The sequence below is a fragment of the Haliotis cracherodii genome, unplaced genomic scaffold (assembly GCF_022045235.1).
Source record: "Haliotis cracherodii isolate W230 unplaced genomic scaffold, xgHalCrac1.p SCAF_10, whole genome shotgun sequence".
NCBI lineage: Eukaryota > Metazoa > Mollusca > Gastropoda > Lepetellida > Haliotidae > Haliotis > Haliotis cracherodii.
This window is the reverse complement of record NW_027266265.1, coordinates 6,865,418-7,003,112: the sequence shown is the minus strand read 5'-3', so window position 1 is coordinate 7,003,112 and position 137,695 is coordinate 6,865,418. Positions and strand designations below refer to the sequence as shown.

General features: G+C 42.8%; 5 protein-coding genes across 6 annotated transcripts; 3 read left to right on the top strand and 2 right to left on the bottom strand.

Annotated features, from left to right (window-relative positions):
- Window positions 1-9,372: 9,372 nt before the first annotated feature.
- On the bottom strand, window positions 9,373-36,663 carry LOC139445861 (calmodulin-like). 2 transcript variants are annotated; one of them, XM_071227092.1, is made up of 8 exons: window positions 36,094-36,663; window positions 32,607-32,639; window positions 20,609-20,648; window positions 16,950-17,093; window positions 12,819-12,931; window positions 12,017-12,107; window positions 10,669-10,725; window positions 9,373-10,515 (listed from the first exon to the last, which is right to left on the bottom strand). In XM_071227092.1, exons 1-8 carry the CDS (start codon window positions 36,097-36,099, stop codon window positions 10,406-10,408), a joined length of 594 nt encoding a protein of 197 aa, XP_071083193.1. In that variant the 5' UTR covers window positions 36,100-36,663; the 3' UTR covers window positions 9,373-10,405. The 2 variants fall into 2 exon arrangements, with proteins under 2 accessions (XP_071083193.1, XP_071083202.1); XM_071227101.1 differs by lacking the exon at window positions 32,607-32,639 and having other exon boundaries at window positions 36,094-36,662.
- A 9,487-nt stretch (window positions 36,664-46,150) lies between these two features.
- On the top strand, window positions 46,151-50,600 carry LOC139445849 (uncharacterized). Its single transcript, XM_071227082.1, has 2 exons — window positions 46,151-46,238; window positions 48,489-50,600. Exon 2 carries the CDS (start codon window positions 48,489-48,491, stop codon window positions 49,614-49,616), a length of 1,128 nt encoding a protein of 375 aa, XP_071083183.1. The 5' UTR covers window positions 46,151-46,238; the 3' UTR covers window positions 49,617-50,600.
- A 6,892-nt stretch (window positions 50,601-57,492) lies between these two features.
- LOC139454009 (integrator complex subunit 8-like) lies at window positions 57,493-90,208 on the bottom strand. Its single transcript, XM_071235482.1, has 24 exons — window positions 90,058-90,208; window positions 89,468-89,603; window positions 89,128-89,304; window positions 88,443-88,569; window positions 77,826-77,966; window positions 75,706-75,771; window positions 74,820-74,880; window positions 73,626-73,796; window positions 72,796-72,888; window positions 71,145-71,778; window positions 70,377-70,513; window positions 69,900-70,013; window positions 67,680-67,887; window positions 67,033-67,142; window positions 66,758-66,842; window positions 65,829-65,959; window positions 64,806-64,865; window positions 64,222-64,283; window positions 63,271-63,389; window positions 62,701-62,804; window positions 62,444-62,494; window positions 60,769-60,907; window positions 60,320-60,363; window positions 57,493-59,116 (listed from the first exon to the last, which is right to left on the bottom strand). Exons 2-24 carry the CDS (start codon window positions 89,595-89,597, stop codon window positions 58,997-58,999), a joined length of 3,084 nt encoding a protein of 1,027 aa, XP_071091583.1. The 5' UTR covers window positions 89,598-89,603; window positions 90,058-90,208; the 3' UTR covers window positions 57,493-58,996.
- A 277-nt stretch (window positions 90,209-90,485) lies between these two features.
- LOC139454008 (uncharacterized) lies at window positions 90,486-98,976 on the top strand. The gene is made up of 7 exons (XM_071235481.1): window positions 90,486-90,551; window positions 91,435-91,566; window positions 91,929-92,133; window positions 93,167-93,356; window positions 93,674-93,722; window positions 94,563-94,765; window positions 95,350-98,976. Exons 1-7 carry the CDS (start codon window positions 90,486-90,488, stop codon window positions 95,657-95,659), a joined length of 1,155 nt encoding a protein of 384 aa, XP_071091582.1. The 3' UTR covers window positions 95,660-98,976.
- Window positions 98,977-104,723: 5,747 nt separating this feature from the next.
- Window positions 104,724-136,604, top strand: LOC139445829 (multiple epidermal growth factor-like domains protein 6). Its single transcript, XM_071227062.1, has 21 exons — window positions 104,724-104,910; window positions 109,038-109,140; window positions 110,391-110,543; window positions 111,181-111,300; window positions 111,760-111,879; window positions 112,536-112,652; window positions 113,320-113,442; window positions 114,681-114,803; window positions 116,123-116,245; window positions 119,159-119,281; window positions 120,829-120,951; window positions 122,211-122,336; window positions 123,073-123,204; window positions 125,863-125,955; window positions 127,050-127,145; window positions 127,582-127,677; window positions 128,426-128,521; window positions 131,904-132,005; window positions 133,114-133,219; window positions 133,906-134,022; window positions 134,481-136,604. The coding sequence occupies exons 1-21, from the start codon at window positions 104,797-104,799 to the stop codon at window positions 134,545-134,547; spliced, it is 2,373 nt and encodes a 790-aa protein (XP_071083163.1). The 5' UTR covers window positions 104,724-104,796; the 3' UTR covers window positions 134,548-136,604.
- The last annotated feature ends 1,091 nt before the right edge of the window (window positions 136,605-137,695 follow it).

Sequence of the window (137,695 nt, the reverse complement as noted above, 5' to 3'; positions counted from 1 at the left end):
ATGCACAGATGAAAAGGGTTTCACTACACACACATAATAACAAGGGTTTCACTACACACACATAGTAAGGGTTTCACTATGCACAGATAAAAAAGGGTTTCACTACACACACATAATAACAAGGGTTTCACTACACACACATAGTAAGGGTTTCACTATGCACAGATAAGGGTTTCACAACACACAGATAACAAGGGTTTAACTATTATTCAGTATTAAAGAAGTTGTTATCCATAAATTGTGTCTACATTGTTAAACACGCTCTTCTTGGAATACATGTATACATTTGAATTTTTTTATGACAACCTGTTTGGAATATATTGAAGTTGTTAATCATGTTAATATTAATATTATTATTTAATACATGTTTGAAACAATAATGAATAGATTTACAGATTTGATAATCTGCTACGTTCTGTAATGTTTATGAGTGTGGAATGATATTTAGGATTTATTAGGCATGAAACTACTGGCTCTCAGGCCATTTGTTGGTGTGAAGGGGCAGCCTTGTCTGGTGGGCAGTGGGTGATTAGAGTCTTTATTTCTTTGTCCAAAAGATGAGATGTATTACTGCTGCTGATGCTGATGACAAGGCCCAAGAACCAAGTATAATTCATGAAGCCTGACTGTGTGCATAGGCCTGTAGTTGAGTATGATCATCCCTGACTCTTCGTCATGTGCTGCTGTTGTGTACATACTTGCATCCCTGTCTCCGTACCTTGCGTGTTTCTATTGGTGGTACATCATAGTTGCTGTACAGAAAACTTGTGATACCAAAAACACTGTGACCTACTGGACAGATTCACAGTCACAATATGCACTTGTTACCATGGTTACCTGTATATATCTGGCTCAGGCGTGTATCTGTGATAGGCATGTTATTTACAGGAACTGCCTCAAAGATGTCTCCATGTTTCTCATATGTTCCAATGGCTAGGTGGCCCATGCACTGGGTTTAGCTGTTCAGAGTTGCCTCAAAGATGTCTCCGTGTTTCTCATATGTTCCAATGGCTAGGTGGCCCATGCACTGGGTTTAGCTGTTCACAGTTGCCTCAAAGATGTCTCCATGTTTCTCATATGTTCCGATGGCTAGGTGGCCCAAGGCACTGGGTTTAGCTGTTCAGAGTTGCCTCAAAGATGTCTCCATGTTTCTCATATGTTCCGATGGCTAGGTGGCCCAAGGCACTGGGTTTAGCTGTTCAGAGTTGCCTCAAAGATGTCTCTGTGTTTCTCACATGTTCCGATGGCTAGGTGGCCCAAGGCACTGGGTTTAGCTGTACAGAGTGGCCTCAAAGATGTCTCTGTGTTTCTCACATGTTCCGATGGCTAGGTGGCCCAAGGCACTGGGTTTAGCTGTTCAGAGTTGCCTCAAAGATGTCTCTGTGTTTCTCACATGTTCCGATGGCTAGGTGGCCCAAGGCACTGGGTTAAGCTGTACAGAGTTGCCTCCCCTGGGTGTGCCACAAACTTATGATAGTCGGTTTGAATCCCGGTTTGCCCTGATTATGTTTCTAGGTTTGTCAACACCATACCCGTGCTCGTGGGTTTCACCAAAGTGGTAAACGTCTAAGACCTGCATCACTTCAGGCTTTCCTCCCACATCAAGCTGATATGGTAACTGAAATTCTGTACAAAGCAATGTTATACCAATATCACATCTTTTGAGACATATGGATAAATAATGATCGATCATGAAGGTAAAAAGCAGAATCAACAGTTCAGAGCATTTCCTTTCTTTGTCCTTCATGTACAACTGAAAGTCTGCCCAGAGTGTCTAGAAAGTGAGATTCTGTTCCTGGGTAATAGTGGGGTCGGGTAGCCTAGTGGTTAAAGCGTTCGCCCGTCAAGCCGAAGACCCGGGTTTGATTCCCAACATGGGTACAATGTGTGAAGCCCATTTCCGGTGTCCCCCGCTGTGATATTGCTGGAATATTGCCAAAAGTGGAGTAAAACCATACTCACTCACTCTTAGGTAATAATGTGTAGAGTGCTTGATGTTCCCAGCACTGGGACTACCTACTTACAGAGATAGTCCTACCAATCTCCTGTTCATAATAAAAAAACAAGAAGCTGCTTTAATATTCAGATTTCATGAAAATTAAAAACAATTGATTCAATTTGGGGTTTCTTTTCAATTTTGACCTCCCTTTCTCAAGGTGCTTCCTGAAACACAGTCTGAAAAAATGTGTCCTTTAAATGAGTTCAAAAATCACACCGGTTAAGTGATTAGTGATTCAAATTGGGAAACATCCATAATGTTTCCTTGTTTAACATGAGATCATGTTGCGAAATTAAGTTTTTATTAAATGACAGGTCAAAGAGTTTTTAAATTGACTGTCTCTGAATATTTTGTCCGCATGGGTCGGGAGGAAACAGTTATCTCATTTAGTCATGTCTTGATGCTGACAATGCCAAGCTGACCCTCACTGGCCATTGTCCAGTGTCATGACCTGCATCTTGTCATACAGCCATATATTCACAGAAATCCATCTGGACCCTTGAACATCTGGGGTAGAATAGGGCTTCAGCCACCCATGCTTGCCCTAAAATGTGACTATGCTTGTCGTAAGAGGCAACCAACGGGATGAGGTGGTCAGACTTGCTAACTTGGTTGATGCATGTCATCGTATCCCAATTGCGTAGATCAATGCCCATGACGTCACTCACTGGATTGTTTGGTCCAGACTCGATTACTTACAGACCGCCGTCATATAGCTGTAACATTGCTGAGTGCGGCATTAAGCTACAAACAAATAAAACTTTGAGGAAGCCCAGCATTTCACATTTTGTTTTCTCAAAGGCATATCGCAATTCACGTAAGTGGGAATTGTTCCTTCGTGATATGCCTTTTAAAGCGCATAATTTCAAGCTGGAATATTGCAGAGTGCGGCATTAAACAACAAACAAACAAAAGATACTTAAAGATTTTTCTCAGATGAAGATGTTATGGTTGACCTAACATAGTGGATGATTTAGAGTGAGACTTGCAAAGGAGCCTCCGGTTCGTCAATCGTAGCACTGGTTGCTGTGTGGAATGAGACTGTTATGCAGGATTCAATGACCTTGTAGATGTCAATAGGACATCCCCTCAAGGCTGCTGTGACAATTGTTTGATAATGCCATAACTATGTATTGATTTTAAAGGGTTTATTGATATGCTATTGATTGCCTTGAAAGGTTCTATTGACATTGTTGTGTTGATGATGTATTGGATGCAGGGGTAGGTGCTTCATATGATCAATATACTGGTCCACCATGTACTGGTGAATATATGCATCCTTTAAGTTTGAGGACTTGGGTATTGATTGTATCATTGTAAGGCTTTGTGCTTTAGAAACTATGTTCCATGATACAATCCTATTGCCGTGTTATACAACCTAGCATCCCCCCCGAAACCATGGTACTGTCAGATGGGTGAGTGTGCCAACCCAACCCCCTCCCCCCATCCCCTTAGTCCCGAATACCATCTAATTTTTCACTCTGAATCATTGTTCACCCAAGAATCCCGAAAACTATTTAACACAATTTTCAAAAGCATTGAGAAAAGGGTGCGATTTGAAGTTAAATTTCTGAAAAGATATTGAAGAAATGAAATATACATGTATAAAGGACATTTCTTTGTGCACCAAGCCAATATTCTTTTTTAAAATGGTGAATCTGCATACCCAGTATTTTATTTTTGTCCTGTGTACAACACTGGCGAGTCCTGAATACCGTGTAAATATACCCCGAATCCCATGTACCCAAGGGGGGATGGATGCCTCATTGGCATTACCTGCTTCGCTTTCCTCCCACATAAAGCTGATGCTGTGATATGACTGAAATACTGCACACGGCACTGTTAAACCCAACTCCTGTCCTGTCCTTTCTCAGCCGTCTGAGGTACCGCAATTAGGTTACAGAGTTACATCCCTTGAGCACGACGGAAACATATGATCGTGGGTTCAAATACCAGTTGCCTGATTATGTTTCTAGGTTTGTCAGCACCGTACCCATGCTTATGGATTTCTCCAAAGTGGTAAACGTCTGAGACCTGCATCACTTCAGGCTTTCCTCCCACATTAAGCTGACATGCCGTGATACAACTGGAATACTGTTCAAAACGGCCCTAAACACTCACCCTCCTATCTTTAGTTATCATTGGTGAAGTAATATTCAGTCTTGTAGGGCTGGGATGGGTTCCCACAGGATTCCCCGGACCCGTGGTTAGTCACGGGATATATTCTAATGACTAAAATTATCTGGAACTCTATGGTCACACTACAAGTCATTAATGTTCGTTTTTCTTTCTAATACGTTTTGCCAGGGTTATGCTAAAAAAGTTCTCAATAGGACATTTTGAGACATCTCCTGAGGCCTACAGTGGGTACCCGGGTAGGGTCGGGTAATAGGGAGGTGGGTACCAGGTAGGGTAATAGGGGGGCAGGTAATAAATTTGGACACATCCCAGCCCTACAGCCTTGGTTCACAGAATCACACAGTGGTTGTATCACTAGGAATGTAATAAAACCACATACTTAAACATAACTGTGGTAGGTTATGATCTCTCCATCTGTGCTTGGCTATCGTGTATCTCGGCCTCTGCTGAAGCCTTGATGGTGCAACAGCTGCACACGTATCACTAACCAGGGCATTAGGCATATTTGGAAACAATCTTTGTTTGTGCAATCTGCCGATCCTGCAAAAATCTTTAACTCAAAATGAATTTGGGAAGCTCGAATATTATGTACACCCTCCAGGTCATAATGTCTGTATTCATTCGATAGTCTGGATGACAAGCAAACTCCCTACCCTCCTGACTTCACTTGGGTCTTGCTGCTCAAAACACGGATATTTTTTATGATGGCCTTATTTAGTCAGGGGAAACGTGTGGTTTGATGGAGTCTGCTGGATACGTGGTACACTAACATATTTCACATGTTATCATGGGCATGTATAGAGAGATGTGATCAATGCAGTCAGTCATCTCTGAATTTAGATCTGTTGTCATGCAAACAGTTTCATGATTTTCACTGAATTTATTTTCCGTTCAGTCTAACCCATTGTATATTAATTGTACTTTAACATTCAACATTCAACATTCCACATTCCACATAAGTATGTAATTTTACATGTTTTATAAAGGAGTGTCAGGTTTGTTGGCAGTGAATACAAGGAGGTAGTGTTTTGAATCTTCACGGTTTGGTAATGTCACTGAAGTGATGACAGGCTGATCCTGTCTCGATGGCCACAGGCTCATCACCTGTGTTAGGTCCAAGAGGTGAAGGTCACAGCATCAGGCTAAAGGGGACCTCACTGTTGCTTGTTATACCATTGTGATAAGGTTGTTATTTTATGGCTGAAAAGACCTTTCGCTCCCAACTATCAAATGTTTGTGATCAGATTTCTCTAAAGGTATAAATGGGGTGTGCCATTTGGGACATTTTGGAGATTTGGTTTTGACTTCAGTCCAGCTTGTTGAGCAATACGATGCAACACATTCCAACAGGGTTTTGACCACTGTGCCCCGATGTTGTATACATTCCGCCATTGTTGTATGTACATGTATTATACAACATGTCCACCATATGCAGCGACCAGATTCAGGAAACTCTACCAAAGCGCCATCTGTATGCAGAGCTGTCTGTACAATCCATGTGTATTTATAGGCAGTAGTGTCTGGATGGAACTAGTTGAGGTATATATACCAGGCTCCATCTGTGTATTGATATGCGGTAGTGTCTGGATGGAACTAGTTGAGGTATATATACCAGGCTCCATCTGTGTATTGATATGTGGTAGTGTCTGGATGGAACGTAGCTGAGGTATATATGCCATGCTCCATCTGTGTATTGATATGCAGTAGTGTCTGGATGGAACTAGTTGAGGTATATATGCCAGGCTCCATCTGTGTATTGATATGCGGTAGTGTCTGGATGGAACTAGTTGAGTTATATATACCAGGCTCCATCTGTGTATTGATATGCGGTAGTGTCTGGATGGAACTAGTTGAGGTATATATACCAGGCTCTATCTGTGTATTTATAGGCAGTAGTGTCTGGATGGAACGTAGCTGAGGTATATATACCAGGCTCCATCTATGTATTGATATGCGGTAGTGTCTGGATGGAACTAGTTGAGGTATATATGCCAGGCTCCGTCTGTGTATTGATATGCGGTAGTGTCTGGATGGAACTAGTTGAGATATATATGCCAGGCTCCGTCTGTGTATTGATATGCGGTAGTATCTGGATGGAACTAGTTGAGATATATATGCCAGGCTCTGTCTGTGTATTGATATGCAGTACTGTCTGGACGGAACGTAGCTGAGGTATATATGCCAGGCTCCGTCTATGTATTGATATGCAGTAGTGTCTGGATGGAACTAGTTGAGGTATATATACCAGGCTCCGTCTATGTATTGATATACAGTACTGTCTGGATGGAACGTAGCTGAGGTATATATGCCAGGCTCCGTCTATGTATTGAAAGTCAGTAGTGAGTGGATGGAAACGTAGTTGAGGTATCTATGCCAGGCCTCAAGGAATGAATTTTCTTCTGCTTTCATTAAGCTGAATATGTTGGTTTTACATGCATGGACACATGCAGAATACTGTAAGCCATATATGTAATGTTCAGTATGCTGTGCGTAAACGTTAGACAATTAGAAGGCCAATCATATTGTTCTTGTTGTGGATTTTCCTGGTAAATATATTTCAACATGTATAAGGAAAAACTTAAAAAAAAAATGCCAATTGTCTCAAGATTAATGTGACATAAAAAACTCTTGAATGAAATTCAGAGAAAACAATATACAGTAAACTACGGTTATAACGAACTGACGGATATAACGAACTTACTTTTTTCGTCCCGACTATTTGCTGTAGTCATGCTGTATATATGCTTATATCGAACTACGGTTATAACAAAATATAATTAGTAGTCCCTTTGAGTTCGTTATAACCGTACTTTACTGTACATGTATTAAAACAGGAAAACTATTGGCCTTGCATGAATAATAAATGTCAAGTTTAGCATGAATGTTGCTAGCTGAGAAAGATGTTCCAGGAGGCGGTCAACTTGGAGGAAGGTCATCCTCTGCTGATCGGTGATACTTTTGTTTCAGAGTCAGAATGACCTGTATTACAAAGCGCTGACTACATCTAGTTAGTGAGGACCAATTCTATTATAGTGAGGACTTCTGTTCATATTGTGGAGTAGTTCTCGTTGTTTTTGTTTATAGATAGGGATGTGTATGTTGCCAGTTCGGTTGATGTCTGTGATAGTTGAATAATTGTATCACCCATCTGTGATGAATTTATAAACAACCTATTTTCTACATCTGTTGTCTGTTATCATTTTGAAGGCTGCTATGTCCTATGTACACCATATAAAACTAACGCAGCCTGATCTGGGTGTCGGGGCACGGGTGGAACAGTCACCTAAGGTGCATGAATTCACATTGCAGAGTTGCGTCCCTTGGCACAACAATGATTGAGGGTTCAAATCCGTGTTCGCCCTGATTATATTTCTAGGTTTGTCAGGACCATACCCATGCTCATGGGTTTCATGAAACCTGCATTTCTTCTGGCTTTCGTCCAATATTAACATTAAACACATATACCTGAAAAACTGTTTTAGGTAGTGTTTACCTCAACTCAAGAAAATGTAATCTGGCTGCAGGCAATTGTAAGAGGCAAGTAAAATGAGTGTTTGGTGGACTAGAGATCACTGGTGTGTGTTGTCTAACAGGACCTAAGATCACTGGTGTTTGTTGTCTATTAGGACCTAGGATCACCGGTGTGTGTTGTCTACTCTGAGGACCTAGGTATCACTGGTGTGTGTTGTCTATGAGGACCTAGGATCACTGTTGTTTGTTGTCTATGAGGACCTAGGATCACTGGTGTGTGTTGTCTATGAGGACCTAAGATCACTGGTGTGTGTTGTCTACACTGAGGACCTGGGGATCACTGGTGTGTTGTCTACACTGAAGACCTAAGATCACTGGTGTGTGTTGTCTACACTGAGGACCTAGGGATCACTGTTGTGTGTTGTCTATGAGGACCTAGGATCACTGGTGTGTGTTGTCTACACTGAGGACCTAGGGATCACCGGTGTGTGTTGTCTACACTGAGGACCTAGGGATCACTGGTGTGTGTTGTCTATGAGGACCTAGGATCACTGGTGTGTTGTCTATGAGGACCTAGGATCACTGGTGTGTGTTGTCTATGAGGACCTAGGATCACTGGTGTGTGTTGTCTACACTGAGGACCTAGGGATCACTGGTGTGTGTAGTCTACACTGAGGATCTAGGGATCACTGGTGTGTGTAGTCTACACTGAGGACCTAGGGATCACTGGTGTGTGTTGTCTACACTGAGGATCTAGGGATCACTGGTGTGTGTTGTTTACACTGAGGACCTAGGGATCACTGGTGTGCGTTGTCTACACTGAGGACCTAGGGATCACTGGTGTGCGTTGTCTACACTGAGGATCTAGGGATCACTGGTGTGCGTTGTCTACACTGAGGATCTAGGGATCACTGGTGTGTGTTGTCTACACTGAGGACCTAGGGATCACTGGTGTGTGTTGTCTACACTGAGGATCTAGGGATCACTGGTGTGCGTTGTCTACACTGAGGATCTAGGGATCACTGGTGTGCGTTGTCTACACTGAGGATCTAGGGATCACTGGTGTGTGTTGTCTACACTGAGGACCTAGGGATCACTGGTGTGTGTTGTCTACACTGAGGACCTAGGGATCACTGGTGTGCGTTGTCTACACTGAGGACCTAGGGATCACTGGTGTGTGTTGTCTACACTGAGGATCTAGGGATCACTGGTGTGCGTTGTCTACACTGAGGATCTAGGGATCACTGGTGTGTGTTGTCTACACTGAGGACCTAGGGATCACTGGTGTGTGTTGTCTACACTGAGGATCTAGGGATCACTGGTGTGCGTTGTCTACACTGAAGATCTAGGGATCACTGGTGTGCGTTGTCTACACTGAGGATCTAGGGATCACTGGTGTTTTACGGCTTGACGAGGTGTTGCTGTAATTATGGAGAGCCTTTGGAAACCTTCTAGAACATTGCTGACAGAGACTGGCTGACACAGATGGAAAGAGTTAGAGTAACCCGTATACCAAGCACCGAAGGTATCCAGGCACATGTCTGTTAAGTATTGAGAGTCGTGAAAGGGCCTCCAACATGGTATACTAAAAGTTCAGCCAAAATGCTGCTGATCTGGTCAATATACGCCGATGACGCGCTATACCCATAGATCGATCATTAGTTTTCCTGTTCAAGTCTGTTGTTTCTCTGGGATATGATACTTCTGAAAACTCACCCATATATTCCCATGCTTATTATTCCTTTCACAAAAGGACACACATATTTTTCACCAGGAACATATTTATTCTGGCATTTAGGAATAGTCGTCTTGACAAGTACATAAATTAACAGCTACGTGTCAATGGTAATAAATAAATGGCAGTGTGAAAAAGTGAAACAATTAAAAAAATGCAAAGCGAGATTATACATTTTAAAAGTACTTAGAACGAGTCGCAATATATACAGACACATACATGTCGAAATTCAACAAAACAATTTACACATCTACCACTAATGATATCATTAACTGATTTGCCATATGATAAGCTATTCTTGACCCTTTATGAAGTTAATTCCAAAACAATCCACGTACATTTTGCCAAAGGCTGTCAAATATTTGTGCGTTTCAGTATCTCATCAAATAATGTAGTTAACAACACACTTCAGTTTTATTCATGATCATATCATTTTTTAACACCCGCCTGCCATGTGCGCAAAGCATGTACATTCAAACATCCCCGGTTTAATGATAAAAAGCAAACGCAAAAAAAATATCTGAAGCCCATAGGAGAAATATTCTAAAATGCCATTTTTCTACTGGGTACCCATCTTACAACTAACTAATGCAACGCAGCAATGTATTATTACAATAACAATTTTCACACTCTGGTAAGCCAGGAAAGATGGTCACTGATAACAGGAATATAGATTTGATGACGAACCAAATATGCATGTTATCATATCTTTTGAAAAAGATAATGTTTTTATATAAAATAAATACCTAAACGAAAACATGCCTATATTTTAACCATAATTTGTGAAAATAAACACTACCAGCAGTGATACTGTATATCAACAATCAGACCCCATACAAAATATATTTGTTATTAATTATTTGAAATAAGTCACAGATTTCTATTGACGGATCAATTCTCAATGGATGCTGCGGTGGACTCCCTTCGAAAGCTCCTTCCGCACGCGTCACAACGTCGTCGTACAGAGCTCCGCTAACGGGCTGTCGCTGTGAAGAGATTGCAGGCGATGTACGTGTCACACGACAACAAGCGCCTGAAACCCCATTCGCTGAGCTCGCACTCTACATCGGGGTGTCGTTGAGAGAATTCTGGCTGCCAGTATCGTCATTGTCGTCGTCATCCTCGCTCTTACTTTCTTCATCCTTTTCTTCCTTCATACAGGCAATGAATTCTGTTGGGGGAAAAACAATACCGTTTGAATATCAGAACAATATCCAACATTTATCAGCGATATTTTACAGAAGGTATTGCCACAAATAACGGTTTCTTTAAGATATCGCCATATGATCATATCGATGTTTGTCTTGTACTAATTAATTCTCACCTTCAAAATCGATCCTGCCATCACCATCGATGTCGACCTCGGCAATCATCTCGTCAACTGAAATAAGGGTAAATACGGTAATAGCCAGTGTAAAAAATGCACGGGGGTTTAGTGTATGAGAGTGATAATTTTGCCGTGTACATGTAGAGTGAGTGAGGTTTTACGCCGCTTTCAGCCATATTCCAGCAATATCACGGCGGGGACACCAGAAATGGGCTTCACACATTGTACCCATGTCGGGAATCGAACCCGGGTCTTCGGCGTGACAAGCGAATGCTTTAACCACTAGGCTACCCGACCGCTACCCTACCCGAAGTCCCAATGATCTCCAGCGAGTTGGCCTTGCTTTGGTTACTGATGGCCTATAGCCCGTGTTCTAAACAGTATTAATAATATTGTCATGCCCAAATATGTTTGAAAACCATAATTTGTGAAAATAAACACTGCCAGCAGTGATACTGTATATCAACACTGTGGTATCACAATGACTGGCCAGACTGCGCTCAATGTTGTCCATGACCTAGTCACAGGTCAGTACTATCGGGACAACAGCATTGCACCACTCGTGCTGCGATTTGCACAACGTGTTGGGCAACGTTTCGTATTTCAAGATATAATGCACGTGTTCATCGTGTCCTGATTGTGCCCGAATTCCCCGAGCCGCAAAACAGCCATGCCATCCATCCTCACTGTTCCCCTGTTAAACACGCCTGGGACACGATGAGTGGAACAACTCTGGAGTCAAGCTGATATTGGTCGACTCATCAGAAGCATGCCTCGAAGAACATTGGTGGTTTTACCCGATGTTAGTTGGTTTTGTTGTTGTTGTTTTACGCCGCACATATTCCAGCTTTATGACGGTGGTCTGTAAATAATCGAGTCTGGACCAGACAATCCAGTGATTAATATCATGAGCATCGAACCAAGCAATTGGGATCGATGACATGCATCAACCAAGTCAGCGAGCCTGACCACCCGATCCCGTTAGTCGCCTTTTACGACAAGCATAGTCGCCTCCGATATTAGTGACATTGGCTGCAAAATGCAATGCAAATTTCGAATTTGACCCCGGCCTCTTTAACGACCTTATGCGGCACCATCTCATCACACCAACCATGAGAACCCATTAGATCCGATCGCCTACTCCCTAGCAGATATGAGCGCCAGGCAGGGTAAGGACAAGTACCATCAACAAGTACCATCTTTTAATGTCCTTTTGGTATGACGCGGCCGGGGATCGACCTTCCGCCCTCCGAGCTGACGCTCTACCACTAGACCAGGAGGCGGTCCCAGCATGATCTGACAAATGTGTTTTGTTTAACGTCTGTTCATCAACAAGTGTACGTACTTTCCTCCTCAGTGAGGTCTTCTCCCATACATTGTAGCACTGCCCTCAAGTCAGACGCCGTGATGTACCCACACCCAGACTTGTCAAACACCTGCAACAAACACCAAGACACATACAGAAGAGTGGGTGAGTGAGTATGCTTTTTTGCCGCTCTTGGTAATATTCATCCCTATCACGAGGTGATACCAGAAATAGGTTTCACTGATTGTACTCATGTTGGGAATTGAACCCCGGACCTCATCGCTCACTTAGAGGCAAACAAGTAATGTATGATGCTATGATCTTAATCGGTCAAAATGAATACTTGATCAATAAAGGCACTTTAAAATGAATAAGAAATGACGTGATTGCAAGGGAACGATGTTCTATGTGCGGCCATATTCGGTAATTAGAATCATATATGAAGATGGGACGTCAGATCTGTGTAATTAGGGCAAACATTCCCTGTTATTTTCCCTTCACATTATAAAGTTGCGTTAGTTGGATAAACAATGTAGTGTTTGAACGACTTGAATCAAACTTGCTGGACTGCCATATGCCTCAACCGTAGTCCGCCTTTAACATATGTAGTGTTTCCAAAGAAATCTTGTAATCTGTGTATATAAGACATCAGCCTCAACTCATAAGAAGTTAAAGAATTCCCATTATGGCTATTGTTGATCATTGAGATAAAATATTAACTATAGTAATAGGGGGAAAATCGGTTGTTCCTTTAATGTCTTTTGAATATTTTTTGGACCGAAATCTGGAACAAACCGCCTCACGATCCTATAAATAGACAGGTTGTCTCAAAGCTCCTTACAGTGAAGGCTTGCCGGAGTTCCTCCTCCTCGTCCTCCTCCGACTGCTCGCTGCTGATGCCGCCCATGTTCGCCATTACCTGTACGAACTCCTCGAACGTGAACGTGCCGTCACCTGCCACACGGGAGAGAGAGAGAGAGCGCCTTAAAATACCCATACAGTAAAACTTAATCGTGTAAATGGTCTTTACTGTGGAACCCTGGCTCGGTAATACACACAATGCACACACACACACACACACACACACACACACACACACACACACACACACACACACACACACACACACACACACACACACACACACAGACATACGCGGACACTGACACACACACAGACATACACACAGAGACACACACACGCACACATGTACACACACACAGACACACACTCAGACACACACACACGCACACATGTACACACACTCAGACACACACACACACACATACACAAACACACAGACACAATGCACACACACAGACAAACACACGCACACACACACACAGACACGCACACACATACCCACACAGACACAAACACACGCACACACACACACACACACACATGCACACAAACACAGAGCATACATACACATACAGCTTGCGTTATACACAACACACACATACACACAACATACATACACTTACAATCAAACACACAGAGCATACATACTCACACAGCTTACATACCAGAAGAGCCACGTCCATCCGATTTCAGATTTTAAAACTGTTCTGGTAACTAACTCCCGAACAACAACATACTAGGTCTGAATTAAGAAGGTTCGTTATCTCGGATAAACCATTACAAAGATGTAAAAAGTTGATCCGCAAGTGCTTGATTTCATTATCAATTAATATCCTGTTATTAGCAAGATCCTCAAGAAATTAATTTACAAAATACTTTACAAAATCTGTTTTAACAGGAAGCAGAGTGAAAAGCGGCCATAACCGATATAGATGTGCTCAAGACAGTGGTCAGTAAATGAATCGTTCCAGTGACTAGCGATACTATTCAACGATTAACCTCATAGGTTTCTGCAGCTCGTTATACCCATTATACGTCACTGGTACGCGTGGCGATTGCATATGGAACATGACACACACAAATCCATCAAACGGTTATATTAACTCAGCTCCTTGTGACGGCGCGGCTGCTTCTAGAACTTGACACAGACATCCCCCATATTGTATTTCTCTACCCCGCCACATTGATGTATAGCCAGGTAATCATGTCGCCTATAGTAGCATAGAAATGTATTATCATTAAAACACGACATATACAAGCTCGTAACATATAACATACTACTGGTTAGTTGTTAAGTGTCAGCTCCATGAAACAGCGTTTGGTTATAAATTAGAGATACTGTCTTCATCAGCTTTATGTCTCGGGAAACTTATTTGAGATCAAAGGCGTTATATAAATAAATCATCAAAGAAATGTTCCGATCTCGGCATCAGGTGTTGGTTGCGAGAAGCCTGGTGAGGACTGTAAATATGTCTCCGATTCTAGGTATGTTCGCTACGGGTCCCTAATATAGTGTTGCCATGGTGATTCATTCTCATACTTTCCTATGTTGCCATAGTGATTCATTATTACACCTTCCTATGTTGCCATAGTGATTCATTATTACACCTTCCTATGTTGCCATAGTGATTCATTCTCATACTTTCCTATGTTGCCACAGTGATTCATTCTTATACCTTCCTATGTTGCCATAGTGATTCATTCTGACACCTTCCAATGTTGCCAAAGTGATTCATTCTGACACCTTCCAATGTTGCCATAGTGATTCATTCTTATATCTTCCTATATTCCCATAGTGATTCATTCTTATACCTTCAAATATTGCCATAGTGATTCATTCTTATATCTTCCTATATTGCCATAGTGATTCATTCTTAAACCTTCTAATGTTGCCATAGTGATTCATTCTTATTCCTTCCTATGTTGCCATAGTGATTCATTATTACACCTTCCTATGTTGCCATAGTGATTCATTTTGACACCCTCAAAAGTTGCCATAGTAATTCATTCTTACACATTCCTATGTTGCCATAGTGATTCATTCTTATATCTTCCTATGTTGCCATAGTGATTCATTATTACACCCTTCCTATGTTGCCATAAAGATTCATTCTGATATCTTCCAATGTTGCCATAGTGATTCATTCTGACACCTTCCAATGTTGACATAGTGATTCATTCTTACACCTTCCAATGTTGCCATAGTGATTCATTTTTATACCACCCTATGTTGCCATACTGATTCATTCTTATACCTTCCTATGTTGCCATAATGATTCATTTTCATACCTTCTTATGTTGCCATAATGATTCATTCTTACACCTTCCAATGTTGCCATAGTGATTCATTCTTACACCTTCCTATATTGCCATAGTGATTCACTGTTACACCTCATATGTTGCCATAGAGATTCATTCTTATATCTTCCTATGTTGACATAGTGATTCATTCTTCCACTTTCCTTTGTTGCCATTGCGATTCATTCTCACGCTTACCATGGTTTAAAGGATATTTAAAGAGAAATTCCTCCTCAGTTTGGTTAAAATTGTAAAACCGAGGGCTCATGAACCGTCTAAATGCAAGAAATAATAAAAGAAAATTAAGAAAACATCGGAATACCTTACAGTGAAACAAAACAATGTATCGCGGCATAAAAGGAATTCGATCAAAGCGTGTGAGAGAAAGATCACGTGCAGCATGCACGCGACAAAGTCATGACATGTAAAATTAGACATCCTTTCATCAACTACCCCCGTGACTTAGTGGGAAGACAGTGGGTTACAAAACTTAACGCGATGCGTGCGGTTACAGGTTCGATTCACGTCATGGAGTTTTCACGTGAAAAAAAGTTGTTACTTTTAACAAATAAAAATCAACATTATATTCACATCAAAAGGCCACTTTGTGTCAATAGTCATTTGTAAAACCCCTAAACAGGTCTCACGTGAAAGTAGTACCTCTCACAAGGTTACCGTGAGATAGGAAGATACCTACAATACAATAGGTAAAAGTGTCAGTAGGTTTATAAAACTCCTGATACAAGACGTTCGGCTGTCAGTACTGCTTTGAGTTTCTGAACCTTATCAAGTTCTATAAGGGCTGACGGAGGTAGGCATTTTAGAAACATGAGAATGGATGAGAATGCAACCGTTGTATAAATTGTTCTTGACCTCATCATTAACACATGTTTGGGAAGCATATGTGTAAAAGGCATCGTTTTTGTGTGCTATAATCAGTTGCTGTATCGCTTTTAATAGCTTTAAGATGGGCACAATGAAACATCTTCGAATATCTTCTATATGAAACAGGAAATGTTTCGTTCATTGCTTTCAAACCGGGCATGATGCATACACGTCCATAAAATAAGATGGGCGAACTGGTGAGTAACAAAGAACGGTTCATCTGGGTGCAGGTACTCACGGTGTGTATGAACTAGCTGATCGCGCTGATGCTTCCCTTAAGTGTCAGAGGGTTTTTGCCAACGTTTAATACATAGAAAGTTTTTCGAATTCCTTGCAAGGAGCGGCGGAACAGTTTTTTGAGGACCCATAACTCGTTTCGGTTCAAAACATTCAGTGATGTACTTTATGCTTGTCAATCCTGACGACAAATTAGTTTGGATGACCTCTATCAGTGTCAGTATCAACACACAACAACATCCCTCCACAACAACAACAATCCACTCACCATTCTAGCAACAGACGCCCTGATCTATTCTGACACGCTCAACTCACCAACCCGTAGGTCAACTCACCAACACGTAGGTCAACTCACCAACACGTAGGTCAACTCACCAACACGTGGATCAACTCACCAACACGTAACTCAACTCACCAACACGTGGCTCAACTCACCAACACGTAGCTCAACTCACCCACACGTGGCTCAACTCACCAACACGTGGCTCAATTCACCAACACGTAACTCAACTCACCAACACGTGGCTCAACCCACCAACACGTAGTTAACGCCACCAACACGAAACTTACATAGCTCAAGTCACCAACACGAAACTCAACTCACCAACACAACACGTAGCCTAACTCACCGTCACGTAGCTCAAGTCACCAACACAAACTCAACTCACCAACACATAGTTCTACTCACCATCGATGTCTATCTCCTTGATCATATCCTTGAGTTCATCCCCTGACGGGAACTGTCCCAGGTTCCTCATGACGGTGCCCAACTCATCCGTGGAGATAGACCCGTCTCCATCCTTGTCGAACAGTCGGAAGGCCTCTCTCAACTCTGAATAAAACATAGGTGAGTATGGTCGTGACATACAGCCTTCAGCAGACAACTGCCTATCACCACGGTCGAGATATGCTTGCCGTAACCTGTATATCTACAAGAGACTGATTTCCAACTGGCGTTATACTTAGCTAAACATATATATACAGAATAGATATACAGTCCACAGCTGCAGGAATCAAGTATCTAAGATAATTAATCTGCTCCAGAAAATCCAGCGAAGTTGTCCAAGAAACGTGTCACAGACAGCTATTACAGAATGTCAGGGTCGGTCACGGAGAAGAGTTGAACCGTCTCTAAGACACTAATACAATGTCATCACGATACATTGAGAACTATTATTCTCGTTTTCTCTTCAACTTTCCACGACGTCAGACTCTGTGTATAATTATTTGGATGAAAGAAAGAATGTTGGCTATGCAACTCTTCCAGATATTGCTGATGAAAGTGGTGAAAATAGCGGTGGGGTTTCAGACAGCTGCTGCTGGAGAAGAGATGCTCTGTCTTCTAGAACCCAGCTAGCACTGCTTCAGTTCCCGGTCTCTGCCAGCCAGCAAGAAGGACAGTCCTTGTCACGTTGCTCGCGGAAATGTCATGGCTAGCATAAACATGTTATTATTACAATGTGCAGATGACGAGGAATACTGTCATTGACGTAGTCACTCCACGCCTCGAGGCGAGTCACTACAACAGATTAGCGTACCTGTTTTTCCCAAAGAGGGTAATGTGACAGATAATATCACGAATGAGAAAGAAAGTGAAATCGTATATACTAGTAGTGTTTCATCTGACCTATTAGGATCATTTGAGAAATAAGATAAAATAAAACCAATCGCACACTGTCTCCCTGATAATTAGTGCATGCGTGTATCCTCCGTGTCTGAACACTTTAAGTTTTAGGGGTTCAAAACTTTGGAGGAAACCACAAATATGGTGTGGACAAACCAAGGATGAAGTTCACTGCGAATCTGGAATTCGAACCCACGATCACAGGATCGCGGCTCTCCCAAGGGACGCGACTCTGTAGAGCGGCGACTGAGACGATTGGCCTCCGTGTCCCCGTATTAATTAAAGCCGAATAGTTGTGAAGTGAATGATGGTATTTGAGACTTTAAACAAAAGCCAGGTAGTAAACTGGTTTGCGTGCTCCAGGTTCGACCACATTGTATAGGTCATCCGTCTTCAGCTGCGATCTGTATTGCTGCTGATGGACCAGGCGTACCTTTAACAGAAGGAGGTGAGGTGAAATTGGGTTTAACGTCGCGTCCAATATTATTGCACTTACATAGCGACGTGCATGTACGTGTGTGTGTTTGTGTGGCTGCTTGTACTAGTCTGGACTGATGCCGATTTATAGTGCTAGCTCACTGAGACAAACACAAATATCCCACTCAGACACAGTATACTGACTCCGAGCCGACCACTCCTTGTTTTAGTCCCTTAATGCTGAGCGCCAGACAGGGTAACAACAGGTACCATCTTTTAACGTCTTTTGGTATGACGCGGCCGGGGATCGAACCCCGAACCCCGGGCAGACGCTCTACCACTAGACCACGGAGGCGGTATTAAACAGAGGAATGCTTTAATTGACCCCCAATCTCTGTACATGTATCTGTCTACCGAGTATAACCTCCTCCGTGGCCCGGTGGGTATAGCGGAAGGTCGGTGGTTCGGTACCCTGGCCACGTCATATCAAATGACGTTAAAAGATGCTATTTGACAATACCACCCGTGAAGATTCGGGTCAGAATAGCTCTCCGGCAACCCATGCTTGTCGTTAGAGGCGACTGTCGGGGTCAAGTGGTCAGGATCGGTGACATGGTTGATGCATGTCATTGTTTTTCAATTGCGTAGATCAATGATCATGATTTCAATCATAGTTTGGTTAGTCCAGCTTGGGTTATTTCCAGGCCGCCCGTATACATCTGGACTAATACGTGGCGTTTAACAACATCACTCATGTCAACTGTTGGATGACTCACAGGTTTGTGTAACTATTTAAATGTCAGTTGAGGTATGACGTATCTGGATGGCTTTCAGGCAGTGTGTAATCACCATTTCGCTTCAGTTATTCCCTTCATGCGTAAACATGTAGACTGGCAGTACAGGATAACAGGACATATACAAATAGCGCGATCTCGAAGGCGGATTCACATGTTGCAGGACTACCGTAAATACCAAGTGACTGTCCATACATACATGCTGCTTTATAACTCAGACACATATGGCTTCCCGTTGACACTCAGACACATATGGCTTCCTGTTGAAACTCAGACACATATGACTTCCTGTTGAAACTCAGATGAATGGTTTCCAGTTCAAATAAGATGTATGGCTTCCAGTTGAAACTCAAATATATGGCCTCCTGTTGAAGTCAGATGTATGGATGACGAGCTGACGTTTGTCACCAGACCGCAAGTTCCTAGATAACGGGTACACATGAACAAGGTTGTTTAGACAAAATGGAGCTGTTCCAATCACACACTTGTACGTAAAGGTAAACAACACGAAGTCAACTCTTATTGCAATGGGCAGCCAATGAAGGGATCGTAACACTTAAGATATGTGTGTTCTAAGGGTGACTTTGTTACCATTCTTGCCGGAGTGTTTTGAATCTTCTAGATCCTGTTGATGTTTTCCTTGGCTATTCTTACCACCAGACTGTGACAAGAGTCTAACCTGGATAAGAATAGTGATCTTTATAGGGCAGCTGTGGCATCCACTGTCAGAAGGTGACGTATGGTACCGATGTTCTTCAAATGGTAGTAGCAACTACGACATAAGTACAGTAAACTACGTTTATTACGAAAGGTGCTTATAACGGATATAACGAATTTATTTTAAGTCCCGTGCTGTATATATGCTTATAACGAACTACGGTTATAACGACCTAAAATTAGTGGTCCCTTTGAGTTCGTTATAACCGTAGTTTACTGTAGTTAACATTGTGAGTCATAGACAGGCTGGAATCAAGTTGAACTCCCAAGTTTCTGCCTACAGGTGAAAATTGAATGTCTGATTTGCCCACAGAAAGATGTTATGTTGGCTGAACTTGGCCAGGCGCTGCAAGATGAGTGGGACAGACACCCTCAAATCGCCATTGAGAGACTCATACGCAGTAAACCCCGTTGGGTGAATGAATGTCTGGTAAGTCGTGGCGGTATTACGCACTACTGATAAAAAAACGCCAACTGTTAATTTCCCATCTTACCCTATCGTCCTTAAAGATCGTTGGCGGTCATAACATCTACCGTCATACTTAACTACTGGGTGTATGAGGTCCCTATTCGTTCGTTATTATCATGCATCTATAACTGGGAACTAACATCTCTAACAATTTTGGTAACGTTGATTTATTTCCGAGTATCCTCTAATGTGCAAATAAAGTAGGGTGGTGATTAACTTTGTTCCTGGGGAATAGTTTGGTATTATTGCATCCAGTATGTGGAATACAACGGTAGCCTTTATGGAGTTGTTGAGCATTTGTTAATGACAGAATATCCATACATTACCTCGTATCTGGGACTCCGAGTACTTCTGAAGGATGCTTTCCTGGAACACCAGAGCAAAATGGTACAGACACGTGGAACAACTACATGCAGTCTACTTACAGAACATCAAATACTCTGGGAAATTATATATATACCAGCCAGCGCACTATCACACACTGGTTAATGTAGATTACTGGTATGCAGTCTACTTACAGAACATCAAATACTCTGGGAAATTATATATATACCAGCCAGCGCACTATCACATACTGGTTAATGTAGATTACTGGTTAACTACTACATGCAGTCTACTTACAGAATACCAAATACTCAAGGCATTTTATATACCAGCCAGCGCACTATCACATACTGGTTAATGTAGATTACTGGTTAACTACTACAAGCAGTCTACTTACAGAACACCAAATACTCTGGGAAATTATATATATACCAGCCAACGCACTATCACATACTGGTTAATGCAGATTACTGGTATGCAGTCTACTTACAGAACACCAAATACTCAAGGCATTTTATATACCAGCCAGCGCACTTTCACATACTGGTTAATGCAGATTACTGGTATGCAGTCTACTTACAGAACACCAAATACTCAAGGCATTTTATATACCAGCCAGCGCACTTTCACATACTGGTTAATGCAGATTACTGGTATGCAGTCTACTTACAGAACACCAAATACTCAAGGCATTTTATATATCAGCCAGCGCACTTTCACATACTGGTTAATGCAGATTACTGGTATGCAGTCTACTTACAGAACACCAAATACTCAAGGCATTTTATATACCAGCCAGCGCACTTTCACATACTGGTTAATGCAGATTACTGGTATGCAGTCTACTTACAGAACACCAAATACTCAAGGCATTTTATATACCAGCCAGCGCACTTTCACATACTGGTTAATGTAGATTACTGGTTACGCTACATCGCTGAATATAGAAGACCTACAGCCGTATTATTTGATATTAAACTGCATTGTAACACCGTGGGTATTATTAGACTAATTAAACGTGTATCCTGCCAAACATAGCCCGGAGTGGACGAGGCGTCAATCAATGTCAATCAATATCTTTGTCCCACTTGCTGCAGATATTTATTCGGGCCGCCGGATCCATTGAACGACAACGTGGCTTATCGCTGTTTATCACGGGGGGATTGTATCTTTATTTGTTCCTGTAGCTGGCAATTGAATCACTCTGATCTGGCTCTACAATCGATACCCTCAGCTCCAAGACGCACGCTCTCCACACAACGACCTCATCACATGAGGAGATTGCAGCTTGAGGTTTACACGTGGGAGCCCCCCGACTGGGGTGTGGTGATGGTGATGTATGTTAACCTATAGGCTACATACCCGACTGGAGTGTGGTGATGGTGATGTATGTTAAACTATAGGCTACATACCCGCCTGGAGTGTGGTGACGGTGATGTATATTAACGTATAGGCTACATACCCGACTGGGGTGTGGTGATGGTGATGTATGTTAACCTATAGGGTACATACCCGACTTGGGTGTGGTGATGGTGATGTATGTTAACCTATAGGCTACATACCCGACTGGAGTGTGGTGATGGTGATGTATGTTAACCTATAGGCTACACACCCGACTTGGGTGTGGTGATGGTGATGTATGTTAACCTATAGGCTACATACCCGACTGGGGTGTGGTGATGGTGATGTATGTTAACCTATAGGCTACACACCCGACTTGGGTGTGGTGATGGTGATGTATGTTAACCTATAGGCTACATACCCGACTGGAGTGTGGTGATGGTGATGTATGTTAACCTATAGGCTACATACCCGACTGGGGTGTGGTGATGGTGATGTATGTTAACCTATAGGCTACATACACGACTTTGGTGTGGTGATGGTGATGTATGTTAACCTATAGGCTACATACCCGACTGGAGTGTGGTGATGGTGATGTATGTTAACCTATAGGCTACATACCCGACTTGAGTGTGCTGATGGTGACGTATGTTAACCTATAGGCTACATACCCGACTGGGGTGTGGTGATGGTGATGTATGTTAACCTATAGGCTACATAACCGACTGGGGTGTGGTGATGGTGATGTATGTTAACCTATAGGCTACATACCCGACTGGGGTGTGGTGATGGTGATGTATGTTAACCTACAGGCTACATACCCGACTGGAGTGTGGTGATGGTGATGTATGTTAACCTACAGGCTACATACCCGACTGGGGTGTGCTGATGGTGACGTATGTTAACCTATCGGCTACATACCCGACTGGGGTGTGCTGATGGTGATGGTGATGTATGTTAACCTATAGGCTACATACCCGACTAGTGTGAACTGATGACGTATGTTAACCTATAGGCTACAAACCCGACTAGTGTGAGCTGATGACGTATGTAAACCTATAGGCTACAAACCCGACTAGAGTGTGCTGATGACGTATGTAAAATATGGTCCAGCAATAGACAACGAGCATTCTGTGACATGCAAGGAGGGGATGGGTCAAGTATTTTGAAAAAAGGGCGGGGTATGTGCACATAATACCCAAGGCTGGAGATGCAGTTAACATGATAGGTGTCAAATAAAGGTTGTGGGTGCGCATCCCCTGCATCACCACCCTACCCCAACCCCAACCCCAACCCCACCCGTGGGTAGGTATGGAATCCTAGAAGGTACATTGTCGGCATTGGAAAAAGTAGACTGTGACATTTAATGACAGCGCCGCAACGCGAAAATGTCCCTTTTATGATTTCGTACGAAACGTACGTTGATATTTATTAAGTGAGTGTGTGAGTTGGGTTTAACGCCGCTTTTAACAGTATTCCAGTTATATCGCGGCGTGTCAGCTTAATGTGGAAGGAAAGCCCGAAGTGATGCATGTATCAAACGTTTACCATTTCGGTGAAACCCGCGAGCACGGGTATGGTGCTGACAAATCTAGAAACATAATCGGGGCGAACTGGGATTCGAACCCACAATCATAGGTTTCTTGCATGCCCAAGGGACGCAACTCTGCACAGCGAATGGCGGCGCCTTAGACGACTGGGCCACCGACGCAACTCTGCACAGCGAATCGCGGCGCCTTAAGACGACTCGGCCACCCGTGCCCCGGATATTTATTAAGGCAATAACTTCCGTGTACTGTTATTGGTCATGCTGTCACTTTGATCCGAAAGTCGTGTTGGCTATATTCAAGTACATGATGCATTCTCACAATATTTATCATGTCACAGTTTATTCTGCTATTTCGTTTTTGCTCTTAGTCATTGTCTATTTAGTAAATTAACCATCCCATTCATAATATAATTCTAAGATGTCAAATTACCCGAATTTGTATCAGAGGTTGACATTTGTTATCATTTCACGTTCTTCTATGACAATAGCAATTCATTTTAACACAACCCCATGGACTGGGACACAAAAGACCCTCACAGCGGTCTTTAGACGCGAGGGGGCCTGGGTGGCCCGGTCGTCTAATGTTTCAAAGTTTGCTGTGCAGAATTGCGCCTCATGGACGTGCCAGAATGACAAGGTCGTGGTTTCAAAACAGAGATTCGCCTTGATTAGGGTTCTTGGTTCGTGAGCACCATATCTCTGTTCGAGGGTTTCGCCATTTGATATACCTCAAATGTAACATCATTTCATATATTCAACCTTGATATCCTAACACTGTTCAGATCGCTGTTGAGGGTCTGTAGGGTAGCGTAGTGGTTAAAGCGTTCGCCCGTTACGCCGAAGACCCGGGTTCGATTCCCGACATGGGTACAATGTGTGAAGCCCATTTCTGGTGTCCCCGGACGTGATGTTGCTGGAATATTGCTAAAAGCGGCGTAAAGCCATTTACAAAAGCGCCATACACTTATGATGTTAAGAATTCTTTATAGTATCCAGTTTTCCCTTCCGGTGAGGGAAACTGGGGATGATACAGTTTCAGAGGGACAGGAATAGCAGGATGATGGTTAGATTCTGTTCGAGGGCTGACAAATTGTAAGATTTCACTAAACAGGTGGTAATAACTCATTTACTGTCTGAATACTATTTATTTCATATCATCTTGTTTTGATGTTTACTCTCGTTATATATACTTTTGGGCCAGCTGTTTTATAGTTTGGAAGGTATTCAAATATAATAACCTGTTGCTAATCAAGAATAGGAATTTCCATGACAAAAATGAATTATTTGCGAGGCCTTTTAATTATTGATGACGACATGAGAGAGAAGCCATCGATATCAACTACTGATAATTTAATACCAAAGTTTTTCATCCTTGAAGCCGCACATCCAAATATACTCCAAGTTCAAACATGATCATTTATTGAATTCTGATCAGATTATGAAAGGATCTATAGTTCACCTATTATTCAATCAGAACTGATGTCAGCAGCCGTTTAAACCTCGACCTTCGATACTCCTATCGCCATGACAGTAGCCGCGCACTCAATGGTCTCGATGCAAGCAACATTAACACAAAATACTCAGTTACGGGGTTTTGTTTGGGAGTATTAATCAAACAAATTGATGTCGATCAGACTCAAGTGAGCGTGGAAGATGGAGCTGTTCCCCTGTGAGACATTTGCATCCTTCTGTTGTACAGAGTTAATCAATCGCCTGCATACTGGGGGCTGCTAGGTATTGAGTAGACTTGCACAAGTCTCTAAGGCAATAATTATTAGTTTAATCATAATTTCAAGATTATGTATTAATAAGAACACGTTGTCCCCATAAGAGACTGGAGTCCGTGTACTGTCCACATATCTTGACTTGCCTATTAGGAGGATAGAATTACTACTCATACATGGGCTTTTCTTTCAGTACAGCCTTGGAGCAAGGCTAGGTATTGAGAAACTTACAACGGGGCGAGTATTTAACACGTCACCGATATAGGCAGCTTATTCACAATAATGTTCAAAGCTTTTTTTAAAACCTGATGTGAATGGGTGAGTGAGTGGGTGTCTGGGTGGGTGTCCAATCAATGAATATGCATTAGATATATTACTGTATCAGTGGTGGAGATATGGTAGATTAGCTATGGGTATTTTCTGTCGTCTTCTTTGTATGTTAGACTAACGCTTGGTCTCTGAAAATATATTATTTTGATAGAAACATATAACTCTATTTAAATTGAAAAGGAGCCCCAGTGAAATGGGAGATTCAGAAACTGAACCCGAGGAAAATCTAGACTTGTTTCTTTTAGAGCTTTTGCAGGGCTGGGCGAAACGGGAAATAATATGATTCAGGGACTGTGAGACAGTCTACTTTATGTGTATGTGTGGGATTTGGGGTGTGGGGCGGGAATTGCTGGTGGGGGAGTGGGGGGGGGGGGGGGGGGGAGGTTATAAAGTTCCGGTACGGTGTTATCCGTATTGAAAATAAGTTCTTTGAATCTATAACCTTATTCAGCTGCCACTGAAAAAGGGGCACATATAAATGTCTTTATTCGTTTACCGTTATGTCGAGCGTCAACTGGTACATTCCAATTCTTGTCTTATATTTAACTGTCATTCGTGTCTGATGTCAGATATTTGTCATACCAGTAATAAATAAATTATTTGAATGTTAAATGTTTTACCAACATCTGACTCATGTAAGTATAAATGCCATATACAATGTCATATGAAACAGTCCAGGAAATATATTAATCCAAGTATGTCGAGACAGTAGTAACAACGTGATTTACTCCACATGGCACACAGCCGGATAAGATTATACAAGGCAATTAAAAAAGTCGAAAATTGATATAACATTACGAACACTCTCTATATGTTAGTAAAAAGTACACGCTTTAAAAATATATACCCGTATTTAAATAATGATGACTCCCTGAGTCCGACTGCGGCAATGTCGGACAAGTCCATTTTATGAACAGGGGGGTTAAATTTTGGCGATTACTGTATCTTCTCTCCCAATACCGATTGTCATTCCTCTCTCCCTTTTGGAAGCGATCGTTTGACCATTGCGTTTATATACACTGCCCAGCTATTATTATCTATGGGGAACAACTCACCAGACACTTCCCTCTAAAAAATAACGTCGTCCAGTTAACGACGTCAAGTTGCGAGCGCATGTTCGAATCTCCAGAAATAACGTCACAATAGAACAACGTCACGAGAGAAGAATGTTTTATCGTAAATTAAACCACGCTTTGTTTTTCATTGTTCTTTGCGATTTATCGTGTATCTATCTTATATATATATATATAAACATATGTCGTCTAACGGTCTACGAAGGAGCTCGAGTAAGCTCGGTTCGTGTTCCACTTTGCAGAACCATCAGTCTAACATTTCCTTGAAGACTCACACTAGCCTGATTCATCCAGAAAATCTACATTAACAGCAATATTACAGAATATGATATATTATCGAATAGCGTGCTATCAAGGACCGGTAACCGAATATCAACCACCATTAATGTTTGTGTTGTCTCCAAGCAGAGTCAATACCACAGCTGCTGGTTCCCCAGCTAACGACCATGAAGAGCTTGTTGAGCTCCGTACACTGGCATACCTCACGACGCTGTGGGGAGCGTGGTAACCTGCCCGCTCTGGTGGTCGACAGATTGCACTGAAGATAAACCTAATTAATTGCCCGGAAACATTAATTCTCGTTTCACAAAGCTCTGGTGAAATGCAGTAGCTAACAATGAGTATTCGAAGCTAAATAACAATACATGAATTTGAGTTAAACCTCGAGTTATTTATCGCTCTGTACTGAGGACATTCCAACAATGACGGATCAGTTTCGAGAGTCGTTGGCTCAAACTAGTCTCTAAAGTCTTAATATAAACTCCCTGCTCAAACACAAAAGAATTTAAAACTTGAATGGAACTACACACGGTAAGGTGCATGGTTAGGGGCCCACCAATTAGAGGATCGTACAGTTAATGTTATCTACAGGCTGGATCAAATTAGTGTTTAACGACGAAACAAATGAAATGTTGAATATTATGAAATATAATGTGCAGTGGTCAAACAAACACACACACACACGCACGCGCGCACATACACACACAACGCACAAACACACCACGCGCACGAACACACACACACGCACAAAGACATGCACACACCACGCGCACGAACACACACACACACAACGCACAAACATACCGCGCACGCACACACCACGCGCGCGAACACACACACACACACACACACACAAGCCACACATACCAACGCACATCCACTCTCACTCCATCCCACTCCCCTGGAATAATAATGTCGGTACCCTAGCAAGTTGGAATCGGATCATCTAAACATCGCTCCACTCGTCCGAGTACTCAAGTGCTATAGTACAGTTCAATCTCGCTAACCTAATTACATACAGACAGAACTGTACAGCGTCTGCACCTAGAGACGGTATACGACCGTGAAACCACTAGCTCCCCTTCACGCTATAACATGAGTGAGTGACTGAGTTGGGATAACGCGGCTCTGAACAGCATTTAAGTATTGTCCGACCTCTCAGCTTAACTAGGGAGGTAAGCCTAAAGTGATGCAGGTTTTAGGCTAACAAACCAAGAATCATAATCAGAGCGAATTTGGGATTCGAACCCAATATCATAGGATACTGGCAAACTTAAGGGACGAAACTCTGCACAGCCAATTCCGGCGCTTTAGACGACTGGTAACCGGTGCTTTCTGTCATAGGATGAGCCCAACCCGCCAACACACGCACATATACACGCAGACACACTCGCGCGCACATACACATACTCAAGAATGTCCAGCCATTATAATACATAGCTTGCATCGTTATAAATTTGGAATCCCTTTCCTAATCCCCTCTCCCGGTATCCCTACATTCGTTTTTTCATAGGGGCGGTCGGGTAGCCTAGTGGTTAAAGCGTTCGCTCGTCACGCCGAAGACCCGGGTTCGATTCCCGACATGGGTACAATGTGTGAAGCCCATTTCTGGTGTCCCCCGCCGTGATATTGCTGGAATATTGCTAAAAGCGGCGTAAAACCATACTCACTGACTCACTCGTTTTATCATGCAAGGACCGTCGGGTAGTCTAATGGTTCAGTGTTCAATCATCACGCCGATGTGTAGGGTGTCACTCCGTGGTATTTTTGGAATATTACTAACAGCGGCGTGAAGCTCAACTTACTCCTTGTATATTGTTGCATGCCAACATTTGTGAAGTCCCATATACACGATAGTGCAAAGTCGTGCTTCTTAAACAGTGCAGAAAAACATCACGTGGTGAGAGGAGCCTTATTTATGAAAGCGAAGAGACATTTTGTAAACAATCGTGTTATAAATAATACGTGCTAAACACTCTCCATACTACATTATTATACGCCACATGTGGCAATTGTTACCGAGCTATTTGTGAAACTACTTCACACACATATTTAATCTTGTCAAACCCAACCCCCAAGACACTGTGCTGATCTGAGAGCTGACGGTTTCCTAGTGTGAAAACTACAAAACATACTAAATTATGTCATCGAGATGAGCTGCAGTATTGCTGGACATAAAACCCATTATTAGACTAACTTGAAATGAGATTACTTTCCACAATCGCCCTAGTACTAGAACTTCACTGGCCGGTCCCATATCCGTGCACATTCCCGGGGCAAGGGCGTTAACTGACTATAAAAATCCACTTTCAACCTTTGCCGAACTAGGCTGGTTTGTTTGTTTGTTGTTTAACGCCGCACTCAGCAATATTCCAGCTATATGACGGCGATCTGTAAATAATCGAAGCTCAACCAGACAATCCAGTGCTTGACACCATGGGCATTGTTCCACGCAATTGGGATACGATGACATGCATCAACCAAGTCAGCGAGCCTGACCACCCGATCCCGTTAGTCGCTTCTGACGACAAGCATAGTCGCCTTTTACACCAGCATGGGTTGCTGAAGACCTATTCTACCCCGGATCTTCAAGGGGCCCGAACTAGCCTGGAATTATGGAGTTATATTTTGGCTGGACTAACGCGTTTATGCATAGTCCAATCAAAATCGCGAAACGAAATCAACACCCGGTTCGTAAACTGCCGTAAAGATTCGGTCGATTGCAGGATTTGCAAAGCATGTGTACCATCAAGTCAACAGATATTTTCCAAATCTTTTCATGCTTTTATCAAGGTGCTCACGTGATTTAATGCACTTAGCGAAGTAAGACCCGTTTTTTGTTGTTAAGACCACGTAGTGTACACCATATACTAGTATACTTGTGGAGGTCTAACCATCGACTATAGTGAATTCACCACGAATATCCATCTATCACGGCATCGTGGGTTCGAATCCAAGATTCGACCGATTGGTTTGTCAGCGCGATACCTTCGTGGTTTTCACAAAAGTTTAAATATCTAGGCCCTGCGCAGCTTTCAGGTTTCCCCAGCATTCAGCTGACGTGGACATAAAACCCTCCGCCCCTACCCGTTTTTATAGATCTTGATTATCGATCAGATCGTCTTCACTGGGCGCCGCCATTTTGTTTGAAGCAAATGTAAGTCATATAGAGGTGGAATCTGATTGGTCAATAGGAGGGAGGTAGAAGGGACATAATTCGTAAAAGCCACAAATAGCGACAACCTTTGTGTTAATGTCTACAATCCACCCCTACCCACCCCCATCCTACCCCGCCCCCATCGTTTGGGGGGCGGTCGGATAGCCTAGTGGTTAAAGCGTTCGCTCGTCACGCCGAAGACCCGGGTTCGATTCCCGGTATGGGTACAATATGTGAAGCCTATTCCAGGTGTCCCCCGCCGTGATATTGCTGGAATATTGCTAAAAGCGGCGTAAAACCATACTCACTGACACTGACAACCCATCGTTTGGCATATGTTTTCGTCGTCGTCAACCGTATATTGTTTCTAAAACAAACTCTCTATACTCACTCATTGACCATACCAAGTAAACTGCCGAGCAAAAGAAAGTACACACTTGAAAAATGGATCTGACGTTTACCACTTTGGTAAAACCCACGATCACTGTTTCGGTGCTGACAAACCTAGAAACATATTCAGGGCGAACCGGGAGTCGAACCCATGATCAAAGATTTCTAGAATGCCCAAGGGACGCAACTCTGTTCAGCGAATTGCGACGTCTTGTATGACACGGCCACCAGTGGCCCCCGAGGTACAAAGAAATAAAAAAGCTATGCTAATACTAAAAACATATTACCAGAATGCTTAAGAAATCGTTATGAACATAACCATCTGGTCCCCATGTGTGTGTACATACGTGTAACGGCAGAACAAATGGCTGTTGTATGTGTAATCACCGCAAACGGAAAACGCGGTGGTTAATACATTAAGTTTTCCCGTAACCCAAAGCCACGGGTTCGGGGTGTATACGGTAGGCAGGCAAGACAAATAAATACATGTTCTGTAGCTCACCTGCACAAAGCACAAAGTATATCACCCATGACCAACATGCAATTGTTTCTTAATATATTTCTTAATATATTATAAGCATATAATGAGCATGCTTAAACAAACAACTGCAGTCTCACAGCCAATCTCATTAAAATCAGATCTAAGTTCTCGCGGCCGCTAAACAAAGATCTGAGGACATCCCATTGCGGGTCACGTCAGAACGACCTTTCTCAGATCTTGGTTAAGCGTTAGCGAGATTGCCTCACAGAAACTACTTTTCTTAGAGACACGAAGAGTACCCAACACCTCTCATTACACAGGTAGATATAATATATCTATTGTCAGGGGTGTGGTTGGATGGAGATGGGAATCATCCTACGCGATGGGAAGAATCGGTGAAATGTACATTTTCTAATTGACACCAATAAGAACCAGTCTCTGAAAGATTAAATTACCATAGTTACAAACGCATTTATCTTATCACGTGTTTGTTTGTTGTTTAACGCAGCACTCAGCAATATTCCAGCTATATGACGGCGTTCTGAAAATAATCCCTTGTGGACCAGACAATCCAGTGAATAATATCATGATCTACACAATTGGGATACGATGACATGCATGAACCAAGTCACCGAGCATGACCACCGACCGCGTTAGTCGCCTCTAACGACAAACATTGGTTGGTGAAGGCCAATTCTAACCCGGATCTTCTCGGGTATTCCATTATCTGTGTTCCTGTGTCCAAGTTTTCAAAAATCCTTTATAGTTACTAATTATCATTCCAACTTATAAAAAAAGAAATATTAAAAACAGCCATTTAAAATCGATTAAATCATTTTTGTATTTCTGTCGATATTACCTAAAATAGAAACCATTGTAATCTAGAATCAAATAAATCATTTCTCCTGAAGGGTTATATTTTTCAGATATACTTTTTATGTTGATGCTAGCCAAAATTTTGAAAATGTTTTACTTACTGCATAGGGTATAGATGCGGACTATGAGAGTGCTGATGGTGCTGTGAGGGATGGTCATGAGTCACGTAGTGTACACCATATACTAGTATACTTGTGGAGGTCTAACCATCGACTATAGTGAATTCACAATGAATATCCCTCTATCTCCGCATCAAGGGTTCGAATCCAAGATTCGACCGATTGGTATGTGAGCGCCATACTTTCGCTCGTCACGCCGTAGGGTTCGATTCCCCACATGGATACAATGTGTGAAGCCCATTTCTGGTGTCCCCCGCCGTGATATTGCTGGAATATTGCTAAGAGCAGTGTAAAATCATACTCACTCACTGTTATCATGGGCCAGTACACCAAGTAACAGGGGATGTATCCCACACACACACCCAGTTTCCAGTTTATTCTACCTCCATTATTTTATGACAAACACCCTGGACCCATTTGCTTCGTGTCGGAAGTGACGTCATCGCCTCCATTGCTCTTATCATTAACGTACCACCGAATTTCTCTCGCTCATAAAAGTAATTTCACGGACGACATTTAGTGTCGTGTCAATCAACTAGGGTTCAAAACGAATCTATGGTAGCGAGCGGACCCGGGGTGTATAATAAAATGGAGATATAATACCCTGGATTCTCGAGGATGGCAACCCGATGGTGGATTCTGTTATCATGCAAGACAAGGTGAAACACAACAATACTTCACCTTTGACGACTTTTTAGATTTTTTCGTAGACGCCTGTGGAAACAACATATCCTTGAGACATATCACATTAATGTTCACGGGCTCAGAAGCCATTTTTGTCTGTATCGCCTGACCAATTAACTACACAAATATATATATGTCTACTGACTCTTCTGGAATCCTTGGTTTCGTGCTCAAAGGGGAATCGAAGACTGAGAATTGAGTCAGAAGAAATATATTAACTATGAAACGAAATACAAACTCACACATATATGCGTTGTTTCTGAGATCGTCTGAAATTACATACCGGGTTCTGCCCTTTGGAATTAAACACTCCTCCTTCAGAAGAGACTGCAATTCTTTGTTGGTAACAACATATAGCAAAATCTCCTTATCTCGAAATCCGCAGCACGGACGATATATGGAAATATCAGTAGTTCGAGATAGAAGACCATAATGGCGACGAGGATTCTTTTGGGATGAGGACATTCATCGTGGTAAACGACATCTCGAGTTACAGATGTTCGAGTGAACAATGTTTAAAGGAAGCCATCGATCGACACTCGAAAGGTGTAAGACCTAAAGTAACACGTGACCTAAATACGTCACAGTGGAATTCCCTTTCTGCACACGGTACCATACCAGAGTTGTAGCTACCAGTTATGTGTGGAATAACTCCATGACGCTGGAAAGAAAACTAGCAGGATAATGTAAGCCTCGTTGTAATATAAGCAGCGCTTGCATTGATCGGTTGATGATTACCTTCAGGTTCAAAGTGTTTCTTATCCTACAACGAGACTTACTATACATGTCTCAAAAACGCCCTTTCGGTATATCGGTGTAAATATGATACCAAAAACTGCATTGAACGTAACATGCTATCATAATAACATTAAAAATGATACATATTCTAAATGTTTATGATCTATGGTTATTTAGGACTACCGACGTCTATGCTTTCTAGATATAACCCTCCTTATCCTCAAATGCACGTGCACTGATTGAATTCATCATAAATATTGCATGTTTATGTGAAAGGTTCATGGTGTTCATGGTATTGTTGACTGTTTACATACCGCACGAGTGTAGAAGTGATGGGATAGAATAATCGTTTCTTATTGTTGTTCGGGTAATATACAAGCATGTAACTCTCGTTAATTATGATTATTTTCGTGTTTGAATAATTAGCTGCCATGTATGACAAACACGTCCCGGCCTAAATCGATATCTGGTTGTTATGCGTTATATCCACCATCCTTGCCTATCACATGGAAATATGACGACAGGTGAAACTATATGTTTTATTCGTTCACGTTAACAGATGGTGGACTGTTTGGCTACCAACTGGGAGCCGATAAGTAGAACTCACCACACAATGACTAGTGAATACGAGAATACCGCTCGTGACTTATTGATACGATTATTCCAGTATTCTTCAGACACACTGTAGGTTCTAGCGACGTGCTGCTTGCTAATTACAATACATAGTGTCATCACTTATTTTCAATCATCCATTCACATAATTTTCACAGCTTTTAGCCTTTTGCGTCTAATGGAATATGTTTAACTGGATAATCGAGGCTTGACGTTTTATATATACATGCATTTGACGGATATTTTTGTTATATTCAAAATGATGGCGTATTGGAGATTTTGCAGCAGACTAATTTTGCAGTTGGTTTTGCAGCGTTAGAAATTGGCACTAGTCCTGTAGTCCTTGCAAAACTGCCTAATAGTTAAGGTATCATAAGGACTAGTAGAATTTTATATTTTAAAAGGATATGTTATCATGAATAATGGACTAAAAATGTTTCTACCACTGACTCATGTTTCTGTTTCTTGGTCTTCAATACAACACAATACTACTTATAATTCAAATTATCAATACATGTTGAATGGTATATGCAACTAAAGCAGTAGTGATTTCAGTGAGTTTCTACCGCCTAGAAATGTATACACTTCCGCAATGCTGAAGTCATATGTACAGTAAACTACGTTTAAGATGAACTACGGTTATTACGAACTAAAATTAGTGGTCCCTTTAAGTTCGTTATAACCGTAGTTTACTTATTTGATCGAGTATGTTCTTGTCCCATGTCGTGGAGGACTCGTGGTGTTTAGTGCTGGGGCGTGCCATACCTAGATTGCTAGGGCAACAATTACCTGGAGCATCTAAGCTGCAGATGCGGTTGTTGTGGTAGCTGTGATGGTAGTCGTCGTTGTAGTGGAGGTACAAAAGTAGCAGGTGCATTAGCAGTAGTGTCGTGGGAGTATCATTATTATTCGTAGTCGTAGTGAGTAAGGTTTAACGCCGCTTTTAACAGTATTCCAGTTATATTACGGCGTGTCAGCTTAATGTGGGAGGACACTGATGCAGGTCTCAGACGTTTACCACTTCGGTGAAACCCACGCGTAGTGTGGTGCTGACAAACCTAGAAATATTCGAAGCGGGATTCGAACCCACAATCATAGGTTTCTGGCGTGCACAGCGAATTGCGACGCCTTGACGACTCGCCCACGTTAGCGGTAGTGGCAGCAGTAGTAGTAGCAGCGACAGTAGTCTAAGTATCAGCAGTAGTAGTAGTAGCACTTGTAGTAGTAGTAGTGGTGGTGGTGGTGGTGATGGTATAGTAATAGTAGTAGTATTCGTTGTTGTACTGGGAGTAGTTGTAGTGGTATAGGTAGAAGTACTGGTAGTAGTAGTAGTAGTAGTAGTAGTAGTAGTAGTAGTTGTAGTAGAAGTGGAAGTGGTAGTAGTTGTAGTGGTTGTAGTTGTAGTGGAGGTGGTAGTGGTAGTAGTTGATGTTGTTGTAGTTTAAGTGGAGGTGGTAGTTGTAGTAGTAGTTGTAGGGGAGGTGGTAGTGGTAGTAGTTGATGTAGTTGTAGTTGAAGTGGGGGTGGTAGTTGTAGTAGTAGTAGTTGTTGTAGTTGTAGTGGAGATGGTAGTCGTGTAGTTAAGTAGCGCTAGTCATTCAGTAGTAGATCTCGGTCTGTAGCAGTGCAAGAATAAAAGGTTGTTGCAGCAAAAACTGACGCGACATTAACCTTTTCCTATCATTTGAAGACTTGCAACCTGATCACATTCGCCGAATTCGCATCAAGACATGATTCATATTTCATTATAAAACCCAGTGCTGACATTAAATGCCCTAGATTTTTATCCCAAGATAACATCACGGAGTGTAAGTGTATGTAACGTAGGAGTTAGAAATACTACACACACAAATGTGGCTTAAACATGATTGATTTCTGTACTAGGATGGGAAGAGACAGATGTTCACTGTCTGTTGTGAGTCTGAGTGATTCGCAAGAAAGCCAATTGTCTACTCCGATACCTCTACTGCAGCAATTCCTTAACATCGTCACAAATAGATCATGAAAGACAGGTGTATAAGAGTAAATCCACTTAACCGCATTACTGGAAAGATTGATACTCTGAAATATTAATAGAGGTGATTCCGGCTCGAAAACAGCTCTACGTGTACACCTGCCGACTGTTGGTACTTACCGACATTTTGCTGGATGGTTATATCAGTGGCTTTATTCCCGCCTCGCTGAGGAATGGATGAATGGAACAATCCTTGCACAACCCTCAGCTCCTGGTGTCCGTCAGTCTATGGTGAAATACTTGTCACGAAGCAGATGTGATGGCGACTCTCGCGAGCAGACGACCTCGCTGAAATGGCGCGAAAGGATCGATACTCGTAAAATTCAATTATCGTGGTAGTGGTTAACGCTATTGGGCAAGGTTTGGAGTAGAACATGGGCTAGCGTGAGTTTGGGCATGGCTGGGAACGTCATCACCATTCGTTGACTGTGTCGAGGCCATTGCTGATTCTAACCACCCTTCACTCCACAAGCTGGTAAACCACTTGATCCGAGCGCCGACTCTTGACACACGGTCTCACACAAGCTCATAAATCATATCGGGGTTTCGTTGTTCAATTTGAGGCGTTCATAGCCTGGAGAGAGGCAGTAATTTGGGTCGTGGTTGTAGATAAATTAACACAGGATACGTAAGAGAAAACTCGAGTACAGAGCTTGGAGGAAAGGGAGTAAGGGTAGCGGTATGAATTACACTGCCAAAACACTCCCCACCTAATGTAGACATACGTAATCAGGGCACGCAACGCCCGGACTTGCACAGAACTTGCTCGCGCATCTTAATTCACAAATTATACCACTTATGGGCGTCATAGGTAATAAGGGCTGGAAATTGCTTCTTGAAGATATGAACCATACGTCAACCGAGCTGAAAGGGAGTCATTAATCGTGTTAAATGTGTTCAGTGAGATTACACGGACAAAGGTTTATTTTGAATGTTTGTGGAAATAGCTTCTTTTGTTCGGCATCTAGAGGAGACAAGACACTTATGGTCCGTTGACTCGGTTGAAATGTCAAAGGTTGTTGGTTGGTTTGTTGTTTAACGCCGCACTCAGCAGTATTCCAGCTATATGGCGGCGGTCTGTAAATAATCGAGTCTGTATACCAGACAATCCAGTGATTGATATCATGAGCATAGATGCACGCAATTGGGATCGATGACATGCATCAACCAAGTCAGCGAGCCTGACCACCCGATCCCGTAAGTCGCCTCTTACAGCAAGCAGGGACACATGTGGGCATAATATGTCGAAATAAATAATTTCGAAAAATAATAAAACGTCGAGATAAACTCGATTGATGCGATAAACAATAGGTTGAGATAAATAACATGCCGAGGGAGGGAGTGAGTATACATTGTTGCTCCATCTGTTGTAGACATCTGGGGAATCGAACCCGGGCCTTTGGCATGACGAGCAAGCAGTAGCCAGACTACCCCGCCTCAAACATGACAAGGGAAACAAATGTGGAAATACACTGGCTCGAGATAACAAGTCAACATGTCGAGATAAACGATGTGTCGAGATAAATGGTATAGTTGGATAACGATTTGTCTAGATATCGAGAAAGTTATCATTCGACATCGGATCTGCAATATTATAGACAGTGACTCGAGATAAAGAACACAAATCAACACTGTGTCGAAACAACTTCGAGATTAACGATGTGTCGAGTTAAAAATAATTACGAGAGTGATAACATGGTGAGAAAGAATATACTTCGAGATAAACAATGAGTCGAGTTAAACAAAAGAAAGAGAAAAAGCGCTATGCAGAGTTGCGTCCCTTAGGCGTGCCAGAATCATGTGCTCTTTATGAATCCATGTTTCGCCCAGATATGGTCCTTGCATGGTTGTCAGTACAACAAGCTTACTCGGGTGTTTAACTCATTTGTTCATAGACCAGCATCCCATTGAGCTTTCCTCCCGCATTAGACCCGTGAAGATCCGGATTAGAAAAGGTCTTCAGCTTGCCGAAAAAGGCGACTATGCTTGTTGTAAGAGGCGACTAACTGGATCGGGTGGTCAGGCTCGCTGACTTGGTTGATACATGTCATCGTATCCCAATTGCATGGATCGATGCTCATGATGTCAATCACTGGAGTGTCTCGTCCAGATTCGATTTTAAACAGACCGCCGTCATTTAAGAAGATAAAGAACACCCAGATTTTCATATTACTAAAGTTTATCTGCCAAGACAAACATTGGGTGTTCTTTAACTTCTCGAGTAGTTTATGTTCCGGTACAAAGATCACATTACTAATGGATGGTGATATATCTTGTACATTGCTTAATGTACGTCAGTTGTATATATCAGCAGTTGTGAGACATGGCGGCGTACCAGCAAATATAATATCACAGCTCGATGTGTCTAGCGGGTCACATCTATGGAATCCTTGACGGGACACCCGTGAAGACCCGAGAATAGGTCTTCAGCAACCATGCTTGCCGTAAAAGGCGACTATGCTTGAAAGAGGCAACTAACGGGATCGGGTGGTCAGGCTCGCTGACTTGGTTGATGCATGTCATCGATCCCAATTGCGTGGATCGATGCTCATGATGTCAATCGCAGGAATGTCTGGTCCAGACTCGATTATTTACAGACCGCCGTCATATAGCTGTATATTACTGAGTGCGGCGTTGAATACCACATAAACAAACAAACGAAATGGAAGGGACATTATCGCGTTGTCCAGGCAAAAAGAGAAAATATATACATGTGAGAATAATCTTGTATAATATTCCTATATCATGTTGGCTGGCAATCTAGTTATACCCCACACAGCATGTCGGTTGTTCTCATGTAGATCCCTGTGTAGTCTTGCTATCGGAGAGTCCAATGTGTTATTAACGCACTGTGAAAATGTCAAGGGCGTCAACCGTTAATCTTTGTCAATATCATTAAGTAAAGCAAACAGATGGCCAAATACCCGTGGTACAGAGATTGGCAAACAAAGCATTTGCAATATCCACTGGTCCTACACTTTTACTGTGGAATATATTACATGTACGTTATAAAACCAAAAACCGTCTTGATTAAGAAAAAACAAATCTAGTCAGTTGTGTTCCACGTGAAAAGAAAATCAGAAATATGAAGTCTTTGAAAGGCATTTAGAAGTGATACACATAAGGAAGAGTGAGTGAGTGGGTTTGGTGGGTGAGTGAGTTGGGTTTAATGCCGCTTTTAACATTATTCCAGTTATATCGCGGCGTGTCGGCTTAATGAGGGAGGAAAGCCCGAAGTGATGCACGTCTCAGACGTTTACCACTTCGGTGAAACCCACGAGCACCGGTATGGTGCTGACAAACCTAGTAACATAATCGGGGCGAACCGGGATTCGAACCCACACACATAAGGAAGAGATTTTATGGTTGTCAACTTCTTTATTAGGAACACTATCAACAACACTATTTTAAGGAAAGAAATGTATTGTGTAGTAAAAACAATTCATGGAAAGACGTAAGTTTAAAATCCATGAGTTTATTCCGTTTCAAAATGTGTAAAAGGAAACTCATTATAAGCGCCAGAGCGGGATGTCGCCCAAGGGTGCTGTATAGCGAGGAATAAAGAGCGAGGCATGTCTACGGGTAGGCTTTTATACCCACGTGGACAGGAGGGTGTTTCCCCGAAACAGATTACGGGAGATGTTGTTATGTCTGAGAGGTGGTGTTGAGAGACGACCCAGTACGCCGCCATCCAGAATCATTATTCACCGTTATTATCAGAATGTACATCGTGAATACTTCACGGTGGAAATATCTCCACCGTTAGACTGAGGATGTGATATGTGCTAGAGATCGAGTTTAGTACGGTTGATTATGTGGAATCCCAGATGTTGCCGGATCTGTAGATTGTGGACAGTTTGGTCACGTGGACCCTTAAGTCGACAGAGCAAAACGAGAATTCACACGGAGGAATGTCTTCATGGGCAAGCAAGCCACGCCAAAAACGAATCACTCGATTGTAGGACAATATGGCCATTTTCATAGCTAGCATTAGACTAACATCTAATCTCTGAAATAAACATATTTTACAGGGGAAAAAGCAGTTGTCAAATTATCTTTAAAAAGGTAATAAAATCTAGACTTGCTAAATATTATAGACTTGCATGGGCTATTGGATATATTTGTTTCGGAGTTGACAGCATCAGAGAAAATACAAAGGACCACGCACCTGACTTTTGTAGCTTTGCCACTCTGACTCACGAGTTCACCGCTGACCTTGGGATGCTTGGTTACGGTGCTCCTGATAAATGCAGTGACATCCCCGAGGTTGTTGCTGTTGGCCTACACCACCTTCTGTAGCAGAGCTGGAGGGGCGCCGACAAAGATAGCAGTCCTCATCTCGGACGCCTCGTCCCATGGACTCGTGGGTGGAGGAGGCGGATTACCCAACGGATGTCTGTCTGGGCTGCATCCAATGGAGATCACAAGGCCGGGGATGGAGGCGATGGCCCCGAGGCTGTTGCTGAAGGCCTACACCAGATCCTGAAGCTGAACTGGAAAGTAGCAGCCACCAAGATGGCTGTTCTCATCTCAGCCGCCACTCGCCATTGACGGAGTCCACGATGTCTGTCCGGCCTGGACCCAATGTAGAAGAAGAAGAAGAAGAAGAAGAGTGAGTGAGTATGTTTTTACGCCGCGCTTAATAATATAACAGCAATATCACGGCGGGGGACACCAGAAATGAGCTTCACACATTGTACCCATGTCAGGAATCGAACCCGGGTCTTCGGCGTCACGAGCGAACGCTTTAACCACAAGGCTACCAGAACGCCCCAGAACAAGAAGAAGAAGAAGAAGATGAATGTTTAACGTCGTCAATATCAAAACGATATCTGTAAGGGCTGTTAACTATATATTGTATCAGAAAACTAGTGGTTGATAGAATGAGCAGCGCCAAGTGCAAATTAGCAGTAACACACAAGACCAAGCATTTAACCATCCAATCCATATTTAGTGGTTTCTTACATCCGAGAAACTGTTGAACTGAAATGCAAGCTTTGTATTGGTGCTTTGTATGCAGTTGCAGCGCTGTTTAAAAAGGCGATTCCAAATGGACTAACAGTAAAGCTTATTTCCCTTTATTTCTCATTGTTCCGTTATTCGTTCCCATCAGTATATTAGAATTTCTGCACTCGTGTCGTATGACACAGACGCTGATATACTATCTCCTATGATGATGATGTATTATACATGTTTATCCCAGCTTCCGCAACATCAATAATTGTCACCAGATGGCGCATGTAACACGAGTGCTCCGATGTATTGCTACATAGTATCATTCTATACGAGCATATTACACTGTATGAGCTTTCCATAAATACGTGTCCGACACACGGGCATTTAACCTGGCATACCTGTCCGCCATGTTTGTTTGAAATCTGGGTAAAGAAAAAGGTCCCCCCCCCCCCCCCCCCCCCCACACACACACACACACACCCCACCCAGTAATAAATGATTGCCGTAAGACGTGAGTAAATCAATCTGATCGCCAGGCTCGCTGACTTTGTTGATGCATGTGATCGTGTCCCAACTGCACATGATGTCAGTCACTGGAGTGTCTGGTCCAGGCTCGTTTATTTCCAGACCGCCGTCGCATAGCTGGAATATTGCTGAGTGCGGCGTTAAACAACAAACAAACTTACATTGCTGATGCGACAGCGTGACTATTTGAAAAATAGGACGATAAAGTTCAGAAATATATTAAGCCAAAAACCCATTGGTTTGATGATCGATTGTATTTGTTATATGTTTTCTCCTTATTTTATGCTATATTTGTGAATACGTTTTCTGTTTTATATGTTTATGATGATGATTATATATGTCTTGTATTCCCGGAGAGTGTCCAGTAAGCAATGTGTGCCTTTTCCCAATCCAGATTGACATGTCAATAAAATCACCAGGAATAACATCAAAGCACAGGAGTCCGTATCTAAAAATAGACGCCCTCATGCATATTCATGACCATCTCCACACGGGCCCGCGTGCATGAGGGCGTCTATTTTTAGATACGGACTCCTGTGATCAAAGTAGGCAAAAAGCCTCACTGAAAAATTGACATTAATAACACTATGTCTATTTAAGAATTGACTACAATAGTTTATGCGTTTATTGACGTTCACACTGTGTAAATCCGCGTAGTCTAACATGAAGTGCATGTAAACAAGCTAGATGATAAAAAAAAAATATCTTGGAATTACCTCCCTTGGACCACAGCACGTTCGTTGAATGTTTTCGATTTCCAGCTGCGCCAACCAGACTAGGTCTTGATAATACTTGATAATAAACTACATTTTCATATATCCTTTTGGTGTATATACGAACATATGTTGCAAATGTAATCGGGCAAATATTTTTATTTGTGAAAAATAAATTTTGCTCTTGTTGTATGTAAACTATATTTTAATATAAATTGCCAATGCAAGAGAATAACCAGCCAATGTCTTCTGCCGAAACAGATTCCACTTGGCGTAAAGGGCAAATAGCTGTGGAAAATATATGAATGAACCACTGAGAATCTGTGATGACACCACGTGTTCGCGAAAAGGGTAAGCATGTCCTGCCCTACCATTCACAAAATTCACAGGGGGCATGGGTGGCCCAGTCGTCTAAGGCGCCGCGATTTGCTGTGCAGAGTTGCGTCCCCTGGACACGCCAGAAACCTATGATTGTGGGTTCCAATCCCGGTTCGCCCCAAATTTGTTTCTAGATTTGTCAGCACCATACCCGTGCTCGTGGGTTTCACCGATGTGGTAAACGTCTGAGACCTGCATCACTTCGGGCTTTCCTCCTACATTAAGCTGAAACGCCGTGATATAACTAGAATAATGTTAAGAGCGGCATTAAACCCAACTCACACACACACAAAATTAACATCATAAAAGACTAGAAATCTATTACCTGACACCGCACAGCAGTACTCTTGCCATGCAACGCCAGCCTGTAAACAAACCAGACAATCAAGTGATTGGTGAACCAGACAATCCAGTGACACGTTATGACCATTCCATATTTCGTTGAAGCTAATAAAAACGATATGGTAATTTTGAATAACTTCTACAGTGGAAATGATTATGTGCGTGACATAAATATATAAGAACGAAAAAATCAATTGAAATTTTTATTGATCGATTATATTTGTACTGGCAGCTATGCATATCACGGGCTACACGCAGGGAATGCAGAGCAGATCTATATAGTACGAAAGTGGGCAGTTTAATTTTTGGTTTATGGAAAAATAAAGAATTTTTTTTTACCTATTAACCAATCAAATGTCACGGAATCACATGCATGTATTTAAGGTATATTTAATAACTGGCATGCAGGAATACAGAATAGCTCAACAGAGTTCAATATTATTTCGGTTCAGCAGATACATGTTGAGTATGGAGGTAATATTTCGTCACATAGATATATATGAGGAATCTCACTCGAGAGTCTTTTGATATCAACCATATTAACACAAGTCGATTCAAGTTTGAAACTCCGAGGCTTGTCAAGGAATTAAACTTTTATCGACGAATGTTGATATGTTTTATATTAAAAGACACTCGCGGGAGATTCTCTTTATCATCCAAAGTCATTCGTCCAACTTTTTCAGTTTGTAATTAAGAAAAAAATGATGATTCGGAGTTGTTTATCGTACATTGAAACAATTAAAAGGGAGAATAGACCATGAGGGGTGCAGTCCCTTGTGGCTTATTCTCCATGCAGCGTTTTATTGTACGATACACAACGACCACGAGTTCATTTCTTATATGGGACCGCCTCCGTGGTCTAGTGGTAGAGCGTCCGCCCGGAGAGCGGAAGGTCTAGGGTTCGATCCGTGACCGCGTCATACCAAAAGACGTTAAAAGATGGTACTTGTTGTTACCCTGTCTGGCGCTCGGCATTAAGGGGCTAAAACAAGGACTGGTCGGCTCGGAGTCAGTATACTGTGTCTGAGTTGGGTATTCATGTTAAACTGCGGCATGGTATCTCAGTGAGCTAGCACTATAAATCGGCATCAGTCCGGACTAGTACAAGCAGCTACACAAACACACACACGCACGTTACATGCACGTCGCTGTATAAGTGCAATAATCTTGGACGCCTCACCTCATTTCTTATATGAGATATCAACATTATGTACGGCCTCTTTGAGGATGATGATGACATGTACAAGCTTTAAACATATTTACCCTATTTTAATAATAATATGATGACACCCTCAATAGAATCCGATCTCGGCAATGTCGGACAAGTCCATTTTATGCACAGGTGGGTATTTCCCGCATATTCTCACATTGATCACGTCGATTACCTGACCTTTTCTCCCAATACCGTTGACATATCTACCCCGCTTTTTGGGATAGATATTTCGGCAATCAGGTTTTTCTGGGGTACCCAGCTACTTTTATTGGGAACAACTCACTAGATACTCCCCTCTCAAATATAACGTCGTCATCAAGTTGCGAGCGTATGTTCGAATCTGCAGAAATGATGTCATGGTAGAACAACGTTATATTGTGAAATAAACCACGCTTCGTTCCTCATTGTTCTTTGTGATTTATCGCGTAGCCATCTTATATACATTAACAACCAGTATCTTTAGTGGAAATAGTACGTCAACTAACCAGCTTCAGTGCAGACAGATTAGTGATGAGTATGGTTATCTCCTAGGATATATCGTTGATCTCAGCCAAGGTATCTCCTGCGGAAGCCAGTTTGGGATTATAAATAGTCGTCCCCTTAAATGTTGCAACTCACGACACCGAGATACGAACACGTCTGAAGCTGGCAGATAAATAAACAGTAATGAAAATATGTATCGTAAGTATTATCTTTCGTTGTTTGTATCCCAAATTAATCTAAACGGTAAAACCCAGAGTTATTTATATTGTCGGAATAAACCACGTAAGAAATGCCTCGGGACGGCCTGTAATCAAAGGGACGCAACTCTTGCCCACTTAATGCTTTTCGCATCCTGCGAACTTTACACAAGAAATTATGAACTGGTCCGGTGAACGTGGACATAAGGTCGCGATCTTGACGTCACATACCACCATTGGATATCTAGATCTAAACGTTCAGCCAGTGAAATATGTTTTAGTATCATGTGGAATAACAATGTTCCCATGCCTGGCGTCAGATTTCTCTCTTGCACTATTGTTGATTTTTTTATGTCTGAAAACATGGACAAGAATATTTTACTGTCAATGGAGTTATGAGATTAAGAAACAAATGAGGTACGCATCACTCTCTTTTGTGAGAATATATCTCGTACACAATTTTACACTTTCTTAAGAAACAAATAAATACTCCGACCTGGATAAACTAAAAAATAATCTGGCTCCGGCTTTGACACAATTTATCAGTTTCCAGATGAGCGGGGATTCTAAATGCATTAGGAATGAATAAAAACAGTCGGTTAGGATGATGAAAAGAGCGGCTGGAAATAGCAAAGATGTTCTTTGTCCTGAATGGATATGACATATCATGTTTATCTTTTCTTCTCTTTTTTGCCCAGGTTGACGATACATAATTAAGATCTACTTGAGATCTACTCACTTACTTACAATTTGACCCTCAGTTTAGGTTGGACTAGCATAACTTTTTCAGCCATTTTTGTGTGTCTCTATCACAGGAACTCGTTATTGGTCAGTAAATAAAAGTATATACCCCCCTATATGTATTCTCTACTTACATATAGGGGGTATATATTTTTATTTACTGATTAATAACAAGTGCCTGTGGTCTCTATTCTTTCATAAAATCTGTCATGGTGATTGTATTCCTCTAGTATATTCCGCTTAATACCTGGTTCGTGTGACGCTGTTTTCTAATATTATATGCTGACACTAACGAAATGAGAATGAGTCAAATACCTGATTGGGATTGCAAGCTCAGCACTATTTCTTCTACCTCGTTCATTTCCGTAAACATTCGGAGCAAAGGAAAGTAGTCCCTAAGTAGAATTCATTCTCAAGTCGGAAAATTATTCAGTAACATACACCAAGATCATAATGCATCTGCAATGATATTATAAACAGTAAACACAAGGTTTAACATAACCAAAAACTCCAAGGTTACGGTAGATACAAACAAAATAACTCCGCGTAGGAATACATATTAGCGATATCTAATTTTAACTTTGGGGAATTCCTACGTCACGTACTATGTTTAGAGAAATACGTCATGTAAACACCTTATTCTTATAAACATCAACGTCGGTGAGGCCAAGCAGTCGGTGTTTCACAACCAGGCACAACAGCTAACGTATATATTTGGTGAGTGTTAAAATTCTAGCATAATATTTTAGTGACCAGAGTTTGCGACAATCGTCCTAAGTTGGATTATCAGGCCTGTATAGAATCACCTGTTTCTTCCGCGTTGCTCATAGATGTGGCGTTGTTCGTTTTGATTCTGTACGATATGTTTGAAGTGTCATTATCAAATTAGCATCAATGCGTTTTTGACTATTGTATTGTGGATAATGGTTTTATTTATTCGTGTGTGTGTATGTATGTGTGTGTGTGTGTGTGTGTGTGTGTGTGTGTGTGTGTGTAAGTGTGTAATACGATCTCTGAGGAATGTCACCCAGAGGAATGTCACCCTAGGCTAATAATAATTGTATGTATATGTACTGCTCCGTTTATACTAATCAATATCTACTGGTCGATAATACATATCGCATCTAACCTAGGCTTAACCTAACCGAGCTTCCGACACCTAGGTTTTATCAATACATAACGCGTTCTTTTCAAACTGACCGGATTTATGAGAGGCATGTGGGCGTTGTCATACGGAAGGTAAACTCTGCAGGGCTTTTGTGACGTACTCCCGTAATATTCTATCGGAACACTACAGGCTATATATTACAAGTGTACACACACTCGCACGTAAACAGCATTCGCTGTAATATAAGGTATGGGTGGCAATATTCTCTTTGTAGTTTCCTCAACATTTCTACCACAAGACTAGAACTATTTTAGTACATGATATTTGGCAAATATGGTGAAGTGTATTTTTCGTTTTCATTTCTGTGTCAGACCATTCGGTAAGTTTACTCCTTGGCCAGGTGTTTGTCGCTAATAAGTACTTTCAGGGACACCTGGGTCCAGATTCGCCCTGATTTCTATGTTTATTCGCACCATATTCGTGTTCGTGGGTTTAACCAAGGTGGTAAATGTCTATAGGGCTTGTTCCGCCCGGGGAGCGGAAGGTCCGGGTTCGATCCCCGGCTGCGCCATATTAAAAAGACGCTAAAAGATGGTACTTGTTGTTGCCCTGTCTGGCGCTCGGCATTAAGGGACTAAAACAAGGACGGGTCGGCTCGGAGTCAGTATACTGTGTCTGAGTGGGGTATGCATGTTAAACTGCGGCATGGTATCTCAGTGGGCTGGCATTATTAATCGGCATCAGTTCGGACTAGTACAAGCAGCCATACACGCGCTCGCACACGCGCACGCACACACACACGTGCATTGCATGCACGTCGCTATATAAGTGCAATAATCTTGGACGCGACTTTAAACCCCATTTCACCTCACCTCTATAGGACCTGTATCACCTCGGGCTTTTCTTCAACATAAAGCTGATACGCCATGATAGAACCGGAATACTGTTCAAAGAGGCGTTACAGCTCAAACTACCACCGTGGGACTGAGACGGAAAGTCGCGCTACTAAGATGGTCACGCTTCACCTCAGATAGTCACTTCGGCTCGGATAGTCACGCTGCAGCGATTGTCACGCTTCATTTCAGATTCGCGCTGCCGAGATAGATCGTCACAGAGCTTCCAAAGAGGTAGTTCCGGTGTCGAGATGTACGCGCTGCAGAAATACTAATTCGGTGATATACATGGTGCAGTGATAGACAAGGCTCTCCACCCCCTGGCAAACATTCCAAATCTCCAAATTTCAAAATTGCTATATAAGCAATCCCTAATAGCCCCCAATCGGATCGCAAAATACTTCCGTCCTTTTCGGCAAATACACGAAATGGCCTGGCGGGCCCATGTGCGACATACGCTGTTTGTCGGAAAGCGCACGTAAAATCTACAACTTAAGTAAGTAAGCATGCTGCAGTGATAGAAACGCTGTACACAGATTAATGTACATGTTATACAGATAGACAGTCTAAGGAAACAGATGCGCTAGAGTGATATTGAGTGAGTATGGTTTTACGCCGCTTTTAGCAATATTCAAGCAATATCACGCGGGGGGGACGCAAAAAATGGGCCTCACACCTTGTATCCATGTCGGGAATCGAACCCGGGTCGTCGGCGTGACGAGCGAACGGCTAGAGCGATAGATGCACTGCAAAGATGTATGCTCTGCAAAGGAAGTCACTATGCAAGGTATAGTTGGGTTGTACAGATAGACGTGCTGCAAATACTTGTTCTGTTAGAATAGTCGTGCTGCAGCGACTGTCACGCTGCAGAGATAGTCGATACAGACAGATAGTGGAGCTACGGTAATATTTGTTGTGAAGAGTCTCGATGCATCAATTTTACCCTTTCCCCTCTCCTATTTTCAGATGTGGTCCTATCTCACAAGTATTTTCTCCTCGACATCAGAACAACCAAGTAAGTCAGTAAAGATGGCGTCTGGAAACATCGAACAGCCAGCCCTGGCTAATCACGATTCCTCCGTCCTTGACCTTGCCTTCGTCATGGATTGTACCGGAAGTATGGGATCTTATATCGAAAATGCCCGGAGTAACATCAGGAAGATTGTGGAGGACATTGTGGCCAAAGAGAAGAGTGACGTATGTATGGCCCTGGTAGAATACAGAGACCACCCTCCACAAGACTCATCGTTTGTTACCCGCCCTCATGATTTCACTCCCAAGGTCGGAAAGATGAAGTCGTGGCTGGAGGAATGTACGGCCAATGGTGGAGGCGATGGCCCCGAGGCTGTTGCTGACGGCCTACACGAGCTCCTGAAGCTGAACTGGAGGGCTGCCGCCACCAAGATAGCTATCCTCATCTCCGACGCCCCTCCCCATGGACTCGGTGATGGAGGGGACGGATTTCCCAACGGATGTCCGTCCGGGCTGGACCCAATGGAGATCACAAGCCAACTGGCAGAGAAGGGCGTCACCCTGTACGTCGTAGGATGTGAGCCCAGCATCTGCCCCCACAAAGACTTCTTCACAGGACTGGCCTATCTGACCGGAGGTCAGTATGTGCCACTAGCAGCGGCCAAGTCTCTGACCACTGTCATCATCGGAGGTGCCCAGGAAGAGTTGTCACTGGAGCAGTGGATGGATGAGGTCAACAGAGAGGTCCAAGCGGAGGTCCAGGCCAAAGGTGCAGACAACTTCGACGAGGAAGTTTTGTCTAAGAGGCTCGCGGAAGGTTGGGCGAGTCGAGGCGCCCAGGCCAAACAACTTCAACGTAACAGTGCAGGGATGGGAGAGGTGTCCTCGCAGGTCAAGGAAATCTCAAAGATGAAGAATCTGTCTGCTTACCGTGCGGCAGCACCTGCTGCACCACAACAAGCACAAGTTCGGGGGTCTTCAGTCCCCATGTTTGCACCGATGGCGTCCTCCATGTCAAGCATGGACGATGTTTATGAATGTAACTCTGGCGCCATACAGATGGAGCAGGCTTCAAGGATGGTCCAGAAAGCAAAGATGCGAAACCAGGCGTTGTTCAAGTGAAGTAAAACAGCTGGACTTTAGAACAACAGCTACGTATTCGTATTGCCTGAGAACGGGGTGTTTTCACCACTGCTCATTGACAAGTATATTTACTCTACGTACATGGCGAAATACAAAATCCCCTTGTGGACAAGCACGTGCAATTACCTTCAAACTGGCGTCGCCATGTGCCTTGACATTTTCAACCCGTCCTGTCGTTCTGGTGGGCGATGTTAAGCACACGATGCTTTGTACATATATACATGTGTAAATACCATGAATCAGTGTTACTTTTGTAATGTCATACATGTTGTAGACACCAATATACAGCTACAACTACAATATCACGTGGTAGTCTTTGTCTGCATTGTGACATATCTCAGGAACAGAAGTAAAGTCGATACTAAATGTATGGTGTGGTCTACTCGCGTGCCCTCTATGGGACATATGTACATCGATATGTCAACACATGTCCGACAATGGCAGCCATATTGAAAATTATATATTTACCCCTACTTCATTTTGGCATTTATCATGATAGACTTGATATGCAGTAAGAATAGGATATGCGAAATAACCATCAAATACATCCATTTACCAAGATTTTTGCATTTCCGATTATTATTGTGAAACCTCTGGATTTATCCAGCTGAATTTTCGTGTATTTGATCCCAGCAATGGTGTATTCGATTTCACAGAATTCCGATCCGATTTTAAACATATTGCATTTGACATCTTTACCATTTCTGGGCCATGTCTTCGTGTATCTTTATGAGGTATTCACACTGTTGTTGTTTTAACTGGAAGCTGTATTCTTTTATAATATTTTGCATACTTTTTATTAACCTTTTTTTATGAATTTTATATATATTTTCAAATGTTGCAAGGAAATCAGAGCTTCGTCCTGTCTGTTTCTTTTACGGTATTTGTTTATATAATATTGATGATACGTTTTACGACAATGTAAATATGATTCCATGTCTAAATAACTGATATATTTCCTCACTTCATTCTTGTTAATACCAACTGGACCACGGTTGACCAACATTACCGTGAGTGCTTGTTTCAGAACTTTGTCTTCTTGTATTAAAACGGGTTTGGGGACGCAAATATTTTTTTCCGCAATAGCTTTCATTATCATATCAAGCCATATTGCGATGCAAATGAAACGATAGAATAAAGGTTTATGACGACGTTGTAAAATATTATGAACTCGGTGACATTGGTCAAGACGCCAGACGCACCTTAAGACCAATCAAATACTCTGGGCAGCTGGATATCGAACATTCAACATTTTAGACAATGAGATGTCTTTTACATGCATAGATGGGGGAAATCATTTTATGTCTTTTATAAACATAACCTGTAACATGTTATGAGTTTTGAAATTTAGAAACAGATTCGTGAGGAGATTGTCATGCACACTGTTTAGCTTTATTTGTTAAACATAATAGACAATCAGAAAAAATCGAAACATATTGACTACTGGATTAAATCAATCATTTTTCAGTTGAAAGCGGGCCAAGGATTCTTGATGTATTTACTAAGCAGTTCGTGTAGGGTGGGATTCCTATGTTAACTCAAATTTTTCCGTCGCAACTAGTTTTCTTAACCTTGTATTTATGACAGCTTTCCTACCTGAAATACCATCTTCCCAAGGCAAGACATTCGTGACCAACTCGTGATATTCCGGGACAAGCCGAAAGCGACTCGTGCCCCTCTCGTGGCCATTTTTGCGACCGGGTTCCGTCTTAGCGCAAACGGGCATACCTAAAACAATCGTCAACTCGTTGCGCAATGGTTCACACATTTTCCCCATATATTATATATATTTCAGATGCAATTTAAAGCACATCGGAACGTGCGGAATTATACAGTAGGATTGAACACATTTAACTGTGTCTTTGGTATATTTTTAGATGCAAGACATATGTAAAATCAAAAATTATTTCTGAGGGATTCTTTGACGAAGAACTTGAAATCATACGCGCATTCTGATTGGTTTGTCGTATTTTCACACAAATCATTCATCGATAGGGGAACGATTCTTCTTGCAGGTTACGGAAAGGGGCGAGTGGTGACGAATGGAGGCAAGAGTGTCCACTAGCCTCATTCGTGACCAACTCGTGATATTCCGGGACAAGCCGAATGGCGACCCGTGCCCGTCTCGTTGCCATTTTGCGACTGGGTTCCGTACGTCTAAGCGCAATCGGGCATAGTCAAAAGAAATGTCAACTCATTGCGTAATGATTCACGTATATTTCCCTAATGTCATATCTACTCCAGATGCTATTTTAAACACATCGGAACTTACGGTATTTATACAATATGGTTGAAAATATTTAACAGTATCTTGGGTATATTTTTAGATGTAAGGCATATGTAAATTCAAAAATTATTCCTGAGTGATTCTTTGACCGAAGTACTTTAAGTCATACGCGCATTCTGATTGGTTTGTCGTATTGTTGCACATAACGTTCATCGACGAGGAGGGGCGAGTCTTCTTGCAGGTTACGGAAAGTAGTGATGAATGCACTAGCCTATCAAAGTCTAGTTTTCAAGAGTCCACCAGCATAGACCCAAATCGGGTACTACAGGGCGTGTGTAACCTGTTGCGCACCGGTATGTGACGATTGACGAGAGGGTGTGCCACGGGTGTAACTCGGGAAGGGGTTTCAGCTGCATTGACAAATAAGTGAATAAATAGTGAGATAAGCATTACGACGTAAATCTTTAATAAATAAAGTGGCGAAGGACGTGTGCACCAGAACATAAACAGAAGGTCGGTCGGTGTCAGCCTGGTTCCTTGGGTATGCTGCGCTGGCGTCGGGAACCAGGCTGGGTCGGTGTCGGACCGGGATATCGAATTAAAAAACAACCCAGTAGTACCGCGACATCGAATAGCTAGAATCACTGAAGCTAGGAGTTAAGAGTTTATTAGATTTTATTGTTTATCTGTTGGTAGTAACACTTGGTGCGTTAACTGGGAAGTTGATGTTAGATGTAAATAAAGAATAAATGGGTAAGAATAGAGCCGGTTTCGATTGCAAACTTTAATCTGCTGTCAGCAGCATGCTTTCCTGGGATCGTTGTTACAAATTAGTAAGGATTATAAATGTGTGAGTTAACTGAGAAGTTGATCACTAGGTTTCGTCAGTCGAATTTAATCTGCTGTGGCTAAAGTGCCGTACCATGAAATTGGGATTATTGTTACACGTGAGTTAATTGCTAAAACTTGAGATCGAGCTTCAAGGTGACTGGGCGTTCACTGAGACTACTACTGGCGACGTGTTCATGCACGACATCGCCAACGACCAGAGATTACATATCTTCACCACTGACAGGAACATGGAGCGTATGTGGATGGTACTTTCTACACATCTCGCTTCTCTAATCAGATTTATACCATCCATGGCGGTCTACGAGGTCAAGTCTTTCCTGTCTGTCTACTACCAAACAGAAACAAGAGACATACATGTGTTTGAAAATATCCATTTGGATGCTCAAAACCCAGATTCGACTTCAACTTTGCTGTGCACACATCTTGTCCAGAAGGAACGCCCTAACATCTATGGGGGCACGGGTGACCCAGTCGTCTAAGGTTTCGCATTTTGCTTGCAGAGTTGAGTCCCTTGGGCTAACCAGAAACCTATGATCTTGGATTCGAATCCCGTTTCGCCCCGATTTTGTTTCTAGGTTTGTCAGCACCATACCGTGCTCGTGGGTTTCACCGAAGTGGTAGACGTCTGAGACCTGCATCACTTCGGGCTTTCCTCCCACATTAAGCTGACACGCCGTGATATAACTGGAATACTGTTCAAAGCGTTGTTACACGGGGGCTGTGACATGAGCGAGTCAAATTGTGATTAAAGTTATTATGAGGCGACCCTTCTTGTGCTGTCATTTCCTGTACCGTTGTGGAGCACGTGCAGACCGTGTTCGCGCTGTTCGTCCTACCGTTGTGCCCCCTCCGTTCAAGATGTCAACTTGTACACATAACAACATGATAGTTTCTTAAACAAACCTAACCAGCGATGGGGATAAAATAAACAAACAGCAGATATTGTTGGGTATTCGATGCCGTGTATCGTGTTGATATTTAATTGACTATTCCCGATTTTGAGTTATTTTGCAATTTATCGTTCTTATTTGGGGCCCAGCGGCCTGTACCCTGCGACGTCAGCTTAACACGGCTGCAAACTTTTTTCCTCTGTGTGTGAAGGGAATGGACCTCTAGGCAGCAGTGTAAGAAACGTATAAAAATATGTGTCATATGTCAAGGTTGTATCAAATGTCAAGGTCAATCAGAAAGTCATTCCACCATAATGTAACTGGCAAAAATACTCTCGAAAAAAAAAGGGGGATCATGAGTGAATGAGTGAGTGAGTATGGTTTTACGCCGCTTTTAGCAATATTCCAGCAATATCACGCCGGGGGACACCAGAAATGGGCTTCACACATTGTACCATTGTCGGGACTCGAACCCGGGTCTTCATGAAATATAACCACTGTCGGACCACTGACTCTGAAAAATGTCTGCCAGAGACAAAACGGTTTCATCAGAACCACAACCTAACGCCCCAACAAACCTCATGCCCGAGAGCGGCAAGAGCGGGTCAATATGTTCAATGACCTTCAGTCTGTGACGGCAAAAACATTGGAACAGTGTCAGTAGCCACATACTGTTAATGATCGGCCCGTCACCGGGCGCCGTAGGTCAACAACATAAGTCCAGAATTGATTAATCAGAAACCACGAAAATCGCTGTCCACTTGCGCCAGGCTTCCGGAGTTCAAGTTAATGTCTAGACGACCTCGAATCGTCTGCATGCTCGACGTTCACACATCCCAGCCAGACGCCAATGGTATTAAGAGCGCAGAAACTGTGGGCATCGTCGATGTTCTCGTGCAATGTTTCACTATGTCACTCTGGACTTTCTGGATAGGCTAGGACGTATCTGGAGGCGCCCCAACGAACGTCAACGTAAGACACGACATATTTTTTTGGGGGGGTAATGCTACGAGTGAGTGAGTGAGTTGGGTTTAACGCAGCTTTGAACAGTATTCCAGTTATATCACGGCGTGTCAGCTTAATGTGGGAGGAAAGCCCGAAGTGATGCAGGTCTCTGACGTTTACCACTTCGGGGAGCACGGGTATGGTGCTGACAAACCTAGGAACATAATCGGGGCGAACCGTCATTCGAACCCACAATCACAGGTTTCTGGCGTGCCCAAGGGACGCAACTCTGCACAGCGAATCGCGGCGCCTTAGACGACTGGGCCACCCGTGCCCCCGTAATGCTACGATGTGGGATTATGACTGCCAGAACGCCATTTCATATTTACGTGCTGGCGGCAATGGTTGCGTCGTATACGCGCTATGCTGGTCAATGTTTTGTCTTTCAAGACGATAACGCTCATGCCTACAGAATAATTCAAACTGTATATGCAGTATGTTACAATAGCCTTTTATGCTGCACAACATACTTACATATTTTTCTGGCAGGTTATGGCGACCATGGAAGGTACGCATTGTCCCTATTGTTTTTCACAAATGGCATAACTGAATTTAGCTTATATAGAATTATGAAAATCCAAGTCAGACCCTGCCCACCTTCACATGTAAACATTCGAATAACCACCACATTCACACCCACACATCAAATAACCGTCCAGTGTCTAACACCATGGGACCGTGAAGATCCGGGGTAGAATAGGTCTTCTGCAACCCATGCTTGCCGCAAAAGGCGACTATGCTTGTCGCAAGAGGCGACTAACTGGATCGGATGGTCAGACTCGCTGACTTGGTTGATGCATGTCATCGCATCCCAATTGCGTGGATAAATGTTCATGATGTCAATCACTGGATTGTCTGGTCCAGACTCAATTATTTATAGACGGACGTCATATAGCTGGAATATTGCTGAGTATATCGTTAAACAACAAACAAATCTAACACCATGTCACCATGTGGCTTGTGTTTGTGTATACAGCGACTGCCTCACAAGTAATGCTGATTCTCATGGGACCCAGTGTGTCTGAGTGTGTGTGTGTGTTTGTGTCTGAGTGTGTGTGTTTGAGTGTGTGTGTATGAGTGTGTGGCTGTGTCTGAGTGTGTGGCTGAATGTGTGTTTGAGAGTGTGTGCATCTGTGTGTGAGTGTGTGTGTGTGAGTGTCTGTGCCTGAGTGTGTGGGCAAACATCCTGACAAACACAAAACTCTGTTCTAGAAAGGAATGTGTTTAATATGTACAACACATTACAGACATATCGTAAATATATGTACAGCTGCACAAATTTGGTATCAAAATATCTTCAACAATTGTTGGGCACTATCTGACATGATGAGGTGTCTGACACTCAGACAGTGTTACACGGTGTTCTAGAACACAAACTCTCTTTACAAACAAGGAGTCTTCATTAAACAAGTCTATAACATGATTCAGCTTCACACTATCTGAATGACTTAACACACTGAGCACTGTAAGCATGAAAGTGTCTACAAATTCTACAAATATGAATTTGAATATCCCATCTTGAACAAAACGACATCGGACTTCATATAACCTCTATGAATGTACAGTATTTCACAAAAGACTATTCATATTGCATTTACTGGCAATGGCTGATTTCAAAATATCTTCAAGATAATCACTAGTCAGGATCTGATTCGAAAGTCTCCTCCTATCAGACTTACCATACCTAACTGGAGTGTGTTTGCTTTAACTCTGCTCTGAAAAGTGTTTATTACATGGCATGCCAACTTGATGTGGGAGGAAAGCCAGAAGAGATGCAGGTCTTAGATGTTTACCACCTTGGTGAAATCCACATGCATGGATATGGTGCTGACAAACCTAGAAACATAATGAGGGCAAATCTGTGATTTGAACCACTGAGCACCGGTTCCTGTCATGCACAAGGGACACAACTCTGTTGTACATTAGATTACTGGACACCCATGGTCATTCTTAACTTGTACAATGATTACTTACATTGTTGAGTGACCCAGAGATAAAGTACATTGTAGCACATTTCAATGTCTGAATGAAACATTAATAAATGCAATGTTTGACATGATTTCTCAGTATGACTGTCACATATTTTGACGAATGTGAACACACTCCAACACAATTATCTCCCTTGGTTTTTGTCCTAAGCGTATTCCCACCTTAACTAAACTGACAACTGTTGTAAAAGGAACAGTTTGACTTCGATTTCAGAATACAAAGAGAGATGAGATCTTGACAACATGGTCGTGTGTAGTTTGCTAAAGCAGTGATCTATTGTAAACCTTCCATACACCATCCTGCCACAGTGAAATTGAAGCTTGCTGCATCTTTTCCACCTTGCTCTGAGCAGCATCATGGAGTGTACAGAATGACGTCAGCATCCTCGAGGATTCAGGAAGCTGTGATGTAGTTTGGGGCTTAGTGAATGAAGCTCTACAGCTTATAGTTCACATACACTTGTGATAGTATACATTATTTTCTTGTTGTTTACTAGGGTCTCAATAAATCTGCAGAAGCAAGGCTAGGACTAGAAATGTCACGTGACTGCGATGACGTCATGAAATGATAGTTAATCTGTATCAAGAATGATAGTCTAGCCTGAACTTGGCTCTTAGTATTATTATCAGTGGATCTTATGATATATGAACTAAAGTAGCAGACTCGCTGACTGGATACTTGATCATCCATGTACAGTCCCTATGTCCTTCAAGGCAGACATCTAAACATTCTAAACATTGTGGCCAATGATAGTATTGACAAACTTCAAACTAATTAAGCAGTCTAAGGGTTAAGGGGGAAATATTAATTTGCGTCCTCCTCCCACAATAAAAAAACAGTCCCTAAACCGCATCATCTTAAATCAAACTCTTTACATTCCAATTCCAACACACAGCCACTTTTGTCCTAGAATCAAATTCATAACTCTTTAAATGGAATGAGGATACACAAATATGTTATGTTGATTGAAATGAAATGTAGGTTAGTGGGCCAGTATGGCTTACCCACTTCACTGTATTGCAAACATGTCCACAGGTCATGGAACTCCATCAATGGTCTTCAAACATCACAACCTGCATGGATTTGAACCCAGGTGGCCCAGGTGACAAGCTGAGCAGCAGCACTGACCATGGGGCCAACCCATCTCTACCTGACCCAACATCCTACAATCAAAAGACTAATTGTGATGTAAGGGTCAGCTAGTACTGGTACGAAGTGAGATGTAGGTACTGTTCTGTCGACCACTCAAATGTCATGTAGGGCTGGAATGGGTAACTCGGGTACCCGGGTCGGGTGGGTACTGAGTAGGACCCGGGTACCCACAGGACTACCCGGACCTGTGGTTAGTCACATGCTATATTGTTTAATGACAAAAATGATCTAGAACTCTATGGTTACACTACAAGTCACTTATGTTCACATTTCTTTCTGACAATGCACACATTCCTTCTGACTTTTCATATAGTTGAATAAAGATATAACATAATTCAACTTCAGTGTATGAATGACCAGATTGTTTATTACGTGTATCTAAATACTATTTGCCAGGGCTATGCTAAAAATGTTCCCAATTGGACATTTTAAGACATCTCCTGAGACCTACAGTGGGTATCCGGGTAGGGTCGGGTAATAGGGGGCTGGGTACCGGGGTAGTAAATTTGGAGTCGTCCCAGCCCTACTGTCATGGGTGCTGGACTTGGGCAGATGTTACAAAGACTTCTACAGGGTTCGAAGCTAAGGATGAAAGCCAAGGGGCCCTTGTCAGTACCCTTGTCAGTACCCTTGTGCTAAACTCAAGATTAAAGGGACCGTCAGTTAACTGATACAGCAGAAGAAAACCTCCACAGCCCCAAGATTGTAGACCCCATTAATTTCTGACACATTCTGAGGTTTAGTTGTATACTCTCCAGGGAGATGAGATTGAAAAGTCCAGTGCACACTGAACCCTTGACCAAGGTCAAAACAGTGCAGCACTTCAATCATACATAGTGTATGGTGCAATGCACTTCACAAATGGTTTATTATTATTATTATCATTATTATTATTATTATATACAGAATAAACTTTTATTGTTTGTATCAGCAGGAACGCAACATGCACATTCATCACAGCAAAGAGGAAGACTGAATGTTAATTTAATATGATACCTAAAAGAACATCCTTGTATTGCAAAAAAATGAAAGGAATAGAACTTAATAACTTTCAAGACATTCTGATTTAAGCTAAATGCCATCAACTACAACCCAGCTTCATCAGCAGTTTTCATCAAAAGTAGCTTCGTCCCTTGAGATCTATTGATGGTAATCTTTTCTTGATAACTCTGACTTTACTTGATATTGTTAAACATAATAGTTTACCCCCAGATCACTTCCAATAATAAGAGCAGCAGTATTTATCATGAGAGATATTGTTTGGCAAGTGAACGGAGAAATCTGGTTTTGCGGACGTGGATGGCTCGCCTCTGAATCTCTTCTGGGTTGCTGCTGTTCAGGTCCATCTGGCTCAGAGCTCTCAGCTGAAACAGAAGCACATATCTCAAGCACTTTATCACTGGGTCCATCTGGCTCAGAGCTCTCAGCTGAAACAGAAGCACATATGTCAAGCACTTTATCACTGGGTCCATCTGGCTCAGGGCTCTCAGCTGAAACAGAAGCACATATATCAAGCACTTAATCACTGGGTCCATCTGTCTCAGTGCCCTCAGCTGAAACAGAAGCACATATCACTGGGTCCATCTGGCATTAATGAAAGAGTCAATTCAATTTCAGTGTACAAACATATATCACTTCATAATGAATGGAGTTTGTTGCAGTTGGCTGCAATTTCCAGCCACATCAGCCATTGTGAAATATGAGTGAGCGAACGCTACCCAGCATCACTGTCAGTTCTAGCAGTTTGATTTTTGGTTTGGCTACTTTTTTACACCTCACTCAGCAATATTCCAGCTATATGACGGCGGTCTGTAAATAATCGAGTCTGGACCAGACAATCCAGTGATTTACATCATGAACATCGATTCATGCAATTGGTATCGATGACATGCATCAACCAAGTCAGCGAGCCTGATCACCCGATCCCGTTAGTCGCCATTTACGACAAGCATAGCCGCCTTTTACAGCAAGCATGGGTTGCTTCCAGTGGTTTGAGACACAGCAATAATAACAGTCAGCAATAATAACATTCAATCTATTTCACCGAACAAATAGATAACCTACTAGACATTATTCTTCAAATGAGTCATTTTATTGGTTAAACATGAGGACAGATATTGTTTCTCCTTCTAAGTTAGCAAAAACACACCAGGGAAGACTAGGAACTGACTTCACACACTGAAGCCATATGTGGAATGAAACCTGGGGTATCGGAATGGTGAGCAAATGTTCTAACCACTTGGCTACCTCAAGGCCTTTAAGTGTATTCAACGAGTGAGTGAGTGAGTGAGTGAGTGAGTGAGTGAGTGAGTGAGTGAGTGAGTGAGTGAGTGAGTGAGTGAGTGAGTGAGATTTGGATGAGCGGGTGGGTGAGATTGGTTGATTGAGTTTGTACGCAGCCGGGGACACCAGAAATGATCTTCACACATTGCACCCATGTGGGGAATCTAAACCTGGGCCTTCAGTGTATAATCAAACACTTTAACCACCAGGCTACCCCACTGCATTTGAATAAAGCCATGACACTATCACATGCTTCTTCTAGAACAGAAAGGAATGATACTTACAGCGGACTGTTTCTTCTCTAATTCTCCTCTCTTGCCATGTAAATCTAGTCGTTAAGAGACAATAACAACTCATTCAGGTCATCAGATTACACTTATATGAATGGCAGAAAGTAAGAGCAAAGTTAGAGATAGGAGTGAGGTGAGGTGAAAATCGGGTTAACGTCGCGTCCAAGATTATTGCACTTATATAGCGACATGCATGTACGTGTGTGTGTTTGTGTGGCTGCTTGTACTAGTCTGGACTATGCCGATTTATAGTGCTAGCTCACTGAGATACCATGCCGCAGTTTAACATGAATACCCCACTCAGACACAGTATACTGACTCTGAGCCGACCAGTCCTTGTTTTAGCCCCTTAATGCCGAGTGCCAGACAGGGTAACAACAAGTACCATCTTTTAACGTCTTTTGGTATTTTTTTTGTTTTCACCAGCAGCATGAGAAGGATACGAGTGAGGTACTCCAGCACGCTGACGTCCCAGATACAAGTGTAGTAGGCGTCCATGGCGTCGTATGTTGTCTTCTCCTGCAGCGCCTTGAAGGCTGCAGCATAGTCTACCTCGTCCAGGAACTGGCACAGAACAGCGACCTGAGAAGACAGGAGAGATCAGTTAGGAGAGATCAGTTAGGAGAGAGCAGTCAGGAGAGTGCAGTCAGGAGAGAGCAGTCAGGAGAGAGCAGTCAGGAGAGAGCAGACAGGAGAGAGCAGTCAGGAGAGAGCAGTTAAGAAAGAGCAGTCAGGAGAGAGCAGTTAGGAAAGAGCAGTCAGGAGAGAGCAGTCAGGAGAGAGAGCAGACAGGAGAGAGCAGTCAGGAGAGAGCAGTTAGCAGAGAGCAGTCAGGAGAGAGTAGTCAGGAGAGAACAGTTAGCTGGCATAACACCCTCATCAACAGCACATCAGGTATTTGTCAGGAAATCTAAAGAGATGAAGGTTGTAGACTTCTGTGGTGGAACCCACCAGAACTGTTGTGTGGCTTACAGACAAATGACCATCAGCAGATCCTGGAACACCTAAAGGACACAACTTTCATGGTGCATTAGAAAATCTTAATACAACTTAATACTTATAATATGAGTAGTTTGGAGAGAAAGAGTGAATATTGTTTTATGGCAATCACCAGTATTTTAGCTAAATCTCTGCAGCATGTACATAAACAAATGAATGAAGCATTTGATCAACACAATGTACATGTATCAGGATAGACTGGGAGACTGCAATCATTTCACAAAACATGAAAGCAATTTCTCTTTGGTTTATTAAAGTCTGGCACTCCCCTAACATACACCTGCATATGACATCTACCCACCTGTGTGTGACATCTACCCACCAGTGTGTGACGTCTACCTACCTGAGTATGACAACTACCCACCTGTGTGTGACATCTACCCACCTCTGTATGACATCTACCCACCTGTGTATGACATCTACCCACCTGTGTATGACATCTACCCACCTGTGTATGACATCTACCCACCTCTGTATGACATCTACCCACCTGTGTATGACATCTACTCAACTGTGAATGACATCTACCCACCTGTGTATGACATCTACCCACCTGTGTATGACATCTACCCACCTGTGTATGACATCTACCCACCTGTGTATGACATCTACCCACCTGTGTATGACATCTACCTACCAGTGTATGACATCTACCCACCTACATATGACATCTACCCACCTGTGTATGACATCTACCCACCTCTGTATGACATCTACCCACCTGTGTATGACATCTATCCACCAGTGTATGACATCTACCCACCTGTGTATGACATCTACCCACCTCTGTATGACATCTACTCACCTGTGTATGACATCTACCTACCTGTGTATGACATCTACCCACCTACATATGACATCTACCCACCTGTGTATGACATCTACCTACCAGTGTATGACATCTACCCACCTACATATGACATCTACCCACCTGTGTATGACATCTACCCACCTCTGTATGACATCTACCCACCTCTGTATGACATCTACCCACCTGTGTATGACATCTACCCACCTCTGTATGACATCTACCCACCTGTGTATGACATCTACCTACCTGTGTATGACATCTACCCACCTACATATGACATCTACCACCTACATATGACATCTACCCACCTGTGTATGACACTGCAAATATGAACAGCATTTCATCATGCGTCGGTAGATCTGAAAACAACAAGGGAACACAATCAGCCTGGCTCTGAACATGTTAAAAGAACTCACAGTATACCAATCAAGTCTTGCTTTTCTATGGTTTTGATAGATGCTGTCACCATCTAATTTTCGATTTCCAATTTATCTAGTTTATTAAAACAAGACCCTCAGTTAATTGACCATGCAAAATATCATGAAACTGACTGTTCTGCACCGACCTGATCATCGAACACACTCTTGGGCACCGGCCGAGAGAAGAAGTCGGTGGAGACTACCGCCACCTCCAGGTAGAGCTTCATTGCAGCAGAGTACTGATTCTGAGCTGCAGGGAACCAAACACAAGTCTCACCAGAGGGAAATATCAAACAGTGTCAATAACAGGTTTAGATGAAAGTTTACCTCGTAACAAAAACATTGTTACCTGACCAAAGTATAAATCAGCCATTGTGTGCAGTCCTGCTAACCTATTGAAGTAGATATCGGCCAGTGTGTGGAGCCGTAAACCTACTGAAGTAGATATCGGCCAGTGTGTGGAGCCTTTAACCTACTGAAGTAGATGTCGGCCAGTGTGTGGAGCCGTAAACCTACTGAAGTAGATATCGGCCAGTGTGTGGAGCCTTTAACCTACTAAAGTAGATGTCGGCCAGTGTGTGGAGCCGTTAACCTACTGAAGTAGATATCGGCCAGTGTGTGGAGCCGTTAACGTACCGAAGTATATGTCAGCCTGTGTGCGGAGCCGTTAACCTACCGAAGTAAAAGTCAGCCTGTGAGTGGAGCCATTAACCTACCGAAGTATATGTCAGCCTGTGTGCGGAGCCAGGACTGCTGGGTGGGCACCACGGTGAGGGAGTGTTTCATCAGGGTGGTCAGCGCATCCTCCATACTCTCCACACTCAGGCCGCCAGCGCTGAGGAGGACACAAGTCATTCATCTCAAATAACATCCACAGTCAACCATTAAACGTCTGGTCCCTGGCAACTCATGTTTGTCACACAGCAGTTGAAATGCTTGCTGTAGTTTTGTACTTTAACAAAATGTTTAAGACATTGTTCCTACACTTAACTAAATGCCCTTCTACAGATCTCCTACATCACAGTTAGATGTGTTCTTATCAATATCATACAGATAAAACTGCTTTCTACATCACTGACACATCAGTCATGAGACATGTAGAGACACATCATAAGATAGTAGTGAGACATCAGTGAGATATGTAGTGAGAGATCAGTGAGATATGTAGTGAGATACTCTGTGAGTAATGAGATATGTAGAGGCGCATCATGAGGAACGAAAAAGTCACATAATTAGATATGTAGTGAGACATCAGTGACATGCGTGGAGACACATCATGAGATATGTAGTTAGACATCAGTGAGATATGTAGAGACACACCATGAGACACGTAGAAACACATCATGAGATACATAGTGAAACATGAGATACATAGAGACACTTCTTGAGACATGTAGTGAGACATCAGTGACATACTCAGTGAGACACATGAGACACGTTGAGACACATTATGAGACACGTAAAGACACTTCATGCGACATGTAGTGATACATCAGTGAGATACCCAGTGAGACACATGTAGAGACACATCATGAGACATGTAGAAACATGTAGCGAGACATCAGTGAGGCACATGAGACATGCAGAGACACAGAGACACATCATAAGACAAGTAGAGACACTTCATGAGACACGTAGTGAGACACATGGGGAAGCAAGGTACTCACTTGGCAATTGCTGTTGGCCACAGAGCTTGATATTCACTGGCTATCTGGCTTGTTATATCATCCTGGGAAAAATCAGCAAAGGTTAAAAACTCAAATCATTTCTAATCTACTAGCTGTGGTTATTACTATCACTGTTCCAGCGAACCAATGAATGACTAAGTTTGGTCTCAGTGCCACTGAACAGTATTCCATCTGATGTCAGTGTTATGCTTAGAGTGATGAATCTCACAGATGTCTGCACAAACATAGATTATAAGGGATCCTGACATTGTCAAGGGACACAACTCTGCCAATTGTTTTGAACTATCTTAGACAACACTAGTGACTCCTTCTAATCAACTGTAGACATCCTAAAGGTCTCTCAGGATTTGAGCAGCTGACCACTCACACAACCAACATTGTTCATGGAGTTTTCTTGATATGAGTTCATGTGGAAAAGGACTTATTCAGTGACCTTATTGTCAGCAACCTATCTAGGAAAGACAATGTCCAATCATAAGGTTTCAAATCTTAATATTTCTCAAAGTTTGATTTGATACTATTTAACATTTAGTTTCTAACTATAGGAGAAACAGACCACTTACCTTGAGTATTGTGAAAAGTTTGGTGAAGGATGCTATAAACAGAGTGAGAACACTTTGGTCCTGGAGAGAAAACACAGGGGTATAAGAAGCCCGCATATCTTTTAAACTAAAATAACATCTACAAACCACACAGCCTACAAAATATCAGAACCAAATGTTGACCCATTACCTTATCAACACAGGCTTCATGGCCGAGGTACATTCATCACAACAGTGAAACACAACGGCTTGGTGACTAAGCTACCATGATACCATGTATTAGTGCCTATGGCGCCAGTGTTTGAGATCTCGGTGATGGTGTCTATTGGCAAAATGATTGTGTTTAAGATATTCAAAGCATGTTTGCCAACATGCTAGTTTTTTTGTTTAACGCAGTTGTCAGCTATATTTCAGCAACATCATGGCAACATTTTTTATCACCCTTAACTGGCTTTTACAGGAGATATTGCTTTGATAAGATAAAGTGTTGGCTCCAAGGAGATATAGCTGCAATGGACCTGCATCACAGTGCTTTGTAGGTCATGTCAGCTACTGAAGCTGGTTAGCAGTACTTTATACACTAAAGACACTGGTTTTTACTGCTCACAAAGTGAAAAATAATGATTTTGGATTATAAATAGAATCTCACCCTTGTGCCTTTTGATATAAAAAATATCAACACTAGTCAATAAAGAGTTTAAAACCTCCTCGGCATTCCTCGGAGATTTGTTTGTTGTTTTTTTACGCCGCACTCAGCAATATTCCAGCTATATGACAGCGGCCTGTAAATAATCGAGTCTGGACCAGACAATCCAGGGACTATCATCATGAGCATCGATCCACACAATTGAGATCGATGACATGCATCAACTAAGTCAGCAAGCCTAACCACCCGATCCTGTTAGTTGATTCTTACGACAAGCATAGTCGGCTCTTACGGCAAGCATTGGTTGCTGAAGACGTATTCTACCCCGGATCTTCATGAGTCACGGAGATATATTTGATATCAAAGATACGTAGGTGCTACATCCCAGGTGTAAGTACCGTAATCTTGAGCAGGAAGCTGATGAAGGAGTCTCGAGGCAGCATCCCTTGCTGTGAGTCTCTGTGCATGGCGCTCTCCCGCCCACTGCTGCTTCGCTTGTGCTGCGTCTTGGTCTGGAAGATCTGCAACACTGGACACCACAGGCGGAGTCAACACCTGGTCATTGGTGGGATCTAATGCCACTTGGAATAGTATTTCAGTGATGTAACAGCATGTCAGCTTTATATGGAAGGCAAGCTCAAGATGGCTCACATTTACATCTCTGGTGAGTGTGTGAGTTAGTGAGTGATATTCCAGGAATTAAACGGCAGGGGACACTCACATTCTATCCATGTCGGGAATCGAACCTGGGTCTTCGGCGTGACGAGCAAACGCTTTAACCACTAGGCTACCCAACCACCCCTCAACTCTGGTGAAAGCCACCCACATGGATATGGTGCTGACAGAGTCGTAATCACAACAATTATAGAATTCGAACCCATGACCAGCAGATCCTGGCAAGGCTAAGTGATGCCACTCTCCATAGTGAATTGCAGCATTGCAGCCAGAATTCTTTTTCTGGTAGAAATATTTTAAAATTATACAAAAGTCACTAATTGTTTCACTTATCACAGGTATTACAGTATGTGACGTTAGGCACTTGTCCGAAGCCCAAGTCTAGTAATAATCTGTTTGGTCTAGTAAGCTCAGATAACAGTAGTCAACATAATAACAGTAAAATTTCGGGGTAACAGACTAAAAGGTTTTTGGCATAGATTGAGAGAGTGAGTGAGTATGTTTTTATGCCGCTTTTAGCAATATTAGCAATATCACGGCGTGTATACTGTAACCATGGCTACTAAATACCTTCATTATTGAAATAACTGTGATATTACTTGTGATATTACAGAATGAGCCATGTGATGGCTACAGTGTATGTCCTGCTCACCTGCATCCCAGAGGTCCCGGGCTGGTTTCCGAGCGGTCCGAATGACTGGCAGCTCCTTGCAGCAACACGCCAACAGCCGACTCAGCTGAAAAGAAATCAGTCACAAAATCTAACACTTTTCACCAAATACAAATTTTAAGACAAAACACATAAAGATGGTGGAATATCCACTAGATTACCAGGTCGCATGTCATGGCAATGCATTATGAAGGGGGAGATAACTCCTGAGACATTGATGTGACAACATTATCTCCCTTTGCTGATCTTCCACTGACCTCAATATATCCGTTAGCGGTGTTCTCCAGGTTACAGAGGTAGTCCCAGTCCTTGATGTTCACCAGGAACGCCGTGCACTCCTCCAACACCTCCTCACTCGGCTGGATTTCTGAAACACACACAAACACCAAATATAACCAATCAAAACACATGTAACCTATACACAGCCATCCAGGGTTAATCTAGAAACTAAAGCTTTTAGGTGAGTGTGTGAGTGAGTGGGTTGGTCGGTGAGTGAGTGAGTGAGTGAGTGAGTGAGTGAGTGAGTGAGTGAGTGAGTGAAAGGGTTGGTTGGTGGGTGTTTGGATGAGTGAGTGAGTGAGAGTGGATGGGTAGGTTGGTGGATATTTGAGTGAGTGAGTGAGTGGGTTGGTTGGTGGGTGTTTGGATGAGTGAGTGAGTGAGTGAGTGAGAGTGGATGAGTAGGTTGGTGGATGTTTGAGTGAGTGAGTGAGTGGGTTGGTCAGTGGATGTTTGGATGAGTGAGTAAGTGAGTGAGTAGGTCGGTGAGTGAGTGAGTGAGTGAGTGAGTGAGTGAGTGAGTGAGTGGGTTGGTCGGTGAGTGAGTGGGTTGGTCGGTGAGTGAGTGAGTGAGTCAGTGGGTTGGTCGGTGAGTGAGTGAGTGAGTGAGTGAGTGAGTACGTACCCTGTCCTAGTCTGATGGTGGTCAGACAGGTCTTGGTCTTCTTGACGAGGTCCTGAAGCGTGCAGCCCTCTCCAAACGTCTGGTTGAGGTCGTACTGACGGAGGTCAGCTAGCAGGGACTGCCAGCGCACGTGTTTTGACAGGACGTAGGACAAATCACTGACCACAGAGTCTGCCACGGCAAACAGCTGGCGTGCTCGGTCAAATATCTGGACAATGAATGATTACTGCCTGAGGTATGGAGTTAAATAGGACATATCTATGTGTTATACATGAATCTTGTATGTAGAGGTGTAACGATACAGGAAGGTCGCGATACGATACGTATCGTGAAACGGGTCGCGATACGATACGTATCACGATACAGTGTTTACTGGTACAAGCTAAGCCAAGTTGATGTCTTTCTGCTCTCTAAAAGATGTGACAAGTACAGTTGAAGAAGATATAAGGTGTTTATTTACTGTTATAGCAAATTGTCAGCAATACAGTATGTTTTACTGAAACAACAAACTGGCTTTGAAACTGTTATACGCATTTCAGTTTTCAAAGTACAGTATTTTCTTGAGTATAGTGCGCACCCATGTATAATGCGCACCCCCCTCTAGCGGGTTCAATATGTTGGAAAAAAAGAAATTTGAATATTATGCGCAGAAAAAAAAAATTACACCGTACCCCTTCAGCGAAGTCTGGCAAACGAACGGGTGACGAGAAACTTTGTCAGTACAAATTCTAAAACCTTTTTTTTATCAGGAATAATATATTCCAACATCTTGTTAATTTAGTGCAGCTTTTACTAAACATATTTAAAATAATTATAACCCTAAGCGAAGCAGCTGATCGCTATTGCTGGGTATTATTTTTTACATGGAACCAGTCTGACCAGTCACCGTCAAGGCTCCCGTGCGCGTGATCGCGTGATCGCGAGAACTACGTGTTGACATAGAATCGTCCAAAAAAACAAATATGACTTTTAACAAATCAAAGTATTGCATTTATGATATATGTATCCATTCTCTGTCAACTAAAGTTCGTTTCAAGGCGTCATAGCGGTAATCTGACCGTGGTTGCTGTAAATAACGGTGAGTTGTGTGATCTTCCAATCTCTTCACACACGATTTCGCCGAAATTAATTAAAACAATATCAAAAGGAATTTTGAATAAAATTAATGAAATAAGTTACAAACATAAGTCCAGATATACAAAGAACACTTTTTATAGCCAGACAGTGTAATTACAAGAATAATTTGCGAACTTCAGTATGGATTTGTTGACATGGTATTTCCGGAGTTACGTGCTCACGGTAATGTCTTTCCATGGGGGAAAAAAACATCAAAGCTCATTAATTCGTGTATAATGCGCACCCCCTTCTACACAGCTGTGTTTTTCGGAAAAAAGTGCGCACTATCCTCAAGAAAATACGTAAGTAAAACTGTGTTATGAAAATATCGTATGTATCGCGATACATGCTTTCCAAATCGATGCATCGTATCGTGGGCTGTGCATCGGGATACAATACTGTATCGCCGTATCGTTACACCACTACTTGTATGTGAAATTGCTTTGCTCCCTTTTCATGTTTAACATTCAAATATATGGCATAATCTACGTTTTACTGTTTGTAAGGCAGGGTTTTACGTGACACACAAACGTGCTTCCAGAAAATCTCATTTTTGACATATTGAAGAAATGATGTCAATTTCAGGTGCTGTGTCAGGCCTTAAGACTGGACGCAGAAAAAGAATAAACTGCGTCCTGAGGGGTGCACACTAATATTCATTGTACCAAAAGTGCATCAAGAGCAGTTATGGATATCTATCATTTCATCCATCAACCATGACCACTGTCCACATGATCACTGATTCATTCCAGGCTCTAAAGTAATTATCACACATACAGTACACAACACCATTTAATTACTTAACAGGGCCCTCATATTGCCTGCAAGGACCCTTAAAATTATTATTGGGTCCCTTTGACCCCCACTTTTGTAAGTCATGGTAAACCCTGATGAGGTAATTAATTTTGAAACAGTGTGGCAATTATTTTAGTTTATTATAAAAATGTAGCTTTTTCAGAAATCAGAAATAGGAGGATATATTTTACATTTCTACTGATATGATACTGGATATTATATGCTAATAACTGGTAATTGATAGGACTGTAAGCCTTTAACAATGAGTTCAAGGGCTTCTATAAACCTTGACCTTGACCCTGTACTCACCTTGACCTCCATACAGTGCCTTGCCTTAGACACAAGCACATAGACAAATGGTTTCTGCATTCCGTGGTGATTCAGGCCATCAATGAGCTGGCGGATCTCACGAGGAACCTTCCACTACAAGTAACCAGAACACCAGGGCTAAACATGATTCTAACTTTTCACAATTGTACATCATTCATGGAGAAGAACAGCGTTTCAGTGATTGTGTTGATTCCTGCTACATAAGTAATACACAGACTGCATATATTGTGCTATTGTCTGGGACAAAATAAATACATTGCCAATAAAGGGACAACCTTTGTAAACACAGTAACTATCTGCCTACCGAACACAGCAATATCCTTATCAGTAGAACATACAAACTGTAGAAAAGGGAAGGTTATTTCCATGACAACATGTTAAGATCGAGGTCAAGGTCATGGTCATCATGGTCATACACACGTCTGAAGGACATTTTGTGTCAGGGCTCTAGCCTACCTTATCGTTGAACTGCAAAAACTGTGGAAAACGCCAGTTTCGGTTCCCATGAAGGTCACTGACAACATCTCGTAGCAGGCCTGGGTCGTACAAGGTCAACAGTTTTCCCTCAAGGTCACTCAAATTGTAGGTTGGTTCTGTATGGGATGAAACTTACAAAATAAAACACTGACATTGTTTTACTGACAAGAACCTGTCAGAATGTCCATACCAGGGGAAATGAGCTGGTCATCATTATCAGCATTATTTATCAAACTTTATCACTGCCTCATTTTCATACTAACTTGTTTAAAGCTTTTGTTAACAGAATTTCATGAAAACCTGGTTCCTTCTCAATATTATCATTTCTGAAGCTTGGGGCTGGCAACTTTTCTGTCAGGCTGCATGAAATTCCCCTCCACCTGCCCGACTGTCTGCCAGATAATTTTAAAATTACTTACATTTTCAATGTTATTATAACTCGTAGATTCTCAAATTTGCATTATTTCAATTTCAAGTTGTGATTTGTCACCTAGTTTTTGCTATTTTTCAATATTTATAGTGCCTGAATGAGGACAGGTAACTTTGAAGATGGGCAGGCAACACTTGTGGGTCACCTGCCTGACTGTCTTGTTGTGTTCTAAAATCATATTAAACACTGTATAAAGACTGGAACCAAAGGAATAAACACATTTCCATCAGTACATAAGGTGCTATTAACAAGAATTGACAACAATTACAAGGCAGTTAGCCTGTTGCCAGGACAACAGGAGCCATGACAAGACCCACCCCGAGATGCTGGGAAACTGGCAGAGGATCCCCCTGGGTCCTCGGAATCGAAGTCCTCCAAGTACATCTGCTCCCCCTCGTCCCCCAACGCCATGTCCATGCACTCCTCCTTGTCGAAGTATGTGGCCAGCTCACTCCCCAACACAGCATTGGTGAACCCAGACTCCGGCTCCGCCAGCTCTATCAGGTGCTGGATGAAACACTTGAGGTTAGCTCTCTGAGAGAAGGAGGCGCCCTTCATCGCCCTGCTAATGGTCATTACTAAGAACATTGTCACACTCTGGTCTGCCTTCTCGAGAGCAAACAACACCGGTGACACCAACGCTTTCCCCTCCATCACACCGCGGACAACGTTACATATGCACACCTTGGTGTACAACACTTCACATCCCTTCCCTGCATGTAGGACGTCATCTTCAAGACTGGTTCGGTACAAAACACTCAGTTCTTGGCTGACATTATCGTCAAGGAGGATGTCAATCAGGCCTGCAAAGTTGTTCTTTCTGGAGTTTTCTGCTCGTTGGAATATGCTGAGTTTGTGTGGGTCTGTAACAATCCCCAGTAGTGAAGAGCAGCTGATGAGGTATCCACGTAGTCTGGCAGTGTCAATACTGATGTAGATATGTTCTTTCAGCTGAAAGAAAACATTGTTACAGTGACTCCATCATCACTGCTTTGTATATACTACATTCCTCCAACACCCAACATGCAGGTACTGAGTGCAAGAGAGAAACCATTGAGCTCTGAGACCACAAACGAAAATATTTCTCTGGGCTACATGTGCCTTGTGGCAGTCTGCTCTACAGATTTCTTTACTATCAAGCAAAGGTGGGGTTCGCACAAAGTACATGCACCAAATCAGGATACTCTTACTTCCATAAGTAATAAACGGCCTCATGTCATTAGACTAAATAGACACACATCACAATACAACAAAGCAGTCGCACGTGGTCTTACATGTGATGGAGGAGGTAATGCTTACAACTTGTATGCATGTCGCTGCTTGTACTTGCCTGGACTTTTAGCAGTTTTATCCAAGCTAGAGACATGATACTGACACCGAGCTGGCACTCAGCAATATTCCAGCTATATGACGGTGGTCTGTAGATAAGCAAGTCTAGACCAGACAATCCAGTGATTGACATCATGAGCATCGATCAACAAAATTGGGATGCGATGACATGCATCAACCAAGTCAGCGAGCCTGACCACCTGATCCCATTAGTCACCTCTTTCTACAAGCATAGTCACCTTTTACGGCAAACATGGGTTGCTGTAGACCCATTCTAACCCGGATCTTCATGGGTACCTTTAGGAATGACGCAGCCAGGGAATAAAAACATCTTACACTCTTCAGGCAGACACTCTACACAACATACACCACGGAACATCCATGAAGTATTTGAAATACAGCGACTCACACACCGACTAATACAGATCTTCCTTCTCATATACACATACATCCTGTGAAACTGATCTCTACAGACAAAGGAGCAGAATACATTTACTTTGACTGCATATTCCCTGACCCAAAATCTAATAAGAGCAAAACATAAATGCATGGCAAAGTTTGTTATTTGATAGCAGTGGAAGGACATGTGTTTGTCACAGATAATATATAACGTCAGGTGTTTCTCCATGTCTGTCCCACCTTGTCATGGATAGTTTGGCACTGTGTAAACAGTTCGTAGGCTCTCTTGTATTCCTCTTGGTGGAACAGAACGCACCCCAGGTCATAGCACACCTGAAACAGTTTCCTCACATGTAGGCTCCCTGATGAACCAGCTGTTTGCTTGTTTGTTGTTTTACGCTGCACTCAGCAATATTTCAGCCATATGACGCAGTCTGTAAATAAACAATTCTGGAGCAGACAATCCAGTGATGGATATCATGGGCATCGATCCACGCATCTGGGATACAATGACATGCATCAACCTAGTCAGCGAGCCTGACCACCCGATCTCGTTAGTCGCCTCTTACGACAAGCATAGTCGCCTTTTACGACTAGCGTAAGAGGCAACTGCTTATAATGGCCAAGGGACACAACTGTTAGCATCACAAAACTACATCTTACATTAGCAAAATCCACAACAAATACTTACTTCAGCACTTAACATGCTTAATGCTTGAAGAAAGACACTGGCTTCCATCTTCTCACATTTCCCTCCCAGTTCTAAGAATGTAGTGAATAACATTTTTTGGGGAAGAAAACTGTCTCGGCCAAAACCATTTGATAATTATGTTTGATTGCTTGGTTGTTTGAACCTCTTGATCCATCTCCAATTAGTTCAGGTAATCGGAATACCATTACAACAAACCTGATATAAGTTTGGGTACATTTAAGTATCAAGCATGCCAGAAGATGTAAAACATTTGAAAGGGTGGAAAACCAAACTAGGACATCAGGGGAGTAGAAAGCTGTCATTCCTCAGTAGTCTGATTAACTGTTACAGACTTTCACCATCTTCACCAAACTCTCACCTGACAGCGGACTTCCTCAGGGGGGATAACTCTGCCCTGGTTCCAGTCATACTCCACTTCGGTACTCTCACTGGGGACGTTGAAGCAGTTCGGGGTCGGCATGGACAGCGTTTTGTTGGTCTGCAGGAACCGCTCCAGCATCTGGATTGAGTTGGACAACTCACCCTTAAGCTGAACAACACAGGAAGAGAGTGAGTGAGTGAGTTGGGTTTAACACCGCTTTTAACAGTATTCCAGTTACATCACGGCATGTCAGCTTAATGTGGGAGGAAAGCCCGAAGTGATGCAGGTCTCAGACGTTTACCACTTTGTGGAAACCCACGAGCACGGGTATGGTGCTGACAAACCGAGAAACATAATTGGGGCGAACTGGGATTCGAACCCACAATCATAGGTTTCTGGCGTGCCCAAGGGACGCCACTAATCACGCGCCTTAGACGACTGGGCCCCCACAGGAAGAGACACTTAGGAACATTCCACATTATCACACATGACAGACACAGGGTCTAATGGGCAGCCGTGGTGGTATTCTCCCCATGGAGCTGAGAAAGCAGTCAGGATGCACAACAATCTGTTGATCATGGTAAAATGTGGCACCATGCAGAGTATAGATGACATCAAATTTAAGTCTTGAATTCAATATGGTGTCAGTCCTGTTTGTGACAGTAGCTTTAAAAAGTTTATCTGAAAATATTTTAATATTTCAATCAAGTAATATTCTTGCTCTATACATAAACTGTTACAACTTGTTAATCAAGACACCAACTGTGCTTTTTGTGGTGATTATCAATGCTGGTTCCTCAACTGTCTAGTCACCAGTGAATCATCAATCAGTGTTATCATGTTAACAGATCAATAGTCTAATACACTAGTTGTACAGCTCACCAGTGAACCAGATGTTATCAAGGAGTCTGACTGACAGTGACCTAGTCCATGGCCACCAAGACTAACACCAAGAGGCTGCCTGCTAACATGGTTATCCGTCCAAATTCTGGAGCTAATTCATCATACTTGTATTTTTTGTCCCTATTTCAATGTGCTTGTGCCCAGACACTGGAGCTGTGAGTCAGTTCATCAAGTTTTAGTTCAATGTTCATGCCCTCCATCGAAGGTGGTGTTTCCTCGTTGTCAGAGTCAACATTCAATCTCTTACTACACTGACATGTCGAAGGCAGAGCAACACATCCCACTTACCCCAGTACAAATGGCCTCCGTGGCAGCAGCACAGGCCTCTGCAGGGTCGATCTGGTCAGCTCTGTAGGGGAATAACATTCAGCATCAGTGTGGATCAGACATACATCAGTGTGGTTCAGACAGACATCAGTGTGGTTCAGACCAACATCAGTGTGGTTCAGACCGACATCAGTGCAGTTCAGACTGACATTAGTGCGGTTCAGACTGACATCAGTGCGGTTCAGACTGACATCTGTGTGGTTCAGACCGACATCAGTGCAGTTCAGACAGACAGTGCGGTTTAGACGGATATCAGTATGGGTCAGACTGACAAGTCTATTATTACCCAACAGTCTATTACATAAAGTGTTTCACACATTCCAGATGAAGATTCCATGGGAATTCTTGGTAACCATAGATGCCATTTAGCCAGTGATTGTAGCATCCGACTGACACGGGGTGGTGCCACATACACATACATAGTTATTCATGCCATTAACTACATGCTTGTCTGGTCCAGAATAAATTACTTTACTTCCAGGCACTACACCTGTGAAGATCCGGGGTAGAAAAGGGCTTCAGCAACTCATGCTTGCCGTAAAAGGCGACTATGCTTGTCATACGAGGCGACTAACTGAATTGGGTGGTCAGGCTCGCTGACTTGGTTGATGCCTGTCATCATATTCCAACTGCGTGGATCGATGCTCACGATGTCAATCACTGGATTGTCTGCTTCAGACTCAGTTATTTACAGACCGCGGTCATATAGCTGGAATATTTCTGAGTGCAGCTTTAAACAACAAACAAACAAAGAAACTTCCAGACACTCACTCACTCATTCACTCACCCATGATCCAGATACAACTCACTCACTTGTACTCCTTCACTCACTCACTCCGGTACTCACATGGTGAAGACGTGCTGTCTCACGGGTCTTGAGGGGAAGCTGTCCTTCACTACAGACTGCACACACCTGAATACAATCAACAACAGTATCAACAACAACAATAACAACAACAGGGTTTCAGATGGCTGTTGGTTATCTGTCATAGACCGATAAAATTTCTATTTGACAGATCGTTTGTTTAAGTTGTCAGACTTTTGACCGATAGAAATGCTAAGCAAGGCGTCACACGTGTAATAATTTCATGATTAAAAAGTAAATAGTAAGGATTATTCTACAAACGGTATCGATTTTAATGACCAAAGAAAACTGAAATGCTCTCATAAAGTTTTGTGTCTGTTGAGAGAATGTACAGTACACATATTGTCCTGTTTTCGATCAAAGCTTTCGGTATCATATATGCCTTTATTATTCATGACACAATACTATTTTCGTCGGATCATACGTTTTCTACAATGACTACTTGCACAATAACGAGGGGTGTGGCGTCACACAGAAATTGTAAATACTCAGAAGATGGCTTGTTTGTTTGATAAAGCGAGAAAACTATGAACGTTTCTTCAGCGTCCGAAAACCCATAACACGGGGATATATGTTGTATTAATGTCTTATGTTTGCAATGTTGTTTTGTTTTTTTTCAAGTACAAGGTAAGTTTTTTTCAATATGCTTCAACATGGGGAAAGGGTCAGACATTGCACGCTTGTGACAGTTGTCCTTGTGTCTGGGGGATGGGGGGGGGGGGGGGAAGTTTATGGCAGTACTGCTCCCAGATCCTGCGAGTAGCCGGGCGTGTGGAAACTATGCCAGATTTTATTACAGTACTGATTTAACCTCGAAATTTTACTGCATCCGCCATCTTTGTTTATTTAACTTATTGACTTTTGCCACTAACTTGTTACATTTCTTGGGTCCAAGTCATCAGTGATAAAGGTGTACTACCACATAAAGGTGTATTCACCATCTGTGATGTATGTTAACCACCACATAAAGGTGTATTCATCATCTGTGATAAATGTTTACCACCACATAAAGGTGTATTCACCATCTGTGATAAATGTTTACCACCACATAAAGGTGTATTCATCATCTGTGATAAATGTTTACCACCACATAAAGGTGTATTCACCATCTGTGATAAATGTTTACCACCACATAAAGGTGTATTCATCATCTGTGATAAATGTTTACCACCACATAAAGGTGTATTCACCATCTGTGATAAAAGTTTACCACCACATTAAGGTGTACTACCATCTGTGACAAAGGAGTACCACCACATAAAGGTGTACTACCATCTGTGACAAAGGAGCACCACCATGTGAAGGTGTACTCACCATCTGTGATAAATGTTTACCACCACATAAAAGTGTACTACCATCTGAGACAAAGGAGTACCACCATGTGAAGGTGTATTCACCATCTGTGATAAAAGTTTACAAACACATAAAGGTGTACTACCATCTGTGACAAAGGAGTACCACCATGTGAAGGTGTACTCACCATCTGTGACAAAGGAGCACCACCATGTGAAGGTGTACTACCATCTGTGACAAAGGAACACCACCATGTGAAGGTGTACTACCATATGTGATAAAGGAGTACCACCATGTGAAGGTGTACTACCATCTGTGACAAAGGAGTACCACCATGTGAAGGTGTACTCACCATCTGTGACAAAGGAGTACCACCATGTGAAGGTGTACTACCATATTTGACAAAGAAGCACCACCATGTGAAGGTGTACTCACCATCTGTGACAAAGGAGCACCACCACGTGAAAGTGTACTCACCATCTGTGACAAAGGAGTACCACCATGTGAAGGTGTACTACCATCTGTGACAAAGGAGTACCACCATGTGAAGGTGTACTCACCATCTGTGATACAGGAGTACCACCACATAAAGGTGTACTCACCATCTGTGATAAAGGAGTACATCCATGTGAAGGTGTACTCACCATCTGTGATACAGGAGTACCATCACATAAAGGTATACTACCATCTGTGACAAAGGAGTACCACCATGTGAAGCTGTACTACCATCTGTGACAAAGGAGTACCACCATGTGAAGCTGTACTACCATCTGTGACAAAGGAGCACCACCATGTGAAGGTGTACTCACCATCTGTGATAAAGGTGTACAGCGAAGGCGGCCGTGTCGGACAGCGATGCAATGTCAGGGTCGTTCATTCCCTCCAGCTTCTCTCCCAGCGTCATCTTCAGCAGGTCCAGCATGAGAGACTTGGACACAGGGAGCGGCACACTGAGTCAGGGGAGATAATCCATTACTACACAGCTCCACAAGGTGACCACAACAAGTGACTTACCGTATTCGACGTAATAAGCACCCCGCTCTAATAAGCGCCCACAGCGATATTTGCTAATATATTGGCTAGTGAACTATCCCAATTAGCATCCCTTCCGATTGATCAATGTACAAAATACTTATTTATTCGCGTGTTATATATACCCTTAATTATGGGCAATTAAATTCTGAAAAAATATATCTGTCGCATATAAACATTTCCGGCTATCAGCATAAACCACGAAATTTATCTTTCAACTCTCTTTTTTTCACCAAAATTATATTCTAATGAGAGCCCCCTTTTTTTATAATTTTGAGAGCGCCCTGGGCGCTTGTTACGTCGAATACGGTATATGCCCTTCAGGTATTCTTTTTCAAAAAGTGAATATACTGATGATAAAGAACCTTTTCAACTGCCACTTATGTTTGGACCATTCCTGGTTCATGTGGATACACAAACCTGTTCAGGACTAGAAACAAATGGGAAAATCAGGGAGAAAAACTAAAATGGAAATAAATATCAGATTCCAAATATCAGGGATTCCAAAGACCAAACAATTAACATGATCTGGCCAAATCACAAGAATAATAAGTGTTTATACATATTACTACATTAACTCAGCATTAAAATGGTATGCATGGAAATATATAATGTTTTGAGTTTGTTGTTTAATGCGGACTCCAATATTCCAGCTATATGACAATGGTCTGTCAATAATCGAATCTAGACCAGACAAGCCAGTGATCGACATCATGAGCATCGATCTACGCAATTGGGATACAATGACATGCATCAACCAAGTCAGCCAGCCTGACCACCTGCCACTGTTATTCGCCTCTAACAACAAGCAAGGGCTGCCTAAGACCTATTCTAACCCTGATCTTAGTGGGGGAGGAGACAGTGGTGTAATAGTAAGTCACGTAACATATTTAACTGAGACATCAAGCAAATCCCTAACTTATGTCCACAAATCAGCTGTTACAGGGTAAAACATTGAATAGTTGCTGCATCTTCTATATAATCAAAACATGAACTGTCAACAATCAAGCATGTCTATCAAAATGTTATTTCTTTACCACTTACCAAAATTATTGCTGACTTGCTTGGTATAGCCAAACAATGATAGAAAACACAAAGAATCAAATATTTCCTCAAATACACATATTGTCTATAGAGTTTGTGTAGAGTTATTGTTTAGCGTGCTTAAAGCACAAATCATTGTGAAGTTACCATGGTTACAGGAGAAAAGTGCAGATCCTGAAGTGCCTTTTCAGAAACATGAGAAACGTAACACGTTGGGTTAATGTGTTGGTTAGTAGTGTTGGTGTGTCAAACTCAAAACCGTGTAATGTTTATTTGGGCAACACAGCACTCAGCAATATTCCAGCTCAAGGTGCCCTTGACTGTAAGTTTGGGCCAGGTAAAGATGACAGACAGTCAGCCTAGCCACATATCCAATATATACTGAACAACAAAAGTTCCTGTGACACTGAATAAGATTTAATACAAAGTTTAGTAAAATCTAAATATTTTTTACATTTGTATACTTATCCTGCATTACTCCGTATTGCATTTACTGCTGTCTTTGACAGAGTGACGAACTGTGTGAGATCCAGCTGCTGAAGAAAGTTGTCCCAACCAGCTCAGGAGGCAGCGCCCTCTCACAGTCGGCACGTGACCCGGAAGTCATGACGTCACACAAAAACACATAACTGCTTTAAACATAACATCTGAAACTTCGTGGGGAGGTAGCGTAGCGAAAGGGAGGGCACTTAGACTTCGTAATGCAGGATAAGTATACAAATGTAAAAAATATTTAGATTTTACTAAATTTTTTAACTTATCCTGCATTACTCCGTATTGCATCTTTATCAGACGGCATGGCCGGTGGGCATACCTGCAGATGTGAACCATATTAAACCCTCGTCTAGGTCCGATGAATCCGCACCGCATACAAGTGATGACCGGAACATCTACGACCATTCCTGTCTTCAGGAAACAAGAGTCGATGCAAAAACGAAACGCCCGAATAGGTAACCGAAATACAATGAGGCGTGTTGCCAAAATATATAACTTACCGAAGAGCGAAAGCGAAACGCAGTAGAGCCCTCTAATCTGAGGCGATAAACACCAGAGAGTTCGACGGGCCCCGCTCGGGGAATCGAAGAATCAGCGGCGTCGGCGGCAAAATTTACGACCAATCCCAAGAGCGAATGCGAAACGCAGGAGAGCCCTCTAGGCTGGAGGCAAGGAACACCGGTGAGGTCGACGGGCACCGCTCAGGTATCAGAGAAGCGTTGGCGTCGGCGCCGGTGTCCACATCTACTACCATTCCTGTCGTCAGGAAACGAGAGTTGATGCAAAAAGTAAAACCCGGATAGGTGACAGCAATAGAATGAGTCGGGTAACCCAAAACTAAAACTGACCTAAGAGCGAATGCGGAACGCAAGAGATCCGTCTCGTCTGGGGTGATAAACACCAGAGAGGTCGACGGGCCCCGCTCAGGGTATCGGAGAATCAGTGGCGTCGGAGATAGATGACCTGTTGGGCTACAACCAGGGACCAAAACTGTGAACGCCGGCGACAACTTTCAAGGCTACATCACGGAAGTAGTGGTTGGTGAAGGCGGTGTCCGATCGCCACGAACAGGCTTCCCTGAACGACTGGATGGAACAGTATACCGTGAAGAACCAGTGTAAATACGATCGCCCTGATCTCATTTTATTTCAGGTGATAGCCTTTGGGGGGAGGGTCCAATCCGGCGGCTCATAAGCTTTAAGGATGACCGTCCGGAGCCACAGGGAAAAGTATTCCGGCTGACCAACGACTGCGACGAAGGGGAGACCGGCAGAAAAAGGTGTTTCCTAGACTTGCGGCAGTCTTTAGATCGTAGAATAACCTTCAGTGCCCTTACTGGGCATAATGACGCTCATCCTCATCCTCGGCACCCACACTGGACGAGGGGGGAGGGGACAAGGAATGATCTATCAGGCTGTCCTGGGAGTTGAGTCTTTACGCTGACGTCCCAGTACGGTCCATGATGAACGGCGCCCTGGGTACCGCATTCGAACCGGGCACGGGAGACGTCGAGGGCGTGCTGTACATGGACTCGAGCGGCAGTAGTCAAAACCAGTAGAAATACCCGTCTTCTACTTAAGGTCGTAGAAGGAAGACGAGGGGAGTGGTACGAAGGGCGTTGAAGACCACATTCAGATCCAACGCAGGCGGTCCGAACTTGGCCTTCAGGTCTTCAAGACTGAACGAGCGCAGCCAGGCCCGTAGGTCGGGAATTTTCGTCTTTCTCCGATCGTCCGAGATGGCCAGAACGGAGTAGATGGCGACCAGGTGTGTGGGGGTGGTAAGCCCTTCAACCGACGGGTGCTACGCAAGTACAGAAGGAACTGATCCAGGATCTGCGGTGACGCTGTCATCGGATCCTGGTGTTTGTCAGAACAAAATGCCTGGAACAAGCATCATTTATCAGCATACAGTCCCCCTGTAGATGGACGGTGGGCTGAAGCAATAGCCTTGGTCGCTATAGCCGAATAGCCCTTGGCTTTCTGCAGGTGTGTCAGGCGTGCAGACGATAACATGCGGGTATGAGGGTGTGGCAACAGACCGTGTGGATGGAGCAGAAGGTTGGACCACACCGGAAGTTCCAGGGGTTGTCTCTGGGTATGTTTCGGAGGTCGATAACCCAACTTCTGGCTGACCAATAAGGCGAGACCAAAGTCAATGGCAGGGGTCGAGTGGCCTGGATCTCTGAAGAACCATGGGAGGGAGAACCGGAGTCGGAAAAGCGTACACGCGTAATCCTTCTCAGGAACGATGGAAGGCTTCGACTGCCACAGCGGTCGTATCCGGCACAGGTGGAATGGAAGACGACAGCTGGCCACATTCAGATATGAGGCAAACAGATCTAGGGTTGGGGTGTCGACCGTTTGACATATTCTGGCCCGAGGCGCCGGAGAGCGTGAGGCGTCGGAGAGCTTGAGGCGCCTGGAACGCCGAAGATGGTGATTCTCGGGGGCGCCGGTCGAGTTTGTAGCGCCGGGAGAGGGGCGAGTACTCTGGGTCCGCAAACACCACACTACGGTGACGTCGTCAGTGGACACGATCAACAGGGCGTGACCGAGAAAGCACTGTCAGCAAGCGACGTCCTGGATAAGCCTTTATCTCGAGGCTGTTGCTGTGCCAATGGTGTTGATCTCTGGATCACAGGTGGTCACAATGTGGGCTGGTGTGGGCCACTAGCCACTGACAAGGTGGCAGGGGAGGTAGTCAGCAACAGGGGTCTGCGATTGCGTACCGTCGGTACGATTCGGAAAAAGGTGTGATAGCCTGCGAGCCAACCTCAAGTAGACGAAGTAAACCAGCTTCACAATCGACCGCCGGGGCATCGACGTAACCGGGTAGTAGGAAGTCGAGGCAATATGGCCATTGCACGAAGTAATGAGATCGTTTTCATCCCTGAAGCGGCGTATAAGTACTCCTGTTCTTATATCGAGGTGACGATGGAGGACGACAACACGATACGAGGCAGGTATGCAACAGGGGTCAGTGGGACGGCCGAGGGACTTTAAGTATCAAATCGACACTGTGTCCGGTAGTCAAGGCGGAAGATAGGAAGGTGTCGTAGTCGAAAAGATCAAACCGGACGAAGGAAGGCGATCTTTTCCATCCCTTGAACGCCTATAGGCGCTATCGTTCTTACAGCGAAGGGTTGATGAAACAAGGTTCCTCGTGACAGCCGTGTTGGTAGAGGAGGTCTATTGTTTCCAACATCCGTACATGGATGGACTGCGACAGGCGCCTGGTTGAGTGGTAGCACCAAGCGTACAGTTAGACATGGAAACCAATCTGTAGAAATACATGGCACCCCTTGCCATGGTAAGTTGACCTAATTCCGGTCGGAGTTGTTGACAGTCCGAGTACTTGACACGTGACATGTAAATCACACTGCGCAGTAGCCGAGAAAACCGCCTTGGAGTCGGAACTGAGGTGCAAACTCCACACACAGACAATCCTCAATGAACTGCGTGAGAGGCGATCAAGTGGTGTACCCGAGTTTTGCGATAAAACACGGAACCCCATGGGCGTCGTGGAAAACCCGGTGAGCGCCGAGGAAGAGTCTCTTTCAGGAGCGCTGGCGCTAGGGTAGGGTAGAACAGCGTTGGTGTCGGCGATGTCGACGAAGTAAACTCTTTGTAAGTGGATGTCGTCGTCGAATCTGATACAGACGCTGTTCACATGACGCTCTGTTTCGATGGAAAACCGCAGGTCATCTCTCCGGAATCATAGCGCTTTAAACGACGGGATTATGGATAACGTCTCAGTGGGCAAGTTGAATCAGACCAACTGTCTATTGGTTGAAAAGATTCCACCCAGGAAGTAGAACGATAGTCACGATCCCGAAGACCGACGGGAGAGTAGCGACAGGAGCGGCGACAGTTGTTTCACCATGCTTCTCCGTGTGACGAGTTATGAGACGGCAGCAAGAGAAGAGGGCAGTGGCGCCGGGGAGGCGATTGCCGATGGTGCCCCTTAAGCCGCAGTAGAAGATCGGATAGTCGGCTCGTTGATCTGAGCTTGATAAAGCTTGTTGATCTGGGCGCCGGAGGTCATCTTAGGCGCCGGATATATCATAGGCGCTTCTTCCGTAACTCTTGAGGCGCCGGAGTAGTCAGAGGCGCCAGAGACATTAGAGGCGTCGAAGATCATGAGATCAAAGACCTTAGAGGCGCCGGGAGCGCCGAAGACATCAGAGGATGCGGAGGCGCCGGAGCGCGGAGACATCAGAGGCGCCGGGAATTCACGAGGCGCCGAGACATCAGAGGCGCCGGGAGCGCACGAGGCGCCGAGACATCTGAGGCGCCGGAGGCGCCGGGAGCGCCGGGAGCTCGGAGGCGCCGGGAGCGCACGAGGCGCCGAGACATCAGAGGCGCCGGGAGCGCCGGGAGCGCACGAGGCGCCGAGACATCTGAGGCGCCGGAGGCGCCGGGAGCGCCGGGACATCAGAGGCGCCGGAGGCGCCGGGAGCGCCCGAGGCGCCGAGACATCTGAGGCGCCGGGAGCGCCGGGACATCAGAGGCGCCGGAGGCGCCGGGAGCGCCGGGAGCGCCGGGAGCGCCGGGAGCGCACGAGGCGCCGAGACATCAGAGGCGCCGGGAGCGCCGGGAGCGCCGAGACATCGGAGGCGCCGGGAGCGCACGAGGCGCCGAGACATCAGAGGCGCCGGAGGCGCCGGGAGCGCTCCCGGCGCTCCCGGCGCCGGAGGCGCCTCTGATGTCTCGGCGCCGGGAGCGCACGAGGCGCCGAGACATCGGAGGCGCCGGGAGCGCCGGGAGCGCCGGGACATCAGAGGCGCCGGAGGCGCCGGGGGCGCCGGAGACATCAGCGTTGATGTGGTGGTGTTGGAGACCGTGAACGGTCGTATGTCGTGCCAGGGGAGGTAGACTCTACGTTGGGAGCGCTGGAGCCGCCGGTGGAGTAGGAGACCGTGAACGGTCGTATGTCGTGCCATGGGAGGCAGACTCTACGTTGGGAGCCGCCGTTGGTGCTGGGAGCACTGCGAAGCTCCGCTGAGCGCTGCTGCCGTCAACGTAGGTGGGGGTCGACGAGCACGTTGAGCGAGGTGTGTCCTGGATACTCGCATGAGCTGAAGGATCACAGCGACGAATGACTGCAACATCGGCACTGCCTTGTGAAAGTACAGGGCGTCGTACAATCACGGCAGAAAGGGGCGGCCCCGACCAGATTTGTTCCCGCGGCAACAAGTGCAGCGAGGCAGAAAATCTGGAATTTAAGCAAAACATAACTATGTGGCAAAGCCACAAAGTGCGGGAAGCATAATGTGATTCAGAAACTTTGTATTTCAATGAAGTTTATGAGATCAAACAATGACGCTAAAAGGTAGCGAAAAAGCATAGCTTTAAGCAAACACATAACCATGTGGCCAATCACAAAGTATGGGAAGCATAATGTGATTCAGAAACTTTGTATTTCAATGAAGTTTATGAGATCAAACAATGACGCTAAAAGGTAGCGAAAAAGCATAGCTTTAAGCAAACACATAACCATGTGCAAACACGTAACCATGTGGCAAAACCACAGAGTACGGGAGACATAATGTAACTCAAAAACTTCGTATTATATTGAAGTTTATGAGAAGAAACAATTACGCTGAGAGGTAGCGAAAAGGCAAGGCTTTAAGCACACCAAAACAACATACATAAATGTAATGTATTACCCAAGCCAAAGAGAGAATTCAAAACGCAGAACACGACATTACGTGGCCACGTGGTGAATGGCCAAAATGGCGGGAAAGAAAACAAAATGGCGGGAACAACATTGCGCCCGTAAATTACTGTGACGTGAGCCACAGACGAGCGATAAACGTTACAATTTACGAATGGGAAGACCCTAAAGTCACGGCCCATAACAGGTAACAATGTAGCAGCATATAATGAATGTAGAAACACGCAAAATATAAAAAACAAATAATAAGCTTTAATTTCCACAAGGGATACACAGTACGTCCGTCCGTGGAGGTGACAAAGCAGTTATGTGTTTTTGTGTGACGTCATGACTTCCGGGTCACGTGCCGACTGTGAGAGGGCGCTGCCTCCTGAGCTGGTTGGGACAACTTTCTTCAGCAGCTGGATCTCACACAGTTCGTCACTCTGTCAAAGACAGCAGTAAATGCAATACGGAGTAATGCAGGATAAGTTAAAAAATTATGTTTTTTACCAAATCTGAAACAATTTCGGTTTGCAACACATAAAAGACTCCTGTAAGTGTTCAAACGGTTTAATTTGCCATACTGACTTCAGAAAATGCGTGATTTCATAAAAAACATGAACATGCCAAAATGTCAAATCAATAGCGTGTGTGTCAACCTCTGGTTGCAATGCAGGCAACACATCTTCGTCTCATGGAATGGACCAGGCGCTGCACAAAGTCCTGTGGGATATCTGTCCACATCTGCTGCAGCATGTTTTGAAGTTCCTGGAGTGTCTGTGGAACACGTTTTTGACGTTGAAGGCGCCGATCCATCTCATGCCACATGTGCTCGATGGTGAGAGATCAGGGAAGCGAGCTGGCCAGGGGATGACATTCACGTTGTTTTGTTGAAGAGAATACTGAACAAGTCGAGCAATATGAGGCCGGGCGTTGTCATGTTGAAAGGTAATGCCTTGGCCATGACGACGCAAAAACGGTAGAACAGGGCCGATGATTTCGTTGCGATACCGCTGTCCATTGAGATTTCCCTCTACCACTATCAAACGGGTCCTCTGTCTTGCTGTAATCCCACCCCATACCATAACGCTGGAATCGATTTTGTATGCGTGTTGTTCGAATCCAGTTGTCTTGTTGATTATTGGTTACTTGTGGCCTACCACTCCGAGGATGGTCTCTGTCTCCTTTCGTCTGTTGCTAACGTTGCAGTTAACACCAAATGGTGTTTCTGTGGACGTTAAATTATCTTGCAACATCACATTGACTCGATCCTGCTTCAAGCATACCAATGGCTCGAAGATGTTTATTTTCGGACAGGCGTGGCATTTCGTAATGTTGAATAATTGCGTAATTTTGTTGTTTTTCAGAGTGGTTGTTGTCAGCATGATGCTAAACAAGGCATATGGAATCCCGTTAACGCACATGTTTTATACCCATTCTTGGGTAGTGAAATAGCATGGGGCTTGCATAAGAGTCAACTTTTGCATGGAACGCATGCTTTTCTGTAGCAGATGCGTTTTTGTGACTTGATTCCATGCATGTACTACGATATTGAAAACCAAACTTTACTTGTTTAAAAAATACACTAAAATATTGGTGTCACAGGAACTTTTGTTGTTGAGTATAATTGCCCCTCATAACAAGCAACAGGACGCTAGGGACATATTCCAACTTCGGTCCCTACAGGGGGTTACATTCTGTACAGCAATAGAATATGTTTGTTGCTTCACATTGTTTGACTCAGCAATATTCCAGCTATGTGACGACGGCCTGTACATAACCCACTCTGGACCAGACAACCAGTGATTGATATCATGAGCTACGGTTTACATCACTTGGGACCTTGTCTAACCCAGAATTCCCATGAGGCAGTATTAGAATAACACCAACAGTGGGAGTGCAGGGGCTTACACTGTAATTCGCAATGCTCCACTACGTCTTTTAGACTGAGAAATGCTGTAGAAATGATAAGATGTCCAATGAGTAAATGCAGTGACAAGGTATTTGGAGTAAAACTACAAAGCAAGGCCACAATATGATACATATTATGATACCTAGGTAACAATATGATACGTATCGCAATACACATATTTACGTCAAATTACGTGGAAACTTCTTGACTATAAATATTTCTGAGCAGGTTCCAAAGAAGAAGCAAGCTGCAGACACATATTCGTGACAGTTATTTTTAACAGTGAACTTGAAAACATTTGGCAATATTTGACTGATAAAAGTGCTTGGGTGGGCATCATTAAATGAAAAGTAGGTAATTTAATTTAGCAATTGTATAGTCTTGTATTGATACCGAAAAAATGTATCTTGTATCGTATCGTCACTTGAAAACTTGAGATGCACCAGTGCACCAATGTATCATTTCACCCCTACAAGTACAAGATATTGCTTGCAGCTCCATCGACAGCACTGCAGCTGTTCATAGCGTAGATGTCCCAGGTAAAGGAAGTAGCGTAAGACATGCACATTTATTGACCACTGAACTCAGACATGAAACGTTGATCATCTAAGCATGATTAGTAAATTGAGTAAATGTTGTTAAACATTGCAGCAAGCAGCATTCAAGCTCTATCATGGCTTGTAGGGGTGAAACGGTACACCGAAATGTAATGATACAATACATATCAAGATACGCAGCTCACGACACGATATGTATCATGATACGTATATTTACATCATATTGCATGGAAACTTCTTGACAATAAATATTTCAGAGCAGATTCAAAAGGAGTGAGTGAGTATTGTTTTACGCCGCTTTAAGCACTATTCCAGTAATATCACGGCAAGGAACACCAGAAATGGACTTCAGACATTGTACCCATGTGGGGAATCGAATCCAAGTCTTCGTCGTGACGAGCAAATGCTTTTACCACTAGGCTACCCCACCGCCCCATGTATATATGGAATATATATATATGTCATACATATAATGAAATGTGTCAAGGCTTCCCTCACTACCATTAGTTACAAACGACAATAATAATCACATTTGGAGGACTCTGGGATGCTTTGTTCACACTCACTTGGGTCGGCCTGTCACAGTGATTAAACACATTAGTGTCAAGCACTTAACTGATTACATTTTACATCTGTGACTGACTAAAGCTGTTGGCTACATCATGTGTACATATCATAGCATCAACATAATGGTGACTGAATGAAAGTGCTAGCCTCGTCCTCACCCCTTCTCCAGGATGCTCATATTCCACTTGAGATGTGCAGCTACTTTGAGAGCCAGTGTTTTCAGAGCCACAACCTTCTTCAGGTGCTTGTGGGGGATCACCCTCATTGCCTCTTCCAGGTTTTCATCTGCAACAAGCAGGGTGGACGTTAACAGGTGGACGTTAACAGGAGCATTGAGAGAGTGTTGTAGTGGGATGGTAATAATTTAAGATGCTACATTGGCAATTTTGTACCTTGCAAAGAATCAAGCCAAATTGACACAGGTCATATCTGCTTAATGACAGGACAAGGGTCATCATGGTCATTATTTGGATGATTCTGTGATGTTAACCCACTTACAGAGGATCCGGATATAGACAAGAGATGCCACTCCAGGGACTTACCTAGATCTTCTCAGAGGCTGACATTTGGCCCTGAATTGAATGTCAGTAATAATTCCCAAATCATCTTCCCAAGGCAAGAGAGTTAACTGACTATAAAAGTCCAGTTTCCACCCTCGCCGAACAAGGCTGGTATTATGGAGTTACATTTTGGCTGGACTAACGAGTCTATGCATAGTCCAATCAAAATTGCACATCAAAATTGCTTTTTTTCAATATTCCAGCAATATCATGGCAGGGGACACCAGAAATAGGCTTCAACTAAAACCAAGGTAGAAAGATATGACAAGGGTTAAAGACTTACATGTGAGAGCTGGCTGATTCTTCCCTGGTTCCGGTTTAACGTCCGACTGAGGTCCATATCCTGGCTTGACATCCACTTGCTGACTTGGCGGACTGGCTTCACGTGTCAACATAACATTCCGGAACTCAATCTTTGCTTGCTGCATGAATGTCACAAGAAGCTGCACTGGGTTTGGTTCTGAAAATATGAATTATTATCAAGTTTACTATGGTCAATATTAATGTGATCGTACTAACAAATGTTACAATGTGGTTACCACCTTTGAAAGTCAAGGCAAAACCCTGGTTTATCCATTGTTACATCCCCACTGAACATTGCTGAAGTGTGTATGGTGTCTTACCAGGCATTTCCTGCTGTAGGTGATCTTCCAGTAGATTTTCATTGAGAACAAACTCATACCACATCACTGCTGGGAGGGCTATAGGCCCCAGGGACCCGCCCCCACGGGAAACTACTTGACTCTCAGTCATCCTTCTCTGGAAAGTGAAAAACAAAAGGAAGTCGTCATGATCATGTCCACTCCTTCAACTAATATATTACATTCTTCATTCAGACAATATATAAATCAAGACCCGTGAAGATCTCTGTAGAGAATATGAGTATGCGAAGATATTTTAGAAATCATAAAATATTGTCATTGACCATGGACAGGACCAATTAACTAATGATAATAACAAACAAATTCACAGACAAGGCCCATTTTTTTGAGAATTTGTTTATTATTATTATCAATTACACGGTCCTGTGTGTTTAGATGACAGGTAAACCTTGTAATGTGTTTTAAATACCACACTATTCAACCACGTGCAACAGGTCATATTGTTAGTAAACAGTGTCAAATTCAAAATCCTGAAAAGGATAACAAGCAACAATGATGTAGTCTTCCAAGTTGTACATTGAGGGGCTATATTTGAGAAGACTTGTGATCACCTGAGCTCGTTTGTTTTGGTATGCAATTTAATTCGCTTTCATTGCGTTAAATACTTTCTTAGATCCGGCACATGTTACATGTTTTCTTATTGACACGAACTTAATATTCACAGCAAAATATTACTTCATTTTGACTCCTTTAGCGTCATTGGTTCACAGGAAGTGAAGAGTCGGTGCGTGAAAGTTATAAAGAGAAAAAGATAGCGAATAACACGAAATTAAGTAAATTATCGTCTACATAATAGCATACATTATGATAAAAAATAAAAATACAATACTGCTAGACCTTTGTCATTAGTTATTGTTATTATATACACAACATTTATCAGAACGTCATTTTCTATGAAAATATAATCTTTTACTGTAGTTCATATTTGGTTCGTTCTTTTACATGCAACCTAAACCGGAAGCACACTAGCAAATTTGTAATGGCGTCGGAAATGTCAAAACAAGATGAGAACACCAGTGTCATAGCAGAGTTTCTAAGCACCGAGGTAACCATTTTTATTGAACTTCGACTGTGACGTAAGGTAGAATATAGTGACTACATGCGGGAAGTTTGTTCGATATGTGCATTTTGAGAAAGGAAGCGTCAGGCGAGATGCGAATGCTGTAAATGGGATATTCATTATCGTACTACGATTCGTAGGCCAAGACATCTAGTCCAGATATGTTTGCAGCAATTTCGTAAATACATCGAGGAGTTAACTTATACTTCTCATAATCATTATTAGACGTTGTTAAAAGAGCACTTTAATACCACACTTACTCGATCGAGCAAATATGCTTCTGATCAATTGAGGAGTAATTATCATGATTAGATGATATTTTTAGTATATTATCATGATTATGGCAATCATCAAAATCAAATTGAGCATTTTGGTTCAAAGAAGTGAAGATTCAGTTTGTTAACCCTTAATCTTTAAACCATTAGTCGATAGATGGGTAGGCATATTGTGTTTCGTATCCTAGCTCAGGTGTAAATTCATAATGAACAAATGATGAATACCTGATATTAACACTTAAATCTTCTGAACGTGAAAAATTATGCAAAAGAAATTTTTTTGGACAGTTTGATTTTTCACTGACTGCAGCATCCTCAAGTATCATGATTGTCATGCATTTGTTATAATATATCCCCATAATGGGATCGGGTGGTCAGGCTCGCTGACTTGGTTGATGCATGTCATCATACTGCTGTCATATAACTGGAATATTGCTGAATGCAGCATTAAGAATCAAACAAAAAAACATTCTGATATCATGATTATGATTGTTATAACCATGATAACGGAATGGTGATAATCAAGGATGAGACTGTTTATCATTCAATATTATTTTTTAATGCTGAACACTGGTATGGGTGTTATGTTTCAGTATGCCAAATGTATGATGTGTGATGGATTCTATGGGTGTAACTTCGGCCAGCCAGTGTGCAGTACCTGTCATCTCTTCCTGTTTTCTGTGGACATAAACAAGGGTGATGGAGAGGCAGAGGTGTACACCGAGGTCAGTAAAACCCACCCTACCCCTGTGGAGAACTAACAAGAATTGGCTTTCAGGCAATGGCTTTTGAAGATATAGTGAGGACGGATGGTGTTTTCTTTTGTTTTTTTTGGAGGGGTTGTTTAGGCTAGAATGTACAGTGATGTTACCAAACTTTGTTTACAAATGTTTCGGTGAAATCATGTTGTTCTTAAGTATTGTGGCATTTCACAGACGCAGAATATTTAAAGTTGTTTTTATTTTTAAAACATGGAAATAAAAAAGAAACGTGCAGCGTACGTTATGATGATGCGGGCGGTTCCTGAGAATCAAGACTAATATTGTTACCCTAATTGGAAGATAGCACAATTATTTTGAAATTCCAGAAGGCAGATTCGGATGATTCTGGCAATGAGGAGCCAGGGGCCGAGGCCGACTTCTACCCTAAACAAGAACCAGTGATGAAAACATACAAGTCATCCTTTAGTTGTAAGATGGACAAGCTTGCCGAGAGGATACAGACTCTAACCCTGCCACGAGAGAGAGACGACAATGTCCCAGATGGACTCGTGGACTCGTTGCCACCGGAGGGTAACTCATGTTAATTTTCTGTTCTCAATCTGAGGTTGTCATGGGCCCTTGTCTGTTGTCGTCCATCTGAGATATGAACCAAATGTGACCTTTTCCTACATTATATATCAGCAGTCAATTGCTTTAGTGGTTAGCACAGTATTATCAGTACAGAAATGAAACAACTTGCATAGAGGTCATTCTGAAAAGGGAATAGGGTCATTGTATCCTAATGATGGGGAGTGTATTTGTTCAAGTCATGATGAGCATCCTCACAACTCTAGTTTTAAACCTCTGATACTCTGGTTTGACAGTTACTGTCAACATGGTCCGACATATTAAGGTTTCAGGATATTGACAAATACAAGGACGCATGATGCAAGAGCAAAAACTGAGGTGTCTTGATCATGTTGATATGGTTGATGAAAGGAATTCTATTCAAAATGCTGAAAGAATTCTTTGAATGTGGTATAACCCATTCTGCATGTTCTGTGGACGTGACTTTACCAACATGGTAGGGTGTGTCTGAATGAACAGACAGCCCAGATAAGCACATCTCTGTATATTACAGGGGTTGATTTAACTGCTGGCCTGTTAGCCTGTAGCCAGTTAAAATCATAAAGGGCTTGCTGATACAAAATTTCACCCCTTATCCGTGTATGTTTAATTTTTTTAATCATGTAATTTTGATGAGAAAATATTGAGGTCTGGCGAATGGTTAACTCAAAGAAAGATAAATACCGATCATCTCGGTAGAAAGACAACCTGTTTGCCATTTTCATTTTTGTAATGTTGTGTACAACAACTTCTTTATTTGCTGATAAATCACGACAAAATGAGGCAAATTGAAGTCAAAATTTAATCTCAGAGTGCAGGAAAAGGTGTTTCAGGGGTGTGGAGTTCTACAGAGCCTTGCTGAGTGGCAACATGACCACAGGTTTGGCCACTCGCGGCCTCCACCATGTCCACCATTTAGTTGTAGGCCAGTAAACCCTGCTGGCTACATGCCAATTTGTTGTTATAACCACACTTGTGTTATACATTTTTCCTGCAGTGTTGCTGGTGGTGTTCAGTCACCTGGATGACATCTCACTGTGGACAGCGGGCAGTGTGTGTTCAAGGTGGAAGGAGATACTGGAAGGGGAGACAACTGAGACCCAATGGCAGACATTCATCCGATTACGATGGCCTCTTTTTCAGCCGCAGTATAAAGTCAATTGCTGGAAAACCATATACACAAAACTGTAAGTATCTCTTGTTATTCCATGAACATGGTGAAGTATTTATGTAAGTGTGATGTAGACAGGGCATCAGTGGACAAGTTCACATCAGAGTTGCATCCCTTAATATCAGGATTCGCTAATTATGAAGCTAGGACTGTTAGAAACTTACCTGTGCTTGTGAGTTTCACCAAAATTATGAAGGTTTTAACAAACATTAAAGGACACAGCATAATATGAAAAAAAGAACATAAGTACTTTTCAAAACATTAAACTCAAATCTTCAGAATTTAAACTGTATCCATTGTTGTTTATTGAAGTGTATTTTGTGTCTCTTTCAGGTTAGAGAGTTCGCCATGTCGATACTGTCTAGAAAGCATGATGTTACAGGTACTTCATCTCCAGAATTTCCATTGTCTGGTCTTCCCAGTATCATCTTCCCGAGGCAAGGGAGTTAACTGACTGTAAAGTCCATTTTCTACCCTTGACGAACTAGGCTGCAATTATGGTGACTGCAGGATTGGTAAAGCATGTGTTTTGCAAACGGGGCATCGGCAGATATTTTGCAAATTCTATCTTGTTGTTATTCAAAGTGCGCACATGATTTGATCCATTTCGCGGGGAAAGACCTGTTTTATTACAATACAGATCTTGACTATCGAACAGATTGTCTTGACTGGGCGCCGCTGTTTTGTGATATGAGAGTTTGAATCTGATTGGTCAATAGGAAGAACATAGAAGGGACATAACTCGTAGTAGCCACTGGTGGCGCTACGATCAAGTCTTGAAGTTCCAGCCTTTGCCTCGAGAAGATGGATAGTATATACAGTGTTACTTATTCTCTTACTTATGCTGGAGAGTTAGCATAAACGATTTGATGAAATTATTTTTGTCATTGTGAATAGTGTGCATCTGTTTGAGGTGGAGCCAGAAGGCAATGTCTTTTTGCAAAACTTATTGAGGTTTGTCAAACCATTTTATGTTTTGAAATCATGCACTTCCATGATGTTCAGAGATCTGATTTCGTGTCGTAAGTTGGAAGTGAGATGCTGTGATTCCTGGCCCGTACTACTGCTGAGAGCAGCAGTAGGGTAGCCTTGTGGTTAGTGGTTTGCTTTGTCACACCAACAACCTGTGTTTGATTCCCTACATGGGTACCCATCCTTGGGTGACTTCAATCCCAACTCCCTTAGTCACTACTAATGCTGAGCAATGTTACCATGGTTACAGAGCACACCACCTATAGAGGAGAATTCATGGCGTCACCGACGACTACGTAGTGAGCTGAAGACACTGAAGACAGACCCCCCTGAGGGAATACAGGCCACCCCCTTAGACCGACATTGTTGCCACTGGCAGGCCTCCATAACCGGCCCCCAGGGCAGTCCATACGAGGGAGGGATCTTTCTCCTGTATCTTCAGATACCTCAGAGGTAGGTCTCCCATCTCATAGAAATGTCTCCATCTACCACAGAGGTAGGTCTCCCATCTCATAAAAATGTCCCAAGATACCACAGAGGTAGGTCTCCCATCTCATAAAAATGTCCCAAGATACCACCACAGAGGTAGGTCTCCCATCTCATAAAAATGTCTCAATATACCACAGAGGTAGGTCTCCCATCTCATAAAAATGTCCCAATATACCACAGAGGTAGGTCTCCCATCTCATAGAAATGTCTCCAGATGCCACAAAGGTAGGTCTCCCATCTCATCAGTATTTGTAGTATACTTTGATACCAATGAAGCTGAATATTTGCATGGAAGGTCCCAGTAATGTTTTCCAAATGCTCACAGAATTCAGATCTGAGCTCAAGCACAGCTGTCAGAATCTAGGTCAGATGACGGAGATTCATCCTTCCAAAATGTTTTATTTTAGCATCTTTTATGTCAAAATTTGTAGTCCATTTGCTTCATGTGCAACAAGCTTTTTCATCAAAACAATTTCCTTGATATCATTTCAACCAGTCAAAACAGAAAGATGAACATAGATACATGGAGCTTTCTACATTTATTGCAGCTATCCCATGCGACCCCCTAAAGTCCGATTCATCACAAAGATATTTCACCCAAACATCAGTCGCCATGGAGACGTAGGTTTAGACTCAATCCATCACAACTGGAGCTTAGCTCTGACAATTTCCAAAGTGCTGATCAGCATCCAGTCCCTGCTGACAGACCCCTACTGTGCAATCTGCATGGAGCCCCGGATCGGCGGACTGTACCAACACAACAGGGCGGAGTTCGACCGGATAGCCAGGCTGTGGACGTGGAAGTATGCCATGCATGACTTCCTCATGCCAATGAACATCAATCTGAAGGGGGTGTGACGCCAGGCAACGTGTGATGTATGTGTTGCCATGGCGATAAGGTGTAGCTAATGAACATCAACGAAAGGGTGTGTGATGCCTGGCAACGTGCGATGTATGTGTTACCATGGCTACTAGGTGTAGCAAATGAACATCAACCTGAAGGGGGTGTGACGCCTTTCAACGTGTTATGTATGTGTTGCCATGCAACAAGGTGTAGCTAATGAACATCAACGAAAGGGTGTGTGATGCCTGGCAACGTGCGATGTATGTGTTACCATGGCTACTAGGTGTAGCAAATGAACATCAACCTGAAGGGGGTGTGACGCCTGGCAACATGTGATGTATGTGTTACCATGGCTACTAGGTGTAGCTAATGAACATTAACGAAAGGGTGTGGGATGCTTGGCAACATGTGATGTATGTGTTACCATGGCTACCAGGTGTAGCCAAAGTACATGAACAGGAGGGCTGTGTGACGAATGGTAACGTGTGATGTATATGTTACTATGGCTACCAGGTGTAGCCAATGAACATCAACCTGAAAAGTGTGTGAAGCCTGTGATGTGTGATGAATCTGTACCCATGGTTACCTTGTATTCTTCATGAACATCAACCTGAAGGTGTGTGACACTGGTGAGGCATAGCAACATGGGATCATCTGAAAATTAATGTAACCATGGATACCTGGGTTAACTCACCGCTACTATTGACTTGAAAACGGGTTGAGGTCCAGTAAAGAGTTTGTGGTTAGCATAGCCCTTCAATCAAAAAGACTACTAAATGTGAAGCGTGGTCATGTTTTTTGTCATTAAAAGTATATATGTTTACAGTAACCATGGTCAATCCACAAGTATTTTTCTGCAAGTGTATATGTACTTTGATGTTTGCCATGGTGACATGGTATATCTCATGTACACAGACTATGTGTATTCATTGTTTGTGTTATCTCCATGGTTACCAGGTATAGCTCATGAACCTCGTCAGTGTGTATTCATAGTTTGTGTTATCACCATGGTTACCTGGTATAGCTCATTGACATTGACAGTGTTTATTCATAGTTTGTGTTTATCACAATGGTTACCATGGTTGCACAGTGACAAATGTTTTTCAGATTTATATAATAAGTACAAACTTTCGGTTGCAAAAAATTGTATTGATTTTTGTACCAGCATGGGACTTGTTAGTGGTGGATTTGTCTCAGCAAGAGTAAGTGGGTTTGTGTTTAACCATGTGAACGCTACTGTGAAAACTATTTTAGTTGTCATGCTAATGTCATGGCATGTCAGCCTGATGTGGGGAAAAACTAAGAAAAACTAGAAAAACCTCCTAGATATTGCTCATTACATACACCACTGGGCTTGCATACCATACAAGTCAGCGGTAGAAACTAACATTATGATCCTTATACTGATAACCAAAACAATACAGTTACTGTTACCATGGTTATGTGGTTTCCTCCAGGGGCTTATTTGTCAGTCTATCAGGATTCATGTTTGTCCTAACCATCAGATCATGGAGTCCTGGATTCAGTTCCTATGGGTGGTGTTGTCTGGATGTTTCTGTTCCAAAAGTGCTCAGTCAGGATTGTAGATTACCATGGTTACAGTGGCTACAATATTTACCATTCTTGTTGTGTCCACACTGCTACACACTTATGTAACATCCTTCTAGTGGGGTGGTGGGTAGCCTAGTGGTTAAAGCATTCACTCATCATGTGAAGGCCCAGACCTGATCCCCACATGGGTACAATGTGTGAAGCCCATTTCTGGTGTCCCCTGCTGTGATATTGCTGGAATATTGGTAAAGACAGAGTAAAATCCGACAAACTCACTCCTACTGGGAGTCAATCTATGGTTAGTTGGAATACTACCAACTGGTAATGATAGTCGAGTTTGCATTCTATCAGGAACAGATTTGGGAGGCCCTGGGTTAGATTCGACATCCCCGGTGACGAGCAAGAGTGTCATAGTAAATAGCAAAAATCTCAGCCCGAGACGTGTCCCCTCGGGTAGTGTTATACCGGGGTGCATACCATTTGGACGAGTGTGGTGAGGATTGAAAGATCCTAATTTAACCCTCCATGCAACAATATCGATACCCATATCCTCTGATACGTTAGAGTGTACAATAAAGGGGTATATTCACCACAAAAACGTGTCCAAAACAGTCCCGAAGTCCGGTATCCAGAAAAAAAATTCTCAGAGCAGATTCACAACAGCCGCCATACACAAGACCACGTGACCAATATGAGTTTATATATTGTTTTAATGACTTGAATAGCACCTGCCAGGACTGTCACTTAAGCGTTGTCCATATTCAACTATAGTTGTAGCAACTGCAAAACGACCTGTTTTCCAGGGGGACCATGTTTCAGGATAATTTGCTATCTGAATCGAGATTTTGAAGTTCTTCCACGACTGATACTGAGTCATTTGTATTTAGGAACAAAGTTATCTATTAGATCGATATTCATCTCAAATTTTGAGATAGACAAAGGGATGTTTGAACAGTTTGAACTAGACAGGATAAGACTCCCTAATTTGCCTGAGCCTTGACTCCCTCCACTATGTTCACATACAAGTGATGCTTGGGTTTATTGGACTAAAATGAGGACTCTTGTGAATTAATCTTCCATGGAGTAATGATATACTACTCAAAGAAAGTAGAAGAACACCTGATTCTTTCTTATTTGGGGTGGTCGGGTAGCCTAGTGGTTAAGGCATTCGCTCGTCACGCCAAAGACCCGGGTTTGATTCCCAACATGGGTACAATGTGTGAAGCCCATTTCTGGTGTCCCACGCAGTGATATTGCTGGAATATTGCTAAAAGCGGCGTAAAACCATACTCACTCACTCTTATTACTATAGTTGCCACTAGCATGCCATGACAGATTACCTATAGTAATATGAAAGCATCAGGTGGTTCTTACCTTCTTTTGAGTAGTACATGTGCAATCAGGTCACAATGCTCACAATGTTTTTTGTTAACTGGAATTTCAAAGCATGCTTTGTTCAGTTATCCGGTTACAATATTCAACATGCTTGTCACTGGCAGAATATGTTTTGTGAACACTGCTTGAAAATAACACTGTCTTGATATGCTTGATGTGAGTATTTTCCTGCAAGACGACCATTCAGTTGATGATGTCTGGGGCATTATGAGACACAGCTGGTTGTCAGGTAATCCTTCTCCAGACGTGTGGGCAGGCAGCCACTCGTATAGATGGGGCAACAAATAAACAAATAAACAATAAACAAATAAAGAACAAATGTGTTCATCCCTCCATGTATCACCTACATGATATATAGAGAATCTCACCCGAGTGTCTTTTGATATCAAATATATCAACACGAGTTGATAAAAGTGGGAAAACTCCGAGGCTTGCCGAGGATTTTTTTCCACTTTTATCAACGAGCGTTGATATATTTGATATCAAAAGACACGAGGGTGAGATTTTATTTATCATCCAACATCATTCTTCCAACTTTTTCAGTTTGTAGAAAGTAATAAGCAGTGTCTTAAGTGTAAAAAGTACTGCTAACAGCTTCAGTAGCAGAGCCATTAGTGATGTCATTTGATTGTGACATCATGGTAACCAATGACGTCACAATGGTCTGCAAAGCATTGTGATGCAATTTCATTGCAGCGATATCTACAGTGTAGATATCGCTTGATCTCACCCAGTTTTGGATAATAAAGGGTGTTGTTTCCCAACAGTGTGGGTCTTTGCTCACGATATCAGTAGCTGGATTGTCTGATCCAGATGCTATCATTTACAAGCTGTCATCGTAAACAACACGACTACTATGATGCTACGCATTCATTATGTACATGTATATGTCATGGGTGTGAGATGCAGCCCGATGGTGCATGACCTATTTTTGCTCTGTTGCAGGTCTTTCTGTAATGTTCCCACAACTGTAATGCATAATGAAGCAGTTCGATTATGTGTGAATATCCCAATCCTAGACCTATAAATATAACTTGACCTGCCTACATTGAGAGGCCAGCAAGCTATTACAGTGAAGTGGGAAATTAACAAAAGAGGCATAAGGACACGAGTTGTATCCCTTTGTTACGTCATAGATGAATGATGTCACTCACGTGATGTCATCACAGGCAGGACGTCAGACCACAATGGGATTGTACATTAATGTTGTAAATAAATCTGCTGAATATTAGACCGGCTGCATATTAGACCGGCTACAGTCACACACACCAGCTACAGTCACACACACAGGGACAAACACACATACACACACATACACACACAGAGTGTACATACGCAGACACACACAGTGGACCCATGAAGATGGGTAGAATAGGTCTTCAGCAACCCATGCTTGTCGTAAGAGGCGACTAACGGGATCGGGTGGTCAGGCTCGCTGGCTTGGTTGATACATGTCATCGTATCCAAATTACGTGGAACGATGCTCATGTTTTCAATCACTGGATTGTCTGGTCCAGGTTATTTACAGACTACCGTCATATAGCTGGAATATTGCTGAGTGCGGCGTTAAACAACAAACGAACAAACACACACACACACACAGTGTCACATACACACACAGATAAACGCATACAGACGTCGATACAGAGTCACTGGTACACACTCGGTCTTACACAACAGACGCGCTGCAGTCCTACATACGAGTGTGCATTCGGAGACAGGGGAACACACAGTGTCATACACAATCACACAGATGTACACACAGCCACACCTTCACTCCCAGTCACACGCATTCACATACCCACATATAGTCACACTGAATATCCGGATCAGAATTGGTCTTCAGCAAGCCGTGCTTGTCATAAGAGGCGACTGACAGGACCAGGTGCTCAGGCTTGCTGACTTGGTTGATGCATGTCATCGTGCATCTTCCCGAGGCAAGAGAGTCAACTGATTTTAAAAGTCAACTAACTCACTTGCCCCGGGAAGATGATCATCGTGTCCCAATTGGTTAATTGGGTGCTTATGATGTCAATCATTAGATTGTCTGGTACAGACTGGATCATTTACAGACCGCTGCCATATAGCTGGAATATTGCTGAGTGCGGTGTCAAACAGCAAGCACACAGTCACACCAAGATCCACCAACCAGATACGAAGGGGCATACTTTGCATTCATTACCCCACATGACTGACGATGAATAACAATCAGCTATTTCAGTAAGTTGTAATGTATGCTTGGTATGGTACAGTGCAGTCGACTTGGTCATGTGTACAGCAATGTTTAAGCAATATATAATATATTTTCCCTTGTTAGTACTGTTGATGGTGTACCCCTTTTGCTAATCATTTGATAGATGTATGGTGTCTACATGTGGTTGTGTACCATATATGTTTTGCGCTCAAATGTCCTGCTGTTTTGAGAAATGTATTTAATTTTGGTATATTAAATATACTGAGAAGATCCCCTTGTTTCTTGTATTTGCGAACACAGTTCTATCCAAATGTTTTGGGTTTTTTTCGCGGATGTGATAACATTGTTTGACTTCCTTCCACATTAGGTTGACAAACCGTGCTATGGCATGGCGGATGAAGTATAGTGAAATGAAAGAATCGTGTGTTTTAACATCTTTTGAGTAGTATATATCATCATTACTTAAAGAGGAATTAGGGGACACGGGTGGCCCAGTCGTCTAAGGCGCCGCGATTCGCTATGCAGATTTGCGTCCCTTGGGCACGCCAGAAACCTATGATTGTGGGTTCGAATCCCGGTTCGCCCCGATTATGTTTCTAGGTTTGTCAGCACCATACCCGTGCTCGTGGGTTTCACCGAAGTGGTAAAGGTCTGAGACCTACATCACTTCGGGCTTTCCTCCCACATTAAGCTGACACACCGCGATATAACTGGAATACTGTACTGTTAAAAGCGGCGTTAAACCCAACTCACTCACTAATTAAAGCAGAATTAAACCCAACTCACTCACTTCAATTTCAAGCAGATGAAGAGATGGAGCAAAGGTAGGAGAGCATCATTCTGTAGATTCTTGATAACCCCAACAGTTACTGTTGGTGTCCCATCAGTCTGACCATAGGGGTAAGTAAAGCAGGACAAATGTATTGCATTCTGTTTCCTTGTAGCGAGAACTAAAACCAGTAGGTGTAACAGATTTAAAGAAAAAACGAGTTGTGAGGAATTATGAATAATCAGTCAAGATTGCTGGGTTGGATTTGGTCCTTGGCAACCCATACATATCATATGAGGCGAATTAGTGGATCGGGTGGTCAGGCTCCGCGAAGGGTTTTGCTGATAATTTACATCACTGGATTGTCTGGCCCAGAATTGACTATACTGGCAACCATCATATTATCAACAAACGAACACAAGACGAATGCGTTATGTAGTCCAAATATTTCACCCACTGTGTTCAGATCCGACCCCGGAGCAGGCTCCTCTATATGTTACTTATTCTCTTTCCAAGAAGTAGATTGAACATGAATATGTGAAATGTCAGCCTCACAGACACTGAAGTCGGACTATTTGCACTCCGAGCAAACATCTTAAAGACAACTACGTAAGTATCCATCTCCATCAAATACATTATAATGTCTGTGTCTAGATGACAACATAGCATTACCGATTCCCGATGCTTTGAGGGGCGGTCGGGTAGCCTAGTGGTTAAAGCGTTCGCTCGTCACGCAGAAGACCCGGGTTCGATTCCCGACATGGGTACAATGTGTGAAGCCCATTTCTGGTGTCCCCCGCCGTGATATTGCTGGCGTAAAACCATACTCACTCACTCCGATGCTTTGAAGAATTTGCGCTGTTTAATTCTTTTGAGAGAATGTAGAGTATGGTCCAAACAAGGTCCAAATTTAACTATTGAAAAGACGACAACCAAATATGTTTGAGTATCAAGTTCATGACATTTTGAGCAACACGGACAGAACTGCTTATAAATAGCTTTTTCAAAATGACTGCCGTGTCGTCATTGGCAGGAACAAGTATGTTAATTTGGAGCTTCACTGGTGCAGTGGTTTCTGCGCAGGCGCACACCGGATGCCGGGCAAACAGGCCTCGACATTATCTCAAAAAAAGGTTGGTTCCCTAGAAACAGTGTTATAGCAGAGTGCGACCATTGGCAAAATGACTTATATTGATTGAAAGATGGAGTGTTTTAAGTTTCCGTAATTACAGATTTTTCATCTGACTAATAAACTTTGAGAATCTCTCACATGCAAATCTTTTGATTACGGAAACTTAGAATACTCCATCTTTCAATCAGTATAAGTCATTCATGCAGAATATATTTAAATATAAACGCTGATAGTAACATTTGTCAAGTGGCTGTCTTTCTTGACATTTTAAATTGTTGACTATACATCCACGTGAGCTACAGTGCAGTGGTACCATGGTGAAATTTGAGAGTATTCGTATCAGAACCAACAGCGGTCGGGGCACGGGTCCCAGACTCATCAATTCACCGTGCAGAGTTGCGTTTCTTAGACGCCCAAGGATCCTATGAACCTGAGGGTCGAATTCTAAAGTTCCACCAAAATGGTAAACGTCTGAGGCATGTATCACTCAGGGGTTTTCCTCACGGAGAAACTGGCTTGGTTTGGTTTGGTTTGTTGTTTAACGTCGCACTAAGCAATATTCCAGCAATATGACGGCGCTCTGTAAATAATCGAGTCTGGATCAGACAATCCAGTGATGGACATCATATGCATCGATCCACACAATTGGGATACAATGACATGCATCAACCAAGTCAGCGAGCCTGACTACCCGATCCCGTTAGTCGCCTCTTACGACAAGCATAGTCGCCTTTTACGGCAAGCATGAGTTGCTGAAGACCTATTTTACCCCGGATCATCACGGGTAGAAATTGGCACGCCCGATATAAACCCAACTTAATCACTCTTTCAGTGAATGAGTTAAAAGTTAACGTCGCATCGGAATTATTTCAGCCATATAGCGACCAATCACTCTTTCAACAAAGTTCATATTGTCTCTCAAAAAAGTCAAGGACATTCGAAAATAACATGATTACAGAAATACAAAGAGATATCGAGTGATGGTAATGGATGGATAATAAGACAGAGGGACTAGGTGTAACCTGACAATCAACATCCCACGTTTGCTGCGTATTGTTAGGGTGCACACAACCAAGAAAGACGCAGGGTGTGTAGTAAAAGCTGAACGTTTTAGATGACTTGATCAATAATGGGTCATGTCCCCACGATTGGCCTAACATTCGTTTATTCGGCGTGGCAAGGTCCAAAATAATCTCCCAGACAATTTGAGAGAGTTTTGCCCACATCTCTTGCAGCGCCTGACCCAGTTCGGCTAACGTAGCGGCTGACCTTTGACGTCGGCGTGCACGTCTCCCGATCATATCCCAGACGTGCTCTATATATGGGGAAAGGTCAAGGCTCATGTCTGGTCATTGCATTCTGGTGAATGTTTTGCTGCTGGAGGTATTCCGTCCGCGTCGTTTGTATTAAGTGGGTGATTGATTATTGTTTTACCCATAGCCTTCCCCCAAATCATTATTAATTTAACTTTAAGCACCAAATGAACATGATATCATGGTAGGCAATGCACATACAAACTGTCATCAGATTGATTGATGTAATAAGGAGGGATGGCCAGTCCCAGAATCCCCACCCCCCACCCCTCCCCTTTCTGGTTCCGCCACTGCCAAGTACTTTGTCATCAGAATGATTGATGTAATAAGGAGGAATGGCCATTCCCAGAATCCCCACCCCCCCACCCCTCCCCTTTCTGGATCCGCCACTGCCAAGTACTTATATGTAAGGCCGTTATTGTTAATGGTTGTACGGATTTGGGGATATTTTTTAGAAACTCTTAAATGATCAATTTTCCAACAATCCTTTTCTTCAATTATGTTTTTATTTAAATCGTGGAAACATTCCGTAAACAAAGTAATTTACAATACAACTACATATACGAGGGGCAGCAGGTTTCCCCCTTTCCTCGACTTTCCGCGGCATTGTTTCTTCTTCGTTTTTATCTGAAGCAGTCCGAGGGGGTGTCAAGTTTCCCGCCATCACTTGCCACTAATTACCTACAGGAAACTGGAGCCTGTCTCCCCATCACCGCAACAGCTGGTCGGGAGGACAACGCGTGCTAGCACGGCTTGACAATGTGTATTGTAGCAATGAATGTCACTGCGTTCTGTACATGGAGTCCAGAGTTGGAAGAAACTTGTTGATAATGAAGTGGCTTTTGTTGGTGATTGTTGGACTAGCGACTTGTAAAACTTCACAGGCGGATTACAGAGACAATGCTGCAGATGTAAGTTGAAATATTCTTGAAAGGTTTATGCAATTAGGAAACCGATCGATTAGTTAATGATGATCTTTTCTGATTAGTCTATATCGCGTTCTGAGTCGCAGGGGACAAGGCATGTTCTCTAGGTCGAATCGCATCATGACTGTTCCCATTATGACTTAAAAGGGGGTAAAAAGAGCATACCTATGGAACAATGGACTACCCCAGTTGTCATCTGTGGCCCGCCCATGTATGCATTATCAAAGAAAGCTCGAAATAGTAACTTGCCTCTTCACTCTGTTATCAGTATTTCACAATGATTGCCCCGATTTTAATGTAACAAACTTTATTGAAATTTCTGAAAATTGCAGCTGGTTTTGTGTCAGAGAGGCGCGCATGTCCTCCACGTGCTGAATGAATAAACACATGAATAAATCAAACGAAGAGAGGAATCTGCTTTGTCTTTTCTCCATTTTGTCTACCCCAAGTCCGTATTTGAATTCACCTAGAAACAGGGGTGATGGGTAGTAATTTATTAGCAGTCTCTCAACCATGAAGTGTGTATAGTGACAGAACATCATAACGGGAAGGCACCGTACTATTAAAGATAGGTATAGTTAATGACCCGTGAAGGCACCGTACTCTTAAAGATAGATGTAGTTAATGACCCGTGCTGAGTACAATTTGTCAGTATTGGAGTTGGTCAGGTTCAGAAAGTTATTCCGTGTGATATATGCTACAAGCAAATAATAAATTGACAAGTGATAATTCTTATCCGCCAGTAAAACCATTTGACTCAAAATATATTCGTGAATATTGCAAATTTAATTAATTGTTTTTGCGATTAGGATTACTATGTACAAACCGCAATGTATAGCAAGAAATTATTAAACAAACATAATTATACAGGTGGGGCGATTTGAATGGGGTTAACGTCGCGTTCAAGACTGTTGCACGCATATAGCAACGTGTTTGCGCATGTACACACTCACGCACGCACGTGCTTCTCGTGCACGTGTGTTTGCGTCTCCTTGTACGAGTTCGGACTATTGACGGTTTTATTGTGCTAGTTTAAAGTGGACACCTCACTCAGACTCCGAGCCGACCAGTCCTTGTTTTATCCCCTAAATGCCGAGCACCAGGCAGGGAAATAGCGAGTACCATATTTTAACGCGTATTAGATGCGGCCGGGAATCGAACCACCGACCTACGGGTCTCCGGGCAGACGCTAGACGGGTATAAGGATACTGGCAACCGGATGCTATTAGGAACACGTTAAGTGGTCGAGGTTGAAGAATGTTGACAAATGTTCTCAAAACTCAACTCTTGGAGTTTCCTTTTTGCGAGGAAAATGGCCTGTCTTCATCTGCACAGTTTCCGTTTCATCACAGTCCCTGCACTGGAAATGTTTATCTTTCGTTCTCCCAGGAAGCCATTACTGGCTCAAGTTACTTTTAAAGAGATGTCGGCCAATTGCGCATTTCAATTCCAACTGTAACTGAGGCTGTAGATGTGTCACGGATGCTGAGCGACAGGGCAGGTTGTGTGGAGATGTTTAGGAACAGTCTTTTGTTTTTTTCAGAAATGATGACGTCACACGCTAACGTGCCATCCACGTGATAGCTGAGAATGATTATTCATTCCTGTGCACGTGACCTTTGTTGGCGTTGTCGTGAAGAAGTATCTGTGTACCAGAATCCTTAAATAGGGTTGAAAGGAAGTGTTTGTGCAGTTAAACTGAAAGACTGGTATGGTGTCAACAAAATCTGGCCAATTTATAGTTTTGGAGAAATGACACTCAGTGTAGTTGAATATTATGTTCTTTAAGAAAAAGAAACGTTTTGTATCTCATCAATGTAGCAGCAATTTATTTCTAATAAGCTGAGGGGCAAAAGAAAAGACAAGTATACCGAGTTTGAAATTGAAAAATGGAAACGGTTGTTCCTATTATTATGTCTATTATTCATCACTCGTTCCAGCAACTGTTTGTTCAAAATAATCGGTGGCGGGGTAATTGTGTGTTAAAACAAATTAGTTCAATGGAGACTGGGGTAAGACATCATGAATTTGCAGCCTCGTGACCCCTACCATGTTTGAAATGTTGTTATTTCGTGCCGAAATCTTTTTTATGTGTTAATTTTCAAAGTTAATAAGGCTATTATGTCCGTCAGTAGTTGTGTATCATGCGATTTTTGATTTTTTAAAAATGTTTTAAATAAAATTATATATTATAAAATATAACCATGTAGAAGTAATGTTTGAGTACTGACTAAGCGCCGGTTCTGTTCATATTTTGGATATAATATCGCTAACGACATAAAACATAAGTTAATATGAACGTTCAAAATAACAGATTTGCATTAACATGTGTTCACTGAAATGACCCATCCTCCTTAGTGCAGGTGTACTTGCAGCCATTGAGGAAGTACACCATCACAGTAAATGACGGAGTCACGTAGAGATTGGCAACCGTCTTCATTCCAGGATGGGACGGCGTTTATGCTTCTATTCCACACAGATCACGAATCCCACGAATCGCTAGGACTTGTAAATTTTAGGATTCGAGAGGATTCGTGGAATTTAGCAAATATTCTGGTTCAATTCTTGACGCTCTACGATCTAGTTACGATACAGGTACGATAGAATTACGAATATTCGTGGGATTCGGCTGGATTCGCATGAACATTGTCAAGAATTCACTACGATTTACAAGAAGCTATTACGAATACTGCACGAAAGTTAGGCATCAGTTAAGAATCAGTTAAGAATTCGTCAAATGCATGTACGAATCAGGTACGAATAACAATGAATTCGTGACTATTCTTGAATATGTTTGTGGTATTCCCTCAAGATAGCTATAAAAAGGCCCCCATCCATGCTTGGGCATCAGCTTCAAAATGGATGTCCAACGTAGAGCATCTTGCTGAATCGTGAATTTCGTGTTATAATGGCACAATCGTCAGCAGCAGCAGCTCAATGTTAATTTCCTTATATACCAAATTTGCCGGCAATCGTAGCTGATTCGTGATTGGATCGTGAGCTTCGTACCTGCTTCGGCGTGTATTCGTGGGATTCGTGACAGATTCGTAGCTGATTCGTCGTAAAGCCACGAGTTCACGAATCCCCGAATAAGTTAGGAATACCTACGAATGCCTACGAATCGATTAGGATTCAGTTACGATGCCTAAGAATGCATTACGAATTTGCTTCGAATTAACTACGATATTTTTGAATCGGGTGTTCGTGGCCAAAACTTTGAACAGCTCAAAACTTTGCCACGAATTCCCGATAGCTCAAGAATTGTAAGAACTAACTACGAATATATGCGAATCAGTTAAGAATTTCACGAACTAATTACGATTCAACTACGAATCCTAAAATTTATCAATTCGTGGGATTCGTGGTCAGTGTGGAATAGTAGCATTACTTCTCACGACAAAGACCAGGGTGCGATTCAACTCATGGGTACAATGTGTGAAGCCCATTTTTGGTGTCACCCATCGTGATATTGCTGGAATATTGCTAAAAGCGGCGTAAAACCATACTCACTCATTCACTCATCATAGGAAGGGTTATTGTTATTCTACAAAAAGTATGAAAGCCAGAGAAAGACCAAGTCGTTCTACACAACTAGATGAATTATACAAACACATGTACAATCGTCTCGGACGAATGTTAAGATATTAGTGTCACTTTCTTTTCTGATGATAGCTCTATTATTTTGGTACAATGTGCACAGTGGTGTGTAGACAGTGTGATCAAGGTCCACCAATGTTACCAGTTAGGATGGTCTCTGAATAACGTGACTGGTTGACCTAGAGCTACATCGCCCGATGATGTATGACTAAGTGGGTGAATGTTGTTTAACGCCGCAGTCAGAACATTCCGACTATATTGCTGTAAACAGTCAAATCTATGCCAACTGGTGACTGAAAGTTTGATTCACAATTTTGGGGCACTGTTGACACACAACAGTCGAATCTGGGCTAGAAGAACGAGTGACTGGATGTACAGATATTTTACAACCACAACATATAAATATTGTACAACCATCACCGTAGCTCCACGAGGCGAACAGGAGCTGTCACTTGACAAGACAATTCCAGGTAGATGATAGGTATTTCCACTTGACTTTGTTATCCCCGTTGTAGGGCAGCGCGACCGGACAACAACAGTTCCAGCTGACCGGGGCAGACAACCTCCCACCCCACACCAACCCCCTCGTCTACTGGCCACACCAGCAGAACACTGAAGGTATGGCATGCTACTATGGACGTTATCAAGTTTGTTATATTTTGGGATTTTTTGTTCTCCACGCGGAATTGTTTTCTACCTTCTTTAGCCAAACCGTCAAAAAAACAGTTACATCCTGCAGTGATGACGTGCTAGCGTCACGTCCTGCAGTGATGACGTGCTAACGTCACGTCCTGCAGTGATGTCGTGCTAGCGTCACGTCCTGCAGTGATGACGTGCTAGCGTCAAGTCCTGCAGTGATGACGTGCTAGCGTCGCCATCGTCATAAAGACGTTTTGCAACGTTTCCATAAAACAATATACTGTTTACTGTTTATATCGACCGTCTTGAGCGGGAACTGAAGCGGAAGATGAGAAGAAATGGGATTTAACGTCGCGTCGAGATTGTTGCACTTATATAATGTGCACGTGTGGGTCACGTCTGATTTGATTTTAGGTGGTTAAAATAAACACATCCCTCATTACTTCTGTGACCATGATGAGCATGGAAAGGTAAGGCACTTAGAGTTCAGAATATTGGCACAGTCGAACACCGTATTGTCGAACTCTGATGTGTCGAACTATCGGTTGTTTGAAAACGCCATGTTCCTTTGGTGTTGTGATTGACATTGGGAATCCTTTTTCTCATGTGTCGAAAACTCAATTAGTCGAACTCTGTCTGAGGTTCCTTCGAGTTTGACACAACGGTTTTCAAGTGTATACATCAATCGCTGTATTGCCTGGTCTAGACTTGATCATTTGCAGGCCGGAGTCAAAGCTGGAATAGTGCGGGAATATTGCAGCGTAAAAAATAACAACAAATAAACAAATCAGGTGTATATAGAGAATCTCACCCGAGTGTCTTTTGATATCAAATATATCAACACGACTTGATAAAAGTGGGAAAACTCCGAGGCTTGCCGAGGATTTTTTTCACTTTTATCAACAAGTGTTGATATATTTGATATCAAAAGACACGAGGGTGAGATTTTATTTATCATCCAACATCATTCTTCTAACTTTTTCATTTTGTAGAAAGTTATAAGCAGTGTTTTAAGTGTAAAAAGTACTACTAACAGCTTCAGTAGCTGAGCCATTAGTGATGTCATTTGATTGTGACGTCATGGTAACCAATGACGTCACAATGGTCTGCAAAGCATTGTGATGCGATTTCATTGCAGCCATATCTACAGTATAGATATTGCTTGATCTCACCCAAGCGATATCTCCCGTGGGAGCCAGTTTTGGATGATAAAAACATATCTTCCACAGATGAAAACAACAACATTCTGGACCCGTTCTTTGACGAGTGTGTTGAGGAGAGTAACGTATGTGACCAGGTGTGCTACAGGGCGGGGCAGGACACACAGATCTGTGACTGCTACCAGGGGTTCTCACTCATGCTGGACGGGGCGTCGTGTAGAGGTGGGTACCAGACAGACTACCAGCAGGTGCGTTTAGGGTGAGCGACGGGTCTTCCTGGCTTTCAGATAAGTCGTATTCCATCATAACGGAACATAAGTGATTAATTCATGGCATTAGTTAATTCGATATTCCAATTTAGCTGTTTTTTTGTTGGTATGTCTGAGGTTTTTCATGCTGCTCTATACACGGCCTGGTACAGCTTACACTAAAGTCCACCATGACAGAGCGTGAACATCCGGGTTCGAATAGGTCTTCAGCAACCAATGTTGCCGTAAAAGGCGACTATGCTTGTCGTAAGAGGCGACTAACGGGGTCGGTGATCAGGTTCGCTGACTTGGTTGATTCATGTCATCGTATCCCATTTGCGTGGATCGATGCTCATGATGTCAATCACTGGATTGTCTGGTCCAGACTAGACTATTTACAGACCGGCGTCATAAAGCTGGCATATAGCTAAGGGAGTTAACTGACTGTAAACCTGGACTTTTATAGTCAGTTAAGTCCCGTCCTTCGGGAAGATAATTGTTAAGTACCAATGACATCAGTTCCGAAAGTACAACTTTAAGTGTCATGTAAAGCGTCATTTCACCGATTGTATCACGTGTCACTTGTTGCACTGTGTCCTGTCTGTGAACAGATGTTGACGAATGTGAGGCCGGCTACTGTGGTCAATACGGTCAGTGTGTCAACACCATGGGCTCCTTCATCTGCACCTGTGAACCCGGCTTCTACCTCAACAACGACAACTTGTGTACAGGTAACGACGACGACAAGGGGATGTCTGATGTTTGACTAACATCTCGTCTCTGAAATGAACATACTTAACCAGAAAAACAGTTGTTAAATTATCTTCATAAAAATATGATGAAAAAGAAACCATAGACTCTCTTCATTTTCAGACACTGCAGACTTGCCAAACATTATAGACTATATCATGCTAACAGTTCTTATCATCCCCCGACCCGTGAAGATCCGGGGTAGAATAGGTCTTCAGCAACCCATGCTTGCTGTGAAAGGCGACTATGCTTTGTCGTAAGAGGCGACTAACGGGATCGATGCTGGATTGTCTGGTCCAGACGCGATTATTTACAGACTGCCGTCATATAGCCGAAATATGGCTGAGTGCGGTGTTAAGCAACAAAGAAACAGAAAAACAACAGCTGACAACCAACATCAGCAGCAAGATGTCAACCTGTTCTTGTTTTGTCTCTGACAGATATAGATGAGTGTATGGACACGGGCATCTGTGCCGGGGGGTCTCTGTGCCGCAACCTCCTGGGGTCATACCAGTGTGCCTGTCCCCCGGGATTCGAGTACACGAGCGATGGATGCGCGGGTAACCTCATCCTCTTCGCCATCACTTCATCACTCCATCATGTTTAACCAGTTCAAGTTCTCCATAGTTTTATAATCCAAATTTCCACATTGAAAGGTTTTAATATAACACCTGTTATAAACGTCCTTGTTTTTTATGTTTCATGTTCAAGTTTTCCAGAATATTGCATTATCATGACATTTAGCTAAAAACAGTTGAAGGAGCTTATCAATTTGTAAACTTTTCGGGACCCGTGAAGATCCGGGTAAGAATAGATCTTCAGCAACCAATGCTTCTTGTAAAAAAAACCAATTTTGTTTGTCGCAAGAAGCGACTAAAGAGATCGGGTGGTCAGGCTCGCTGACTTGGTTGATGCATGTCATCGTATCCCAATTCCGCTGATCGATGCTCATGATGTCAATCACTGGATTGTCTGGTCCAGACTCGATTATTTATAGAACGCCGTCATATAGTTGGAATATTGCTGAGTGCGGCGTTAAACAACGAACAAAGAAATTGTTTGGTTCGGAAATAAGTTCTTGGTTAATAGCGTTCGTTCGTTACACCGAAGAGTGGGTTCGATCCCAAACATAAGTGTAATGTGTAGCCAGTTCCTAGGGTCTCTCGCCCCAACATCGTGGAAGGATAAAAACTAACGACTGTTGTGGATGTTGTAGACGTGGATGAATGTGCAACCTCTCCGTGTGCTATCGACGGCGTCTGTAACAACACGGTTGGCAGCTTCCTCTGCTCCTGTCAACGGGGTTACTACAACAACAGCACACACTGTCTGGGTGAGATGGACTTTTTTAACATCTTGTGTTTTGGTTGTTTTCATTTAAATCATTTATTCCTAGGAATGGTGATCACAGAAGCAAACGACTTGGTTTTCACAGATAAACACGTAGTCACAACTGTGAAAACATATTTTCATGACATGGTAAATAATAAAGACGATATTCATGACACGAAATTAAGCGGAAATACTTAAGTATACTCTCATTGCCATCAGGATGGTTAAGTGGATCACTAAATGAGATGATATTTGCAAAGTATTCATAAATATTTCTTTCATTTAATGATATAATTTTATTTATTTATTTATTTATTTATTTATTTTATTTTTTAAATATTTTTTGGGGGTGTAAATTTGATCTTTCCCCACATACTCTCACAATATTCACGTCGAATATCTGTACCTTCTCTCCCAATACCGACTGTCATACCTCTCCCACTTTTGGATACGATCTATATACGTTGCTCAGCTGCATCAATAGGGAACAACTCACTACCTCTCAAAAATAACGTCGTCCAATTCACGGGGTCAACAAGTTGCCAGTGCTTGTTCGAATCTCCCGAAATGAAGTCATGGTAGAAGAATGTTTTATCATAAAATAAACCACGCTTCGTTCCTTATTGTCCTTTGCCATTGTGATTGTGATCACGTTCATCCCCATTCAGACATCAACGAGTGCAGCACCCCCGTGAGTCCCTGTGAGGGGGAGCTGAGCTGCTACAACACCCTGGGGGACTACTACTGCGGGTGCCGGCCGGGGTACTGGAAGAATGGCACTCTGTGTCTGGGTAAGGCTTCAACACCACCATATAAGTACATCTTGGAGGCCTTGGTCTGAGCTCTGCAGTATAGATAAGACTTTTGGTATGTGTCTTGGCATCTTTGACGAGTTTCGTCATTGAGAGCTTTGTTATAACACAACATATTGTTATACCAAGGACCGAAAATTATATTGCCTGGGATTTAGTGTCGGGATTAGATTTTTTTCAGCTACATATAAAAATATTATATTGTTTGGGTTTAAAACTTTGAGCCTGAAAGGTTTTTTTAAAAGAAAATCACCTTGCAACAATGTAATTTGGAGAAATATGGAGATAGACATTTAGGCAGGGAGTAGGGCACTAATTGCTAATTGCTCATATCGGAATTTCTTTGGCAATGTCAAAACAATTAAATTTGGTCAAGAAGTTTAACTTCCAAAAGTTAAATTTTCCAAAAAGCCCCATACGACATTTTCTAAATCTGACGTATCAGTGACCAAAGTTATGTCTAATGCAGTCCTCTGTTTTGAGTTGTATCATATGTCCACGTTATTCTTAATATCTTTGTTTAGGAATGATTGTAAAGAAATGGCTTGGTGATATTTTTTTAGGAATGGTTGTAAAGGTAAGATTAGAGATTTCTTCTGATGGTTGAAAGGATAAGTCCTGGTGATATTTGTTTAGGAATGGTTGTAAAAGGTAAGATTAGAGATTGTTTCTAATGGTTGAAAAGATAAGGCCTGGTGATATATCTTTAGGAATGGTTGTAAAATTAAGATTAAAGATTGTTTCTAATGGTTAAGAAGACAAGTCCTGGTGATATTTCTTTAGGAATGGTTGTAAAAGGTAAGATAAGAGATTGTTTCTAATGGTCGAAAAGATAAGGCCTGGAGATATTTGTTTAGGAATGGTTGTAAAGGTAAGATTAGAGATTGTTTCTAATGATTGAAAAGATAGGGCCTGGTGATATTTGTTTAGGAATGGTTGTAAAGGTAAGATTAGAGATTGTTTCTAATGGTTGAAAAGATAAGTCCTGGCGATATTTGTGTAGGAATGGTTGTAAAGGTAAGATTAGAGATTGTTTCTAATGGTTGAAAAGATAAGGCCTGGTGATATTTGTTTTGACATCTTTGTCAACACTGGGCACAGTCCCCTGAGAGTTAGGATGAATCACACGTACTCTTGGCGCCACGATGACGTGTGGGTACACAGCAATCACCTGATACGTTAGGTCTGAACTAAAGTCAAGGAATGATCTGTTTCAGATGTCGACGAGTGCCTGTCCGGCAAGGACCGGTGTCATGTGCATGCTCACTGCGGCAACCTGATCGGCTCCTACTTCTGTCAGTGCCGGAAGGGCTACAGCGGCAGCGGCTACATCTGCTACGGTGAGCAGCATGCAGGGGACCCCCTTGATGATGACGTGCACATTTGCACATCGCTATACTCACGCATGTCATTTCAAAATTTACAGTTTTTTTGCAAATTGTTTGAGCGGCGGGTGCTTCCGTTAGGACATGACTCCCATACTTTAACATAGCCTTACGATAGCTGTACATAGCGCTAAGGTCGCTTTGTGCAAGTGCGTCCTGGTCCCACTTGCACAAAGCGATCTTAGCGCTAAGATGATAGTAACTCCCATACTTTAACATAGACTTACAATAGTCGTAGTGCTAAGCGGGCCCTGGTGTCATCAATGATTTTCAATGATCCATTCATATAATTTTCACCGCTATTTTCCTTTTACGTCCAATTCCAATGGAATCTGTTTCGGTGTATAAGATCTGACATTTTATATTGATTATACCCAATCAATCTGTTGCTTGACGACTGGGGTCGGATGGTCAGCGTCGGGGACGTGGTTGGTTGCGTGCCAACGACAGAATGCGACGTCGCTTGTAATACCTGGATTTGTCTGATCCAGATCCTCGTTCCACAAGGCGACCGTAGCGCAACGACTGTCGTACGTCTAATGTATGGGAGTACGATCATCTTAGCGCTACGATAGCTCTGTGGAACGGGCCTTAGAACTGTTGCTGGCCGCCATGGTGTAGCTGGGAAATGGCTGAAGTAAACATTGTGCCACTAGGAGGCAAGGGAATTAACTGACTGTAAAATCCAGTTTCCACCCTTGCCGAACTAGGCTGGAATTTCTGGGCTCGATCGTATCGCAACCAGTGGCTATGACAAGCTTTGTCCCTTCTAAGTATCTCCCATTGATCAATCAGATTCCACTTCTCATATTCTTTCCTTTTGCTTCAAACAAAATGGCGGCGCCCAGTTAATCTGATCGATAATCAAGATCTATATTGTGATAAAACGTTTCTTACTTCGCAAAGTGCATCAAATCACGTGAGCACCTTGATTAAAATCATGAAAAGATTTGGAAAATATCTGTTATTGGCGAGTTGGCGGTACACATGCTTTGCAAATCCTGCAATCGACCGAAATCTGCATGACAGTTTACGAACCGAATGTCGATTTCGTTACGCGATTTTAATTGGACTATGTATAGACTCGTTAGTCCAGACTCTATAATTCCAGCCTAGTCAGGCAAGTGTGGAAACTCGACTTTTTATAGTCAGTTGGGAAGATGGCTGACTTTCAGTCAGAAACCGAGAGGGTTGTGTTGAAGGTTGTGTCGTGACACAGCTAACTGAATATACAGGTTAGTTAGCGAACGTCTAATGATTCTTGGTCGTTTCAGATGTCAACGAGTGCAAGGTTAACAACGGCAGTTGTGACCATAGATGTGACAACATCCCCGGCAGCTTCCGGTGTGGCTGTCACTATGGTTACCGTCTTGGCAGGGATAGGAGAACCTGTGAAGGTGAGACGGATTAAGTGAAGACCTAGGTCACCAAGGGCAATGCGTGTGTGAGTGGGTGTGATGTTTAACAGAGTTTGGACACAATTCCGATTCTATCCCACTGGTTGTGCGTAAAGTGAGGGGAAAGTCCAAGTTATGCGGGCCGTGTTCCACTGAGGCTCTTGGCACACATAACACAGTTGTGGACGCGCTATACACAAAACATGTGAGTGAGTGAGTTGGGTTTAAAGCCGCTTTTAACAGTATTCCAGTTATATCGCGGCGTGTCTGCTTAATGTGGGAGGAAAGCCCGAAGTGATGCAGGTCTCAGACGTTTACCACTTCGGTGAAACCCACGAGCACGGGTATGGTGCTGACAAACCTAGAAACATAACCGGGGCGAACGGGGATTCGAACCCACACTCATAGGTTTCTTTCGTGCCCAAGGGACGCAACTCTGCACATCGAATGGCGGCGCCTTAGACCACAAAAAATGACCACTATGACTTCAGTGAGTTAGATTTAAGGGACCGACCATTTGATATTCCGGGGCAGGGGGAGCTGGGATTTTGTATCGAGATTAGATATCTTTTTTTTCAGCTTCAGCTGCAAAATGACATATTTTTTTATGATATAAAACTATGAGCCTGAATGTTTTAATAAAGAAAACACCTAACACTAATGTCATTCTTTGTTGCAGGCAATTTCTTTTGTTTTCAAAGGACTGAAACATAGCTATATTTTTCAAGAATTTCCGGGGCCAATTTTATTTTTCAGATAAAATACACCCCAGCTTCCCACCCCAGCTCTCCAGAAATTCAAATGATCGGTTCATAACGCCGCTTTGAATAGTATTACAGTTATATCACGGCATGTCAACTTCGTGCGGGGCAAAGCCTGAAGTGATACTGGTGTGGTACGGTTACCACTTCGGTAACACCTACGAGCACAGGTATGCACTGTGACTTCAACGGGGAGCCACATGTACTGGAATGTGCAAAGATACAAGACATTAATAATTATCATCCAAAACAGGCTCCCACAGGAGATGTCGCTTGGGTGAGATCAAGTTTTATTACCCACGTGGTGAAGATACAGGTGGTAAGATACTAAATCCGTACGTCACACGTGTGTCGTACAAGGTTGACCTTGTTTTATTCGTTTTGATTGGATAACCGTGACCTCTGTCACACCGGGACTACTTTTTTCATTCATAAAAAATCGCGAGACGTCATTCATTTTGCGATTACAAGGCAGAACTGAAGAAATTCATGAGAACGAGAGATATTTACAAACACTTTATTAAACCAAACAAGATAGTCACACGCATCAAATTCGGTTTGCATTCAATATAAGTTATGCATAGAGCTCCTACAGACGTATAATCGAGCTAGATCTATAAATCGATTTACAATGTACGACTGCCGATCGAGCGCGTCCCTTGAGCGTGACGCACCCGACCATTTTCGCAACTTTCAATTTGATTTAACGTAAAAGGATAAGCGTGGTGAAATGAAGTCTGTTTAAACTATCTGGACAGATATCTAGACTTACTTGGGATGATCCGGTTGTGCCATCGGTGTCCCCTTTGAAGCGTATTTTGTGGCGCTGTTTCGGTAGGTGTTGTTCATGAATGAACGAACACGACAGCACAACCAGATCACTTAAAGTTCACAGTTCCGATAAAAATCATTCGAAAACTCCGTGGAAGTGTGCCTGACTTCTGATTTTGTGGCCCCAAACATCCCAAATGTGAACAGTAACATTCCCTATCTCTAGCGTAAAACGCTGTGAGTGGATCGCGCTTGTCTTTTCTTATTCCGGTGGCGACCTTGCCCTTCGAAGCTGTCACTACCATGCAAGCAGACTTGAGTTTGTTGATTTTCACGTCTTCAGTAAAGGGTGGTACAGTTAACATGAATGTCTTTGGCGAACAGTCTGATTTCCCTCTTCCAAAATGGTACGAACATGATATAAATTCACCTGATAGATCAAGGAAACCGAACCATTTTGATTGCACAGACAGGACCCCGGCAGTGTGACCGACTGTTGGTCCGATATTCAAAGCGCGGCGCTAATGTGACATTTCAAATTTTCTTATCGGTGTCCTGCGTACTTACAACATGGCGCTTGAATTACCATAAGTTGAAGACTTTCTTCCAAAAGGATCTTGAGCGTCGGTGCTGGTTTGTTTGCAAACAGAACAGCAGGCGCATGTTGTCAATGCTTATGCATAAACATGTCAACAATGCCCATATTTGGTCATATATCAATATTCATGCACAACCAGATTTTGCAACCGGTTTCAGTTTGGTCTGTCAACGAACGAAAGTTGTTATGTATTTACACTTAAATATATATTTAACGTGGGTAATAAATAAAATACCACACTCATTCTCGTTAGATACCATTTTTACGAAACTCGTGAACTTTCTATGGTATCTGACCTCGCTTTCGCTCGGTCAGATACCACAGAAAGTCCACTCGTTTCGTAAAAATGGTATCTAACGAGAATGAGTGTAGTATTCTCTATATATCTATACTGTAGATATCGCTGCAATGAAATTGCATCACAATGCTTTGCAGACCATTGTGACGTCGTTGGTTACCATGACGTCACAATCAAATGACATCACTAATGGCTCTGCTACTGAAGATGTAAGCAGGACTTTTTAAACTTAAGACACTGCTTTTTACTTTCTACAAACTGAAAAAGTTGGAAGAATGATGTTGGATGATAAATAAAATCTCACCCTCGTGTCTTTTGATATCAAATATATCAACACTCGTCGATAAAAGTGGAAACAAATACTCGGCAAGCCTCGGAGTTTTCCCACTTTTATCAACTCGTGTTGAAATATTGATATCAAAAGACACTCTGGTGAGATTCTCTATTTAGCCTGGAAGTTATTCAGTGGTATCTCTGTGTTACAGATGTAGACGAGTGTCAGTACGGGAACGCCGGTTGTGAACACGCCTGCAACAACGTGGTTGGTTCCTACTACTGCACCTGCAGGGCGGGACACAGGGTCCACGTCGACAACAAGAGATGTGTCGGTGAGACTGTAGGCGATCAAATTTGACATGAAGTACCCTCGATTATCCAGTGTATTAAATGCCCATTCTAACCTCGTTATGAGATAGATCCTACAAAAAGAGCCGTCCAATCAAATCACAGGAGAGTAACTAAGCAACGTTACCAATACGAGATATGAAGATGATGACGTCACTTCCGTGTCGAAGTTGTGTCAGTGAATGTGTTTATGGTATTTATAAAAAATGGAGTTATGATATTTAAGATAATCGATAATGGAGATATAAAAACGATCAAGTGATTGTAGATCCGTGCGAAAAAACGATTCATTTAGGATTTTAACAATAAGAAGTGCACGAGTCCAGCTGTAAGGATGTATTGTTGGTGATTTTTAAATGTAAACGCGGGGATTAACCCAAAAATCGGTTCGTACATCACTAAATTGTGCAATCAGATACTGATGCACAAGAAAAATGAATAGTTAACACATGATACAGATAATAAGTGGCAGCAAGCAGCAGCAATAAGAAACAAGTCCTTTAAAACATATAGGTGTACTCACGAATGTACCCGTGAAGATCCGGGGTAGAATAGATCTTCAGCAACCCATGCTTGTCGTAAAAGGCAACTAACGGATTAACGAGCGCCATGCACAGAGACTCACAGCAAGGGATGCTGCCTCGAGACTCCTTCATCAGCTTCCTGCTCAAGATAACGGTACTTACACCTGGGATGTAGCACCCACGTGTCTTTGATATCAAATATATCTCCCTGACTCATGAAGATCTGGGGTAGAATACATCTTCAGCAACCCATGCTTGTCGTAAGAGCCGACTATGCTTGTCGTAAGAATCAACTAACAGGATCAGGTGGTCAGGCTCGCTGACTTGGTTGATGCATGTCATCGATCCCAATTGCGTGGATCGATGCTCATGATATTTATCACTGGATTGTCTGGTCCAGACTCGATTATTTACAGACTGCCGTCATATTGCTCGAATATTGCTGAGTGCGGCGTTAAACAACAAACCAACCAACCAACCAACTCACGAATGTCCACAATTAAGTCTCCGTCGAATGTCTTAAAAGGGGAAGTGCTCCGGAATAGTGTTGGAAGCTGTCAGGATTTTGTCTGGAGAGTAGATATTTTTTTCTTCTATTACAGCTGCAAAACCACATATTTTTTTAAAATAAACTATGAATTTGAACATATTTGTAAGAAAAACACCTGTAACTTACCTGTAACACAATGTAACTTTTGAAGCAGACAAGAGTCTGAAGCATAAATATTTTTGTCACGAATGAAATTCCAGCCCCGATCGTAAAAGGCCGAGAATCTACCTCTTGCCGCTTTTGTGTAGGCACAGACAGCCTTCTCTCCCATACCGAAACTTCTCGAAGGATCAAGCCTATTTTGTCAACAACGAAAGGGAGGTAACAGTTAATTAGCGCGGTGAACCACTAACAATCCCGGCACCACGGCAATCGATATTGTACGAGCGCTTCGTTCCACTGCAACGTGACAGTACGATCTTGTTGATAGTTAAGGATGATATTCGTTATGTTACAGACGTCAACGAGTGTATGACCAACCACGGCGGCTGTCATGGGTTCTGTAACAACACTGTGGGGTCTTTCTACTGTCACTGTCCTGACGCACTAGTCCTGGCAGACGACAGGTTCTCTTGCAGACGTGAGTAGCCTTGACCTGTTTGTAACGTCTGTTACTTTGGACGTGAGAAGCTTTGACCAATCTCATTAAAATTAGATCTTAGTTCTCGCTGCCGCTAAACAAAGATCTGAAGACATCCCATTTCGGGTCACGGCAGACCGACCTTTCGCAAACTCTGACCGACCAATGGAATTACTAACAAGAAGTCGACATTAGCCAATCAGAAGGCAGCTTTCTCGTGCTTTACGGCACTAATTTCATATTGGCGACTACGCTTCGAAACATATTTTGACAAATTCTCGCTTAAAAATTTGAAACCTGAACAAATGAACGTTCTAGAATGGCTAATATATGGTCTGGATTGTGTAGATTCATTCGTTAAGCCCGTAACTATCGTTCGGAATACCCCGTTTTAACGTTTTCGAGGCTGCATGATTAGAAATCACATTCCGACTGTCACTTTCATTATCTGGTAAGCGACGCTCTGATTGGTCGGATGAAAGGTCGTTCTGACGTGACCTCTAATGGGATGTCCTCATATCTTTGTTTAGCGGTAGCGAGAACTAAGATCTGATTTGAATGAGATTGAACTTTGACCGGACTGTAACATCTGCTACTGTAGAAGTGAGTAACCATGTAGACTATGCTATTGTAAAGGTCATTGTAATCTTAACGCGATGCTAACGTTTGTTTTTGCAGACTGACAATTATGTCACTAAATATTTGCTCATGAATTTGAAGACTTCTATAACCCGATTGGTACATCTGAGGTTGCAAATCAGAATAACAACCTCCGAATTGACCATGTACATTGTGTACTACGTTGTAGTGATGCTATACAACATGTATATCCCAAAGTCTGCAGCAAATGTCAGTAAACAAGTTCAAATTGGAATCAAATATTTCATATTAATATGTGATGCCTTAGTCAAGGTGACTTGTAGTTTGCTGACAACAGGATCAATAAAGAGGAAGCGTCCTGAACGCTCAATTTTGCGTTATTGTGTTGAATGCAATGTTAAAATGCAATATCAAAACACCCGGAAATTAACAAAATTGTGACATGAACTTTAAAAAATCCCAATGTTGAACAAAACAGAAACATTATTCAAGGTTGGCCTGGCACGAGCACTTGGTGTGGAATCCTAGACACATCCCCGATATGTATCCCTGTAATCCGGGTTCAATCTGAGGACATCTCATCAGACTAATCACCCTTCAGATCTACCTTTGTTATGGAAGTTTAGGAGCTTGCATGTATGTAAGTCCTTGTGTTCCAGCCATTGTCAGCTGCAGAGACAAGAATGGCGGCTGTGAGCAGCTGTGCGAGGATCTGCCAGACGACAGGTTCAGATGTTCCTGTAGGTCTGGATTCACCCAGAACCCCAATGGCAGATCGTGCAATGGTGAGGTGGACCTCGGTATAGTGAGTGAGTGAGTGAGCGAGTGAGTATGGTTTTACGCCGCAATATTCCAGCAATATCACGGCGGGGGACACCAGAAATAGGCCTCGTATAATGAGGGTTGTGTGGGGAACTATTTGATAAACGACAGAAACGAACTACATTTATAACGAACATGCTTATAACGAACTGACGGATATAACGAACTGTTTTTTTTTGGTCCCGTCCATTTGCTCTATATATGCTGTAAATATGCTTATAACGAACTACGGTTATAACTAACTAAATTTAGTGGTCCCTTTGAGTTCGTTATAACCGCAGTTTACTGTAGATATATAAGTGAGCGTTAAATCGGTTGAGTCCATGGGACAACGAAGATCGAGTAAGTCAGAAAGTAGAGGGTTATACTGCGTTCAGTAGTGCTCTTGCAATATAAAGTTGGGGGTACCGAGAACGCCCGCTCACAAATTTTGGGGGAAATAGCGTAGGACATACAAACAGTTGTGTTCTCTATAGCATGGGGTTTGATTGTTTAACAAACAGGCAGATAGGGTGGTGTAGGGTTGAATGGTAATATGTAGTGAGTCAACGCGCCTGCTTAAATCGAGTTTGCGACTTCGCATTGGTGTTCAAGGTTGTGGTGGTGACACGTTTTATTCCGTGTATCCATCAATGAACATGTACATTCACTTGCCATATCACTCTCTATTCTTGTCACAATACATATCACTTCTTTCAGACATTGACGAGTGTGTGTCCGGCAACGCAGGCTGCGAACAGAAATGTATCAACACGCCTGGAAGTTTTGAATGCGCATGCCGGAAGGGCTATCAGATGCGCAAAAATAGAAATAACCTGAAGAAATGTGAACGTAAATATACACAGTGGTATTCCAATTTCGAAATATATACTCTGCAAAAAAAGAAACGCAAGAGTGATTTTAGATGGGTTTTTTTATATATCATATAAATAATCAACAGATGGTAATCGATTGTTCAAGATTGGCACACATCATTGTCATTGACCCAGGCTCCATAAGGCACACGTGGACTAGTAGATATCAAGCTGATGGTCTTCTGTTCTCAATATCTTGTATGGCCACCAAAACTGACTAGCATCGTGTCCCCATGGAAGCAATCAGATCTCGAATTGTGGCCTGGGGAATGTTCACCCACTCTGCCTGCAGAACTTGTGCTATTGGTCGGAGGTTCTGTGGTTGTTGCAGACGTGCTTGCAGTCGTTGATCCAAAACATCCCATCAATGTTCGATTGGGTTTAAATCTGGAGACCTGGAGGGCCATGGCAGGACCTGGATGTTGTGATTCCTGAAAAAGGCTGTCGGTCTTGCCATGTGAGGTCGGGCGTTGTCGTGTTGGAAAATTATATTCGTTTGTTGCATAATGAAAAGGACGTGTGGCCGAAGAATCTCATCCGTGTAACGTTGTGCCGTCAAATTCCCCAGAACTTGCAGCAAGTCTGTTCTTCGAGTGTAGGAGATGGCTGCCCACATCATCACACTACCAAGGCCAAATCTGTCTACTTCCTGTATGCAGTTTCGTGCATAACCTTCCCCGCAACACCTGTAAACACGACGCCTACCATCCGCCCGACGAAGCATAAAAACGTGACTCGTCACTGAACCAAACTTGTCTCCAAGGCAGTTATGGCCATTTTCTTTGACCTGAACACCGTCGATGTCGTAGCCGACGATGAAGGCCCGTCAAAACGACACCTCGAACTGGTCGTCAAGCGTGAATACCTTCAGCGCGTAAGCGGTTCCTCGCTGCCTGGGCTGATATCCTACGCAATCCTGGTATAGCCGTTGTTGTGGATGTGGCCTTGGTGGCTCTTCGCGTAAGTGACGTATCCGTATGAATCTGTCCTGTGCTCTAGTTATAAAACGTGGCCGACCGGATCTTGGAAGACCACTTGTTGTCCCGTGTGTCTGAGAAACTGCTCCACGGCCCTGTTATGTTGAAAAGCCTGGCTACAGCTGAAGAAGATTCTCCGGTTTGCAGTCTGCCAATGGCTTTGGGTTTCCGTCTGTCGTTGCAAGTTTTCGCTGTTCACTTGCTGTTGGCATGCAAATAATGTCGGCAACACTCTTGCATATGTGACGTCTTGCATAAACTTAGTGTTTGAATTAGTAATCTCGTGCAACGCGATGCCTTTTGACCGAGTATGATATTCACAATTTACAACATTAATGATTTAGTTTCTACAATCGCGTTACCTATTCTATTGACTAGATTTCCATAAAGAAAGTAGATAGACAAGGGTACATACCTGTAAAAATATATAAATCACATCAACATGAATTGATGAGTCGAGGAAGAGAGAATGTCTTCCCTCGACAATGGCGTGACATAAAGTGGCATTTGAAAGTGTCCACGTCACGCCCCAGGTATTAGCACGAGATACTGCTGGTAAGACAACCAGGAGTAAGATTGAGAGATGAAGCGTCCGTAAAATGAAACAGAGATAACTATTGGCAACTAACCCTAAATATATCCGGCGACACATATATTTACGATTTTACTGCTTTTGCGTTTCTTATTTTGCAGAGTATACATTTGTGGGAAGGTTAATGAACCGTACTATGCACTGTCTCAGCAATAAGTCGATTCCTTTGACATGTGTTTGTCACGGATCAGCTATACTATACTCTACTATACTTTTAGCACATGCTTATTTTATTAATTAATCACATTAACAAATAATTTTGAGATTTAAGTTGGCCAAGAGTGAATTGTAACTTGTGACTTAGAAATGCCACTTTTGCATCAAGAATTGACCTTTACCCCTTTTAATTATCTTATTATTTTGTGTTGTGTGTCTCTGGCGACATCTGATTGGATGTCCAAAACAAGGACAAAATGTGTGTCAGTTATGCTGTCTTATATCTTAAAAAGTATTTGATCGTTCGTCGTCTCTTTAATTACGACAAGCACCGTCGCCTCTTATGGCAAGCATGGCTTCTTGAAGACTCTTTCTAACCCGGATCTGTACGGGTCCGCAGCTAATGTGCCATGATCACACATGCAATACGTATTCACCATCAACGTCCATTGTTGCCCACTGATTACCGCCTTAGTCACGTCTCGTTTCACGACGACCTGGGATATTGAAGACAAGAGAACTGTTCCATTCCACCATCATAGTGCATGGCGAATCGTAACTTCCACACGTTTTTGGAACCAGATGGTGTGAGGAGATATATCCTTAAATGTGTATGTTGGGTATCAAGATCCGACTTGTCTTATTGCGTGTGACCATGTCCGACGACGTGGGGCGTGTAAATATCGACTGTGTGTATTGTTGCTCATGCCATCAACCACTGGTTTCCCCTGGTCCAGACTGCATTAACAGAATCGATTATACCGATCAGCATACGAGAGCATGGTCAGGCATGTATTCGCAAGAGTCATACTTGAGGACGATAAGTTTGACAAGTGATAATTTGTTTGATGACTTCAAAAGAATATTTGGTTAAAGTATGTATTCATCTTACGTCTTTCTTGTCACGCAGCAACATGTGACCCTCCATGTTCCAACTACGGACGCTGCTTGGCCCCGAACAAGTGTTTGTGTCCGGCAGGATATCCAGGACCCGGATGTTCGGGTGGGTGTGGCTCTAATAGATCCAGTTGGCGTCGTCATATTAAGTTCTTCAATAGCCATGTACTGTCATGTTATTTTCATCCTATGCTGATGTTACGTGTCGTTTCCTTAATTGGAACAAAGTGTTAAGTTGTTAACCCAGACACATTACGTAACAGAAACCAACAAACAGCCACCAAGTGGTATACAATCAACAAATGCGTTAAACGAATTCACTAGGTTTACAAATCAACACTAGTTACTGCACAGCAATTACATTTGCAGTGCACAATAGAGCGGTAGTACAATATTCAATGGCAGTATAAAATATGATGGCAGTGGTCAGTATCAGATACAAATATACAGTGGTGAAACGTGGTATACTTTACAGTGGTGAATACAAATTATATTCACCCAGCGACGATGGTGGTGAGGCTTCCATATTGGGCTAGGCAGGGAGTCAGGGGTGATCTTCACACGAAAGCTGGTCTTGATTTATTCTCAGATAAAAAATGTGTGATGAAATGTGTGAGAGATACGAGAGACACGCTCTTGTCCCTTATATCAAGTTTCACAAGCTACTGGAAATTTCTACACAGTGCTGTAAGGCTCTATACAAATGCTGGGCGAGACTCGCCGTTTCCGGAAGTTACCACACCACTTTAGCATCTAAATATAGTAACTTCTTGACGACTGCTTATTTTAAATAGTACTACAGTCTCACAAGCTACTGGAAATTTCTACACAGTGCTGTAAGGCTCTATACAATGCTGGGCGAGACTCGCCGTTTCCGGAAGTTACCACACCACTCTAGCATCTAAATATAGTAACTTCTTGACGACTGCTTATTCTAAATAGTACTACATTACTGACGACTAATCATTGTCCAAATACAATTACAGCGAGCTTCTACCGAATCTCAACAGAAACGATGTAACAGTTACAATCATTGTGCAACAATAAAACTCACTGCCATGTTACACTTAGACATGCTAACGTCGACTCATGTCTTGGAAAGTATAACACCAGTGTGAGTGAGTAAGTTAGTGGAACATAAATTCTGGTAAAGAGGCGCCTAACCCACCCACTCAATTTGTGTGTTCTCTTTTCTTCCAGCTATCTGCAGCCCCTCATGTAGTAACGGAGGGACGTGTCTCAGACGGAACCGTTGCGCGTGTCCCGCTGGCTGGGCTGGGAACAGCTGTTTGAGAGGTGGGAGATGTCGAAATTATTTTCTTCGTTTCGTTAAAATGGGATTACTATTTTTGTATAAACCGGAACTGGAACCGATGACTAGCACTGGTCCTGCAGTCCTTACCAAACTGGTAAATAGTTAAGGTATCATAATAAGGACAAGTAGAAACTTGCCATTTTTAATTGTTTTGCTATATGTTTTCATTATAAGGACTAGTGGACTAAAAGTGTTTGTTTCTATCGCTGTGTAGGGGAGACACTCACCCAGCTTAACACACTTCCGGGAACGGAACAGTGACAAGGGACCAGTTTAGTGTGGCGGGTGTTACCAGTAGGGCAGGGCATACTCGGGAACACCTGGTGTCATCGCTGATTTTCAGTTGTCCATTCAAGCGGATGGTCGAGACTAATTGTTCCCTGACGTTTACATTTTATTGTCTGTTTTTGGTTGCAGCTGTTTGTCGGATTCCGTGTCGGAACGGGGGGCGATGTGTGTCGCCCAACACGTGTCAGTGTTCATCAGGCTTCACTGGGGATCAGTGTCAGACACGTACGTATATATACCGATGACATATACTGTTGTCATAGTGCGAACATCATCAAAACAAGATCAATCTACCCAACTCTGTTAATTTGACACCATAACGTAATTTTGCTTGAATTACAGTTATGACTTCCGTTTGTAATATTTGTGATCATATACGACGTGAAGAGGTATATCCGGGTCAGGTTCAGTTTATCGTGGGTTCAAATCTCAGATACGCCCCGTTTTTGAACCATGGCTTGTGAGCACCGTATCTTTGTTGGCAGATTTCACCAAAGTGGTAAATTTTGCGACGGCTACACTTTATTGTGATTTCCTCCTACAGCAAACTGACACATCGTGGTATAACTGAAATACTGTTCAAAACAGCGTTGATTTGTGTCAGCTTTATGGTCAAACGTCCTTTAACCGGAAGTCAACCATTTTGGATTGACCAAAGTAGCCATTGCCCTCGGTCTGCCTGACTTTGCGATTTCTTCTCACAATGAGCGGACACGTCGTGATAGAAATAAAAAGAGTTTTAAGAGGCGTTAAACCCAACTCACTAATGTCACTTTGTGTCAGCTTCATGGTCACACGTCCTTCTACCGGAAGTCGGCCATTTTGGATTGGCCAAAGTAGCCATCGCCCTCGATCTGCCTCACTGTGCGCTTTCTTCTCACAATAAGCGGACACGTCGTGATAGAAATATAAGATTTGCGAGAGGCGTTAAACCCAACTCACTCAATCACCCTTGTATTGTGTGTGATTGCAGCCACCTGCTCTCCTGCCTGCGACAACGACGGGCGATGTATCCGAGTGAACGTGTGTCTGTGTAAGAAGGGATTCTCGGGACCCAGATGTCAAAACTGTAGGTCATGGTGAATAGACTCACTACATGTCAACACTAGGTCATGGTGAATAGTCTCAAAACATGTCAACACTAGGTCATGGTGAATAGTCTTACTTCATGTCAACACTTGGTCATGGTGAATAGTCTCACTACATGTCAACACTAGGTCGTGGTGAATAGACTCACTACATGTCAACACTTGGTCATGGTGAATAGTCTTACTACATGTCAACACTATGTCATGTTGAATAGTCTCACTACATGTCAACACTATGTCATGTTGAATAGTCTCACTACATGTCAACACTAGGTCATGTTGAATAGGCTCACTACATGTCAACACTAGATCATGGTGAATAGTCTCACTACATGTCAACACTAGGTCATGGTGAACAGTCTCACTACATGTCAACACTAGGTCATGGTGAACAGTCTCACTACATGTCAACACTAGGTCATGGTGAATAGCCTCACTACACGTCAACACTATGTCATGGTGAATAGTCTCACTACATGTCAACACTAGGTCATGATGAATAGTTTTCATGCTTACAATGTAAGTCATGGTGAATACACCAGGAAAAGGTCCGGGTAAGAATTTATCTTCAGCAACCAATGCTTGCCGTAAGAGACGATGCAATCGAACGGGTGGTCAGGCTTGCTGACTTGGTTGATTCATTCCCAATTGTGTAGACCGATGCTCATGATGTCAATTACTGGATATTCTGGTCCAGACTCGATTATTTACAGACCGCCGCACTCAGCAATATTCCAGCTATGTGCAGCTGTCTATAAGTAATCGAGTCTGGGCCAGACAATCCAGTGATTGACAACCTGAGCATCGATCTACGCAATTGTGATACGACGCATAGTCGCCTTTTACGGCAAGCATGGGTTGCTGAAGACCCATTCTACCCCGGATCTTGACGGGCCACATTGCTAGTCGTGGTATTAGATCCAGTCTGTGTAATAGTGAATAAGTTAAAATTTAACGTCGTTTTTCAGCCATATAGCGACGAGAACGAGAAGTTGATATATACAATTGAGTCACGAATACAAAGTTATATTTAAAAACAAATTTGTCAAACACATTTGGGCATAATAGGTCCATGTATTAAGATGCCTGCATCCCAAGTATTACATAGGAATGGATGCTCAACTCCATGTCATGTTTACTCTTTCTATATATAGATCCAGCCATGTTGCTTTAACGCCCCTGTATTTCTGAGCTTTGTGTTTTGTAGAACAATAATATGTATGGATTTCAAGTTCTGCATTGTTTATACTGATTCTGCTCCGACCGGTTGAAATCCATATACATTCGGTCTATGAACCACCGACAAATGCCTATCAAAGACCTGATCTCACATTACGTGATGGTTTCTGATTAAAGTCATTGAAACGTCTCAGGAATCCGAAAATATACCTGACGCCATTCAGATGTAAATACGCCAAACAATGGCTGAGCCGCTACGACTGTGGCTGCGTGGCTGCAGGGACATAACTGACCGCTCAATGTACTGGATTAATTACATAGCTTCTATTTGTAGCAACCGCCTGATGAAAAACTGAATTGCCGACCATGGCCTACAGTGAATATAGTTTACGCCGCTTTTAGCAATACAATAAACTACGGTTATAACGAACACGCTTATAACGAACTGACGGATATAACGAACTTACTTTTTAGTCCCGACTATGTGCTGTAGTTAAGCTGTATATGTGCTTATAACGAACTACGGTTATAACGAACTAAAAATAGTAGTCCCTTTGAGTTCGTTATAACCGTAGTTTACTGTATTCCAGCAATATCACGGCGGGGGACACCAGAAATGGGCTTCACACACTACCCGTATCGGGAATCGAACCTAGGTCTTCGGCGTGACGAACGAACGCTTTAACCACCAGGCTAACACACACACACACACACACACACACACACACACACATGGCGTACAGTCTTTGTATGCTTGATAACGGTACAAGAATCTTCATCGAATCGTCGCTATATGCAATAAACCATAAGTTATCCATAAGATTGTACGTTTTCTTACTTACATTTCAAAACATTTAAGGCTTAATCGAACATGCTCTTTCTATCAAGATTTCAAAGACTCATCGCTCAGAATTTGGTCACAATTCAAAAGGTTTTATGGTAGATATATGCAGGACATTTTTAAAATTTGATGTATCAGTGACAAACATTATGTCCAATACAATTCCTATTTTTGACTTACCTTATGTTCCCGTGTTTTTTTCAACACTTGACTTACCTTTGCATGTGTTTGTGACGGATTCCACCGGTAGGGCATCTTCCCGAGGCAAGAGAGTTAACTGACTTAAAAGGTCCAGTTTCCACCCTTGCCGAACTAGGTTGGAATACCTGGTCAAAACCTGCAATCGACCGAAATCTGATTGACAGTTTACGAACCAGATTTCGATTTCGTTGCGGGATTGTGATTGGACTATGCATAGACTCGTTAGTCCAGCCAAAATGTAACTCCATAGTACCAGTCTAGTTCGGCAAGGGTGGAAACTGGACTTTTATAGTCAGTTAACTCCCTTGCCTCGGGAAGATCCCGGTAGGGCAGAATACGCTCACATTTTCGCGAACACCTGGTATCAACATTATTGGACAGCGATTCTTAAACACATGCTCATGATATAGTCGGACTCCTACAACAGACTCTGTTTTTGGCAGATATTTCTTATGAATATGGAAAGGGTTTTTGTAGTTTTTATTTATGATCACAATAAAATAGTAAAGATACCACATGTTCACGTAAAGGTGACACCTGTACACCATGCAGAGTCAAGTCAAGTGTTCACCTGAAAGATTTGTTTGTTTGTTTGTTGTTTAACGCCGCACTCAGCAATATTGCAGCTACCTGACCACATGTCTGTAAATTATCGAGTCTGGACCAGAAAATCAGAGTGATTCTCACCTGAAAGAGTGAGTGAGTATAGTTTTACGCCGCTTTTAGCAATATTCCAGCAATATCACGGCAGGGGACACCAGATATGGGCTTCACACATTGTACCCATGTCAGGAATCGAACCCGGGTCTTTGGCGTGACGAGCGAACGCTTTAACCACTAAGCTACCCGACCGCCCATGTGGAGCAAGACAATGTAGGGACTATCATCGGGCATAAGTTTTGCCCCTAGGCTAAGTCGAACCCTTCTAGTTCGGACCACCTGTTAATCCGGGCACCTGGATGACGTAGTTACAATGTGTGACCTGGCACGGGCAGGTGCTCATGATATCAGCCATTACATGGGTTTATAGTCCAGGAATTGCAACCATGTAGAGCTGGAATATTGTTGACTGCGGCGTAACACAACAACTCACTTCCCAAGACATGTTTGTGACTTTAATATTGCCTTTTATCTTCATGAAGCCCGCCCGCGATGTCGGCCAGGCTGCAGAAATGGTGGGACATGTGTCGGCCTCAACAAGTGCACGTGTCGGCCTGGGTACAGTGGAAACCTATGCCAACGAGGTATGTCCTAACACTGTGGATGTATGCCATCGACGCCTCGTTCAAATACACGAGACATTGTAGGACATATTTACTTGTTGTAATGAGCTGTGCAGAGTTGCGTCCCTAAGAAAACGACCATTGCTACAGGGTCAAGAATAATGATTTTAAAGAATTTATTTTCGGGGACAATCTTTTTCCAAAAAGGCCCCAGGAGACAACACACCCCTCAAAGAATATCAAATGGTCCCCCATTCGCCCTGATTATTTTTCTAGGCTTTTCAGCACCATACCCATGCTCGTGGGTTTCACCGAATAGATTTGCCACCTGCTTCATTTCCTTGTGCTATCCTCCCACATCAAGTTGACAAGCCGTGGTATAACAGAAATGCGTTAAACACCACTCACTCACTCACCCTGATTCTGTTGAGTGTACACAGGGAGAATGTTTGTTTTGGCAACAGGAAGTGTATCTATGACGTTATATGACATTAATATTCGCAAACATCCTACCTTTGTTTGAACTATTCTTTATCAGAAATCTGAAGGGATGTAGCAATAATGCATCATTAAACCCCTATACCAGAATACCTCTGTATTGGACCCCTGAAGATCCGAGGTAGAACAGGTCTTCAGCAACCCATGCTTGCGTTAAAGTCGACTAACGGGATCGGCTTGTCAGGCTCGCTGACTTGGTTGTTGCATGTCATTGTATCCCAATTGCGTGGATCGATGCTGATGATGTTTATCACTGGATCGTCTGGTCCAGACTCGATTATTTACAGACCGCCGTCATATAGCTGGAATATTGCTGTGTGCGGCGTAAACAACAAACAAACAACAGTTTACAATATAAGATAAAGAAACGCACCAGTCAAGATTCGTTAGAATCAACATTTAAAGACCTCTCAGGTCAATGCGTTTATATTCCGATACGACTTTTTTGACTAGCTCTCTCAATAGCTTTATGAGCAACATCTGACCATCACCAGAGCAACACCTTCGAATGTAACATGTTATTGTGAACACAACGAACTACAATACAAGCCTTCGTCAGTAGTGAATTTTCTGTCTACTCAGCGTAACGCGCACTCTGCTTCTTTGTGTAATTTATTTATATGTATTTCAGCTCCCCGGGGAACTTGTCGCCCATCATGTCAAAATGGTGGCGTCTGTCTCCCTGGCAATAGGTGTCGGTGCCCGGATGGAACAAAAGGCTTCCGGTGTCAAGACAGGTACAGCTCGGGCTCTTGTGTTTTTAGCGTGACGATTTCATTGTGGGATAGACACCTCATGACGTCATGACATTACCTCCGACTAAGATCCGAGTAGAGAAAAGGTCTTCGGTTACCCATGCTTCTCGTTAGAGGCAACTATGCTTGTCGTAAGAGGCGACGAACGGGATCGAATGGTCAGGCTCGCTGACTTGGTTGATGCATGTCATCGTATCACATTTGAGTAGATCGAAACTCATGATGTCCATCACTGGATTGTCTGGTCCAGACTCGATTATTTACAGACCGCCATCAATATCTGGAATATTGCTTAGGGCGGCGCAATCGTTAATTTAGCACCGTGACACCCATCTTACGTACCCTTTCATTGTTCTTCCACAGACACTGCCCTATGTGACGTACCCCTTTACTATAATATACACAGACACTGCCCTATTATGACGTACCCCTTTACTATTATATACACGGACACTGCCCTATTGTGACGTACCCCTTTACTATTACATACACGGACACTGCCCTATTGTGACGTCCCCCCTTATTGTTTCCCAATAGACACTGCCCTATTGTGACGTACCCCTTTACTATTACATCAACAGGCACTGCCCTATTGTGACGTACCACTTTATTGTTCCTCCACAGGCACTGCCCTATTGTGACGTACCCCTTTACTATTACATCTACAGGCACTGCCCTATTGTGACGTATATGCAGAGTCTAAAGAGGGGGGTGAGGCAGTCTATGAGGGAGGCCTACACCGTCCCCTGTGGCAGGTTCGACTGGGACACGTGCACGTCATACAGGTAAGACAGCTGGTTCCACGGGTCAAGGTCATTTAAATTGGAGTGGTGTGTAGATGGTTGACCTGGTCAGCGGTATCGAAGGTGGCTTCGTGGTTGGATGCGACCATTGGAGATTGACTTGCCTCGAGATTTCTGAAACACAGTCGGTACAAACCCAAACAGGACAGTCTCATGTCGGGTACTGGTATTCAATTTGCTGTTCAGTGATTTGTGTTTTTTTCTGGTTTTATTTTCATAACAATGTTTTTTAGCATGTACAATGAAACCCCGATTGTCCGGAAACCGTCTCTTCTGGACACGGCTTGGGATTGTCTGTAAAACTGTTCCTTAATACCGAAGTCTGGACTATATAGCTGGGAAGGGCATAGTCTGGATTAACTGGGTTTCACTTACAATATGTTTTTACGTCATATGTTTTGTGTTTTTTTTTTCCTTAGAGACATGTTTTTCTTGTTCAGGATCGTCCAGAGGTTTGTGTACAAGACAACATTCAAGGTTGGATACAGAAGAAAGTGCAGAGAGTGATCACTGGGAACCACAACACACTACATACAGTGGAACCTCAGTAACCCGGACTCCAATACCTCCATATATCTCTATTACGGTGTATATTTTTGGTTCCGACAGAACCTGTTTCGACACTCAATCCTCGCTCGACATTTATATCGTGTACTTATGCTCGTGAAGGCTCAGTGACCGAATCGACTGAATTTGCTGTGCAGAGTTACGTTCCTTAGTCGTCCCAGTATCAGTTGATCGACGGTTCTATTCCCAGAATCGTCATTATAAACCTCGGTTTGTCAGCACAAACCCATGCTAGTTGGTTTCACCAGAGCGACAAACACTTTACACTGCATCCGATGGGGCTTCCTTCCATTACCGAACTACTCTTATAAGGGTCGTTAACCCAACACAAACACACATACTCTGCGGTCCCAAGGTCTCTGCGGTCTCTGCGGTCACACCATCCGCCCTTAACCTTAACCAGACTATGAACACTGCCTGTCAAAGACAAACATTATTACTCTGCAAGAAAAAGTAACACAAAAGTGATTTTAGATGTATATTATATATAATATGAAGAAACAACAGATGGTAATCGAGTGTTCAAAATTGGTACACATCATTGTCATTGACCCAGGTTCCATATGGCGCACTTGGAATAGAAGATTTTCAAAGTGCAAGTCATCTGTTCTCAATATCTTGTAAGGCCACCGTTAGAGTTCAAGACTGACTGGGATCGTGTTCCCATGGAAACATTCAGATCCCCCACCAAATCTGTTCTACCAGTGTAGGAGATGGCTGCCCACATCATTACACTACCACCTCCAAATCTACCACTTTCTGTATGCAGGTTCGTGCATAACGTTCCCTGCGACGCCTGTAAACAAGACGTCTACCACCCGCACGGCGCAGCATAAAAACGTGACTCGTCACTAAACCAAACTCTGACGCAGTTGTGGCCAGACGATGAGGGTCTGTCAAAATGACACCTCGAACTGGTTGTCTAGCGCGAATACCTCAACGTTCCCTCACTGTCTGGGCTGATATCCTACGCAATCCTGGTATTGCCGTGGTGGTCCTTTCACGTAAGTGACTTAGCCGTATGAACCTGTCCTTTTCTCAATTGCTTATACTTGGTCGATCTAGGAAGGTCCCGTGCACTCTCCTACCCAAAGTTCCTTGCGGCCGGCAGCCAGCCAGCATAGTACCTCTGCCACAGGCCATCGCCATGTGACGATTTGTCACATCTTTCACAGTCCATTCAAGAGTTTGCATATGCTGTCCATCCGTTTCATTTTTGACAAGCTTTCACACTGTGATAAACAAATATCTAAGAATGGTTACGGTTCATTTAGAAAGTATCCTAAAACGTGAAAATCTACTTGCTTTTGCGTAATTATCGTTTGTTTACATTGGTTGTACGGCTCCACGTGCTGTCATCGAAGCCCTACGGAGAGCTAGCGATACGGCTAATTTTATGTATAAATACATATTGTCATGCAACTCACTGTCGCAGTTGTGGTAGCATATCTATATAATTATGCAAAACAATATATAAAGCATATACCAAACAAGAGAAAAGTCCGGTCACGTGATATGCAAATTAGCCTGTGGCAGTGGTGTTATGCTGAGTCGCCACTGCGACGGAGTGTGGGTCCCGTGTTGTCCCATGTGTCTGATAACTGTTCCACATCATTGTAATGGTTGCATGGTGCTAGTGGAAAAAAAACTGGCTACAGCTAAACATGATTCTCCTGTTGGCTGTCAGTCGATGGCGTTGTTGCCTCAGGCCTCCGTCAGTATTTTTGTGGCATGTTTTCCCTGTTCTCTTGCTGTAAGATTCTGATGGCATGCTCATGAAAACCCAACGTTTTTTATAGCCCAACAAGTGACGTTGCACCTGCAAGTCATGTTGGTGTGTTTCGGCGCCAGGCTCTCGCGTGAATGTGTTTTTGCGATTTTTCTATCTTTTCACAAAATTTCTTTCCACACAAATCAATCCCAATCCATGCAGAAATGAGCAATTAATTTGTGGTATCAATATGGTATGGTTGTCGGATACACTGTGAGATATCTACTACTTTTGCATTTCTATTTTTTGGTAGAGTATATTATATCGCGTGGTTGATGGCAAAATGTTAATGTTCTGGGTCATATTGTAATTCTTACTGGGTGATTATTTGCTGGTGGCTTTTCATTACCAATACATTTAACCATAACAGCATAGGTTACAGCGCTTACAGCATATATATTTGTAATAAATAAAATATCAAAGCCATTCTGTGTTTGTTGGTGTGTGCATATCAGACTGATTATACGCCAAAACAACCCTCAGTGACCGCCTCCGTGATAGAACGGAAAGTCCAAGGTTCGATCCCTGGCCTTGTCGTACCAAAAGACGTTAAAAGATGGTATTTGTTGTTACCCTGTCTGGGGCTCGGCATTAAGGGGCTAAAACTGGGACTGGAGTATTCATGTCAAACTGGGGCATGGTTTGTCAGTGAGCTACCACTATAAATCGGCATCAGTCCGGACTAGTACAAGCAGCCACACACGCACGCACGCACGCACACACGCACGCACGCACACACACCTGCATGTACGTCGCTATAGAAGTGCAATAATCTTGGACGCGACGTTAGACCCAATTTCACGTCACCTCAGTTCAAACATTGTTAATCCTGAAACCGTACAACCGGACCTTTGCAGTTGGAGCGTCTTTTTTCGTGATTAATGGTTCGTTAATCTGGACATTTGACAAGATATATTGATCTGACATTTTACATGATATATCGATCTGATATTTGACATGATATATCGATCTGACATTTGACAGGATATATCGATCTGATATTTGACATGATATATTGATCTGACATTTGACATGTATATCGATCAGATATTTGACATGATATATCGATCTGATATTTGACATGATATATCGATCTGACATTTGACATGATATATCGATCAGATATTTGACATGATATATCGATCTGATATTTGACATGATATATCGATCAGATATTTGACATGATATATCGATCTGATATTTGACATGATATATCGATCTGATATTTGTGATATATCGATCTGTCATTTGACATGATATACGCCTCTGATATTTGACATGATATATCGATCTGATACATGTGTTTATCCATGTCTC

What these genes read in the sequence shown, in the direction of transcription:
- LOC139445861 (XM_071227092.1), bottom strand. An exon ending in AACTCCGGCAAGCCTTCACT is followed by an intron (nt 12,108 to 12,818) that starts GTAAGGAGCTTT and finishes TGTTTGTTGCAG; the next exon opens with GTGTTTGACAAGTCTGGGTG. An exon ending in AGACCTCACTGAGGAGGAAA is followed by an intron (nt 10,726 to 12,016) that starts GTACGTACACTT and finishes CCCTTATTTCAG; the next exon opens with TTGACGAGATGATTGCCGAG.
- LOC139445849 (XM_071227082.1), top strand. Translation starts at nt 48,489, where the DNA reads ATGTGGTCCTATCTCACAAGTATTTTCTCCTCGACATCAGAACAACCA.
- LOC139454009 (XM_071235482.1), bottom strand. Translation starts at nt 89,597, where the DNA reads ATGACTGAGAGTCAAGTAGTTTCCCGTGGGGGCGGGTCCCTGGGGCCT. An exon ending in CCTACAGCAGGAAATGCCTG is followed by an intron (nt 89,305 to 89,467) that starts GTAAGACACCAT and finishes TCATATTTTCAG; the next exon opens with AACCAAACCCAGTGCAGCTT. An exon ending in TAGAGAAGAAACAGTCCGCT is followed by an intron (nt 59,117 to 60,319) that starts GTAAGTATCATT and finishes CTTCTGTTTCAG; the next exon opens with CTGAGAGCTCTGAGCCAGAT.
- LOC139454008 (XM_071235481.1), top strand. Translation starts at nt 90,486, where the DNA reads ATGGCGTCGGAAATGTCAAAACAAGATGAGAACACCAGTGTCATAGCA. An exon ending in GGACTCGTTGCCACCGGAGG is followed by an intron (nt 92,134 to 93,166) that starts GTAACTCATGTT and finishes TTTTTCCTGCAG; the next exon opens with TGTTGCTGGTGGTGTTCAGT. An exon ending in AAAACCATATACACAAAACT is followed by an intron (nt 93,357 to 93,673) that starts GTAAGTATCTCT and finishes TGTCTCTTTCAG; the next exon opens with GTTAGAGAGTTCGCCATGTC.
- LOC139445829 (XM_071227062.1), top strand. Translation starts at nt 104,797, where the DNA reads ATGGAGTCCAGAGTTGGAAGAAACTTGTTGATAATGAAGTGGCTTTTG. An exon ending in CAACAGCACACACTGTCTGG is followed by an intron (nt 112,653 to 113,319) that starts GTGAGATGGACT and finishes ATCCCCATTCAG; the next exon opens with ACATCAACGAGTGCAGCACC. An exon ending in GGGACCCAGATGTCAAAACT is followed by an intron (nt 128,522 to 131,903) that starts GTAGGTCATGGT and finishes ATCTTCATGAAG; the next exon opens with CCCGCCCGCGATGTCGGCCA.